The 144,179-nt window shown below is 38.0% G+C and overlaps 2 long non-coding RNA genes across 3 annotated transcripts; one reads left to right on the top strand and one right to left on the bottom strand.

The window, feature by feature from the left end:
• Nucleotides 1-1,057: 1,057 nt before the first annotated feature.
• LOC103562082 (uncharacterized) lies at nucleotides 1,058-19,696 on the bottom strand. The gene is made up of 5 exons (XR_547618.2): nucleotides 19,477-19,696; nucleotides 19,045-19,355; nucleotides 10,309-10,382; nucleotides 8,511-8,597; nucleotides 1,058-1,640 (listed from the first exon to the last, which is right to left on the bottom strand). It is a non-coding gene; the product is annotated as an uncharacterized lncRNA (long non-coding RNA).
• A 22,286-nt stretch (nucleotides 19,697-41,982) lies between these two features.
• Nucleotides 41,983-109,030, top strand: LOC139083514 (uncharacterized). 2 transcript variants are annotated; one of them, XR_011540307.1, is made up of 10 exons: nucleotides 41,983-42,123; nucleotides 58,702-58,878; nucleotides 59,394-59,563; nucleotides 92,505-92,631; nucleotides 93,382-93,575; nucleotides 96,997-97,080; nucleotides 101,333-101,417; nucleotides 102,759-102,794; nucleotides 108,146-108,281; nucleotides 108,737-109,030. It is a non-coding gene; the product is annotated as an uncharacterized lncRNA (long non-coding RNA). The 2 variants fall into 2 exon arrangements; XR_011540306.1 differs by lacking the exons at nucleotides 41,983-42,123; nucleotides 58,702-58,878; nucleotides 59,394-59,563; nucleotides 101,333-101,417 and having other exon boundaries at nucleotides 92,566-92,631.
• The last annotated feature ends 35,149 nt before the right edge of the window (nucleotides 109,031-144,179 follow it).

The raw sequence follows: 144,179 nt of genomic DNA, 5'->3' as shown, positions 1-144,179 counted from the left end.
ATGACAGCAGTATTCCTAAGTGGATACCTCCAAAATCCAAAGGTATCTACCAAGCACTGTACCTCATTTTTAATGATATGGTATGATTACCACTGCACCATTACTGGGTGCAGTAATTTATTCTTTATCTTTCAAGCCTATCCTAGCATACACTAAACTATCAGTTCTCAAGAAGTTGCCTATGGATTCTTGGGGATCCTTGAGATTCTTTTAGAGTGTCCTGAGGTGAAAATAATTACTTAATATTACTATGAAGGTATTTGCCTCTTTAACTGTTTGACAGTTATACTAATGAGGCAGAGTGACAGTGGGTAAAACTGCTGATGCCTTAGCATGAATCAATACTGTGAGATCAAAATTTAGCAGTACAATGTATTTTTCAACACTATGCATTTGTAGGGAAAAAAAATCCAAACTCACTTTAGAATGCTGTTTTTAAAGCAGTAAAGATTATTAATTTTATTAAATTTTAATACTTCCTTGCATATATTTTCAATACTTGGTGTGAAGAAGTTGGAAATATACATGAAGAACTTCTGCTACATTTTGAAGTATGGTTGTCTAGTGGGAAATCACTTGTGTGATTATTTAAATTACAAACTAACTGCTACTCTTTCATAGAACAATATTTTAAACTGAGTTGTAAGTAAACTATAGTTATTTAGACAAGTTTTCATAGTTCTCCAATATTTTTCCGCAAAACGATGAAGGGAGCAAGTACCTTTAAAGAAAACAATATATAGTATTTATTTCTAATCACATACTGTGAGCTTTCAAGCAAAAGTTAGGATACTGGAAAGCTTGTTACTATTTAAAGACTATTCTGATGAATATGAGATTATATTTCTACGAAGAATATCTGAAAAGGCTGGTACAATATTTATCTTTTCCAAAATACCTATCTGGGTGAGCTAGAAGTTATTCATGTACCTCAATCAAAACAACATAATGCATCACATTGAACGTAGAAGCAGATATGAGAACCTATATGTGTACTACAAAGGGAGACATTAAGAGGTTTTAAAAAGTAAAACAAATATCAATCTTCAAACTAAAGTTTTTAAAACATATAGCCACTTTATAAAAAATATTTATTTTAACATATGATGTTTACTATTTTTAAACAAATGAAAACACAGCTTTTTATTTTCTCAATTTTAATTTACCATATGGTAAATATTAATGGATGTAACCCACATGAACAAAGTTCTTTTGGATACTCAACAATTTTAAGAGTGTATAAATGCTTCCTCATATGAAGAAGTTTGAGAACCACTATTCCTGACTATTGGAACCATAGAAATTTCAATAAGGTGGTTTCCTACTTCTCTGTTACATATGCATCTTGCTAGGCATTCTCATAACCTACACGAGGCAAGCATAGAGGGATATTTTCCAGGGAATTGAGCTCCATGATATCAAAGGGGATTATAGAATTCAAGAATAGCAGTGGCAAAAGTTGACCTTGAGAGGGAAATTGAATTTAATTACTGTAAAAAGCACTGCCATTTGCTGTACTTTTTATAATTAATAATTCGTTCTGGAAATCACCTTCTATAAGTAGTTGTAAACATTCCTCTCTTTCTAAGGTTGCAAAATACTCCTTTGTGTGGATGTGCCAAGTCCATTTAACCAGTTCCCTGTAAAGAAAATAAGAAAAGAAAATTCAAGGGCAGCTACACTTATAGTTTTAGCTATGATAGATTAACTCATATTGCACTAATCTAATCTTCTTGACAAAACAACTATAAAAGCTGACTAAGATATATAAAATGATTTAAACATTGAGAAATACACAATAAATGAATAATTGATGGTCTGTGATCTTTGGGAGAAAGCAAGCACACAAGGTTATGTCTGAATTCACCCTGGACTGTTCCTTATGGGAATTTTTCAGAGGGCAAGCGAACAGGAGCCAAGTAGAAATCACAGTCATATTAGAAGATACATAGAAGAAAGTAGTCAGAGTTCTTGACCACCTGAACAGCTTGAAGTTGAGAGAGAACATTCAAGAGGGGAAGAAACTACAGAGAAGTGAGCTGAAAACCACAGAGCAGAATGGAGGAGGAAAGACATTTGAAAATCTGTTCTTCCATCAAACCAATGAAAACACTGGCAAAAAATTATCAAAAACAAAAGTTTCAGGACATTGTAAATAACTGAAAGCTTGCAATATTCCAAAGAGTGTTTATTTAAGAAAAACAACTGAATGCTAAGAAAACAGTAAGTGTTTGGACATTTGCATTTGCCCTTCTTCTATCCCTCACTCATCAGCTTCTCAGTAGCCTTAAAAATAAAGAGCCATGCAATGGATTGTATTTGTAGTAAACAAATCCAGCAGGCAAGCAGTCACTGGAAGGGGCAGAATGTGACTGGAGCAATCCACAAGCCCTGACCCAGAGAGCTGTCACTATTTTGCCTTGTGCGAAAGCTTCCTCAAAAGCTCCATACTCAAATTTGTCTTTATTTGACATGATCTCTCTTCATATAGACAACATTTTCTCTGAATCCAATTGTCAAAAGAAAGACAAAATCAAAGATATCGTTTCATATTGTTGCTGCCTGAGGTAGTGATACAAGTTGGGGCAAACAAGAGGCTGAACAAAAACTTAAAAAGAAAAACTTGGCAATGAGATGTCTCTAGATGCCATTGAAAAGCTGTGACATAATTGTGGGACTTTAGAGGGCCACATTTTGTGAAAGGCAGTGTGCATGGCCAGGGCTATGCACAGTCTCATCTCAAGAAAGACCTGCAAAGACCTTAAGCTCTCACTTCTAGATGACTTTGAGGCTCTGTGCAGGCAAGAATTGAAAACTAAGGCAAGTTTGTGAGCTGGCTGTCTGAGTCTTGACGGTGTACACCAACACACCACAAATCCCCTTAACAAAGACTGGGAGAGTTACTGTCTCAAGGCATCCAAGGAAGTCTCCATCTAATCATTATCTGGTCACTAAGCTAATAATACAGAGAGCTCAGGGTTGCACAAAAGAAAGGACACAGATTTTAAAGCATCTATTGAGGAAAGTCACTTAACAAAAAGCAATAACAGCAAAGTCTGGGGGTGGAATCTGATTTCAACGGTTGCCTGATTATATGATATAAAATATTCAGTTTTTAACAAAAGGTAACAAGACGTGCAAATAAATAGGAAAGTACAGCCCATACATAGGAAAACATGTGGTCAATAGAAACTGTCCCTGAGAAATCCCAGACATTGGACTTAATAGACAAAGATTTTAAACCAGCTATGTTTGGAGAAATTAAAAAAAAAATGTCTAAAAAGCAAAAGGAGACTATGAGGAGGATGTCACATCCAATGGAGAATATCAATAAATAGATAAATATTTTAAAAGAATAGAAGTTCTGGATCTAATAAGTACAAATAGTAAAATAAAAAATTCACTAAAGTACTCAACTGCAGACTTGAGCTGGCAGGAGAAAGAATCAGTCAACTTGAAGATAGGTCAGCTGAGATTATCCAGTCTTAGGAGCAGAAAGATAAAGATGCAATAAGGATAAACAACTAGACATAAGATCAACAAGGAAATAGAAGATGAAAATTTCCATAACCAACCAATCCTAACATGTATCTGTAGAACACTCCACCCAACAACACAAAAATACACATTCTTCTGAAGTGCATAGAGATGTTGATAGCCTATAAGTTAGGTCACAAAACAAATCTCAATAATTGAAAAGGATTGATTTATACAAAATATGTTTTTCTACCACAGTGTAATTAAATTAGAAATCAATAACAGAGGGATATTTGAGGAATTCACAAATATGTAAAAATTAAATAGCATGCTCAAAACCGCCCCCCCAAAATGGGTGAAAGAATAACTCACAGGGAAACTAAGACGTATTTTGAGATCAATAAAAATGAAAATAGAACATGCCAAAATTTCTAGGCTACAGATAAAGCATTGCCTATAGGGAATTTTAGATTTGTAAATGCCTATATTATATCGCAAATCAATAATTTAAAGTTCAACATTATAAAACAAGATAAAAGAAGAGCAAGTTAATTCAAAGTAAACACAAGGAAGAAAATAATAAAGATTGAAGCAGAAAAAAATGAAATAGACAACAGACAAACATTAGAGAAAGTAAAAGTTCATTCTTTGAAAATATCAACCAAATTTATGAACATTTAGCCTGAATGAACAATAAACAGAGAGAGATTTAAATTAATAAAATCAAGAATGGAAGACTGAACAGCATGACTGACCTTACAGAAATACGAGGGATTATAAGGTATGGCACCAGCATATGGACAAATGGAATCAAACTGAGTCCTGAAGTAAACCCATACATATGGTCATTTTACTTCTGACAAGAGTTCAAAGACCATTCAATGGGGAAGGGATAGCCTCTTCAACAAACGGTGCTGGGGCAATTGGATATCCACATGCAAAAGACTGAAATTGGACACATACCTCTTACCATAAACAAAAATTAACTCAAAATTTATCAATGACCTAGATGCAAAAGCTAAAACTATAAAACTCTAAGAAGATAACACAGGTAAATTTTCAAGACCTTAGATTTGGCAATGGATTCTTAGATATAACAACAAACACATGACAACAAAAGCCAGATAATTAAAATTAGACCATGAAAATTAAACTTTTTGTACAACAAAGGACACAATTGAAGAGAGTGAAAAAGACAACCCCTATAACAGAAGAAAATATTTGCAAATTGCATCTCATAAAGGTTTAGTATCCAGGATATGTAAAGAACTTTTATAACTCAACAAGACAAGCAACCCAATTTAAAAATTGGTAAAGAATTTGGGCAGATAATTCCCAAAAATATATCTATAAAAATGGTCAATAAGTACACAGCAAGATGTTCAGCATAATTTCTGATTAGGAAAATTCAATCTAAAACCATAGTGATATCACTTCACACTCACTAAGATGGTGACAATCGAGAAAATGGAAAGTAACAAGTGTTGGTGATGATGTGGAGAAATTTGATACTGCAGGTGCAAGTGCTAAATGGTACAGCCACTGTGGAAAACAGTTTGACATTTTCTCCAGTGTTAAACACAGAATTACCCTATTACCCAGAAATCCCACTCCTAGGTATATTCCCAAAGTAATGACAACAGGTACCTAAATACTTGCATACAAATTTTCATGGCAGCACTATTCACAATAGGCAAAAGGTGGAAGCAATCACAATGGCAATTAACAAGTGAATATTTAAACAAGTTATGGTACATCCATACATAGACTATTATTAAGCCATAAAATGGAATGAAGTACTGTTACATTCTACTGTGTAAATGAACATCAAAAACACAATGCTAAGTCAAAGAAGTGAGACAGGAAAAGTTGCATATTTGATGATCCCATTGATATGAAATATCTGTAATAGGTAAACCAATACAAACAGAAAACAGATAGGTGGTTGCTAGAGAAGGAATGAGGAGTAACTGCTTAATGAGTATGGGGTTTATTTTACGGTAATTAAACATATTGAAACTACACAGAGGTAGTAGTGGCACAACGTTTTGACTGTAGTAAATGCCACTGAACTATCTGCTTTGAAATAGGTAATTTTATATCATATGCATTTTTATATCAATGAATTATTTTTAAAATTTCATACAGCATAGCAGGAAGAAGAAAGAGAATAATACACAGATGAGACAAATAGAAAACAGAGTAAGCTGGCTGATTTAAAGCAAACTCTAATTATATATTATATTATATTAATTATTTATTAATATAATAATTAATTATATTATATATAAATGGTCTAAATGCCCCAAGTAAAAGGAAGAGAATATCAGATTGGATACAAAAGCAAGACTCAACCATGTACTGCCAACAAGACACAAAAAAGTTAAATGTAACACTATTCAAAAGAAAGCTGTAGTGATTATCTTAATATCGAGCAAGGTAGATTTCAGAGCATATATCATGGTCATGAAAAGGTCATTTCATAATGATAAAGGAAGGAGTCAATTCATCAGGAGAACATAACACATCCCAAACACTTAACAGAGTTTCAAAATATATGAAGCAAAAACTAATAAATTTGCACGGAGAAATAGACAAATTCAAAATTATCATCAGATATTTCCATATCCTTCTCTCAAAAATGATAGAACGTGTAAACAGAAAATCAGTAAGCATTCAGAAGACTTGGACAATGCCTTCAGCCAAGTTGACCTAGTTGGCATTTATGAACAAGCCCACCCAAAAACCAGAAAAATACATATTTTTAAGTGAACGGGGAAAATTTACCAAGAAAGCCCATATTTGAAGGCAGAAAACCAACAGCAAATCTAAAAAGATTCAAGTCATAAAAAGTATATTCTCTGACCACAATGAAATTAAATTAGAAATCAATGGCAACGACATGTCTGGACAATCTCCAAATAATTATAAACTAATAAATATATTTCTATAAATCCTATGGGTCATAGAAGTAACCAAAGGAGAATTGGAGTATATTTTAGCTAAATGAAAACAAAAACCTACCCTTAATAATTGTGGCATGCTGCTAAATCAGTACTAAGGGGTTATTATAGCGCTAATGACCTATATTAGCAAAAGGCTCAATTCGAAGATTTCAGGTTCCATCTGAAGAGTCTAGTAAAAGAAAGGCAAATTAAACTCAAGGTAAGCAAAGGAAAGGAAAACAGTAAAGATCAGAGTAGAATTCTATGAAATACAAAATTGAAAAAAAATCAGAAAAACAATGAAATATAAAAGCTCACCTTTAAGAAGTCGAATAAAATTGAAAATACTCTAGGCAGCCTGATCAGGAATAACAAAGAGAAGTTACAGATTGCCAACACCAGGACTGAGAGTGTGACATAACTATGGATTCAAAAGCTGTTCAAAGATAATAAAAACAGGCAAGCCTCAAAGCCCTGAGCAAACGATAACCTGGCACTAGTGAAAAGCCACTTTCACCTCAGTCTATTGATCAATTTTTAGGTCCAAGGAGAAGCAAAGAAACAAGACTTGGGTTCTTCATATCACGGCACAAAATTACTGTTGTGAGATAAAAATAAATCAGTAGCAATTTTCAATGCAAAAACAGAGTGCTCACAAGCATAATTTATAGTCTTTAATGCATATTTGAAGAGAGGTTGAAAGTGAATGATTTAAGTAGCTGCAAAACCAAATCAAGCATAAGGAAAGTAGAATAAAAAGTAATGAGGATAAAAGCAGAAGGCATTGGAACATTTAACAAACATAGGAATTCAACACACTCACACACACTCACGGGTATGTATATTTAAAAAGTTAAGAAAGTCAAAAGGTGGTTCAATGAAAAGATAGAAAAATTGATAAACAAAGACACAAATTATCATTGCCAGGAATAAAACAGAGAAAGTCATTACCCTTGCTCCTAACATGCAAAAATTAAAATAATATATTATAAAATGTTTGTGAAAATAAATATGACCTTTTGAATGAAATAGACAAATTTCTGAAAAATACAACTCACCAAAGCTGACAGAAGAAAGAGAATTTTGAATAAGCCAATATATATTAAAGAAAGTAATACTTAATAAATTACACATTAATAAATTAATATATTAATTTACTATATAACACATAAATACACATGTGCGTATATTTATAATATAGAAAATATAAACAAGAAATATATAACATACACATTAAAATTATAATATGTAATATAATATATTAATTAATATATAATTGTATATTAAGAAGCTAATACCTTAAAAATTGTATAGATAAATTAATAAATAATTTGAATAAATTAACCAATTCATTTCTATAAATTAAATATTAATTAATATATTAAATAAAATAATACTTTATTTAAGACTTTGCCACAAGGAAGCTTTCAGATCCAGGTGGCTTTATTAATGAAATATATCAAATATTTCCAAAAGAGACATCCTCAAGCTTTCATGAAGTTTTTATGGAAAACAGGAAAGCCTTCTCAGGTCTTTTAATGATGTCATATAATATGATACCAAATGAAGACAAAAATCATTACCGAAAAGAAAATTATACACTAATTGCTTTCATGTATACACAATTTAAAAAAGACCTAAATGTCATTAGCAAATAGAATCAGTAATAAAGGTATAATGCACAATGACCAAGTGTTATTAAGTCTGGGAATGAAATATTGTTGTAACATTCAAAAATCAATTGACAAATTCACCACATAAATAGGAAACATGGAGAAAAATCATATGATTAAGTGAAGAAAAATCATTTTCCCAAACTCAACAACCATACAAGATAAAAATACTTAACAAATTACAAATAAAATGGAATATGATTAATTTGGGTTTAAAAATCTACAAAAATCATACAGCAAAGATCACACTTGATGGATTGTTCAAAGCTTTCGTTCCAAACCAATAATGAGACATGGGCGTCTAACACCACTGCTTCTATTGAATATTTTATGGATAGCCTAGAAAATACAATAAGGTATGAAAAAGAAATAAAAGGTCTAATGATGAGAAAAGAAGAAATAAAACTTGCCTTACTTGCAGATGGCATGATGGGTTTGTAACAAAACTGAAAAAAACTTTTTCAAGGCCATTGGAGCCAAAACACAATTGTACTTCAACACACTAGTGACAAACAAATGGAAAACAGATATTTTTAAATGATACTATTAAAAATGGTATTAAAACACATCAAATACTGTACCTAGGAATAAATCTAGTGATTTATATATGAGACCTCTACTTGGAAAACTAGAGAGTGATGCTAAAAGAACTCTCAAATAATTAGAGGGGTTTCCATGTTCATTAATGAAAGTCTCAGTATTGTAAAGATTTCAGTTTCTTCCCAAGTAATCTATAGATTTCACATAATTATAATCAATCCCAGCAAAATTGCATGGGTAGATTTTGACAAACTGTTTCTAGAACTTCATGGGAATGGAAAAGGATTAGAAGAGCCAAAGGAAATCTTGAAAAACACCACATGAGTGGGTTTATAATATCAGCTATCATGATCTGTTATAAAACTATAGTAATTAGGATAGTGTGAGTGTGGCACAAGAATAGACAAACTAACAAAAGAATAGAATAAAGTTCAGAAACAGACCCAAACATAGACAATCACCTGACTTATGACAGAGAAGACACTGTAGTTCACTGGGGAAGAGTATTCTCAGCAATAAATGTTGCTGAGTCATTCTGGATATCCACACAGAAAAAAATGCAGTTTAATCTCTAGCTCACACTATACTCAAAAACCTGTGTAGAGGGATTGTAAACCTCATTGTGAATGTACCCCACAAAGCATCTTAAAGAAAACATCTCTGTGGTCTTATGTTTAGCAAAGACTTGTTTAATAGGACACAAAATGGAATAATTATAATAGGAAAAGGATATGTAGATCTTATTAAGATCAAGAACGTCAGTTTACCAAGAGACTCCGTTAAGCAGTGAAAGTAAGATCTATAGATTGATAGAAATTATTTGCAATACATAATTTCTGACAGATGATTTATATCCAGAATATGTAAATAAATATTATACTACAAATAATAAGAAAAGAGGAAGGCAATCCAGTTAAAAATCATTAATAGAATTAAAGAGTGCTGAAAAACAAAGTTTCAAAATGGTCAATATATGTGTGAAAAATGCTATACTCCATTAGTTATCAAGGAAATTTATATTAAAACCACAAAATACATTTACCAGAATTGCTGTAATGAAAAGCAGGGGGAAAGACCCAAGTGTTGGCAGGGATTTAGAGCAACTGGAATTCTTATATACTGTTTAGAGGAATGTAAATTGACATAGTAATTTTGGAAAAGTATTTAGCAATATTCTCTAAAATTGAACAAGTGCATAATACAGAAATCTTATCCTTATTTGTATAGCCAACACAAATGCATGAATACATTCACAAAAAGACATGCAAAACTGTTCATAGCAGCACTATTTGTAATGGTACAAAACTTGAAACTACACACAGGTCCATTAACAGTTGAATGGATAAATGGGAACTCCAATGTATTGAGATAGTGGAATACTATATAGCTGTGAGAATAAGGGAACAGTAACTGTTCACGCACTATAAGAATGAAATTCATAAAGTTAATATTCATCAAAGGAAGCAAAACAAACAAGATTATATTGTATATGATAAAAATTTATATTAAGGGAAGCTTGCAGGTGCTGTTAACTTTTATGGAACGGCACATTTATGATACATACACTTTTGTATGTCTATTTTACTTGCATAAAAAGTTCAGTAAGCAAATAAAGTGATCCTGAGGAAATCTCAAGGGATATCACCAATTAGAAGATGGTGGCACCACATTACCAACGTCATTCTGTCCCTCTCCTGTTCTCTCCTCTCTTCTCAGCTTGTCTCCTCTTCTCGCCTCTTCTCTTTTCCTGAAATTAGAATGTTCAGAGCAGATGATTTAATTTTGCCTTAAAAGTAACTAAGTGTTATTTTTCCTGAAAGTCGTGCTGTTTAGCATTAAAATAGTACTTAATATGGGGCTGGCCCCGTGGCCGAGTGGTTAAGTTCGCGCGCTCCGCTGCAGGCGGCCCACTGTCTCGTTAGTTCGAATCCTGGGCGCGGACATGGCACTGCTCATCAGACCACGCGGAGGCAGCGTCCCACATGCCACAACTAGAAGAACCCACAACGAAGAATACACAACTGTGTACCGGGGGGCTTTGGGGAGAAAAAGGAAAAAATAAAATCTTTAAAAAAAAAAAAATATTAATATATGGATTTGTCATTGGGATAAGGAGAAGCTTCTGCACAAGAAGCAGACATAAACAAAGTGACTTCAGAAAACAAAGATTGGTTATTAATTTACTCCAGTTAATTACTCCAAGAGAGCTGCTATTAGCTCTCTGTGATAATTGGCCTACGTTCTAGGGAATTATGGGAGCCGTATAGTCCTGCTTTTAGATCTTTTTACAAATTCTAGCTGTGTAAATTGTCATGCAAGATTTCTTCAGTCGAGTAGACAGGAAATAGCCCTGAGTTTCTTCTTGAACTTATCTCCAAAAGTAGTGCAGATGTATTGAAATGTGGGCCCCACCTGGTGGTAACATGGGAAAACCACAAGTGTGGATCTGGGAGCAGGGATTACTTAAGTGTATGGACCTGATGCCACTTCCTTAGAGACTGGGGTAACATTACATCCCTGAGAAAAGTGTGTGTGTCTGTGTATCTTTGTCTACCACCTCAGTCTCAAGATATGCATATCTGTGTCCTTTGTTATTTTTTCCTCCTGACCTTAGCAGTGTCTGTTTTGTGCTTGGGGTGGGTCTTAAGTACTCGTTGTTTTCAGTATGACTTCTTTATAGAAAATTCCCGAATTAACCTTCCTCCTGTGAATCAGGTGTAGGACTGCATGTGTACATGAGAGGCACACATACAGAGCAATACCTTTTTTTCCTTCTTTTTCCTTTCATTAGGCCCCGCCTTAGTCCATAAATTAGTTCCTCATTATCATATAGATGTGTTGATTGATGATCCTTGTCTTTGTAATATGCTACAGCTACAATCCCACTCAGTCAACAGTTAAGTTATTCTTCCTAAGACACCCCTCTTATCCACAAATTCTCCCTAATTTTCAGTGAAAATTTAGCCCATTGTAAATATTTTCTCTTTGTCAGGTACTGGGCTCATTGTTTTAGATTCATTGACTCTAGTCTTAACAATTCATCAAAAACTGTGTGCTCAATTTGCAGAGGGAAAATGAGGTTTAGAATAATTAGCCACTTGTAGAACCACATAGAGGATAAGTGATAGAACTAGGATTCAAAGAACCAAGTCAGGCTTAGTAACAATCTCGGGTTCTATGAACTGCACAAGAGTAACTTCTTCTCTGCAGGGTAAATTCACACTCTGTTAACTTAGCATCCAAGGAGTTCCACGACATAGCTCCCACCTACCTTTCAAGCCTGAACTTGTACTATCTCCAGTGGAAACAATTTGCTCCACTCTCTCTAGTCTCTTACCACTTCTATATATACAATATGCATTCTCATCTGTGTTCCTCCTTACATTTTCTGCTGCACCTGGAATCACACTACCTGTATTTCAATATATTCCCTTAGACTCATGCCAGGACCTCAGGATTATACTGGTAGGGAAAAGAGAGACATTTAAGGGTTGGGAAATAGAGACCAATCTGGGGATTGAATGCATTGGAATCAGGTTCAGATCTGCACGCCAACCTATCCACTTAGTCTTGCACACTGTAAGGCTCTCAGCCTGTTTGGTCTTCTCTAGCTTTTAGGAGGACTATGGGTCAACACTTATACACAAAGAGGAACCTACTACTATCTATGGCATGGGAAAGGAGCAGGTGTCTTCAAATAATAACAAACCCAGAGTCAGACCTGAGGCATGACCATGGTTCCTAATGGTCTGACTGGGTTAGAGTGGGATACAAGCTATTGGAAGGCAAGACCACAATCCCAGGGGGCCAATAATGACTTCACAGATTTAAGGGTCCTTGTGTATTCAAGAAGACTGGGTAAGCTGACTTTCAAATCAGAACCTCAGGTAAGGGTGGTGGGAAGGATAAAAGATGCCGTATATTAATATTTGTGTGCACCCCATCTCCCTTCCTCTCAGGTTCCACTAGAAAGCAGACAAAGGACAACAAGTGTGATTATAGACCACATTGCTGGTTGACTTGAACTCATAGATACATATCAGTCAGTGTTGGTTCACTGAGCCAGCCAGTGTCTGTGAACTAGAAGATCCAGGTAAAGGCAGCATCTAATATCAACCTTCCTGTCAGTCCATATTACTTACCAATCTTTCAAACACAAATGAAGATTAAGCTCATATGTGAAATATCTTCTTACATGACATCTCAGAGACTTCTCTACCAGCTCTACATATCTAAGGCACGGCAAATGATTGGGTTTTGGCACATATAAATGCCTCCCAGTATAGATATTTATTCTCCAACTTAAACTGTTGGTTAATTTTGTGCATTTCTATGGCTTGAGGTTCAAACCTAAATAAGATCCTAGTCATGTGTTAAAGATCTCACAGACTAGTGTGAAGGTCAGACACAGAAACACATGATGAAAAAATAATGTGATGTGGATTTTTGCAGATCAATATCCAGGTTATGGGAAATCAAAGAAGATACCTTTTGCTGTTTGGGGTGTAGGGATGTTTCTGTTACTCAGAAAGAGCTCACCACCTGATGCACACAGAAGCCATCATCATGGGACCAGCTTTTGAGAAAAGAAAAGGATTTTGGTGAGGTGGACCAACAAAGAGACAGGAGGCAAGGCTCTGAAATCTGTCTTCCAAGTCCAGGGCTTGGGGCAAAATTTAAGAGATTATGAGGGACAGACTTGTATGTGGAAGCACTTCCTGGGCAGGTATTGATTGGAGAAATTTAAGCATGGATGGTAAGCTGTGGAAGGGTTTTTAACACTGGATCTTCCTAGAAAATGGGCTCTTTGCTTCTAATAAGAGTCCAGCTTTGAGTTCCAGTTGTGTCCTGGCCCTTTGTTTCCATGGGGAGGAGAATCTTTGCTTCCCGGTGTTAGCTCAGGTCAAGACATTCCCCTTTGTGCACGTTCCTACTACACGAATTGCATTTTTTTCAGTTTGCCCCTGAAAAACAACTTTAACTTTCTGTTGACAAAGTGAGGTCAGTTTGAACTGGTCCTAGAGAGCCTGTGCATACAAATCCCCCATTTTGTTTATTCCTCATTCTTGAGGGAAATGGGGTGATGACCCCACTAACTACTTCCTGCTGCTAAGAGGCATAGGTTGTTCCATCTCAGTGAACCAGTTTCTTGTTCCTGATGATAGGTGGGTCTAGTGAAATTCATTTGAGAAGGTGGTGATGCAGGTGGACTCCCAATGTTAGACTATACAGTGTGAGCAAGTAACTAGGTACTTAATAAGAAATACTTTTACAGAAACAGAAAGAAACACAAAGTTAATGGTTGGATCACATTATAAAACAATTCCTGAGCCCAGGCCACAGCCATCAAGAAAATTTCTAGATTTCAGGATCAAAGAATCTCTAGAAGTTTGAAATGTCTCTTATGATGTCGTCACATGTTCAGGTATCCGTCTAAGTGGCTCACATAGCAATGGGCATGACTATTCTGTAAATATGGGCTATCATGGTAACGACACTTAAGTTTATATCAACTTAGCCATATTTAGTCTGCAGAGCTTCAGGAAAAAGGGTAGTTTCAGTTCTCAATGATCCAAAATGAAAGAGATGGAAAAATTGAAAGTGTTACCTTCGAGATTTGTAGCTGAATATTTCAGGAGACGAGAAGAATTCAGGATCCAGTCCAGTTTACAGGTGGAAAAAAAACCCCTCAAAAACAATTAATAGAACTAGAAACTTATATCCACAAATGTGTATTATAGTTTCTATTGAAACAAACTTTTTCTCTCTAAAATCACCCTCATTTTTACCAAGGATAGTCAAATCAAGACTAATTGATTTGCAAAATAGGTCACTTCAAAAAACGTGGCCCAATTATTTACATAAGTACTGCAAGAATAGTGGTTGGTCGTATAGGCTCTTTTAAATCTGCTTTGCTGGAACTTTTTATAAGGAATCTCAGACTGAACTTTAAAGACCTCTCATGGCCAGGAAAGCCAAGCCAAGGACTTGTCACCAGCCTCTGTCTGCAATACCTATACATTTGAGTGAATTCCTCTCTTCTCGAGGTTCCTCAAATATCCTGAGGTTCTTGTACCTGGCAGGAAGTGACCTTCTTTACTCATCTGGTAAGGTTCCAAGGAATCTTGTAAGCAAGGTACGAGGCCAAATTCCAAGTGGGTTTATTTGTTCCTTAAAGCTGTTTGGTTATACTTGAGTCTATGCAGGTTTCTCTCAAATAAGACATTCCAGTCAAAACCTGGTAATATAACCAATTTTTCCAATTGTGCTCTGTTATAAGGAGAATAGGTTCTTATTGAAACTATGCAATTAACTATATTGCCACAAAAACAAGCATACTCATTCATCAAGAGTTTTCAAATTAGGCAGGGATCATTTAGGGAGAAAAAGATAAAGATTTCAATTCGACTTACAAATGCATAATATACCAAATTGCTGTAAGTCATATTTAGCTTAAAAGAAAAGAGAAGTTTCCTTCAATCTGGAAAAACAAAACAAATTCAACAATATTTTAAACAAAAAATCATATAAATTATAATCATCCTCATCAGTTCATTCAGTCCCATGTAATCAATTCTTGATTTTGATCTTCTGTTAGCAGTTTCATGAAGCCATAATTTTCTCTGTTAGAGTTCTGTAATTTACACATCTCCATATCCAAGAGACTAAAAATAGCAATTGACAAAGAAATTTGGTTATTTCTGTGACACATAACAATTTAAAGTAACTAGAATTATGACTGATAACCAGGGTGGATGATCACAATTTTAGAAATGCTACAAAATTTTTAAAACACTTAGATTAATAACACTGACCAACATAATATAACTCAAGAAGGTTTATCATCATTTATTTGACAATGATTCCCATGTAATTTAGCATAAAAAATAAGCATAATTAGTTTAGTATTTTGCTGTTCATAGAAAGAGAGAACAAATTCTCTGAGATGTCTCAGGGACCCACTGGAAATTTTCAAAGTTACTTTCAGGTCAAAAGAAAGACCTTATTTAGAATGTTAATTTGGGGGAATTTGTCAAAAATATCCAAAGATTTTAAAACACTTGGTCAAACAGGAAACAATGCTTACTTATCTATTTAACCAAAGTGCCAATAGAAGGTGGTAAAGGCAAACATACAGAGATAAACTGTTACAAAAACCTTAGTTCTCTTAAAAGAGAGAATTCATCCTCTCGAATATAGGAAATTATTTTGACAAAACACTGAATTTCTATCTTTTAGAGAGACTTACTGAAAGGGAGAGAGACATTTTATAATCTCTGTATCAAGAGCAGACTGAAAATGTAGGAAAATTATTCTTTCAAGAGAAAGAAATCAAAATTTAATTTTTCTACCAGCTTACTTTTGATATTAAAATTTGGGCATTTAATTGAATTCATTTTAGTCTTAGCTAACTTGCCCATGCACAAAACTCTTTCCTCAGGATTCCTCTTCCACAAATGTTCTATAACTTTTTTTTACATTTAGAATTTGGCCTATGCTTTTGTCTTCCTTCCTAGAACTTTAGGACAAATTTATCTTTCTTAACAAAACAAAGATAGATATCTCTATTCCTTGAATCTTCTTTACTTGAAACATACATCTTACTTTCTTTAATTATTTTATATTGACATCCTGTGGATTGACAGATTCACAAATACCATCTAGAAACATTCTTTGTTGTAGAAAATTTCTGTGTGACAGAAAACATGTTTGTTAATAAAACCCATGTATTTCTCCAGTTTCTCTGTAATGTGAAGCCAAATGTAGATAAATCTATGTTTAGTAATTCATATATAATACTATATTTTATGTGGAAATGACCTATAAATTATCAATAAATCTTATCATTTAACTTAATTTAGCAGAACTCTAAGGTTTCATGTTACAAAAAACATTTTGAAGAAGTTATTTTAAATACATACACCATAACACATAATTATTATTAAAAAGTTTACCCTAAACTTTTTTTTTCACATTTATTTATCTCTCTTGTTCCCGATAATTATGTAGGTTGCCTGGAAGACTTACTGAGACATTAGGTAGAATTAACTGTCATTCTAAGTTATTATTTTTGCTAACAAGTTTTGTAAAAGAGATAGCATGAGCTTATTTTACCAGTAAACTGAGATAGAATACAGACTGCATGTCTTCATCACACCCAATGTTGACAATTCACGTTCGTTTTTCAATCAAACAAACATAAATAAGTTTCCATTTACCAAAGATTATTTTATATCATGTTACCTTGAAAAACATTTGGATTAGCTTCTCTTTCAGTTAAATAAATTCTTACTTTAAGCTAATTGCATAGAGTTCTTTTATAAATTATAACATCCTGACGTAAAAAAAAGTATCACATATGTATCATATATAGACACACATACACAGAGATTCCACAGTTTTTGTTTTAAACTTACTGCCATGAATCGGTACAATAATACAACCTCACTAGTTATGACTTCAAAAAATTTTTAAAGCTTTTTCTACTAAGATTTAAGGAGAAGACATTTAAGGTGATTGATTTTGGGTGAGGGATTTGTATAGGCAGTTTTTCCTTCCTTTTTTCCCTTTTTTTATATCTTTAACTCTTAGGAATTGGTGATGGGATAGATAACAGTTCCCAGAGAAGTTACAGGCTTTTTAAGATAAAGGACATGGACAGAATCTGAACTGCTTCTGAAGTTGCTTTTCCAGTCTTGCAAGGATTTCTAAGATAAAGACAGTTGCTCTTAATTCCTCAGAATTTGAGTTGTAACTTGAATGGCATTATAGGTTGATCTACCTGTCCAACTACATCATCCCTAATTTGCTTCTTTCTCTCTGGCTGTTTGGTTTTATTTTAACTTAGGGAATAAGGCCAAAAATAATCCTATCAGGCTCTGAATATCAGCTTCCAATTTGGCCAAATTTCTGACCATATGTGGCTAAATCCTTTCAAATACCTTTCCAGGTCTTATCAGGGACAAACAGTAACTATACTTGGCAATATTGAACAACTCCATTAATCATTAGCATAGAAGTTTACCAGAAAATCTCTGAGTCTCTTTAACTCTTCTGTTAGCTGTAAGCAGCTCATATTGAACCCTCCTTAGAAGGTAGGTTATGGGGGTGTCTGGAAAGCCATGACCTAATAGCCTTTTTCTTTTAGATACCTTTTATAACATTCTTAAATACCTTTTAGCAACAAAACTTCCAATAAGGCTATTTCAGATTTTGAAGTCTTTGCTTTTAAGTGCACTTTTTAAATGATCTTATCTAATTGGAACATTCCTTCTCATGGCCAATGCAATTCTCTTGGGGCTGACACCAGTGTAATAGGACCCGTAGCCACAAACGGAGTGCAACACATGTTTCTATCTGACCATATCTGACTACAAAATAAAATATTCTTGCATTTTGGCCAATCATATTTTGGTACTCTCAACCTGATGATTATCAAGTTGAGCCCTCCGAACAAGAAATAGGTTAGTATGATTTTACTGCTCTTTGTAATTATTTACAGCTTTATGTTCTGAGCAATTGTTCCAGAAGGTGGTATACCCAACTCTTTAAAGAATAAAGATTTCTTTGTTCCATGGTTTGGAAGCTCAAAAAGATCCCAAAGTGGCCACGTAATTTTAAATTATCCCAGGTTATCTTCCCAGTCATTTATAGTTATCCCCATTTTAGGGTTTTTTTTTCCAAGGTGGCCACAACAAACAACGTCTTCATAGGGGATAGTGTTTAGGATCTGATAGTGTGGGCTTATGGAAACAACTCCCCCAAGACCAACCAAGGTGCCAGCTTTCTCCCTTACATGTTTTTGAACCCACAAAGTTCAGACAAGTAAGCCTCTGATAAGCTGCTCCTGCTGACTTCACTGTGAACAATGAAAACCCAATAAGATATGTTCTTCTAAAGGGGGTCCTTATGAGGCTGTTGCACATCACAGACAGACCACCCAACACCTCCATAAAATCCCCAGTCACCTGGGAACGTCCCAGAAGCCTAGAGGGAACAGTGTCTCTTTTCTTCATAGTCAGAAGAACTTCATAAGGTTAACTTCTAAAGGGAGTTTGCTATGGTCACTGAAAAACTCTGTCCCCAAACAGCTAATTCAATTATACAAACATTAAAACATAATACAATCATTCATAAAAGATAGATCAGAATGCTAGCCAGATTTCCAGGAATAACTCAGAACCAGATCGCCAGGAGTAACTCAGAAGCAAATCACCGGGATTATTCAAAACCTGGAGTAACTTCACAAATGAAGGTTTTATACTGTCTCAAATTAACTTGGGTGGTCAGGCAAAAGTTTCAGGCCTCAGCCTGCCAAGACTCCCCATAATACAAGTCAGACTTGTATTTCCAGGGGTTCAAACCAGAAATATGAAGTAAGGGATAGTTGCTTTCTTAAAGTTACTCACCCCGAACCCAGAGAAGTCTTGGTCCAGAAGCTGTTTCTTCTTTCAAAAGTAGAAAAATAGTACTCATAGGCCTATAGTACCAATGAGGGAAACAGGAATCTGTTCAGCCAAGCCTCTAGGTGGTCACTTACTGTCAGTGAAGAGACTGCACAGTCTGCTGGGGGCTCAAGAGCTTCAGGCTGGTGGTCACGGGACCGAGTCCCTTCCTGGTCACCAGAAATTTTTACTGCGCAAGTGCTCATCACCTGGTATGCACAGAAGCTGACACCATGGCACAAGCTTTCGAGAAAAGACTTTATTGTGAAGTTGACCTGCAAGGAGACAGTAGGCAAGGCACTCACATCTGTCTTCATGATCCAGGGCTTGGAGAAAATCTTAACATGAGAGGGGGAGCAGGCTGGTGTATGGAAGCACTGGCAGGGCAAGTTTTACCTGGAGGGCTTTAAACTTTGATGGTAAGATGTGGAAAGGATTTTAACACAGGATCTTCCTAGGAAAGAGACCTCTTTATTCTGAAGAGAGTCTAGCTTTCAAGTTCTGGTTCTGCCCCAGTCCTTTGATTCCATCAAGGGGAGAATCTGTGGTTCTAGGTGTTATTTCTGGTCAAAATTTTCTCTTCTGTGCATGCTCTGGCTAAATGACTTGCATTTTTTGGCTTGGCCCTGCAAAACAACTTTAACCTTCTGTTGATGAGATCATCAGTTTGATCTGGTCAGTTTGAACCAGTCCTAGAGGACGCATGGTTACATTTACTCAGAATGATTGTCCAAGTCACCAAAAATAGAATTACTGGGTCAAAGAATATCCTTATCACTTTCCGAAAGGATTGCAAAAACCTTGACAACGTTTAAAACCAGAGGAGGCACTTCTAGCGTCTGGCTCTCCTCTCCTCCCTGGGCACATGGAGGATTACAGTCTCCACTTCTTTGCACTTAGATGAGGTCACAGAACTAGTTATTAGTGGACAGTGATCTGAAGGCTTACTTTGGTTTTTAGTCATAAAATAAAAAGAAATAAAGAAATAATTAGATTTGAAAATACAAAACGTAGAAAAAAAGAGCAAATGATATGAAAACATATCTAAATAAATGGTATGAATGTAAACACACATTCAATATATTTAAACAACAAAGAACACCATTTTTCCCTTCAGAAGTAGGCATAGGTTAAAATAAGAGAATTTGAGAGATGAAAGAGGCAGTGCCAGGCCCCAGCTGCAGTGGCAACACTCTGTCCCAACACCAGCCAGAGGCAAGACAGCTGACTGAGCAGAAGGAGGAAGCAGAAGGAACTGCAGGGCATTGTGGGAACCGTAGTCCACAAAGCTGCAATGCAGGGCTTGAGCAGGCCTCTTTTGTAGGAGTTGGTGCTGTTGTGTGCCAGGAGTAGAAGGAAAGGGTTGGCAGGGTGGAGATGAGATTGGGAGAGCTGGGCCCGTGTGTGCGCCTGTGCCAAGAAGAACACACTGTGCATGGTCCACCATCCCTTTGAAATTCCCTATCTGCCTGTTCTCAGCACACTCACCCACTTGAAACCAATCCTGGGTCTTGAAAAAGCAGTGGGTTGCTGATGTTCAGTGGATTCTCAAAGTCTAAGGTGAAGACAAACTAAAAGGCCAAGTTCAAAACAACTTGATAAGAGCTTTACTGTCCGCAGGAGGTGAGATTTTCCCTGACCAGATACATTAGTATTGAGCTCCTAGAGGCCAGGGTGTATCCTACTGATGGGTATCCCAGAAAAGCCTTTTCTAGCAACTTCCACTCCCTGAGCCTCCTTGCACCTCAGGCCATGTCCTCAGGAGTCCCCAGCCCTCTGTAGAGCCTCAGTGGGCATCTGGCAGTGGGCAGAGCCTGCTAGGACCCTCCTGCCAGTGCCATTTGCCCAAACCTCAGCAGACCAGCAGTTAATGTGAAAGACTGAGATCACCAGAGCTGTGACTCTTTATTTCGCAGAGTAAACGCTTATCATTTGCCAGGTGAAGAGAGAGTGATTTTGGTCCTCAGAGTAAATTTCCCCCTAAAGTAGTGTCTCTGCACTCACATTCCCTGGGCTAAGCAAAAATTCAGATTCTAGAGAGTGGGAGAGGAGGAAGCATCCTAATCAGCAAGAATAGATTCTGAAAGAAAACGCCTCTGACCTGAGACATCTTTCAAAAACTTCAAGGGAGAACCTCAAGAGTTTGAAAAGAGAGACGACTTTGAATCTCCTGGGTTTGCATTCTTCCAGGACTTTCTCGCTCAGAAAGAGGGTGGCTTGGGAGGAGTTATCAGAACCACACAGAGGATGACAGAGGGAGACAGTAGAGAGAGCTTAAGCCAAAAGGTTGAGTCCAGAGGCGACAGTAACAGAAAACGCTGGGGTGGGAAAGGATCAACAGATCTTTTCGCGTGGGTAAGTGAGAAAATAATGGCTCAGGTAAGGAGGCTAATGGTCTCATGGAGTAAAATGTTCACTTCCTTACTGAATCATGGAATGCCTGATGTGGGCTAGTCTGCTCACTGTGGCTTCTTTCTTCCCTACTTGCTCTGTCTTCCCTACACTTTCTCAAGAGAAGGAGACCCTGACTCAGTTTCAGGTGAGTTTTTTTTCTCTCCTGAAATGCTATTTAATTAGTCAGAGTTAGAGCTGTGCTTTGCTGTTTTTTAGAAAAGAGAAACTAGGTTACCATTTATTGATCACCTAATGCCTATCAAGTTCTTTTAGACACTCTAGCAATTCCTATATTTATGTCTCTGAGGAACTGCAAAAATAGATCATAATTTATTATTATTTAAAAACAAACAAACAATAGCCATCCACGACTGTTTGAAGGGCCTGGAGAGCAACAAAGGCATCCAGAACTTGAGTACCCAGGATCCTGGGGAGAAAAAAAACAATAGGGCACTAAATTACATATTCCCCACCACGTTTTCCCCTTCGTAAATTTGTCGATTTTCAGCACTTGGCATTGAGGCTGTCTCAAGACCAGCTAGTGTGTCAGAACTTGATGGGCCAAGACCTCAGAGAAAACGTGCCACAGACGAGGGAGCTCTGCATTCTGTGTAAGTTTTGCTGTCATGTCAAATCCTAAGCTATGGAAGGGTGAGAAGCTGAGAAATTCGATGAGCAGATATTAAGAAGATAAGTTTTATCTTATATCTTTTATCACCTAAACAGAAGCTTCATTTGTTGCCTGGTGCTAGGGAGAAGAAATTTGAGTTCCACGTTCAGCAGTGAAGGGGAGGTTTTGGTAAATATACTGCAACTTGGGTTGAAAACAATGAAAGTCTATTTCATAGGAACAAAGACACTCCAAAAATAAGCCAGTCTTTAAACAGCCTGGAACTCAAACTCATAACTACTTATTCTTGATTGAATGAGGTTGTCCTTCTCCTGGTATATATGTCTGAAAGAAAAGCAGAAAATCCTATCTTGAGGAAAATAATATTCCCTAGATCCTCCACAAAGTTGTATAAACAATGACAAACACTTAAGAAATTATAAAGTGCAGGATACAGGGCCAAATGACTAAATCTAATTAAATGGACAATAGGAACAGAGTAAATGATTATCTAGAAATTAGAATTGTCAGACATGGTCTTTAAAGTAATTGTAATTAACATATTCAAAACAGAGGACACAGTGAAGAGCTTTAACAGAGAACTGTGTATCAAGTGGAAATTCTTGCAAAGAAAATATTACTAAAATTAATAATTCAGATGAGTATAACAGTAGGTTGGACAGGGAAGGAAAGTATTAATGAAGTGGTAAACATGTCAGTAAAATACCCAGATGGAAGCTCAAAGAGAAAAAAAGATGACAAATACAGAAAGGAAACCCAGAGGCCCATGGGGCATGGTGGAAAGCCCTAACATATGTATAACTATAATTCTAGAAAGAGAGAAAAGAGATAGCGAAATACACATAACAAAATAATACTGCCGACAAATTTTCTATAATAGAAATATATTGAGTCATGTATTCAAGAAACTCTGAATCCCACGCAGGTTGAAAAACAAAACAAAATAAAGCAAAATCCTAAAAAACACTAAATAGCATTAAAGTAAAACTGCTGAAAATCAACAAAAGAATGAGTGGAATTCAGTGGAAAAATGAGGATGATCATCTCAGTTAATAATGCTGTGTAAATTGGACAACCATATGTTATAACAAAAAATCTTTATGCCCATGTCACACCATATGCAAAAGTTCACTTGCAATGGATATAAGACCTAAAACTGAAAGGTAAAAACAATGAGATTTCTACAAGTAAACACTGAAAAATGACTTTAGAGCAAGAAGATTTCTTAAGTAGGACACAAAACCACCAACATTTGGGGCCAGCCTGGTGGCATAGTGGTTAAGTTCGCATGCTCTGCTTTAGCAGCCAGGGGTTCATGTATTCAGATTGCAGGTGTGGACTTACACACCCTTCATCAAGCCACAGTGTGGCGGCATCCCACTTAGTAATTAGAGGAAGATTGGCACAGATGTTAACCACAGGGACAATCTTATTCACCAAAAAAGCAAACCTAAACAAAGCAAAAAACCACCAACTATGAAAAATAAATATAAATTTGATTTTATCAAAATTAAGAATTTTTATTTAGCAAGGTGCAATATTAAGAGTATGAAAAAGACAAGACACATACAGGGAGAAGATATTTACCATAAAATTGATTCAACAAATTTCTCATATTTAAATCATATCAAGAACTTTTACAACTAATTATGAAAAATATTAATAATCCAATATGACATAAGGTAAAGACAAAATGAGTAAAATAATTGAAGAGATACTACACTATCCATTCACACTAATGGCTAAAATCCATATATTACTGGTGGAAGGGTAAATGAAGACATCACTTTGGTAACAGGTACATAGTACCAACTACATATACCAACTACATGTAAACACTATAGTAGGTAGCACCCAATAGATGATAGATGGCTAGTTAGATATATAGATAAGTATACAGACAGAGAAATAGACAGATAGATGATAGATAACTGCCCAAGAATTTTTGAGTATTTATCTATGAGTAGAAAGTGCTTATGCTTACCAAAAGAAATGTATGATGAGATTTACAGCAGCATTATTAATAATAACTCCAACTGAAAACAACACAAATTTGCACTAATTATGGATAAATAGGATCTATATCTATTAAAAATATAAAATATAACACAATAGGAAGTGTTTTTTTTTTGTTTGTTTTGAGGAAGATTAACCCTGAGCTAACATCTGCTGCCAATTCTCCTCTTTTTGCTGAGGATTGGCCCTGAGCTAACATCCATGTCCATCTTCCTCTATTTTATGTGGGGGACACCTGCCACAGTATGGCTTGACAAGCAGTGCATAGGTCCACACCCAGGATCCGAAGCAGTGAACCCCAGACCACCACAGCAGAATGTGTGAATGTAACCACTGAGCCATAGGGCAAAGTATTAGTCTTTGCAACATAAAACAATGTGAATGAATATCACACATATAAAGTTGATTGAGAAAGCCATACTTAAATGAATATATTCTGTATGCTTCCATTTATATGAAATTCAAAAACAATGTCAACTCTGTTGATAGAGCTCAGAACAGTGGTTATCTTTTGGGGGGTATCAACCAGGAGGTCACACAAAGGTGTCTGCTGGAGTGCTGAAAATATTCTATGGCTTGTCCTAAATGATGATTACACGTATAGAAGTATATCTCAGCAATAATCAGGTTAGTAGAGTTAATATTTGTGAATTCTATGTTAGATATACTTTAATAAAATGACAGAAAAAGAGGAAAGATGGAAGAAAGCTACATGGAGAGCTCAAAAACATTACTGAAAAATATTAAAGAAGACCTAAATTTTTAGAGGAATATACCATGGTCTGGAAGTGGATGACACAATGTTGTAAAGATGTCAGTTGCCTCTAAATTGATCTGTACATTCACTTAAATCATGAAATCCTAGCTGACCTTTTGTGGAATTTTATAAGCTGAATCTTGTAAAGACATGAGAAAAAACCAGAACATCTTCAACAAAATTGGAGAACTTATCCCACTGGATATCAAGTCTTATTTTAAAGCTATTATAATTAACAAAGTATGATATTGGCACAAGGAGGAAGAAAAAGACTGAGATAGTAAAAAAGAATTTTTGAAAAGATGCACAATACTCAGAAAACACAGTTTTCTTCCAAGAAATCTATCACCTATCTATCATCTATCTATCTATCTATCATATATATTATAGATCTTATGTTATCTTTATCACCATGGTATAATAGGGAAAAGATGACTTTTCCAGTACATTGCAGTGGACCCATTGGGTATCCACGTGGGGAAAAGGGAATCTTGAACCTAACCTCATGCTATACACAGAAATCAATTCCAGATAGATTATAAAGTTAAGCATGAAAGATATAAAATAGTTTCTAGAAGGTAACATAGAATAACATCTTCATACACAATCAGCAGTACACAAAAAGCATTAAACCAAAAGGAATAAGCTGATATTTACATTCATGAAAATTAAGAAATTCTGTAGCAAAAGACATGCCAACATGCCTCCATTTCTACCATGAGGGAAATTGAACTGAAAACTCTATTTCTCACCTGACTCTCAAGAGTGCTTACTCTCACCAGTACAGAAAGTATTCAGAGACCCCAGGAAGTGGCATTAACTCAGAGTCACTATCTAATCATAGCAAGAGGATTTGGGTATTCCTGTTCCAGTACATCAACCACAGGATGTGACTTCTTTGGAAATTGACAGAAGGAATATTCACAGGGAGAACTTGTGTTACCAAAGAGTCATTCCTCAAATACACTTGCATTCTCCTTCATTATAATCTCTGCATCTGTAGGACTGAAACTAATCTAAGAAATCGAAGAGAGGCCATTACTGTCAGATATCTATTTGCCAGACCCAGAGATTTTATTCTTATTTTTTAAAACTTCAATAAAGAACCTAATATTTTGGATTGACAAGATGGTACTGACTCATATCTGTCCCTGCTCCCTCCCACTAAGTACAGTCATAAACCCTGGAAAATCTGGAAATAATAAAAGGAACGACTAAAGGAGAACTGAAGTGTGGTAAAAGGAAGGTGAGTTGATCAGAGTCCCCAAGTTTGGAAAAATAAACTACAACCACCATTCAACAGGAGAAGTGATCCAGGCCCAGACTGCCCCCATCTGCAATATGGCAATGGAAGGTAGCCCAGTTAGACTCATTCGTCCTGTGGATTAAATGATATTCATGCCAATAACACTAGGTGAGCCCAAGAAAACCAGAAAGGAGAATCAATTGATTAGAAGCTCTCTTTACAGTAAGCAGCCAAGGTAAGGGGTCTCCTTTTCCCACAAGCCTGTGAGACATCCCCTCCATCTCTCCATACTTCTCTGCCTTACCCCAACACATGGCCCTAGACACTAGCACGGGTAATTGCCATAAGAAGCAACCCATCCTGGAAGGTGCTTTCCTTTCCCTCAAGGTCTGAGACTCCCCTCCCTACTAGAGAAATTTTACATTCAGGGAAACAGGGAAGAGGGTTCAGACAACTCCCAGCACCCATCCAGGGAAGTGCTCTTTATGCCTGCAGCCAGAGACACCCTCCACCCACTTAGAGACACCAGGCAATTCAGCTCAAGGAAGCTCCCTCTTCCCCTTCACGCAGCACCACGAGGGACCAGTGGGAGCTCTAGTGGCATGAGATACACCAAACAAACCAAAACAGAAATGCAAAACTTCAAATTATATTATCATTGGACACAAACACCCCAAATTATATCAGGACTGACTGGCATGCTAAACCTAAAAAGCCTTACTAAATTAAAATTAATTAATTAATTAGTGGAACCAAGGCCTTTTAACATAAATCAAAAAAATGTGGTAAAAACAAGAAAATAGGAACTTAATGTTAAAATATCAATGGGTGCTATCACTGACATGAGTCAGATGTTGGAATTATCTGACAATGATTGCAAAGCAATCAGCATAAATGATTCAACAAGCAATAACAATTCCATTGAAACAAATGAAAAATTAGAAAATCCCAGAAAAAGATAGAACTTATGAAGATAGACTGAAATGTCATTATGCAACACAAAAATATAGCAATAGAAATAAAAAGCTTGCTGGATGGGCTCAGTAGTAGACTGAAGATGACAAAAGATAATCAGTGAATTTGAGAACATACAATATAATTTCCTTAATCTGAAAAGCAGAGAACATAGACTGAAAATAATGAACAGAGCCTCAGGGACCTTCAGGCCAATGACAAAACCTCCAATGTTCATATTATCAAAGTCTCAGAGGAACAAGAGAAAGAGAGTGGGACTGATAAGAATACTTGAAAAAATAATGGGTAAAAACTTCCCAAATTTGGTAAAAGAAATAAACCCACGGTTTCAAGAAGTTTGTTATGTCCCCTAAAGGAAACATTTTTTTAAAAAATCCACACCAGGCACATCATAATTAAAACTTCTGAAAACTGAAAACAGAAAACAAATTACTAAAAGCAGGCAGAGAGAAATGACATTATAAACTAATTGCTTTCATATACAAACATGCAAAAATCCTAAGCAAATATTAGCAAATAGAATTATCAATGAAAGTATAGAGTACTATGATCAAGTGTCATTATGTTTAGGAATGCAATATTGTTGTAACATTGAAAAATCAACTGCAAAATTCGCCAAATAAACAGAAAGAATGGAGAAAAATCACACGATTATCTTAAGTGCAGAAAAAGCATTTCCCAAAATTCAACAACTGTACCAGATAAAAGTGCTTAATAAACTAGAAATAAAAGGGAACAGAATTAATTTGATTTAAAAAATCTATGAAAATGATACAGGAAACATCATACTTAATGATGAATTATTGAATGATTTCTTTCCAGACCAAGAATGAGGCATAGATGCTTAATACTACTACTTCTATTCAATATTGTATGGATAGCCTGGAAGGTGCAATAATATAGGAGAAAGAAATAAAAGGACTAATATTAGAAAAGAAGAAATAAAACTGGCCCTAGTTGGAGAAGACATGATTGGGTTTATAGGAAAACTGAAAAAACTTTTGGCAGGGCCATTGGAGACAAGACAAATATACAAATTAAAATTGGATTTTTATACCCCAGTGACAAACACATGGAAAACATTTTTTTAAATGATACCATTTGAATCCTGTACCTGGGAATAAATCTAGCTATTTATATATGAGACATCTACACTGAAAACTACAAAGTGTTGCTGAAAGGAGTCTCAAATAAATGGAGGGATACACAATGCTCGTAATGAAAATCTCAATATTGTAAAGATGTCAGTTTTCTCCCAAGTAATCTATAGATTCTACATAATTATAATCAATCCTAGAAAAATTTTGTGGGCAGACTTTGACACACTGTTTCCAGAACTACATGGAAATGCACAAGGATAATGAGAGCCAAAAGAAATCTTTTAAAAATCCACACGACTGGGTTTACAATATCAGCTATCATGATTTATTATGAAACTATAGTAATTAAGATAGTGAGGTAGTGGGCACAAGAATAGACAAACTAAAAAATGGAACAGAGTAGGGTCCAGAAACAGAACAAAACATAGACAATCACCCAATTTCTGACAAAGAAGACACTATAGCTCACTGGGAAGGAATAGTCTCATCAATAAATTTTACTGAGACATCTGGACAGGCATACTAAAAAGTGCAGTTGCGTCTCCAGCTCACACTGTACTCAAAAACCTTGTGAAGATGGATTACAGAGTTAAATGTGAATGGTACACAACAAAGCATTTGGAGAAAACATGGGAGAACATCTTTGTGGCTTTGGATTTAACAAAGACTTCTTAAACAGGATACCAAATGGAGTAGTTATAAAGGGAAAATGACATAAAGACTATATTACAATCAAGAAGGTCAGCTTATCAAAAGATCCCACTAACAGAGTGAAAACAAGATCTATAGATTGGGAGAAATTGTTTGTAATACATAATTTCTGACATATGATTTATATCCAGAACATATAAAGAAATACTATATTATAAATCAAAGAAAGGAGGAAGAAAATCCAATTCAGAAAGAGAGTGAAAATAAGATATATATTGAGAGAAACCATTTTTAATAATTTCTGACAGATGATTTATATCCAGAATATATGAAGAAATAGTGTATTATAAATCAGTAACAAAAGAGGAAGGCAATCCAATAAAAAAATTATCAAGAGTCAACCCTGATGGCCTAGTGGTTACAATTCAGCTTGCTCCCCTTCAGGAACCTTACCCAGAGGAAGATTGGCATCAGATGTTAGCTCAGGGCCAATCTTCCTCACACACAAAAAATAAAAATAAAAAAATATTTACAGTTGCTCTAAATCCTTGCCAATACTAGACATTTTTCCTCCTTTTCATTACAGCAATTCTGATGAATATTTGTGTTTTTAATATACATTTCCTTGATAAATAGTGAAGCGTAGCATCTTTTCATATGAATATTGACCATTTTGAAACTTTGTTGTGGAAAGCTATTTAATTCTTTTGATTTTATTTTCTGAGAAAGATTCTCCCTGATCTAACATCTGTTGTTAATCTTCCTCTCCCATTTTCTTTTTCTTCTCAAGCCACAGTACATAGCTGTATATTCTAATTGTAAGTCCTAGTGCTTCCATGTGAGTCACTGCCACAGCATGGCTTGATGAGCAATGTGTAGGTCCATGCCCAGGATTCAAACCAGAGAACCCTGGGCCGCAAAGTAGAGTGTGCAAACTTAACCACCTGGCCATGGGAAAGCCCCATGGAACTCTTATGTAGAGTTGACAGGAATGTACATTAACATAATTATTTTAGAAAATTATTTAGCAGTATTGACTAAAATTGAACAGATGCATAATACAGCACTTCTATCCTTATTTACACACCAAACATAAATACAAGCATGCATTCACAAAAAGAAACACAAGATTGTTCATAGCAGCACTATTTGTAGGGTGCAAGCTTGAAACAACCCAAATATACATTAATAGTTGAATGGATAAGTAGATAAATAAACTGTGATGTAATGACATAATGGAGTACTATATAGCTGTGAGAATAAAAGAACAGTAACCGTTCACCCACAATAAGAATAAACTTAATATTGAACAAAGGAAGGCAAATGCACGACTATATTCTGTATGACACAAATTTATATTAAGGGAAGCTTCTAGGGTGCTGTTAAGTTTTATAGATCTGTACCTTTAAGATACATACATGTTTATATGTTTAATTTGAATTAAAGAAATAAGGTAAGTGATCCTGAGGAAATCCCATGGGGCATCACAGATAAGGAGATGGTGGCACCACATTGTTAATGTCGTTATCTCCCTTTCCTCTTCTCTCCTCTCTTACCTTGTCTGCTCTGCTCTTTTCTTTTCTTCTCTCTGTTCTCTGAAATTAGAATGTTCAGAGCAGATGATTTAGTTTTGCTGTAAAAATAACTAAATGCAAGGGCTGGCCCAGTGATATAGTGGTTAAGTTTCTGTGCTCCACTTTGGAAGCCCAGCGTTCAGTTTCAGATCCTGGGCACGGACCTGGCACAAATCATCAAACCATGCTGTGACAGCATCCCACACAAATTGCAGGAAGATTGGCACAGATGTTAGATCAGGGCTAATCTTCCTCAAAAATAAATAAATAAATAAAATGAAATAACTAGAAGTTATTTTTCCTGAAAGTCATGCTGTTTAGCATTAAAATAGTACTTAATGTATGAATTTGTCATTTGGAAAAGGTGAAGAAGTTTCTGCACAAGAAGCAGATCTAAACAAATGTGACTTCAGAAAACAGAATTAGTTTTGAATTTACTCTGATTAATTATTCCAAGAGAGCTGCTAACAGCTCTCTGTGATAATTGCCCATGTTCTAGGGAAATATGGGACCTATGTAGTCCTGCTTTTAGACCTTTTTACAGATTCTAATTATGTAAATTATCACGCAAAATTTCTTCAATCAAGTAGACAATAAATAGCCCTGAATTTCTTCTTGAACTTAGCTCATCTCCAAAAGCAATAGAGATGTAGTCAAATATGGACTCTCCCTGGTCGTAACAAGGGAAAAGCACAAGAATGAATCCAGGAGCATGGATGTCATAAGTGTATGGATCTTATACCACTTCTTTAGAGACAGGGGAATTGGCCCACCTCCAAGAAATGTGTGTGTGTATCTATGTCTACCACTTCAATCTCAAGATATGCATATCTGTTTGTTCACTGTTATTTTTTTTCCTCCTGACCTTAGGAGTATGTGGTTTGTGTTTAGAACAGATCTTGACTACTCTCATTGTTTTCAGTAAGACTCCAGTGTAGAAAATTCCCAAATGCAAACATTAAACTTCCTTCTATGTATGAGGCATAGGACTGTATGTGTGCATGGGGGACACACATACAGAGCAATGCTCATTTTCTTTCTTTTTCCTTCCAAAAGTCTTTGTCTTAGTCCACAAATTAGTTCCCTATTATCAAATAGATGTATTGATTGATTCTCCTTGTCTTCGTAGTATGCTGCAGCTACAATCCCACTCAGTAAACAGTTAAGTTATTTTTTTTAAATATCACTCTTATCCACAAATTCTCCCCAATTTCAAGGATAATTTAGCCCATTGTAAATACTTGCTTTCTGTCAGGTACTGTGCTTATTCTTTTAGACTTATTGACTCTAATCTTCACAAAAACTCAGCAAAAAAGGTATGCTCATTTTGCAGGGGAAAAAATGATCTTTAGAAACTTAGCCATTTTGGCAAAAAGTGATAGAGCCAATATTAAAAGACCCAAAAGGGGCTTAGTAAGAATCTTGGGTTCTATGAACTGCACAAGAGTAACGTCTTCTCTATAGGGTAAATTCACACACTTTTAAGTCAGCATTCAAGGAGTTCCATAAAAGCTTCCACATTCCTTTCAATCCTGAATTGTACCATATCCAGTGGAAACCATTTGCTCCACTCTCACTAGTCTCTTACCGCTTCTATGCATACTGTATGCATTCTCATCTCTGTTCCTTCCTACATTCTGTGCTGTACCAGGAATCATACTGCCTATATTTCAGGTACATTCCCTTAGACTTGGGCTAGGACTTCAGGGCTAGACTGGTAGGGAAGAAGGGGACATTTATGGCCTGGGGCATAGAGATCAATGTGGGTGTTGAATGGATTGGAATCAGGTTCAGATATGCATGCCAACTTACCCACTTGGTCTTGCAGACTCTAATTCTTTCAGGCTATTTATTCATCTCTGGCCCCCAAGAGGTTTCTGGACAAATACTTATATACAAGGAGGCACTAACTACTGTCTAAGACAAGGGAAGAGACCAAGTTTCTTCAATAATAATAATACCCAGAGTCAGACCAGAGACATCATGATTCCCAATGGTCTGACTGAGTTAGTGTGGAATGCAAGCTATTGGAAGGTAAGACCACAACCCCAGGGAGCCAGAAATGACTACACAGATTGAAGAGTCATTGTGAGTTTCAAGATGAGTGTGTAAGTTGACGTGTAAGTCAGAATCTGAGGTGAGGTTCGTGGGAAGGATAAAGGATGCTATATATTAATATCTATATGCACCCCAAAGCCCCTCCTCCCAAGATCCACTAGAAAACAAAGGACAACAAGAGTAATTCTAAACCTCATTGCTGGTTGACCTGAATCTGCAGATATATATCAGTCAGTGTTGGTTCACTGATCTAGACAGTGCCTGTGAGCTAGAAGATCTAGTTAAAGACAGCATCTTATATCATCCTTCCTTTCAGGCCATATCACTTATTAATCTTTCAAACCCAAGTGAAGACTAAATTCTTATATGAAATGTTTTCTTATGTGACATCTCAGAGACTTTTCTATGAGCTTTACATATCTAAGGCATGACAAGTGAAGACTGTGATTTGGTACTTGTAAATGGCTCCCACTATAGAGATTTATTCTCCAACTTAAATGTTTGGTCAACTATGTATTTCTATAGCTTGAGGTTCAAACCTAAATAAGATCCTAGTCATGCTTTAAAGATCTCACAGACTTGTGTGAGGGTCAGACACAGAAACACATGATGATAAGATAATGTGATATGAACTATGGTAGATCAATGTCTGCAATGTTATGGGGGATCAAAGAAGATACCTTTTGTTGTATGGGATGTGGGACTTTTTCTGTTACTGAGCAAGGGCTTGCCACCTGATGCACACAGAAGCCAACATCATGGCACTGGCTTTTGAGAAAACAATAATCTTTATTGTGAGATTGACCAGAAAAGAGAGAGGAGGAAAGATATCAAATCTGCCTCCCCAATTCAGGACTTGGGGCAAAAGGACATGGGGGAACAGACTGGTATCCAGCTTCACCAGTGGGACAGTGTTGATTGGAGGCTTTAAACATTTATGATTAGATGTAGAAGGGGTTTTAACACTGTATATTCCTAGAAAATGGACCCCTCACTGCTGATAAGACATCATCTTTCAAGTTCTTGCAGTGTCCTGGCCCTTTGTTTCCATGTAGAGAAAAATTTTTAGTTCTAGGTGTTATTTCAGGTCAAGATTTACCCTTTGTGCATCATCTGGCCACATGATTTTCTGGCTTGCTCCTGAAAAACAACTTTAACTTTCTGTTGAGAAAATAAGGTCAGTTTGAATTGGTTCTAGAGGGCCTGTGGTTAAAATTTCCCCCTTTTGTTGTTTATTCTTCAAGCTCGAGGGAAATGGGATGATGAAGACTCTAGCTACTTTCTGCTGGTAAGCAACATAGGTTACTCCATCTTATTGAACCAGTGTCTTAGTCCTGACAATAGGTAAATCTAGTTAAATTCATTTCAGAAGCTGGTGATTCAGGCAGACTATCAATGTTAGGCCTATATTGTGTGAACAAGTAACTAGGTATTTAATAAGAAACATTTCTAGCGAAACAAAAAGAAAATTAACGTTAATGGTTGGAGAAAATTATTAAACAATTCCTGAACCCAGGGGATAAGCAGTCAAGAAAATTTCTAGATGTCAGGGTCAAAGCATCTTTTGTAGTTTGAAGTGTCTCTGAAGACCTCATCAGCTGTTCAGGTACTTGTCTGAGCCGCTTACATAGCAATGGGCATGAATATTGTGTATACATGGGCTATCATGGTGACATCTCTTGAGTTTGTATCAACCCGGTCAGCTGTAGTTTCCAGGGCTTCAGGGAAAAGGCTGATTTCAGTTCTCAATGATTCCAAATGAAAATGATGGAAAAATTGTAAACTTTAGTTTGGAGATTTATAGACAGATATTTGAGGAGACTGGAAAAACTCAGGATCCAGTCTAGTTTACAGATAGATAACAAAAACCTGAAAGAAAATCCACAGAACTAGAATCTTATATCCACAAATGTGTATGATAGTTTCTATTGAAACACAATTTTTTCTCTACAATCACCCTCACTTTTACCAAAGATAGTCAAATTAAGACCAATTTATTTGAAAAATAAGTCTAGTTTCAATAAACTTGGCCAAACTATGTACTGTATAGCAAGAATAGCAGTTAATCATATAGGCTCATTTAAATCTCCCTTACTGGAACATTTTATAAAGAATCTCAGATTGAACTTTAAAGACGTCTCACAGCAAGGAAAGTCAAGCCAAGGACTTGCCATCAGACTCTGTGTGCAATACTTATTGATTTGAATGAATTCCACTCTTGAAGTTCCCAAAATATTCTGAGGTTCTTGCACTTGCCAGTAAGTCACCTTGTTTACTCACCTGGTAAGGTTCCAAGGAACCCTGTAAGCAAGGTACCAAACCAATTTCCAAGTGGCTTTACTTGTTCCATAAACTCAACCTTGTTCCTTAATGCTGTTTGGTTCATACTCGAGTCTCTGCAAGTCTCTCTCAAATATGACATTCCAATCAAAACCTTGGTAATATAACAAATGTTTCCAGTTGTGACCTATTATATGGACAACAGGATATTATTGAACTTATGCAAATAACTATATTGCCATGAAAACAGGAATACTCATCAAGAGTTTCCAAATTCTGGAGGGATAAAGTAGGGAGAAAAAGATGTTTCAGTTCTACTTACAAAGGTAAAATTTCCAAATAGCTGTAAGTCATCGTTAGCTAAAGAGTAATGATTTCCTAAAATCTGGAAAAATAAAACACTAAAATAATCAGGGGGCTGGCCACTTAGCCAAGTGGTTAAGTTCACACACTCTGCTTTTGTGGCCCACAGTTTGCTGGTTCAGATACCAGCTGTGGACCTAGCACTGTTCATCAAGCCATGCTTTTGCAGCATCAAACATAGACGAGCTAGGACAACCTACAACTAAGTCATGCAACTATGTTTTGGGGCTTTGGGAAGTAAAAATAAAGAGGAAGATTGGCAACAGATGTTAGCTCAGGGCCAATCTTCCTCACACAGACACACACACAAATCAGTAATATTTCAAACAAAAAATCATGAAAAATTATAATCCTCCTCATCAGTTCATTCAGCCCTATGCAATCAATTCTTGATCTTGATCTTCTATTAGCTGTTTTATGAAACCATCAATCTCTCCATTTGAGTTTTGTAATTTCTTATCCAGTTTGTTTTTATGACCTGAATGTTTATCAGAAATCTGTATTCCAGAATATGTCTCAGAGTCCTTTCCATGAATCTCTCTGGACGAAACATACTTATAAAAATATCTGAGTGAAACTGCCTTTAGATAACAAATAATATAAAATGGCAATTGGTAAAGAAATTTTGAGGATTTCTGTGATATATAACAATTTAAAGTAAATAAAATTATGACTGATATCCAGGATAGATCAGAATTTTAGGCATGTTATATAATTGTTAATACACTTATATTAATAACATTCACCCACACAATATAATCTAAGAAGGTTTATCATCATTTATTTCACAAAGCTTCCCACGTAATTTAAAAGATCAAATAAGCATAGTTAGTTTAATATTACCCTTTTTATAGAAAAATAACAAATTCTTTGAGAAGTAGCAGGGACCCATGGAAAGTTCCCAAAGTTACTTTCAGATCAAAAGAAAGACTTCATTCAGGATTTGAGTTTGGGGAAATTTGGCAGAAATATCCACATTTTAAAACACTTGGTCAAATAGAAAACAATGCTTAGTTATCTATTTAACCAAAGTAACAATAGAAGATGTTAAAGGCAAACATACAGAGATAAACAGTTAATGAATCCTTAGGTCTCTTAATAGTGACATTTCAGCCTTTTATAACATAAGAAATTATTTTGACAAAACGTTGCATTTCTTTGTTTTATGTAGACTTACTGAAAAGTAAAGAAAAATGTTTTATATTCTCTTTATCAGGAGAAGGCTGAAAGTCTAGGAAAATCATCCTTTTAAGAGAAAGAAAACCAAATTTTAATTTTAGTATCAGCTTAAGTTTTCTATTAAAACTTATTCCCTTAATTGAATATATTTTAATGTTAGACAAATGGACTCTGCACTAAACTCTTTCTCAGGCTTCCTCTTCCACAAACCTTCTATAACTTTCTTTTTACATTTTAATTTGTCCCATGCCTTTTATCTCCCCTCCTAGCACTTTATGGCAAATTTATCTTGCTTAACAAAACAAAGATAAATATCTGTATTCCTTAAATCTTCTTTACTTGAAACACACATCTTATTTTCTTTAATTATTTTATATTTGCATCCTGTGGATTGACAGATCCATAAATACTGTCTAGAAATATCTGGGTTTTCATAGAAAATTTATCAGTGTGGCACAAAACATGTTTATTGATAAAGCCCAAGGATTTTTCCAGTTTCTCTGTAATATGAAGCCAAAGGTAGATAAGTCTATGTTTAGTAATTCATATGTAATATTATATCTTATGTGGAAATTATCTAGATACTCAATAAATCTTATCATTTAACTTAATTTGGGTGAAATCTAAGGTTTCAAGTTATGATAAAGGTTTTGAAGTTATTTTAAATACATACACCATAACACATATTATTAAAAGTTCAATCAAAAGATTTACCATTTTCATGTCTATTTAGTATCCTTGTTCTCATTTATTATTTAGATTGCCTACAAGACATCATGATACATTAGGGAAAATTAGCTATCATTCTAAGTTATCATTTTTCTAACAAGTTTTATAAGTGGTAACATGAGCTTAGTTGACCAATAAAACCAGGTAGAACAAAGATTGTGTGTCTGCATCATACCTAATATTGACAACTCACTTTCTTATTTCACCAAACCAATCAAACCAACAAACTTAAAGAAGCTTCCATTTACCAATGACTATTTTAGATCATGTTAACTTGAAAAACATTTCGGTTAATTTCTATTGCATATAAATGTAACCCATTTAAGCCAATTGAATTGAGCTCTTTTAGAAATTATATCATACAGATGTTAAAAAAAGTCACATGTATAACATTTAAACATACACAGAGAGATTCCACAGCTATTGTTTTAAAATTACTGCCATGATTTAGGTACACTAATACACATCTCAGTCGTTATGAATTCAAATTTTGTTTTAAGCTTTTTCTTCTAATATTTCGGGGAGGACACTTTAGATGCTTGAATTGGGATGAGGGCACTCTTTAGGCCATTTTTGTTTCCCTTTTCGCTTTTTTTCCCTTCAGTTTTAGGATTGGCAATGAGCTATAAAACAGTTCCCAGGGAGGTTACAAACTTTTTGGGATAAGGGAAATAAGTGGAATGTGAACTGCCTCTAGAGCCGAATTTCCAGTCTTGCAAGGATTTGTAAAATAAGGACATTTGCTCTTCATTCCTCAGGAATTGGGTCATAACTTACATGTCATTATAGGTTGATCTACCTGTCCAACTACATCATCCCTAATTTACTTTTTTCCCTCTGGGTGCTTACTCTTATTTTTAACTCAGGGAAGAGAGCCTGAAACAAATTCCTATCAGGCTCCGAATTTCAGCTTCCAATTTGGCCAAATTTATGATCTTATCTTGCTAAATCCTTTCAAATATCTGTTCTGGTTTCAGCCAATACAAACAGTAAATATACCTGGTAGTACTGAACAACTTCATTAATATTTAATGTGATGGTTTCCCAGAAAATCTCTGTGTCTCATTAACTCTGGAAGGTACTCATATTGGGTCCTCTTTTGAAGGTAGATTACGGGAGTGTCTGTGAAGCCATTACCTAATAGGCTTTTCTTTTAGATAATTTTTATTGCTTAATTTTCTATTAGCTTGTTGCTATGAAACTTCTGGTAAGGCTATTTCAGAATTTTGATGTCTTTGCTTTTAACTGCACTTTTTAAATGATCTTATCTAGTCTGAACATTCCTTCTAATGGCCAATGTAATTCCTCTAAGGTTGAGAGCAGTTTAGTAAGACCCTTAGCAACAAATGGTGTTAACCCACTTTTCCGTCTGATCACCTCTGCCTGCAAAATGGGATGCACCCACATTGTTTTTCTGACTGTATTTTGGGACTCCCAACCTGAGGATTATCAAGCCAAGCCCTCAAGATATGAAACAACCTTAGTAAGATTTTGCTGTTCTTTGTAAATATTTACCCCTTCTGGAACATTTAGGATTTGACCAGTTGTGCCAGAAGGTGGTGTACTTGACTCTCTAAAGATTATAGATTTCTTTGTTCCTTGGTTTAGAATGTCCAAAAAAGCCCAGAGTGGCCAAATTTTAAATTATCCTTGGTTATCTTGCCAGCTGTTTAAGTTACCCCCACGTTAGGGGCTTTTTTCCAAGATGGCTGCAACAAAAAAGGTCTTTCTAGGGGATAGTATTTAGGGTCTGATATTGTGTCATTGCAGGAACAGATCTCCCAAGAATAACCAAGGGGTCAGCTTTCTCCCTTATGTGTTTTAGCACCCACAAAGGTCAAATGAGTAAGGCCCAGAGTAGCTGCCACCACTGACTTCTTCACCATTAACAATGAATGTCCAATAAGATAGGTTCTTCAAAGGGGGACCCTATGAGGCCATTTCATGACATGGACAGACCCCCTGACACCACTGTAAAATTCCCAGACATCTGAAAATGCCACAAGGACGAAAGGGAACAGTTCTTCTTTTCTTTGGAATCAGAAGACCAACGTAAAGTTAATTTCTAAAGGGATTCTGTTAGTCACTCATAAAGTCAGTCCTCAAACAGTCAATTCAATTCAGACAAACATTAACACTCAATACAATCATACAAATAAGACAGATCAGAATGCCAGCCAGATTTCCAGAAGTAACCTAGAACCAGATTGACAGGAGTAACTCAGAAGCAGATTGCCAGGTTATTCAAAACGAGGAGTAACTTGATGCGTGAACATTTTATCCTGTCCCTAATTATCTTGGGTGGTTCAGGCCCAAGGTTCTGGGCTCAGTCAGCCAGGAATCCTCAGAACACAAGTCAAACTTATATTTCCAGGGGATATAACCAGAGAAACGAATTAAGGGACAGTCACTTTCTTAAAGTTACCCAGAGCCCAGAAACGTCTTGATCTAGAAGCTATTTATTCTCTAGAAATTAAAAAAGTTAAAAAACGCAAAACTAGTATTCTCTCAGCTATTTATTCTCTGCAGTGTGGCAGAGGAAAACGGGAATCTGACCAGCTGAGCTACCAGATGAAATTGTCTAGGCAGCCACTTAGTTGAACAAAGACACTCTGAATCCCACTGGGGGCTCCAGAGCTTCAGGCAGCTGGTCACAGGACCTAGCCCCTTCACGGCCAACAGAAATTGTTACTGAGCAAGGGCCAGCCATTTGACGTGCACAGAATCCAACAGCATCACGCCAGCTTTTGAGAAAAGAAAATACTAAATTGTGAATTTGACCAGCAAGGAAACATGATGCAAGGCTCTCAAATCTGTTTCCCTGTCCCAGGGCTTGGGGCAAAATTTAAAAGATTAAGAGGGACAGGCTGGTAAGCAGAAGGACTGGTGGGGCAGGTTTTGATTTGAGGGCTGTAAACATTTGTGGTAAAGTCTGGGAGGGGGTTTTACCCAGATATTCCTGGACAATGGATCCCTTGCTTCTGAGGAGAGTCCAGCTTTCAAGTTCCTATTGCGTCCCAGGCCTTTGATTCTATTGGGGTGCAAAACCTTTGGTTCCACGTGTTTTTTTCAGGCCAAGGTTTTCTCCTCTGCACACGCTCTGGCTATGTGACTTGCATGTTTTGGTTTGCCTCTGAAACACAACTTTAACCTTCTTTTGATAAGATGTGGTCAATTTGAACTGGTCCTTGAGGGATGGTGGTTACATTTCTTCAGAATAATTTTGCTAGTCTCCAAAAATAGAATTACTAGGTCAAAGAATATACTCCTTATTTTCCAAAAGGAGGCAAAAACTTTGACAATGTCATGCAGGCACTTCTAGTGTCTGGCTCTCCTGTCCTTCCTGGGCACATGGAAGATTACAGTTCCCAGCTGCTTTGCACTTAGGGTGGGAGACAGAACTAATTCTCATCAGTGGACAGTGATCTGAAGGATCACTTTGGGTTTTAGCCATAAAATAAAAAGAAAAAGAGAAATAACTGGATTTCCAAATACAGTCTGCACTTAAATACAACAACAAAAGCCTTATAGAAAAAACCAAACAAATACTATTAAAATATATTTAAATAAACAATTTGAACTTAAATGCACACTCCATTTGTTTAAACAACAAAAAGCACCATTTTTTCCCTTCAGAAGTTAGCAACCCTTAAAATGAGAGGATTTCAGAGACGAAGGGGCAGTGCCAGGCCCCACCTCATGTGACTGCACTACCACCCCACCCACCCTGAGCCAGAGCCCAGACATCTGGCTGAGCAGTCAGAGGGAGCTGAAGGACGTGCAGGGCATTGCGGTGACTGTAGTCCACAAAGGCATCACGGAGGTTCTGAGCCTGCCTGGGTCAAAGGAGTTGGAGGCACTGTGGGCCAGAAGTGGAAGGAAAAGTTTATCAGGCTGCGGGTGAGATTGGGAAACCTGCGTCACATCTGTGAACAAGCAGAGAAGAATGTACTGTGCGTGTTCTAGGGCACCTTGAAAATCATGTGACTGTCTGTTGTCTGAGCCCTTCCCACTTGAGACACTTCCTGGGTCCTGAGAGTGTGGTGGGTTGTTGTTCAGCAGACTTTCAAAGTCTAACATGAACGTAAAGTAAAAGGGGAAGTTCAAAACAACTTTATAAGAGCTTTACTCTCTGCAGAAGGCTAGTTTCGCTGTGACCTGACACATTAGTCTTGAGCTTATAGAGACCAGGGTGTGTCCAAATGACCTGTGTCCCAGAACAGCCTTTTCCAGCAACTTCCACTCCCTGAGCCTCCTTGTACCTCGGGCCACGTCCTCATGAGTGCCCAGCCCTCTGTAGAGCCTCCATGATGGGGCAGGGTGGGGGATGGGGGGCGGTCTTTCAGTTGGCAGTGCCTGCTAGGACCCTCCTATCAAGACCATTTGCCCAAGCCTCAGTGGACAAGACAAGGCCATTAATTTCTGAGTCTGACATGACCAGAGCTGTGACCCTTTATTTTGTAGAGTACGCACTCATCATTTGGCAGGTGAAGAGAGAGTGAATGTTGGTCCTCAGAGTAAATTTCCCCCAACGTAGTGTTGTCTCTGAATGCACATTCCCTGTGCTAAGGGAAAACGCAGATTCTAGAGAGTGGGGGAGGAGCAAGCACCCTAAGCAGCAAGAACAGGTTCTGAGAGGAAACCCCTCTGACCTGAGACCTCTTTCAACAAATTCAAGTGAGAACCTGGAGAGTTTGGGAAGAGAGAAGACTTTGGAACTCCTGGGTTTGCATTCTCCCAGGACTTTCTGGCCCAGAAAGAGGGTGACTTGGGAGGAGTTACCACAACCACACAGAGAGTGACAGAGGGAGACAGTAGAGGGAGCTTAAGCCAAAAGGTTGAGACAAGAGGTAGCAGTTACAGAAAAGTTGAGGGTGGGAAAGGAGCAACAGACCTTTTTGGGTGGGTAAGAGAGAAAACAATGGCTCAGGTAAGGGGGCTGATGTCTCAGTGGAGTCAAATGTTCACTTCCTTCCTGATGCCTGGACTGCCTGATGTGGGTTAGTCTGCTGACTGTGGCATCTTTCTTCCCCACATGCTCTGTCTTCTCTACACTTTCCCCAGAGAAGGAGATCCTGACCCAGTTCCAGGTGAGTTGATTTTTTTTCTCCTGAAATATTATTTCAGTAGTCAGAGTTGGCTAATCTTTGCTCGTTTTTATTAAAACGATGAACATTTATTGAGCAACTAATATCTGTCAGGTGTTTTTAGACACTGTAGCAATTCTTGTTTTTATGTCTCAGAAGAACTTAAAAAGTAAGTGATTCTTTCCATTTTGAGGGTGAGAAAAATCTCAGAAAAAATAAGAGAAGTGTTCTTGGTCAGAAGGTGTTAAGTTGTAATTAGAAATCATTTTATGGGAAAATATTTTGAGGCTGTGTTTATCAAAATTTCATCCAATACATATAGCATTCATTGGTTACTTCTGCATAAACCACTTATTACTATGATGGCTGAAAAATGGTGACATTATAAATGTATTATTTTTTTCCTTTATCATTCTTTTTTCCATAAGGAACAGTTTTCCCTTCTACTTCATTCAATCATGTATTTATATGAGAATGAACTCATGGGTCTTTATTCTACTCAATGGGTTATAATCTGTTGCTATCATCATTGATTTTGATGCTGAAACTATGCAGATTTGTGCTGTGGGAGTCCATTCAAACCAGCTTCTGTATACTTTTGACATGTATCTATCATTTTTTTTAGTTAATTCCTTATTTTTAGCAAAATAAGATATTTTAGGCTCATCTTATTCTTTCCTTATCCCAGCCCTGGAATCAGCCATTTCTGCAAAAAGCCTTGGTTCCTTTAAGTGGAGAAAGGTATTGTAGAAACCAAATCTGGCTGCTGGGTTTACTCATTGCTAGTAAGGTGTCATTACTTATACACCCTCATAGGCCCACAGATGTAGACAAATCTATACATAAACATGCACACACACATATACCTATATGTACCTCTATACACATGTACACACAGGGATCTATGTCTATGCCTTAAAGCCTGTAAGTTCGTACTGATGCCAGTCCAGCACCGTAGATCTAGTTCATGCGTATCTTCTTCCTTGCTCTATTGCAGCTCCCTTCTCCACAATGAGAAGCCTGGCTCTCATTATCCTAAATGTATTTACCCATTTGCTCAATCCTAGAATAACCAGAAAGTAGTTTTTCTAGCCCATATACCTGGGAAAAACAAACGTACTGACTATGATTTGTTTAAAATTCTTATTACCTTAAGACTGAGGGTATATAGGCAAAATCCTGGTTCAAAAATTACTAAGATAAGTTCTTTTTCTTCCCCTTCAGTGTGGATATGTTATTTATTTGAAATACAGTCACATTCATTTGGTTTTGTTTGTATTGCTGTTATGGGCTGGATTGTGCCTCTTGCAATTCATATGTTGATGCCCTAACCCCCAGGACCTCAGAATGTGACTGTACTTGGAGATAGCTTCTTTAAAGAAGTGATGAAGTTAAAATGATGCTCTTCATGTGGGCTGAATCAAATCTGAGTGGTATCCTTATAAGAAGAGGAAATTAGCGAACAAAAAGAGACACCAGGGGTGAGTGTGCACAGAGGAATGACCATGTGAGGAGACAAGAAAAGGCAGCCATCTGGAAGCCAAGGGGGGAAGCCTCAGAAGAAACACAAACCTTCCCACACCTCGATCTTGGACTTCCAGCCTCCAGAACTTTGAGAAAATAGATTTCTGGTTTTAAAGCTACCGAATATGTGGTATTTTATAATGGTGGCCCTAAAAAACTAATACAGTTTCATTTTCCCCCATCTGTGTTATTTTTCTGTATTAACGTAATTCCACATTTGAAAACTATACAAAAAAATAATTCTCAAAGAATTATCATTCCCCTTTTCTTCTTCTATTTCTCCCTCATCTAACCCACTCTTAGAGGTAATAGCTCTCATTAGATTCGACTTTATCCTTCTTGAATTTGTTTACTTGCAAACATAAGCAAATGCATGTATATTTTGTTATTCCCCTTTGTTTTACATGAAAGGTGGCATACTATATATTCTTTGCATTTTCCTTTATTCACCAACAAATCCTGGAAATCACTGCATATCCCTTCAATGATATCTCCTTTGCTTATTATTATTACTTTTTGTAGCTGCACAGCATGCATCAAGTATTGCGTTAGTTTGCTAGGACTACCATAATTAAGTACCAAGACTGGGAGGCTTAATCAGCACAAATTGATTGACTCTCAATTCTGGAGGCCAGAAGTCCCATATCAAGGTGTTAGCAGGGTTGGTTCCTTCTGAGAGCTGTGAGGGAGAATCTGTTCCAGGCCTCGGTGATTTGCTGGCAGGTTTCGGAGTTCCTTGGTTTGTAGATGCAACACCCTGATCCCTGCCTTTATCTTCACATGGCTTTCTCCCTGTGTGCGTGTCCGTCTTTGTGTCCAATTTTCCCCTCTTTGTAAGGACACTAGTCATACTGGATTAGGGCCCCTCCTAATTACTTCATCTTAATGGATCATCTGAAAAGAGCCTAATTCCAAACAAGGTACTGGGTGTTAGGACTTCAGCATCCTTTTGAGAGTTACAATGAACCCATAACTGTTATTTACCAAACCTTACTCAAGCGTTCTCTTATATAAGAGTGTTTAGGTTGTTTACAATATTTAATTTGTTCAGGTCTTGCAATGAGTAACTTTGTGCATATGTATTTTCATATTATTGCATACGTATCTTTCTACTTCTTTTAAGTGTATTCAAACTGCCAACATACAGTTTTTGTATATTTCTAATTAAGCTAATTCTTAATTTATCATTTCTGCTACTATAATGGTATTTTCTCTACCATCTTTGCTTCTAACTGATTATTAATTATGTGTATGAAGCTTATGAGTTTTGTCACTTAAATTTATATTGTGCCACCTCAATGAATTCTTTTATTATTTGAGCTATTATAAACTTTTTACTTTTAGAGTTTCCAGATATACTATCATATCAGTTGCAAATAGAGCACTGCATCATCTTTTCCAATTTGCATGCCTCTCTTTGATTTATTTTACCTAATTTCTTTGGCCAGTACTTGTAGAAAGTAAAATAGTGGTGGAGGTAGTGGGCATCCTTGCTCCTTGCTTTCTTGGTAGAACCACCTCTCATGTTTCTTTTTTTTTAAAGATTCTGGCTTTAGGACTGAGGCTTTTTCAGCATCTGTGAAGATATACATATGATTTCCTGTTAGAAATACTAGTCTAGTACAGTCAATTCTCATTATTCATGGTGCTTATATTCTGTAAATTCACCAGGAACACTGAATAAATGAACCTGAACCATTGCTCCTCAGGGAAGTATGGGCTTAAGTTCCTGTGAGCCTCTGGTCCTACATAACACATTCATCAACCAGTCAGTGTATAAGCATGCTTTATGCATATTTCTGCTTAAAGACAGCTTATTTAATAGATAATGTTGATTCATTACATTGAACTCATGGCTACAGTACAATAATTCACACCTGAATAAGGCTTTGACACACATATTTTCTTTTTCTTTTTTTAAAAAATTTTATTTTTCTTTTTGCTCCCAAAGCCCCCTGGTACATAGTTGTGTATTTTTAGTTGTGGGTACTTCTAGTTGTGGCATGTGGGATGCTGGCTCAGTATTGCCTGATGAACAGTGCCGTGTCCGTACCCAGGATTCGAACTGGTGAAACCCTGAGCTGCCGAAGTGGAGCGTGGGAACTTAACCACTTGGTTGCGGGGCCGGCCCCGACACACATATTTTCTTGATGAGGCACATCACAACCCCTTGCTTTTAGGATCACTAGACAGCACTTCAGCCCTACACTTGTGGGGCATTTTAACCAGCTAACTCACAAACAAAAAAGCACAAAATGTGAAAAGCATCGTACTATATAGATTGTGAAAAGGTCACTTGTTTACAGTGTTAGAGCTGGAAGGGGACAGCAGAGTTGGGATACTCAAAGTGTGTGCAGCTCTGTGCATGTCTGCAAGTCAATGACCATAAAAGCCTTGTGAGTACTGATTTGGGAGTTGCAGATAAATTTTAGCCAGAGGGAACATTTGCAATATGGCTCCTACAATGATGAGGATTGACTATATATTATACAAATGGACTGTCTAAAACTAACCTTGAATTTTTAGAATAGAACTTGCATTTTTACCACTTTCCCTCTGACTCCCTTTTTAAATATTTTTTACTTTTTTATCTTATTTTTATTTCATTAGTTGTTTTCTTGGCTTTATTATATTTCCTTTTACTCTTTTCTTTCTTGGGCCCCTTATAATTTAGTGTTCATTCCTGATATAAATTTCTCTTTCCATTTCTTACATGCTGACTTAATTCTGCTTTCATAAGTTTACATATTTGTCCATTTGTATTATGAATTGCTGAATTTCTGATTCAAGGTGTTTATATAAATACAAACATACCTTGGAGATACTTGCCGTTTAGTTCCAAACTGCTGCAATAAAGTGAATATCACAAAAAAGTGAGTCATGCAAATTTTTTAGTTTCCTAATGAATATAAAAGTTATATTTACACTCTAATGTAGTCTACTAAGTGTGCAAAGCGTTTTGTCTAAAAAAAAAGTGCGTTCTTTAACTTAAAAATACTTTAATGTTAAAAAATGCTCACCATCACCTGAGCCTTCAAGAAGTCATAATCCTTTTGCTGATGGAGGGTCTTGTAAAAAACACAGGCTCTCTGAAGCACAACAAACGAGCTATGCCTGTATACTGTATTCATTAAACCAGCCACACAGAGCTGTGATGTAGACCAGTTGTTCCCAACGCTTTCCCACTCCACCCGCTGTGCGTCCTGAGAGGCAGCAACCTTGTTTCTATTTTCTATCCTGGAACTTAGTGCCGGACTCAGGTGCACAACTTCAGGTATCCTGAATACAGCACTTGAAAAGAGGCTTATTTTTTCATAGACTGAAACGACAAGACTTCCAGTAGAAGGCACCCCCAAAACATTGAATTTTACAGAATTTCTTTTGCAGTCCTGTGAAGATGTCTACTTGCAGTCCTATGAGGATGTCTAAGTTTGAACGTGGCTTCCTTTGCTGACAGAGCCAGGGAGACCCGCAGCACTCCTGCAGTTTCTCACGTGGCCACCAGAGGACAGTGTGTGACCGCGCATGACAATGACATTGCCCCACTTCAGCAGTTTACAAGTTAGTCGGGACAGAAGACAAAGAAAGACTTCTAATGTGGACACTTAGGGTCCTCACGAGAGGTCCAGGGGTCCAATAATAAATCTTATCCGATCCAAGTCTAACTGTTGAAGAAAGAAAACATTCAATGACACTTCTCAAAGATGGTTAGGCCAACTTCATTCAGAATATTCACAATAAGTATAGGGACCACAGTAGCAAGATTTTACAGCAGGGGAAGGAGATTGGGCTCAGCTCTGAGTACAGCATAGGCAAGAGGGAATTTATGGCTGAGGAGTTGGGTGGGGATCAGTGGATGAAAATGACTAAGAGGAAATATCTGGGGAAAGGGGAATTCTGACTGAACAGAACTCGCAGGATTCTTTGCTTAAGACAGGCCGGGGTGATGAGACATCACTTGGAGGATGGGGGAAGATCCAGAACCCCATCAGATATTTAGGGGTCTGGGTAAAGTGACTTAGCAGAGTTCTAGCTAAAACTTCATTTTACAAGGAAGTGCAGAGATGGGCATAGGAGAGGGTTCAGGAACCTGACTGAAGTTTGAATCTTTATTAGGCAGAGCCTGTGGAAATCTCTTTGGAAATTTAACAGGTTCGTTAAAATTTGACGTGTTGCTGCCCATCAGAAGAACCCTCTTTCAGGATTGGAAGGTTATTAGAACTAGCAAGTAGAGATGCTGGTGTTCCTCCTTGATGTGGTCACCTGAGTCCATGAGATGAGAGGACATGGGGGAGCTACAGCAATGTAGAGACGGGGTGACCATCAACATACTCCTCTTGCACTCTATGAGGCCTCAGATGTCTACAATTACCATTGTATGTGACAGTCAAAAGGACAGAATCTGCAGATGGCTATGTGGAAGCTTCCCCAGGGGAAGGCCCCTTACACAGTTGGCAAGCAGACTGCACTGGACTGCATGTTTCCCCAGGAGATTATAAATGCATCCTCACGGGAATAAATTCTGAGTCTAGACTATTCTCTGCTTACCTGGAAGCAGTTGCAAATACTCAAAATACTATAAAATGACTGGAACAGAGGATAATGTATCAATTTGCACTGCCAAGTTAGATTTTTTTCAAATGAAGGCAAAAACTTTAGAGCCCATAATGTCTAATAATGAACAAAGAGATAGCACATCAAATGGACATATCATGTCACACGTCATCCTCAGAGTAGTGGTTTGATAGAGAATTGGAATGAGCAACTGAAACATCCGTTGTCTCAGATGGGGAAACACAAAGACGAGTAGGGCTGGCTTCTCTGCTTTGATGAACGTGTGCTCACAGTCAACATGAGGAGGGGCGACGGAGGGTCCTCACTAGACGGATTCCTCCACTTTTCTGGGGGATTTAGGGAAAAGGGTAGCAATGCTGGTGAAACTATACAGTTCTTGCACACATCAAATCAACTTTTTTGTTCCCAGCTTGATGCAGTGGTCCTGGGGTCAGGGCTCTAACTGTGTGTGCTGGAAGCAGTGATGATCCATGAGGAAGAATCTGTAACTATACCTTTAAATCTTTATGCTTGAATTTCTAAGGCCCTGGTGGAGTAGACTGTCCCTTTATCTCTTCTGGCAAATTTGGGATTGACAGCGAAAGCAGCTGCATTGCCCAATGGCCAAGGAAGCCCACTTGTTCTGCACCTCTGCCACCCTCCCCTCCGTGAATGGGAATGGACTGAGAGGGCAGCAGTTGCTAAACTGGTATTGTGGCCATCAGGATGCAATACCAATGGAAAATGACTGGACTGAGGAAGAAGGATAATTATCTAACCATTATCTAATCTATGCTAAATAGCTCAGCATAAGTATATCGTAAGATATCAATAGCAGTAGATTGATGAGGGAATGGATAATAAAATAAATGTATGCAATGGCTTTATAGGATGGTTAATGTTAATTTATGTCAACGTGATTGGCCCATGGGCTGCCTAGATGTTTGGTCAAACTTTATTCTAGGCCTCTCTTTGAGGGTAGTTTTGAATGAGATTAACACTTTAATCAGTAGACCAAGTAAAGCAGAGTGCCCTGTGTAATTTGAGCCACCTTCATTCAATCAGTTGAAGGTCTGAGGAGAACAAAAACACTGACTCTTGCCCAAGTAAGAGAGAATTTTGTTGCCAGATGTTCTTTGAACTAGGGCATCAGCTGTTTTCCTGCCTTCAGACTTGAACTGAAATGGTGTCTTCTCCTGGGGTTCAAGCCTGCTGGCCTTCAGACTGCAGCCACACCATTGGCTCTCCTGAGTCTCCACTTGCATCTCACCCTGCAGAACTTGGAACTTGCCAGCCTTCATAATAGTGAGAACTAATTCCTCACAATAAATCTCTTTGTGTGTGTGTGTGTGTGTGTGTGTGTGTATGCGTGTGTGTGTATGTATGTAGGTATAAATTCTATTTGTTGTGTTTCTCTGGAGAACCTTGACAAATACAGATGGGTTAGTGTTTTCTTTAAATCTATCCCTAAACCACTCTGGCTCCTCCAAATGTTAAGTGTATTCATACTGATACTATTGGAGTATATGTTATGTAAATGCTGTCCTATATGTAGATGCTCAGACAAATATGATGATTTTGCTGTAAGAGAGCCAAGAGGCTAGGCCAACTGCAAGGGGATGACCTTCACAACAAAGGTTGCCTTGACGGGCTTGGGGTGTTCATCCCCTGTACTTCCCAAAGACACTGGCCTTTGACCTACTCTATGGAGGTAACCTCTAAGCCCTTGGAGTATCCTGCCTGTCAAGAGTGTCTTTGTTTACCTGGGGACTTGGGTCACACTCCTGCAATTTCTCACATGGCCAGCAGATGGCAGGGTGTGGAAGCTCATGACAAGGACACTGCTCCACTTCAAGAGTTTTACTTTACAAGGTACATCTTCAGAACACGTTTTATAAGTTGAGAAAATTTCTTTAAGAATTATTTATGTGTTTTCATGTTTCAATTTCTTTTGAATCTAAAGAAAATTTCATACAAGTAAGAACTCTTGGTAATGCAATGACTGGAATATGCTCCTCATTACACATGCAGACACACAAAATTATAAATAACTGCATGAAGGTGGACCCTTACCTAAAATAACATAAAAAAATTAACCCAAAATGGATCAAAGACCTAAATTTAAGATAATCAAATATAAAATTCATAGAAGAAAACTAGGGAGCAAATCTTCATGACCTCGTATTTGGCAGCTGTTATTGAAGGAAGACACCAGAAACAAAAGAAAAATCAGATACACTGGATAAATGGCCAGCAACACAACTACCTCTCCATTTGGCTCTTAATGCACTGCAGGCACCAGGCAAGAGTTGCACAAGGCATTTCTCAAGGAATTCTCCCAACAACACATTAAACAGCTCCATTTACTTTCTCCATTATAGAAGTGGGGTCTTTGAGGCTCAGAGTCTTGCCTGGGGTCACCCAGGTAGAAAGAGACAGAGCAGAAACTAGATCTGAAGTCTCTGTCTTTGAACTCTGTGCTCCATCCACGCTGCTCCTCCCTTGAGCTCAGGAGTCCAGAATTCCTAGAGATCCAATCTCCTAGGCCTTGAGACCTCGCTGAACCCAGGGAGCAGTGTCACCATCTATGACTGAGGCTTGCCATCTTGGCTGCAAGGACCTGACACTGAGCACAGTGGGCTCCCCCAGTACCAGGACCAGCGAATCTCTGAGCAGGAGGTGGTTTCTCTCTGGGCACAAGGAACACATGTTCGTGTGAGGTGAGAAGTAAGAGGTCCCTCCTGCAGCAACTGGATGCAGCCTCCTTGTCAGGTGGGCCCCACGGGTGTCTACAAGTACTCGATTAAAAGCCTGCCTCTGCCTCTCTCTAAGGCATAGGAAGGGTGATTTCTTAAGCCTCAGTTTCCTCATCAGTCACACAGGGACATTATTGCTACCCGACTCATGGAATTGTTATGGGAATTCAGTGAGATGATTCATGTCCAGAAAAGAGACCCTGGTAAGGACTCAGTAATCCTTAGCTGTACCTGCTGATGATACCCTCTGTGAGCCCTCTGCTGCCATTGGCTCCTTGGCTCTGCCCACTCTTCTGTCTGCCTGGGAGGCCTGGATCCCTCTGACTCCAGAAGTTGTTCCTCTAGAAGCCTTTTTTTCATGCTCTAGTTTGGGTCAGGTATCCCTCGGTTGGGCTCCTACAGTCAGCGCTGGGGCTCACTCCATCGGACCCAGGCTAGCCCTGGGACTGGACATGATCCACAGCTCATGTCCGATGCCTGACATTGTCGACAGTCCTGAGTGTTGAGACATGCACCCTGGAGCTTTCAGAATTGCATCCTCTCCTCCTTGGGCCAGATATTGAGATGCCCAGTGAAGGGGCTCTCTCCTTCCAAGGCGGCCAAGGTCAGCTGCCCTGAGCTCCATGGAAGCTACCCTCCCCACGTCATCTGTGCAATCATCAGTACAGGGTATCTTACCAGATGTCCTAGTATCTTTTTAGGGGTTGGTATTGACAGCTTTTCCTGGAGGAGGATTTATTTATTTATTTGCTAGCTTATTCATTTATTTTTGGGTAAGGAATTTTGGCCCTGAGCTAACATCTGTTCCAATCTTCCTCTATTTTATGTGGGATGCCATCACAGCATGGCTTGATGACCAGTGTGTAGGTCTGTACCCAAGATCTGAAACTGTGAACCCTTGGAATGCTGAAGCAGAGCATGTGAACTTAACCACTACCCCACCTTGCTGGCCCCCGAGAATTTATCTTTTGATGGAGACATCAGTGGGATGAATCTGGCTACTTGCTACAAACCAACACAAAGCATGTGCCCATTACCAATATGACATTGCCCCACTCCACAGCATTCCCTCCACTTAGTCCTCACTGCCCTCCCCTATCACCTGCTTGCTGTTCAGTGGAGCTTCTCACTCTTCTTCTAGGGTGAGCTCTGAGTTTCCTCTCTCTGAGAACAGTTATCCTTTGATTGGGAGGCTCCACCTTTGGCATAGAAGAAAGAGTGTGCTGACTGTGGTTGTACCCACAGGCTCAGATACAGTAGACACCCCTAATCTTTCTTTGCTGGAGATGGGAGCAACCTCCTTCTCATCTGGGGTCTTCAGTAAGATGCAGAGCCCCTCCTCTGCAAAAACTGAATGTGAGGGATGCCAAAGTAGGGGCTGGCAGGGGTGGGGACTGGAGATCACCACTGGAGGAGGCTGAGGGGTGTTGAGGGGCTTTGCCTAGTGCCAAAACCCCTGCCTAAGGATCTACCAGTTCCACAGCTTCCATGAGCACCAGATGTGTTTTGTAAAGGTCTCTTTTACTCATATAAGCTCAAGTGGTTCTGCTGTTGAACTAAAATCTTCCATCTGGATGAACACATGCAAGGTCATTTCTATAACTAACTGATTTGCCATGAGAGGTAATATGCACATTAGAAAAATTTAAACATTGCCTATCCAAGAAAATGAAAGTTTGAATGGTGTCTCAGTGCCCCAGATCTTTCCTTTATGGTCCCTGCCTTTCATGTCTGACTTATAAAAGGTGCCCCTACACCAAGATAATCAAAATGTTTAATATTGCGCTTCATTTTTTATACGTAGTGTTTGATCTATTGGGGATTTTCCTTCTTAATAAAAGCTGTTATTTGTATTAAAACAAACAAAAACTAATCACTCTCCTCATGCATTACATAGCCACACAGAAAAGGCCACATATTGTAAGATTCCACTTATATGGAATATCCAGAGGAGGTAAATCCATGGAGTCAGAAAGAAGATCAGTGGTTTCCAGGGACTGGGAGTGAGAGGAATAAGGACTGACTGATTCATGGGTACAGCGTTTCTCTGTGATGAAAATGTTCTTGAACTAGATCGTGGAGATGGTTGTGCAACATTTTGAGTGTACTTCATGACGGTTAAGTGTACAATTAAAGTGGATCAAAGAATTAAATTTAATTTAAGTGAATATTATAAATATGGGAAGCCATTAAGTATATGTAAGATAAAAACAAAAAGTTGGAAAAATGCAATTACAAGGGAGGGGAAGGAATTCTCGGGGACAGTAGCGGGCACTCCCTTCAGCTCAGGAGCTGAGGCTAGTTGCAGAGATGATGTAGATGGTTGTTCTAGGTCTTAAAGTGCAATGAGAGCTTTGATTTGAGCCTCCTCTGGCTCTGACTCTGAATCTGAATCTGTGGCTCTGAGCTTTAGCACACACTAGAGTTGGAGCTGGCCCTAGTTCTTGAGGTGGCTCTGGATCTTGCTCTTGAGCTCCTGCTGTAGCTCCAAGAAAAGAAAATATCATCAACATGACTGCCTTTGCATGTCCCTCTCACACAAAGGAAAACCCTCGGACCGATCACTGAAGTCTCAGTCCAAGAACCAAGCCCCAGGAATTCTTGCCAGGTGGTAGTCCCTGGGAATAGTGAGCTGAGCCACCTCACTGCTACTGGCCCAATCCCAGGCTGTGGAGGCTCTGCTCTGTGTAGTAGCTTTGCCCAGTCCCATCCCCTCCACACACACCCACATCACCCACCTCAAGTCTTTCTCACCCTCAGTCTCCGCCTCAGTGGGCTCGAAGTGCTCAGGTTGTGAAAGGAGAAGGAGGGCACAGCATTCCTAGTGCGACTCTGGCATATTGAGCCCTATGTCAGCCAACAGCATCTTCAGGTAGGGAAATTCTAGAGGCTGGAAAAAGTCCTCAGAGTTCTGTGCAGCCAGGTGCCCAGAATGGAGGAGATGGCCCTGAGGATAGACAGGTGGACAGCAGGGTCAGAGCACTGGCTTTTCCTTCTACACTGCCCTCCTAGGGCTCCCTTTTCGTGGCTCGGGCTCTTATGCCTCCTGCTCCTGGCTTCCCAGAGGCTAGTCCTACTCTGCGTCCACCTCCAATCTGGCCATTCTGGCAGAGACAGGCCTCATCGCCAAGGAGGGTCTATCACAAAACCTCTGTAGCAAGAGGCCTTGGTCAATGGTGCAATTATCACTCCTCCTCCTCGGGGAAGACTGACACACTCCACTGTCTGTCTCCCTAGCCCTTGCCCACTGGAATCTCAACTCTATCAGGGCCAGGAGTGCTGGAGTGAGCCCTGTTCATTGCACTCGCTGGCACCCTGTAGGTGCTCCATGAATATCTGACTAATGAGAGAACAAATGGACTTTCTTGCCAGGCATCCCAGGGCCTTCCTAACACCTCAAACTTTAGCTCTTGTGCCTGTGTGCTCCCTGCTTCTCTAGGTGCCCCACATGAGTCTCCCTCTCCCACTGACACTAATCTATAAAAGGCCTGATGTTTCTCATGCCACTGGGCACGTACTGAGTCCCCTGAGAACCCCAGCTAAGTACGCACTGTTGAAGTTCTATCAGATTAGTGAGCAGGATGCTCCCTACATCTCCTGTCCTGGGTCCCAGACTAGTGGATGGACGCAGGGCTGATAAAGGGAGGGGAAAGATATGGATTGCTTTGGGGGCTGACTCTGCCCTCGCCCCCCGCCCCAACTGCTCTCCCATAGCACCCATAGCCTCATCATCCACAGCTCTCTATGACAGCTTTCTTCTTTTCTTCCAGAATCCCTACGGCCTCTGCCCTCCTGCAGGAATCACAGGGTGTGTGAGATGCCAGGTTCTGCCAGCACCTCCGATTCACAGACCCCATACTCGCCTCACAGTTCTGTGCAGAGGGGAGGCCCTACAACTTGATCAAAGCCGACTCACTCTTTCAGCTGGTTCAGGGGTCCATAGACCCTATTGGAATAAGGGAGGATGTACCCATACCTGGAGGAGACCAGGAAGTTGTCACATTGACTGTACTGTGGACCATACCTGCTTGTGAAGTCCAGTGTGACTGTCTAATTCCCAACTAGAATGGAGCCCTGGAGGGCAATGTTGTTGTCTCCTCTGTGGTCAATGTCTAGAAAAGTGCTGGCACCTAGTGGGATTTCCTATGGGTGAATGAATGAGCTCCAACCAGCCCCATCACAGATATTTGAGTGGGACTGTGGTCCCCCAGTTCACCCGATGGATCTCAGCTCTGGCTTCACTCAGGACAGGGACCCCGGTATGGAGCTTCAGATTTAATTTTAACATGGAAAAACAGTTGAGCCCAAGGCCGTAGGGACAGTGAGGGGTAAGACAGAGGCTTCATCACAGGGAAGAGGAAAATGATCACTTAGCACAACCACATCCCCTCCAGTAGACCTATTGCCTGGGCCAAGGGTACTTAAAGCACTTTACTCCCTACAATAACCCTATGTGATTGATCCTCAATTCACTCCACTCTTCAGAGGAGCAAACTGAGCCTCAGAGAGGTGTAGGGATATTCCCAAGACTCACATCTTTGTAAGCAGCTCAATCACCACTGTACTGTAGGGGGACGGGGACTCACCTTTTAAACAGCAGGTCCAGCACCTGTTGGGTGGTGGCAAAAGCTCTGTACATACACAAGAACATGGGGACGTAGGTGGGGTCGCTGCCCAGGAAGGCCGACACCACGTGCTCCACTAGCTTCTCCAGCTTGCCAGCCTGGGCTGTCCACACCATGCGCGTCTCCTTCCTGTTCCCTGTTGATTCATTTTCACCATGGGGTGGGACAGAGGAGGGTCATGCAGTGTGCAGCAGCAGCGTGGACCACCAGGAGGGTGGGGCTGGAGTTCAGATCAAACCCCCAAGCCCTCAGGGACTTGTGGCAAGAGGTGGGACAAGCGTGCCTATGGCCAGAAAAAGGTTCTTGGCATTAAAAGCCAAATTTGGGGTGAGGAATGGTTAAACCCATGAGTATGTTAAGTCAGTTTGTTATCTGAGTGTTGACAGCAGTCTCTGCATTAATAACATCATCCCTGTGATTTCTGATAAAACAGCCCATTGTAGAGATGAGAACACAGAGGCTTTTCCTAGGATGGGAGTGATCAGGGTAGTAGGAGATGTAGGATGTTCAGAGCAGCGCTGTTGAAATGGCAACAAAAGGTCCCACAAAGTGGAGGACTGAATCGCTGTGGTAATCAGTCTCCCTTCCGGAACATTGTGCAGATCAGTGAGACCACAACTGGTGACCTGGAGGGGCCACAGGGATGTGTTCTTCGGGACAGCAAATTGCAGAGCAACAGACATAAGAACTTGAGCTCTATTTCCTTTTGGGTAAAAGCATCCCTACTACTCAAGATGTGTAAGATTGGAGAAGGTGTGGAAGGACTGTCAGCCCAATATGGACACCTGGGGATGGAGTTAATACAGAAAATTCTGTAGAAAATGTAAAACTACTCTTGACTGTATGTGAGGTGAAATGGTATAAAAGTCTCTTTTCTAATATTCCTAAAACATGTGGACAGTGACTTCGCATCTGGCCAAGGCTGGGGCTGGGCAGTGATGGTTGGTTGGAGGAGGAGATGGAGATCTAGATTCCTTTGGGAGCAGGGCTCTAAGAGGGACTCCAGGGTAGTATCAGGGCTTTCTTGGATGTGGGCCCTCTTTGGCTGCACCGGGGCCCTGGGAGTTGGGTCTCACCCTGAGACAGCGCTGGACTCTGTTGGTGGAGTGGGGCATCTTCCTCTCCTGCAGGGAGCTGGCATAGAGGACCCTGTTGATCACCTTCTGTCCCATCGCCTGTGAGGAGCTCTCTAAAGAGAGTGTCTGTTAGCCTGGCGGAAAGCTTCAGAGTCTGGATGTCTTTGCTGGCTGTCACACCCATATGACTCTTTCCGCTCTAGACACACACATACCACAGTCTGAATGGACCTCCAGGAAAAAGAGAAAACAGACGACTTCCTGGATTAGCATTGACACAGATAAGAGGACCTCAGGAATCCCTTTCCACCATGCCTGCCCTGTCGTGTGGTGGGAACATGACAGGACCACCAGGTTATCATATGCCTACCAACTTGTTTCTGCCGAAGGCAGATGCTCCCAACACCTCCCTCTTCCACCCACAGTAATGAGGAGGGGATGATGTCTGCCCAGGGAGGGCCCACGGATGTGGCCTGGCCTAGATTTGTCTGACTAGACCTCTTGAATTACCTTATGGGATCTCCTGGCAAATGTCCAGAGGCATTGGGGATGGGGGTTGAGCCATTGTCTGCAGAATCTGAAAAGGCTCTGACTCTGCTTTCCTAAAGCCAGAGTTCTAGTTAATGGGATAATAGCAGGAGAACATGTTTCACTATTGTGTGTCTCTGGCCAAGTGAGATGGGTATGAGGCTGTCACTAGAATGTGGGTGCCTGGTTATAAGAGTTCCAACTTCCCTTGAGATCTATTGTAAAGGAATTGATTTCACTTCCTGGGGTCCCTTTCTCAGATAACACCTATCCAAATAGTCCTCCGGGATACTGACTACTCACCTCCCTTCTCCATGCAATACCCTATCTTTACCTAGTTACTCCAACACACTCCTGTCCACAGGCCCCTGGGAAAGTCTGGGTGCAACTAGGGTCCTAGATTTGAGACAGACCTCATTCAGACACAACTCTTCATCATTACCTGTTCTTGGTCCTCAATAAGCCATGTGCCTCTCTGTAACCCTTCTGTTTCCTGTCTGCATAATAGGAATTATTCTAGCATGTACTTCCTAGGAGTGTCCTCAGGCATATGTGGGATAACACCTATGAAGCTGGAGGAGTGTCATCACATGTGGGTAATGCCTCCAACCTCTTTTCTTTCTCTTCTCACCTCCCCTATGTCTGCTGCTCTTCATATCCCACCCCACTGTCCTTATATCTAATGTGACAATGACCAGTGTGTGTGTGTGTGTGTGTGTGCGAGCACACGCGCGTGCGCTTGGCAGAGCTCAAGTTCTGGATGCCCAGAATACAACGGCCCCCCACATGGGCAAAAGTTTCCCAATATCTCAGGGTTTCTAATTTCCAAAGCAAACCCTATGTGAGGAGTTCAAGCCATGTCCTAGAAACTCAGAAAATACCCTTACGTCTGGAGTCTGCCTGCAGTGTGCTGTAGGTAATTCCTTGTCTCTCTCTGGGTCTCAGTTTCCCTATTATCCATGGAAGTATTAAATTCAGGACTGCATATGTATGAGCTCAGTAAAAAGGTAACCTCGGGCCCCTTCACCCTGGGTGTGATGTGGACAGGGGTGCACTCAGGGGTTCCCCTGACTGGGCTCCTTCTCAGACAAGAACTTGCCAAATGCCCATCTAAGCTGCTGAATGCTCACCCTCACCCACATGCCACCTCCATATCAGTACTCAGCCCTTTCCAGAGCCCTCTGAGAAAGCCTGGGTGCAGCCAGGGCCCCATTTTTGAAGACACAGAGGTGGGTTGATCCCTGGCTCTACCTTCTTAGCAGTCTGTGATTCTCGGCAAGGCATTGAAGCTCTTGGGGGTCTTCACCTTCTCCCCTCATTGTCTCCCAATGATTACATCTCCTGGTATACACACCACTGTGTTATCTCTTCCCCCTGGGTAGGGAGTAAACTTAGTGATTAACATCTCTACCTAGAAGATGGAAAGTGATCCAATGTCACTTCCAAGATTTGGGTATAAAAGGTCTGTGCCTAAACTCTTGTTCTCTCTGACCTGTGTTCTCTCTCTGTCTCTCTCAGATCGCTCAATCTGGAGAACAAGTCTCTATGTTATAAGATGCCATCTAGAAAGGCCCACCTGTCCTAGCACTGAGGGAGACCAGCAGACAGGGAGGCACAGAAGTCTTCAATCTGGACAGGTGCCTGCCAGTACCCCTGAGTGAGCTCGGATCCTGAGTGAAGCAGGTCCTGCCTCAGGTGAGACTGTAGCCCCGACCTCCTGAGAGATGCTGGCAGAAGCCCCCAGCTGAGCACTGCTGGATTCCTGATCCGCTGACACTGAAAGATTATAAATGTTTGTTGGTTAAGCCACTCAGCTTGGGGAAATGTTGTCACACTGCAATAGCAATAGATCACTCATACTCTCCTCCTGCCCAGGCCCTGGCCCTGCCCCCTCCCTCCCTTACTCTCCTTCCAAGCTCCCTCCAGCCACACTGACCTCCAGTCTAACCTCCTCTCTGTCCAAACTCACTTTTACCTCCAAGAGTCACACTGTGTGCCTTCTGCCAGGCTAACTATACCTGGATTTGGGCAGGGTTGCCTCCTTCCTGTCATGTTGTTGGAAATATAAATGTTACCTCTGCGCAGCATTTTCAGAGCCCACACATAATAGAACCAGGCACTCTAATGCAGCACCTGCTTTTTTTTCTGTATAGCATTTGCTATTTTCATTCACAGGTTTGTTTTGTGGTTTTGTCCATCTTCCCCTCCAGATCATGAGCTTCTAGAGGGCAGGGACTTTGTTGATTTTTTCCAGCACTGGCACTGCTTGAATGCCCAGGGCACAGTTGCTGAATGAATAGATAAGAAGATCCAACCCACTACTGACCCACTTAATTATTAGAGCCAAATTCTCTTCCATCCTTTTAAATGGACTAGGTTGGTAAGTATTTAAGGTAATCCTGTGATTTAAACTTTTGTCGGTATATTAGTTTATGACAATTTACCAAATAACTCCCTAAATTTCAGTAGCACACCACTATATATCTTCCCACCTAACAGTGCTTGGTGAGGGTTCAGATTGGTGAGGCCACACTCTTTCACGTGTTCCTTCAGGAGCCCACAGTTCTTCCATATGTGCCTTCTCCAACCCTAGGACATTATCCACATTTGCATCCATCAGCATCATCGGAAAGAAAATAAAGAAATGCAGCAGGAAGGTTTTATCAGCCAGGTCTTGAATGGCACAACTCAGTTCCTTTACTCTTCCGTTGGCAAAGACATGGTTGTACGGCCACAAGGGAGGCTGGAATATGGAGATTGACATAAGGAATATTCTCAGGGAGAACTTGTGCTACCACATAGTCATTCCTCAAATATACTTGGATTCTCCTTCATTACGTAATCTCTGCGTCTGTTGGACTGAAACTGACCTAGGAAATGGGTGAGAGGCTATCACTGTCAGATATCTATTATGCCAGACCAGAGGTTTTATTCTCATTTTAAATATTAAATGGAGAAATTAAGACTGAAACCTGACAAGATGGCATCAACTCATCTCTGTATCTGCTCCTCCCCACTAAGAACAGTCATAAACACTGGAAATAATAAAAGGAACAAGTAAAGGAGAGCTTTGAAGGGGGTATTAGGAAAGTGAGTTGGTCAGGGGCCCCAAGTTTGGAAGACCAAACTACAAGCACCATCCAAGAGGAGAGGTGATCCAGGCCCAGGCTTTTCCCAACCAATATGGCAACACAAGGTAGCCCAGTCAGGCCCATCCATCCTCTGAGTTAAATTATATTCCTGACAATAACACTAGGTGAGCCTAGGGGAAGCAACAAGGGGACTTGATTGATTAGAAGCTCTGTTAACAGTAAACAGTCAGGGTAAGGGGTGTCCTTTTCCCAAAAGCCTGAGACTCTCCCCACTCCTCACCTCTCCAACCTTCCTTCCTTCCCCCAACACATGGCCCAGGAGCATTACTAGGGGAATAAGCAATAACAAGCAGCTCAGCCTGGAAGGTGCACTCCTTTCCCTCAAGGTCTCACACTTCCCTCCCCACCCAGAGAAACTATACAGTCAGGGAAACAGGGATGAGGTTTCAGACCACCCCCAGCACCCAGCCAAGGAGGTGCTCTCTATCCCTGGAGGACAGAAACTCCCTCCACCCACTTAGAGACAAGGAAACTCAGCTCAGGGAAGCTCATACCTCCCCTTCAGGCAACACCATGAGGGACCAGTGGGAGCTCCAGTGGCATGAGATACACCAAACAAACCAAAACAGCCCTGAAAAACCGAAAATTAGACTGTCATTGGAAACAAACCCCCCAAATTAGTTCAGGACTGGCACACTAAACCTCAGAAGTTGAATGCCTACTAAAATAAACTTAAAAATTAAATAGGACTGATATCTTCTAACATAATGTCAAAAAATGTGTCAGATACAGGGAAATAGTAACTTAAATGACAAAAAATCAACTGATGCCAACACACATCAATCAGATGTTGGAATTATATGACAGTGATTTCAAAGCAACCAACATAAAAAATAACTCAATAAGCAATAAAAAATTATACTGAAAGAAACAAAAAATTAGAGAAGCCCAGAAAAGGAATAGAAGTTATGAAGTAGATGTGAAAGTACACTATGAAAATGCAAAAACAGAAAAGGAAAGTTTGCTGGATGGGCTCAGTAGTAGAGTGAAGGTGACAAAGGGTATAATCAGGGAACTTGAGAACATACAATAGAATTTGTCTCATCTGAGCAACAAAAAAATAATGAAAATAATGAACAGAACTTCAGGGTCCTGTGCAGCAATAAACATAACCTGGAACATTCTTGTCATTAGAGTCTCAGAGGAAAAGGAGAAAGAGAGAGGGGCTGAAAGAGTATTTAAATAAATAATGGCTAAAATTTTCCCAAATTTAATGAAAGAGAGAAACCCACAGTTTCAAGAAGCTTATTATGTACCAAAAATGCAAAATTTTAAAAACTCCACACCAGAACACATCATAATTAAATTTCTGAAAACTAAAGACAAAAAAAATAAATCTCCAAAGCAGGCAGAGAGAAATGATGCATTACGAACAGGGGAACACTAACATGAATGACAGTAGAGTCCTCCTCTGAAACCATGGAAACAGGAAGAAAGTGATACAGCATTTTTCAAGTCATAGACATAAGACTGGTTAACCATGAATGTTATGTCTGGTAAAAATATCCTTCAGAAAATGAATACTACTTTTCAATATAAAGGAACAAACTATTGATCCATGCAACAACTTTGATGGATCTTAGAGAAATCATGCTGATTGAAGAGGTTATATATAAATGTACAGTGATGTAGAACAGATCAGTGGTCATCAGAAGTTGGGAGGATGTGACTATAAAGAGATAACATGAGTTATTCGGGGAGTGATGAAACTGTTTTTTATCCTGATTTTGTGGGGTTACACAAATCTACACAACTGTTAAAATTTGCAGTCTTAATAAAAAGAACATTTAAATTTACTCTGTATAATTTACAAAAGAAATTTTGAAAGGTCACATTTGCACATTTGACAAGTCATGATTGCAAAGTTAAACTGAGATCTTAAAATAAAATCTTGAGATAGCAAACGTAGATTTATATAAAGCCAGTTACATTTTAACATAGATAATTTTACATGAGCTGTCTAGGCATTTGTTTAAACTTTATTTTTTAGAACAATTTAGGTTTACAACAAAACTGAGAAGAAATTACAGAGATTTCCTGTAAACCTCCTGCTCCCACATATGCATATTCTCACCTATTATCAACATCAATCACCAAAGTGGTACTTTTTTTTTAACCAAGTTTGAACTTACAGAATTAACACATCATAATCACCCAAAGTCCATGGTTTTCCTTAGGTTTCATTCTTGGTGTTGTCCATCGTATAGGTTTGGACAATGTATAATGACATTATTCATCAATATAATATCACACAGAGTATTTTGACTGCCCTAAAATTCCTCTGTGCTATATCTATCCATTTCCACCCCCACTACCCATGGAAGCCACTCATCTTTTTATTGTCTCCATCGTTTTGCCTTTTCCAGAATGTCATTTGTTGAAATTGTACAGTATGTAGCCTTTTCAGAATGTGTTTTTATAACTTAGTAATATTTGTTTAAGATTCCTTGATGTTTTTTCAAGATTTGAGAGTTCATTTCTTTTTAGCACCAAATAATGTTTCATTGTCTGGAAGTACCACAGTTTATTTATGCATTCACCTACTGGAGGACATTTTAGTTGCTTCCAAGATTTGGCAATTATAAATAAAGCTGATCTAGACATCCATGTGCAGGTTTTTGTGTGAAAATAAGTTTTCAACTCCCTTGGGGAAATGCCAATGGGCATGGATGCTATGATAAGAGTATGTTTTGTTTTGTAAGAAACCATTAAACTGTTTTCCAAAACGGCTGTATCATTTTATGAAGTTCCTGGTGCTCCACATCCTTGCCAACTTTGGTGTTGTCGGTGTTCTGGATTTTGGTCATCTAACAGGTGTGCAGTGGTATTTCATTGGTGTTTTAATTTGTATTTCTCTGATGACATATGATGTGGAGCATAATTTTTTGTGTTTATTTGCCATCTGAATATCTTTTTTCTGATCTTCTAACAGAGGTATCTCTTTAAGGTCTCTGGACCATTTTTTAATTGTGTGGTTTGTTTTCTTATCATTGAGTTTTAAGAGTCTTTGTATATTTGGATTACCAACCAGAAAAACTCACCTAAGCTTCAGTGTCCTGAGTTTTTATTGGCCTTTGATTGCATGAATTATTGAATCTTTTACCACATTATTGAGCTCAATCTCCAACTCCCTTAGCTGGACCTCTGAGAATGCTGGGCAGATAGCACATGCTTCAAGAACCCCAGCCCTCTAATCTCACTGTTGATCTTTCTGGCATGAGCACTGCCACAGGTGAGCTCATGACATTGTGTGGTGCCTTGCTAGGACCACTGGTCACTTTACAGTCTCATTTTTTTTCTGTCTCAATGTCCATCTGTCTCACAATTTTGTGGCTGTTTCATCTTTGGCCCCCAGATTCCTGACCCAGTAGGCGTTAGCTAAGTAGCTCTTGGAATTAAATTTTATTAAATTCTGGGTTTCTTGTTCAAAACCACCTCCTAGTGCAACTTGTGCTGATCTGGCTCTACTTTTATTGCCTTTAAAAGAACTATGTCCGTGTTGAAGTGAAACTTCTGAGTGGCAAGGTCTTTGTCATACACTGATCTTGTAAAGTATTGCATTTGCTGTTTTGAATCCCAGTTATTGCTGATGGGATTCATGAAGACTCGTAGAATAAATCTCTTCTGGGGTAACGTGTCATTCTTTGAGGAGGGCCTTGTCAGCTGTGGAAGAACCATAAAGGATAATACATTTACTATCTTTCTTGAACCCAAGTGGAAAAGTCATTTCAGCCCTGCGGCCTAGTATTATGGAAATCTTTACAGAAATAGTAAGGGTAATCTGAAATGAGCAACAAGCAAAATAAATATCCCTATTAGTGGTTGTGACATTGAGCAAGAATATGACCTTTCTTGAAATAGAAAATATAAATAAAGCTTTTCTAAATTGCTCAACAATTCTAGATTGGAAATTGCACCAGGAATTCATTAATAAGCATAAATATGTCTTTTGCCTTTTGAGAGGTTTGGTAGCCAGTTTTGTCCATACCGAATTCTGTATATCTTGTCAATTGCTTCATTCCTTTTGGAATTCAATGTTGAGATGCATTACAACTATGATAGAAAAGCATAGCTTAGCATAGCATTGCATAGAATTAATACAATAGAAAGATCCCTTTATATCAGAAAGTCAAAATATGTTTATATATTTGTAAATGTATATATATAAAACAATAGATTAGTTAATATGCCTAAATAATGATAGGGACAAACCAGAAAAAGCTAACTTATTTTTCTCATCTTGGGGAAAAGCAAAATCAACTTTGGCAACACATGACAATTAGTGAGTGAAGTAGGTAAGTTTTATTGGGTGATTATATTAATTTTAATTATTTTAGTAATGTGGAGTTTATATTGACATCTTTTTGTCTGCCATTTACTAGTTGGGTGGCCTTGAACAAGTTATCTCATTTTTATGTGTTCTAGTTTCTTCTCTGTAATCTGGAAATATATCATCTATTCAAAGGGTTACTGCAAGGGTTAAAAATGAAAAGCAGTTAGCATGGTTCCTGGCATGATTATACTAATCGTGTAATGAGCGGTAGTTTTAAAAAGTACTTTTAAAAAGGGTATTTTGTTTCTAGGTGTCAGAACACTCATTTTGCTTTATAAAATTAGAGCTCCTAAAATATAGCTGAACAAGAGTTATAAATTAGATATCAAATTAATTTGGGTTTTTTTTTGTGCAAGATTATCCCCGAGCTAACATCTGCTGCCAATCCTCCTCTTTTTGCTGAGGAAGACTGGCCTTGAGCTAACATCCATGTCCATCTTCCTCTACTTTACATGTGGGACGCCTGGCACAGCCTGGCTTGACAAGCAGTGCTTAGGTCTGCACTCAGGATCCAAACCAGCGAACCCTGGGCTGCCGAAGCAGAATGTTAAAACTTAAACTGCTGCCCCACTGGGATGGCCCCCAAATTAATTTTTGACCTATGAATTTTCCACATTTATCAACTGAATTCTCCTGAAGATCCCATTGTTACTATGGATGATATGTGGCGTGTGGTGTGTCTGCATGCACACCCGTGTTATTGCCAAAGAAAAAAGTCTGATGAGGTATAAAACATCAAGCCCTCTAGATGCTAGATGTATCGAACAGGATTTTTTTCTGCTCAAAGAACCCAAAGGGATGTGCTGGCTCACATCTCACATTCTACCCAGGAAAGTTTAGAATAGACCTGACTCTATGTACAAATGGATCCAGAGACATAAAAATAAAACAATATTGGCTCATTAGTTTTGTCTTTGTCTTCTGTCTTAATTCTGCTTCTCTCTGCACATTAGCTTCATTTGTCTACCTGGATCTTGTGAAGGAATTATACACATCAGAGGGATCAGTCCTTTTATAGGTGAGCAAGTCATAGAATCTGAAATTTATTGTTAAGGATTCTGGGATATACTTTTAATATTACAGCTGATGAACTCATTCAGGGTTGCCATGGATGACAGGATAAGTTGTGTACTACAAAACACCAGGAAAAAAAGGGTCATCACCTAGACCTCCTCTGTGGTTGTGCAGTGCATATCCGGCACAACCACATATACACACACACCCCACATACCTCCTATTTCATTGAGACACAGCAGCACTGAAACTCAACCTTTCTTATCTTCCCTCCAATACCTACCACCCTACCTATACTTGACTTGTATTCTCTCTAAGGTGGAGCAATATTTCAATTGTTTTGAAGGCCTGATCCTCCACATGTGTCCTGGATCTTGTCTGCTGGTGCATCGTCAAGGCCACCCATCGCATTTATCCACTTATCTTCTGCATTTTCCATTAAAAAACAAACAGTAAACCCAAAAACCACAAAAATTTTTACGATCCATCTTTCTCCAGCTATTTTCCCATTTTGTGCTTCCCATTCATTGATTGATTTCCCGTGAAGAATGATTGTCATTTTCTTACCTTCCATTCACTTTTGATCAGTGTAATCTGGCAACCATGCTACCATACCACTGAATCGTCTCTGGTCTAGGTCATCAATGACATCCACACAGCCAGATGTAAAGGACTCTTCTGTCCTTACCTTGATAACACAGTAGTACTTGATACACTCAACCACTCTCTAAGTGTTGAAACACTTTCCTCTCTTGTTTTCTATCACCCACCCCTCTCCTGGTTTCCCCTACCACACAGGCACTTCTTTCTCAGTTTTTCTTGCTGACACTTCCTCGATCTTTACCTGACCTTAGATGTGGGGATACCTCTGGACTTGGTGCTATACCTTCTTATATTTCTTTCTTCCTAGATCAGCATGGAGTTTTAAACATTTTTTTTTAAAGTTGATAATCTTTATTTTATATTTCTGGCCATACTTCTCTTCTAAGCTTCAGTCTAGCATTGCTAATGTCACCTTAATAGTTTTACAGAGTAGTCAAATTTGATACAGATCTTCTCCATCTCAGTAAATGGTATGACCATCTTTCCATTTGTTCAAGCCAGAGATATAGGATCTATTTTTTATATCTACTCAAATTTACCTATCAATAAACACTATCAATTTGATCTCGAAAATTTTCATCAATTCTGTCACCAGCAACATCTCTGTGAAGAGCACTACAATAGTCTCAACTTTCCTCTGTCCACAGATACACTAAAATCCATTCTTTCACATTATAACGATGGCAATTTCCCTAAAATATAAATCTGATGTTACTTATGGTTTGCTTCAAATCCTCCAATAGTTTCTAGTAACATTTTTAAAAAATTCATGGTTTAGGGGCCGGCCCTATGGCCTAGTGGTGAAATTTGCGGGCTCTGCTTCGATGGCCCAGGGTTTCACTGGTTCAGATCCTGGGCGTGGACATGGCACCACTCGTCAGGCCAAGTTGAGGCGGCGTCACACATGCCACAACAAGGAGGACCCACAACTCAAAAAAAACCAAATGCACAACTATGTGCTGGGGGGATTTGGAGAGAAAAAAGCAGAAAAGAAAAAGATTGGCAACAGTTGTTAGCTCAGGTGCCAATCTTTAAAAAAATAATAAAAATAAATAAAAATTAAAAAGTCATGGTTTACTCTCGCTTCTGAGAAGATCTTGAATGATCTGTTCCATACTCACCTTTTACTTCCTTTCCTACATTTTACTCTTTTAATTACTGTAGTATGCTTACCATGATATCTAGTGTTTTTAAAAAACAGGTTCATAAAGAGTTTGAATAATTTAGTGTGTGACAGAGTGAGAGAATGGATTTCCAAATTAATACATTTTATGTGATATGTGATTTTTACACATACTTATCTGTGGAAAATCAGTAAATTCAAATTAGGTTTAGACATTTAATTATTTCATCTAATAGAAAAAAGTAACTTTTCCTTAATTATTTGTTTTCAAAGTGACATTATGCATACTTGTACGTTTTCAACTCCATACGCTTTTTAGAATCACTTATCAATTTGATTGTGCTTGCACTTAAGGTTATAGGTAAACGCCTGGATAGCTGACTTTTGACAATTGAATGTTTCTATCTAGGAGCATGGCTTTTCTCTCAAATGCCAGGCTTTTTATCATTTCTTGCAGACTCATTCCTGTTTCTTCTTTGGAAGATTTTTAGAATTGTCTTTTGTTATGAAATTATGTGTAGATGATCCTCAAAGTGGATCTTTTTCTTTTATCCTTCTAATTTGGTGGGGCCTTTCCTGAAAATTATTGTCTTTCTTTACCATTGAGATAAATGTATCCACTGTTTTAGGCAACTTGTTCCTCTGCATTTTCTTCATTCTCTCTTTTGGAATCTGTTTTTAGTTACGCTGTAGATTTTCTCTGTTGATCTTTAATCCCTGTGCTTGTGTTTTCAGTGTCTGAAGTACAATTTAATGTTATTCATCTAGATTATACTGGGGAGAATGGATTGCTTTCTGACCTGGGTTTATCTTTCACTTTGTCATTATGACAGAATCAGCATTAGTCAAATGGTCAAGATGCATCTTCCATGATGGGGACAACAATTTTTCACCAGGAAAAGGTGTGCACATGAAGGAGCAAGAGGAGTGGTCTGTGCTGGGTCCTTTCTGTTTGCTCCTTCAGATCTGTACTTCACCCTTCTCAATGTGACTCTGTCCTTCAAGAGGCTGAATACATGGGTGGGCTCCCTCGCCTTCTGGCTTCCCATGGAGCCCAGGAAGGAGAGGAGTTGGAGGCTGCAATACTGATTCCTCTGACTCTCTTGCCGCATGGACAGCCCAGGCCAACTGCACCCTGACTGAAGGACCAAACTCTGCTCAAACATCCTTCTCCATAAGATCTCTGAACTTGGCTTCCTGTAGTAGCTCCCTCTCTTGCCAGGTTTGTCCTGGAGGTAGTAACCATAACCTCAACATTATGTCCCATGATATCTCACTATCTATCCTCTGTGGTCTCCCAACCCCAGCTGACACCTGGGTAAAAGTGAGACAGGAACCAGCCTAATGAGATGGGGCCATCTGCAAGGCCCATGGTCTAATAAGATAAGGCCCCTAACCAGTCAGCAAGCTAGGAGAATCAGATAGAGTCCACCAAGATCAACGTTCTGCAGTCTCTGGACTTTCCTGGGCTTACACACGCACCCTAGCACCCAGCAGGCCACTGAAGGTGACCCTAGCCCCATTAGCATAGTAAAAATCATACCCAAGGGTGGAGAGCTAGCATGTTAATAATACATACGTCGCATGTAGCAGCATGCTACCTGACAGTGCAGGCATAAGCACAATCCCACCTACATGCCGTGATGGAAGACACATCCCCTGTCCCATCCTTGATAAAAACCCTTCAGTGTGGTTATTCGGGGAACCACAAGCCTCTCGCTGTCTCTTTTCTTCCCTTTCCATGATTGGTTCCCTTGTGCACAAGCTAATATCATCTCAGTCTTGCTCACTGTCTCTCTTGATTTCCATCCTGGGGGACAATAAGGACCCAATATGCCAGTAACAAGGGCCTCTTTATTAAAGTAATCTCAAATTATTCTAATTTGCATGTTGCATTTACCTCTTGCTGGTAGTCTGAAAGTTACTAGCAAAAATTAATGAAATGAAAAGCCAGCTGTCAATGCAAAATGAGCAATAACCATTCTATAGATAAGAGAAATAAGATGAGATTTATTTGAATCAGAATGAGGATTATAACCTGGGAAGGCCTTAGAAAGCATTTGGGGAAGCGTAGTTTTCAGTACAGTCTTATATTTTTTTAGAACAAAGAATGTACATTAAATACACCCAGGATACATTTTCATCAAAGTTTCAAGGAGGCATTTAGTTGCAAATTAGCAGGTCAACAACCCTGATGTCAGGAGAGAGACTAATCCTGCCATAACCAATAAGCCATAGAAAGGGAACTATGCATTCTTATCTTAAGAGAGTGTATCCTTTACTTTCATGGTTAAGCAGATGTACAATGTATGTTTGATAGGCCATAAGTCAGCCTTTTTAGTTCAAGATGAACCAGTTTTGAACCTCAATGGTTACCCTATACCTCAATAGGTGAAACTCTCTTGTCAAAGCATACAACAGAGAGGTTCAATAAGGCCCAAAGTAGGTTTCTTTCAAAATTTTAATGTAACATAACAGCACTGATGTAAGAAAAAATAAAACATTTAATAATTCAGAGTATTAAGCAAATGCATCATGCAATTAAAAATAATACTTTAGTAAAGTCTCTCACCCCAGATGACTTCACCAGCAAATTCTAACAATATGTAAGAAAGAATAATACCAATATTATTACCAAAAAAATTGATATGTCCTGTGTAAGCATGATTGAGGGAAAAGGGGCAAAGATACAAATAACCAATGCAGAAATTAAAAAATCAGGATTTCAGTAACATTTTTAAAAACATTAAAATTGTAAGATGATATTATATACAACTTTATATCTTACATTTGAAAATTTAGGTGAAAAAGACAAATTCCTAGTAAAATGAAGCTAACTAAACTCACACAATAGAAGATCTATGTAACACAATACATATTAATGATTGTGTATTTTTCAAATTCCAATCAGTATCAAATACTCAGGAATAAATATACCAAAAGATGTGCATGACATCTAAGAGACATCATTGAGATGGATTAGAGAAGATGTAAATAAATGGAGGAACACATTCTATTTACTATTGTAAATATGTCAATTTCCCCTAGATTAACCTACAGATTCAGTGCAATAGCAACGGGGCTTTTGGTAGAACTTGAGAAGCTGAGCCTAAAATTCACTTGGAAATGAAAAGGACTCAGAGTAGACAAGACAGTTTTGAAAAAGGTCAACACACTGGAACAATTTGCTCTATGGGATTTTGACGCTTTTGTAAAGCTATAGCAATTGACACAGTGGGATCCGAGTGATTGACACATAGGTGAGGGGGATGGAATGGAGGGCCCGAACAGACTTGCCCATAGAAGGACAAGGTCTGTGACAGGTGGTGGTGGTAGTGCAGTGGGCAATGCCATTTTTTCAATAGACAGTGCTTTCCAATTAGACATATATATATGGAAAAACAGCACTTCACCTGTGCCTCAGCCCATACACAAAATCTGTGATCGGTGGACTTAGATGTATATGTGAAGAAAACAATAAACTTTCTAAAAGATAATACAGAAGAATATTTTCACGATATCAGGGGTCTTCTCATAGAGGACCCTAAAAACATTAATTAGAGGGAAAAGATGGATTTTTATTTTCACTTTGTCATTATAGAAAGTGCCATACATATCCAAAAGAAGAAAATATAATGAAATTAACTTTGATACACTCTACACCGAGCTTCAGCAATGGTCAATTCATGGATAGTTGTGTTTAATCTGCATCTGCTTTTTCTCCTTCTCAGCCTCCTTGGATTATTTTGAAGCTAATTCTTGATACCATGTCATTTCATTTGTAGATATTTCATTATGAATCTCTAGACGATAGGGGTTCTTCTATAAAAACATAAACACATCAATAAAATAGTTAATAATTCCTGAATGCCATCAGATATCCAGTCTGTGTTTACATCCCTATAACTCTCAAAACATTTTTATTACATAGTTGCCTGAATCCAAATTCAAATACAGTCTATACGTTATGGTTAATTTTAATTTAAAGGCTCCTCCTCTCTCTCTCTTCTTAGTTTTTCTCTTTCTGAGACATCCGGACATGCTCACCCATGATTCAAGTCTGGCCCTTCTGCGTTGTCCTGCTGTTTTAATCCTAGGTGAAGAAATGATACTGTTTCCCCAGTTGTTTCACATACTGTTCTATGGATACCAAACAATGATACCAAATGTCTTGTACAGATTTAGTGAAATAGCTCTTCCCACTCTCAACTCATGCCAAAAATCTCAGGTTTCGTTCAGGAAAACACCATGGGATATGTACCCTTCACATAGATGTGGAGAATTTACTGCTTTTCTTGCAATAAAGCGAAAGATGCACACTCTTCTGACAATTATAAAAGTCCTGGCAAAAAGTTTTACCAGTGTTTGAAGCCTTGACTCCTATTTCCCCTGGGAGTAAAGCCACAGACCCATTGGGTCCTGCAGGATCTGTCCTTCCCTGCACCTCTCTGAATTCATTTCCTGTTAGTGCCTACCCTCCTCAGCAGAGCCATACCTGCTCCTCACAATTCCTGGAACTCTGTACCTCCTCTCCAGCCTCAGGAGCTTTGCACCTGCTGCTCCCTGTTCCTGGACCATCTTTCCACTAGGTAACTTTCATTCACATCCTTGACTTCAAGTCTTGACTTGACATCATCTTTTCAGGTAGGCCCACCTTGACACTGTTTCATATCCATCCCACACACCACTTTATTCCACCTCTTCTTTCCTTCTTTCTTTTTGATAACACTCATTACCTTCTTACATCCTCTCTTTTAGGTGTATTGGTTCTTCTCTGACTGCACAGCACTCCCTTGATCAGCTAGAATGTCAGTTGCAAGAAGCGAGGAGGCTTGGCCTTTTTGGAGAGATGGAGACCAGTTGCTAGAACAGTACCTGGAAAAGGGCAGGCTCTTCACAGCTGTTTATCGAGTGAGTGAGTGGAGGAATGCAGACAATTAGTTTAAGGTAGAACTTCAAATGAATGAGACAACACTTTAAAACTTAGAAATGAACACAGAAAAAGAAAAGGAAGAGGAGGAATTATCATTTACTAATATGCCAACAGTGTAAGTAAGTGATGGCTACACTTTATTCTCATATAATCTATTTAAAAATAAATTCAGAGTAATTTATGATCAATTTATCTTCCAGTGGGCTGTCAGTGGTGAGCGTGTTAGGGCTAATGCCCTTATTTCCACATGCATTTGACCTGCAGCACCAGGAAGCCATTGTCACGGGGAAGAGAAAGTCTGACCATGAATTTTGCTGACATGTTACTTTTCTCAGTGTACAATGATAGTGATTATGAGTGACATGATAGTCTGTTATGCTTGAAATCAAAAGGATCAAGTTGACAAATGAAAGAAATATTTTAATAAATATAAATTAGATCAAGAATTTATTTTCATCTACTGGAAGTCTGAACATTCTTAGGTCTGTGAGACACAGATAGGAGGCTTGGCCAGCCTTGGAGTGGGGTCTGATCTTGCTGTCTCCTGGTAGAACCAGTGCTCAGCATCATGTGTGCACATGGACTGTCATCTCACAAGGTGATTATCACAGGGTATCCACCTGACTATGTGCCTCAAGATAAGTCGCTCTCCCACCAGTAACTGGATGGGGTTGGGAAAGAAAGAGAGAGGAGAAAGAGGCATGTAATGCATCCTGGTACCCTTTGAACCACCAGGTAGCTTCAGTAGTTAGTCTGAAGAGCGGGGAAAATATGCTACCATCAGGGAGGAGCTGAGTAGATAGGCAGAGAGAGAGACAGAGAGAGAGACAGAGACAGAGGGACTATTTCTTGTTTCCCAGTGGCTTTCTCTGCCCTGAGTCTAGTCTCTGCTGTCCTTGGGAAGGAGGATGGAGGGAGGAAGCAAACTCTTGTAGTCAAGATTCTGCAGAGAAACAGAATCAATGGGATATGCGCATACATATAATAGATTTATTTAAGGAATTGGCTCACACGACTGTATAGGACATGACTATATGGGCAAGTCCAAAATCTGCAGGGCTGGCTGGCAGGTGGACATCCAGGGGAGAGTTGCGGCTCAAGTCTAAAACCATTCTGGAGGCAGAATTCCCTCTTTCCCAGGGAATCTCAGAATGTTTCCTCTTAAGGCTTTTGACTGATTGGATGAGGCCAAGCTATGTTATGAAGGGTAATCAACTTTACTCAGAGTCTACTAATTTAAAGATTAGTTTCATCTAAAAAAATACCTTCAAAGCAACATCCACACCAGTGTTTCACCAAATGTCTGGGTAGCATGATGTAGCCAATTTGACACATGAAATTAACCATCACAGAAACAAAAAGACCTATATACACAATAAATGTGCAAGGATGGTGGGATGTTTCAGATGAACTTGTTTACGTGTATGGTTATCATTAAAGCTCACATTCACCTTTTATACGGACAACTAAATCCTGTGAGCATCAATTTCTGATTTAATTCTAGATCCTAACAGATAAGATACATTCCTATTTTATCATCTCATAAAAGTAATAGGGTTAGGGAAACCAGGCTAGAAGCACCTCTCCAGACTTCAGAGCATAATTCACTATTTGTAATAACAAGCATGTGCACAAGAATCATAACCTATGAGATCTTGCACTGTTGTAACATTTTCTGATTATTTTGATATGCATTGTGTCGTTTAATTTTTTAAATAATTGTTGAAATAAATTATTACTCATATTTTCACAGAGTGAAACTGAGACCCTCAGCTTAGACTGTGTCAGCACCAATTCCAGGGGCTGTTGATGTCCAAGCCCCTTGTGTTTTCACTATGTCACATTCTCTCTTTTTACACATTGCTCTTTCTTTGCTTTACTAAATATAAACTGTTTGGGTCTTTTCAAGCCAATTCTATGCATATTTGAAAGAAAATGATCTTGAAATGCCTTTTGCCAAAGATGCCTATGGAGAAATGTCTGAGTCTGGAAGTGGCCTGACCGGAAGGCTAGTGGAGGACTTTGTCCCTCCCTGAACGAGGCAGATGCTTACTCTGGTCTCTGAGATTTGCTTTTCTACTCACACAGGGGTGTTAAAGATAGATGGTTTAATTTCCATACCCTGTGGTCCACAGATACAAAATACTAGTGTGATGAATTTGGCTTTTCTTATTTTGAAAGAGTGGGAATCAGTGTTCTCTGGCTTTACATGACATTTCAAGATCTGGGATCAGACTGCAATTCTATGGTTGTCTTAGCATTCCATATCATTATGGGATTTTGACTGGACAGAACAGGAGAGGGCAGGAGACTGGGTGGGAGAAATGCCAGTTAGCAGACTGCCTTTGAAGGATGCAAATATTTGGGCAACAGACGGTGAGGGGAGGTGCTGGTGCAGAGGAGCTGAAGTGACAAAGGGGTAACAGGGAATTGCCACCGTATGGCTGGAGGTCACAGCACACTTATGAAAGACATACATTTCATGAAAATGTATGCGTATTTCATTACAGGAACACTATGTTTGGAGGACATTTCTCAAAGCCAATGAACAAATGTAGGATATTTAACTTACAAAAGATGATCATATGTGGCAAATGATGTCCTGAATTAGAAAATAAATCCTTAAGTAGAAAAGCCCAGAGTAGGACTCGCATATGCCAATTTAAAGGAAAGAAGATTTTAATTTTCATCAAAATGAAAAAATAACTTAGCTCAACAAAATTGAGAGGCCTTTTTTAATGTAAACATTTTATACCACCAGCTTATTTAAACAAGGATTTGAAATTCAGTAAAAAATTTTCAGAAAAATCATGGGAGATATATATATACATATATAGCATTATACATTTTATATATATCACATCATATATGTATAATATACATTATATATATATTGCATTGAATCTATAGATAGCTTTGGGCACTATGGACCTCTTTAACAATATTAACACTTCTAGTTGATGAATATGGATGTCTTTCCAGTTATCTGTGTCTTTCTTATTTTCTTCATCAGTGTCTTATAGCTTTGTCTTTATAGATCTTTCACTTCCTTGGTTAAATTTATTCCTAAATATTTTACTGTTTTTGTTGTTGTTGTAAACGGGATTGTTCTCACCATAACAAGAACAACCATAACAACAATTTGCAGGAATTTGAAGTGAAGGATCTGGTAACTAATCTTATTGTGGTAATCATTGCACAATATATATGAGCATCAAATCAACACATTGTATACCTCAAACTTACACAAGGTTATATTTCAATTATATCTCATTAAAGATGGAAAAATTTTTGTAAGAAAAATTACAGGAAAGACAATTAGTATAGGAAAAGCAAGCTAAAGCCAGAAAGTGGTAAAATAGTACCAACAAATATCCTACTCAGGTCCTGGACAATTGCTAGAGCTGAGAATATAAATCCCATCCCCAGCTTCCTAGCAGTTAGAGTAAGAGGAAAATATCACGGTCCATAGGATTCAAAGGGTTATTCATGTTACCGAACAATGGGCTCACTCTGCTCACTGCAATCTGAGCCATTAATTAATTATTTTTTTCTAATGTTTGGTTCAATTCCATTCATCTCACAACCCTGTTCCAAAAATTATAATGTCTTATTGCCCTTCAATATATCTTTAAATCCCTATCCTCACTCTAATCCACTCTTTTCCAACATGGCACCATTATTCACACTGCTGCCAAAATCTATCCCATCAGCTATGACTTCCCACGGTTCTTTAGTCCTAAAACTCCATGATAATAGACAGAAGACTAGTCTTAGAAGAACTTATTAACCTCATGATGTCCCAAATTTCTTCTGGGAGTCAAGTATACCCCACACCAAGTTTAACTGAAAGAAACAGCATTCATAATGAATTTAATGATCTCCAAGTCTCATAATTCCACAGCCCTTCCTATTACCATGACAACCCACATTGCAAAGAGAGTTTCCATAGAGGCCAAGAAGGAAAATTCTGGTATTTTTCTCATTTTTTGCTCTCCCATACTCTAAGGGCCATAATAAGACCCTCTTTGCTCCCCAACATACATAAAATTCGTAAGCTATATAGATTTTATATAAAAAGTACTAAAAACATGCATTCTTTAACTACTCCTGACATTTCCCCTAAAGTACAGGGAATAAAACCACCATAGAGACAAATTCCTTTAGACTTTCTCCTAGAGACAAAAACAATTCATTATAAAAATTTTCCAATTGCAAGAACAATTGGAATCAGAACTTCAAAGCCAAAGAATGATTTGGGCCAGATGGGTGAAAAGGAACCCTGAGGCCAACTGACTGTACTGAGTGTCAACAGGAAAGAATACATGGCCTCAGGAGAGCCATCCTCTGAACTACTGGATCCCTTTCACCTGAGGCTGCAGAGTCATTCACTGGTGGGGGAGGAGCTCACAAGGGCTCTGAGCTGTTGTGGGTGATATCTTCTAGATGTCTTCCCTGATCCTCTTGACTAGCTCAGAAGCCTCTCTGGTTTCAAATCTCATGTCACCATACTGGTATCTCTCTGTGGCTTTGACATCATCTGCCTGGTATTAGATGCACTTGTGTAATGTCTTCTCATCCTTAATTTATTACCACTTGCCCAAGCACTGAGACTAGATAACTCCATCCTTTCCCTCTATAAACATCAGGAGTAGTGCCTTGTACTTAACAGGTGCTCATTGATCTCTTTTTTACTTAAGGTCATGTAATGAGAGTCTATTATAGGTATCGCTAATAAGAAAACATTCAAACAACTGTTTAGAAAAATCCCGATGATGATATCCAATTAGATGTTTGAAAGGAATGATGAAGGATTATCCATGCTAAGTCCCAAATTTTAAGTTAGAGACCAAGGAGAATGGTGATGCCTGTCACAATTTTGATATTTTATAACATTTCATTTGCAAGCTCAGCATTCAATACTTCTTCATTTAGAGTCCAGTGGAATCATTAGCTGTGTTACCTGAGTGTTGGCAATGAAGTGTGGACACTATTGTAAACATAATTTGCATCTGCATCCTCAGGGGCCAAGGGGGCCCAAGGTTTGCAGGTTCAGATCCCAGGTGCAGAGCTAGCACCACACTGTGGCAGCATCCCACATAAAATGGAGGAAGATTGGCACCAATGTTAGCTCAGCAACAATTTCCCTTGAGCAAAAAGAGGAAGATTGGCAACAGATGTTAGCTCAAGGCCAATCTTCCTCACACACACACACACACACACACACTAGTTGTTAATTACACAGTTTCTGTGGAATGTGGACAAGGCTTGGAGGCATTTTCCATGTCAATCTCTTATATCCTACCATCAAGATGTCAGGTGGGATTATAGTCTGGTCAAAAGGCTTGACTGAGCAAGGATCCACTTCCAAACTCACTCATATAGCTTCTGCCAGGATCCAGTTCTTCTCAGGTTTTGGGCTGAGGGGCTCAGGTCCTTGATGGCTATTGGCCAAGGCCACTTCTGTGGGCCTCATCATAAGGAAACACAATTCAGCAGATGGCTTCCCTCAGACAGAGTGAGAGAGAAGGAGAAAGAGACAGAAGCCATGGTCTTTTTGTAACTTAACCTCAGAAATGTCTCCTCACTACTGCTCTAGTCTTTATGTTCTAAGTGTGTCACTAGGTCCTGCTAAATATTTGGGGGAGAGGATTACACATGGACATGAACACCAGAAGGTAGGAATCAACAAGGGTCATCTGAGAGATTGCCTACCACAATCTGCTGTTAAGTCCCTGGGATACATGTCCCTCCCGGGAGAAGAACATACTCACTCTTCTCAAAGTTCTCCGAAGTCTCATCCTATTACAGCATCAGCTCAAAGCCCAGGATCTCATTATCTAACTCTGTCCCATGTGGGCATGAGGATCCTTGTGTGTAATTCCTCAAATGTAGCTAGCTTCTGCATACAGTTTTTCTTGATCTGCAGATCTGTGAAAGTAAAGAAACAAGTTATCTCCATACATACACTCAACATACAATTGTGTGACAGGATAGGATAACTACTCTAGACACTTTTGCTCAAAAAGGGGGACACTGGGAGTCACAAAAAAGACACTGGTCCATTGCAATTCTGAATACCTGCTCTATAGATAAGAAATATGAGAGCCAGAGGTCAAGTGCCTTGCCTAAGAGTAAATAGTATATGGTAAAATTTTGATTCTTATCAACAACTGATTGTATCAAAGTAAAAAAAAAAATCCAAAATTTATACCAGAATAACAAAATTTAACTAATAAGTATTCATGTAAGACATTTAAAATTTGTTCTAGGAGAATAATACTAAAATGTATGAAAAGTGTGTTAAGAGGGGAGTATTTTGGAGACAACTTTGTTATGGACATGTAGAATTAGAAGTGAGAGCAGGATGAATTACAAAATGTTAGAAAAAAGATCTCAAACTTGGATGAAACCTTGCAGCTGGAGAACAAGATTGGAAAGTGTCAGCCTGTTGCTCCTGCTGGAAAACAGGAGCAGAGGTGAACCCAGAGGATCCCATGTTGAGGAGAGTGTTTCAAAGACGGCAAGGGTGGAGGGACTTCTTTTATCTGGTGGGAGGGAAAAGGGAAATCTGAAAAGGTAAGAAGACAAACTTTCTTCAGAGGCCAAGAATGTGTCAGGACAGCAGAGCGAGGATCTCCAGGAGGGATTAGGGTAAAGAGGGGTCATTACGTAGCTTCACTTTCATGGAAGAAATAATAGTGACTACTGAGTTAGAGATATCCGTGAAATCCAGGTTCCAGGGACTGAGAGAGCAAATGGAAACAGGTACAAAAATGACGTGTGAAGGGAGCTAGACCAGGTAAAGAGAGCAGGGGCATGTGTCTGATGGCTAAGAGGGAGCTGCCTGTGGGACCAGAGGCAGGAGGGAGCAGAACATAGGAATAGGTTCTTATGTTATTCTATCATCCAGAGAAGACACGGAGGAAGAAAGGAAAGAAGAGGAACAGAGTGTGGATTTGCCAAGGTGACAATGGGCACAGACTCACAAGCTCCTGATGGAGAGTTCGGCCCCTCCAATTTCAGGTTAACTTATGATTTGTGTTTTGTTTTTGCATTTCTGTATTCCCTCTCCTAAAATTTGGTAGAGTCTGCCAGAGAAAAATCCTTGATCCAGCCTGTGTTCTAGAATGCTATGGTGAAAAGCAAGTCAATCTGATAAATTCAAGGCAATTTTATAGTTTATAAACATTGGTCGTTATTCCTAGAATTACCAATGTTACCAAGATCAGATTTTTAAATGCTTACTTAGTCTGTTTGTGTTCAATAGAAATAGACTGTATGCTAATTAGGGATGCTCAATCTCCATCCAAAGATTGAGGGAGATTCAAATTACTGGTGGGTGATATGAAATAAAACCTTTCCACGACATCAGTCATGGGGTAATCCATCTATGGACCACATGGGCACTGACTTCACAGGTAGATTATTGGCTTTCTGGCTTGAGGAGCTTTGGGAAGAAAATCAAACCAAATCATCTGTTTTGACCCTATGCAATAGCTTACACAATGCCCAAGAAATCTCTATTTCAAATTAGTTTATTTTTGATAGCACGTTATATTGCCAAATGTCTCCTGAACATTCAACAGGAAAGTAGTATCAGATCAAGGTATTATCAGCCAGTAATGATTTAGTGTGAAGCACAGGACACGTCAGATATATCATGATGGAAGAAAAAAGAATTATTGATGGCAGAGTTGGGCTAAGAATAGAGAAAAGTGAGGAGGGACCGCCCTGGTTTCAAATTAAGTTTTGTCTTCCCATGCAAAGCACATGCTTTCCAATTTATTACAACGTCAATATTTGTATAAAGTGAGAGTTTCCCTTCAATGACCTCAAAGAATTATTCCACTTTGAGGAATTATACCCACTTCCCTGCTAATCATCTTCATTCAAGGACAGATGGATAGAACTCTGCATCACTCCTTAAAATAAATTGGAAATTTAATTTTTAAAATACGAGCATTTTATCTTAAACGAGCCCAACTGCATCTGGACTGAGCATTTACATTTACTCCAATGTAATTCTTTAGTTCAATATAATCTTTTAGTGCAAAACAAAATTCTTTAGTGCAAAGAAACTCTTCAGCTAGCAGAGAAAGACATTCATTGTGAAGTACAGTAATTGAGGGGAACTTTACTTTCAAGTCTTTGAAAGTTAAAGAAAAATATCCTAGGGTCCACTTGAGAAGTATCACTCATTACGAGCTGGAAGGTCATTACTCATGCAGGATGTCCTGGAGAGTTCTGGGCTAGGTCATGGGCAGCCACTTCTGTGCTGTACCAAGGCTCAGACAGAACCAGGTATAAAGTGTGATGCTCTCCTGTTTTCAAGGATTTAAATTTCCCCACTGGTGACAGTAAAGCCATCAGCTGACAGCGCTGATGGTGACTGCAGTGCTCTTACTCCTCCATATGGTGGAAAAACAATATGTAATATAGTCAGTTTTATTACAACAAACTTACTTGTCTATTTTCTCTTCACTCTTTGGAAGAAAGTGCAGAATGAGGAAAATCACTTTTTAAATTTATTCATCAAAATATATAGGTTGAGCCCCCATGGACTCTAGGCCCTAAGCCAGATTCTAGAGTTAGAGGGGTAAAAAGAAAAAGATGTAAATATACAGTCTAGCGAGACTTCCTTATGAACCCAAAGACCTGATTTCTTTAGTAGATAGCACTTTCAGCCCAACAGACCTCTCTTAGATGGGCATATTAGCTGCTCAGGCACTATCAGTAAGGGTGTCTCTGCACTTGGAAGACTTTCTGTGGCTACAGGGCTTGAGATTCTATGCTTTGAAGATTTGGACCCTCAATGTATCAATGTAGCTTTTCATACAAAGCTAAACCTCTGAAAGGGTGATTCTTGTAAACGAAACTCACTAAAAACAATGTATAAACAAAATCTCATATCATTTATAATGAGAAAATATTCTGCCCCAACAATAGGGTACATCAGATAATTTAATATCTCCCTAGTACAAAACAATTACAAATCCTGGGTACTGTTTTCAAATGGATAGCTGAGCTCCAAGCAAAAGAAATAAATCCCTAGGGCTAAAGTTTAAGATGAAACTGCAAACCAGAACTGTAAGCACATGAGTGGACCCCATGGATGCTTTCACCTTATGGCAGGAGTTGGTGCTTTGGGTTGCATCAGGCAGAAGTTAGACCTAGTAAGTGTGGTCTAATACACTGACCACTCCCGTACACACATACACAAGGAAGCAAGGGGATAGAAAAACTGTCAAACTCCCACAGGTTTCAAGAAACAACAGAAAGACTGTCTGTCTGATCCCAGGTTCTAGGTGATAAAACAAGGTCTCCCCTAAGAATATTTAGGGAACTTCCAGTGTATTTGTGCCTGAATTTATGCTCTCCTTATGGTCTGGAGTACACAAGCTAAGAAATTGCTCCCTTGCTGGCAAACCACTGGGGCACTGTGGGAAACAGACTCTGAGAAAAAAATTAACATGCAGGAGGTTTATTAGAGAGTGCTCTTGGAACCTTCACATGGAAGCGAGGGGAAGAAGGCAGGATGAAGCAAAACAAAAGTTCAAACCTCAGTCAATTCTACAGTGAGTTAAAAAGATTGGATGGCCCTTAGAAATTATTCTGAGTAGGGCAAGTAGTGAGGACTTTAAAATACTAAGATGACCAGTCTCTGGATGCTCTAGGAAAGTGTCATGAGCTGAGAACTGAGGGCTGTCTGCTGGTGGCACTGTCAGCCTCAGGGACAATAAGCCTGAAATTCCTGAAGTTGTGTCAGGATGGACATCACTGTATCCTCAAGACATATCTAGCAGAAGCACACACAAACCAGCTGTGATGGGAAAGCTCCACCATCCAGGACTGCAAAAGATCCATCCTAGCAGAATGAAGGTATACAGTAATGGCAGTTATCATACAAACATCAATAACTGGGGATATATAAACAAAATGGAGTTGAAACACCTTATTTGAACAAAATGGAAGCTGGAGAGGAGTGATCAGAGGTCATGGGTTCTAAGGTCCTTGAATTGCTCTGGTTAACCAATTGACTTAAGACTAAATGGTAAAATATATCTATTAAAATATAAAAGGACATTTTTTAAATAGACAAAATCTATACTTATCTGGCAAAAGACATTAAAAAACAAAAACAGAAAACCTAGGGAAATATGTAGCATACAATAAAATGATTGAGACAAATCTAAATATTTGGTAAATATAATAAATGTAAACAAACAAAAGATGTTTGATGTAAGACCTAAAATTAATAATACGTACCATCTTAACATCGAAAATGTGAAGGATCTCAAATAGCCTAGTTGCAAGTCTGTCTATCCACTCTGCCCCTGTGGAAGATTCTCGAGACAAATAACCCTCCTTATTCTGGTACCAGACACAGGAAGCAGGTGCCATCTCAGCCTCTTGTTACTACATAGTCTGCCTCCCAAAGCCACTGCTTGTTCACTCTGTTAATGAGTATAGGTCTCATGTGTCTGCCCTTTTCCATAATCTAATGCAGGAATCACTCCCTCACTGATGAGGGTAAAGAAAGAGCATAAAACAGATGATAAAAAAAAGACAGACATACTCGGATTGGAATATTAATGGCTGAAAAAATGTTTTCCAGAGTAAACATGCATATAATATAAAGAAACAAAAATATTAAAGGAAAAAGATGGAAAATATATAGCAGATATTTCTAACCAAAGGAAAACCCCTGTGGTAATATTAACATCAAGCAAAATAAAGCATAAGGTAAAAAGCATTGTTAGGAATAAATAAGTTTATTATATGAGAGATAAGTATACAACTCACCAGAAACAGACAACAATATTTTTAGTTTTCAGGATAGGGACAAATTTATTAAAGTAGGAATCATAAAAGAAATCATTTATTAATTTGACACTATTACAAGCAAACACATCTGTACAGCAAAAGGCACAATAAACCTACAGAGATTAGATACGTGTGATATAACTGACAAGGGCTTAGTATATTCAGATTAGTATATCCAGAATATATACCTATCTGCTACAAATAAATTCATTCACCCAACAAATCCTTATTGAATGCCAATTATGTGCCAGGTACTGTACTAGTTACTAGGAAAACTGTAGGAAACAAAACAGATGCTAGCCTTCTTTCATTGGAGAGACAGACAATAATAAATAAATGAGTAAATATATTAATAAACTTCCGAATTTAGTAAGTCCCATAAAGATAAATAAAGCGAGTAAGGAAATATAGAGCTTGGCAAGAGATGGGAGACATTATTTGAAATAGGCTTTTCAGGGAAGGCCAATATAAAAAAAGTATCTAACAGGCTATAAGTCAGCATGGAAAGGAAATAACCAAATAGAAAACAATATTCTCAGTTGAATTAACTGAGTGGCCAAAAGATCTCTGCAATTTATTTAAAAATAATTTTGCATGTGCGTTCATGTTAAAAGGAAATATTGTAAACTAGTAAATGTTATGAAAAATTTGTCAAAATCTTGAAAAATAGATAAATTCTTAGAAAATATGATTTATTAAAACCAATCCAAAAAGAAACATAAAATCTTCACGGTCCTAGAATCACTCATGAAATTGAATCTGTAAATATTTTGTCATAAAGAAACCTGGTCAAAATTATATCCCTGATAAGTTATATCAAATTTAAAAGTTACTCTGAACTCTTGAAAGAAAAAAATCCCTCTCATGAACATGGTTCAAAAATAAATCAAAATGGAGAAACTAGTAAATAGAATCTAGTGACATATACACGAAGTAAAATATATGCCTAGGTTGGGTTTCTTTAAGAATTCAAGGTTGATTTAACAAGTGAAAACTAATTAACGTAATTCTATATGTTAAGAGAAAACTGTTAATATCATTTTTAAAATTTGAACCATCTAGTCATGATTTAAAAAGAAACTATCAACAATTCAGAAATAGAGGAAACTTTCTTAATCAGATGAAAGCTATTTCATATTTAATAAAAAATATTTTAAGAGCCTACTCTGACATTAAGAATAAAAGCTCACTATTACCACTGATATTCAGCATCATGCTGGAGGTGCTAGCCTGTGCACTGAGATGAATGAGAACCATGAAAGACACAAGGGTTGCATGGAGCATCTGGTAGTGCTAGAATGCAAGGAAATGTTCCAAATGTAAAAAGATGGGGGCTTGTCAAAGAGAGATAAATGCCCATCTGAAATAAAAGAAAGAGCACAGTTGAATTACAGCCCAAAGTATACAATAAATATACATGAATCTACATCACTATAAATACATGATAAAATAAATAAGCAAATGAATGAAGGAGAAGGGATAAATCTTTTCAGAACCGTTTCAGATAATGAAAATAGCTACTGTCTCCTCCAGGAAGTAGACCTTAATGCCCATCACCATCCTCTACCTTGAGTGTGGACTGAACTTAGAGATTCGTGTCCAAAGAATTAGTATTCAAGAGGGAGAAAGATAACTTTACAGAGAAGAAACCTAGAAAACACTACCTTAACCAAACACCAAGGTCAACATCACCAGTGGTAGTTCATGTTAATATCATGTACTCTTGACATGATGTGATGTGGGGGGAACTTAACCTCTGTGGAATTCTTTCCAAAAACTCATAACCCCAACTGAAGAAACATTATGATCAAGCGTAATGTGATACCCTAGATTATTTCTAGGAACAGAAAAAGAACTGATGCAAAAACTGGTGGAATCTGAATAAATTCTGCATGTTAGTCAATAGCAGTGAACTATTGGTTTCTTAGTTTTTTGTCTTTTGTTTTTGTTTTTGTTTTTTTTTGGTGAAGAAGATTGATCCTGAGCTAATATCTGTTGCCAATCTTCCTCTTTTTGCTTGAGGAAGATTGTACCTGAGCTAACATATGCACAAACTTTCCACTATTCTATATGTGAGACACTGCCATAGCATGGCTTGGTGAGTGTTGTGTAGGTACAAGCCTGGGTTCCAAACCCATGAATCTCAGGCCACTGAAACAGAGCACACCAACTTTACTACTACGCAACCAGGTGGCCCCAGTTTCTTAGTTTTGACAAATGCACCAGGGTTATGAAAGATGGTAACTTAAGGGAAAACTGGATAGGAAATCTCTGCATTATGCTTGCAGCTTTTCTCTAAATCTAAAATTATTCCAAAATTAAAATGTTTATTATATATAAGGGTTGGAAAGAAGTATTGATGAAGCTCTTATTATTGCCAGAAAATGTGATTGCACATATAAAAAACCCAAAAGACTCTACAGATAACAAATTTAACAAGATTGCCAAAAGCAAAGTCAATATAGAAAATTCAATTATATTTCTTTTCATTAGCAATAATTATAAAATCAATTTTTAAAAAGATTACATTTAAAAAACAATATAGAAAAAATCAGTTATCAAGAAATCAATAAGAACAAATGTGCAAAACCTCCTCACTTAAAATTGTAAAACATAAAGTGTGTGTGTATGTGGAGCAGGAGACAATGACTCAATTTTGTAAAGAAATCAGTTCTTCCCTAATTGATATGTTGATTTAATTCAATCACAATAAACTGCCTGTATGTTTGCTTGCTAATTTTGTAAAAACGTGTAAGCTGATTTTAAAATTTATATGGAAATTCAAAGGGTCGTGACTAAACAAGTCAATACTGAATATGTTAAACAGGATTGTGTGGTATGGACAAAAGTATAGACAAAGAGACCAACTGAACCTAAAAGAAGTATAAAAATAGTCACACACACATTTGATTGGGACAAAGGTGGCACTGCAGAGCAATGAAGAAAGAACTGTCACTTTTTGTTTTTGTTGAGGTATAATTGACATACAACATTGTATTAGTTTCAGGTGTATAATGTAATGATTGATATTTTTTGTATATTGAGAAATCATTACCACAATAAACCTAACATCCATAACCATACATAGCTACAGATTTATTTTTCTTGTGATGAGAACTATGATTTACTCTCTTAGCAACTTTCAAATATGAAATGCAACATTATTAACTATAGTCACCCTGTTGTACATTATATCCCCATAACTTACTTACTTTATAATTGGAAGTTTGTACCTTTTGACTCTCTTAACCCGTTTTGCCCAACCCTGCACCGGCTTCTGGCAACCACCAATCAGTTCTCTATATCTGTGAGGTTGTTATTTTTTTTTTTATATTCCACATTCAAGTGAGATCATACGGTATCTATCTTTCTCTGTCTGACTTATTTCACTCAGCATAATGCCCTCAAGGTCCATCCATGTTGATGCAAATGGCAAGATTCCATTCTTCTTTATGGCTGAATAATATTCCGTTGTATGTATACTGCATTTTCTTTATCCATTTGTCCATCAATGGGCACTTAGGTTGTTTCTGTTTTTGACTGTTGTAAATAATGCTGCAAGGAACATGCAGGTGCATATATCTTTTTGAGTTAATGTTCTCATTTTCTTTGGATAAATATCCATAAGTGGAGTTGCTGGATCATACGGTAGTTGTTTTTAATTTTTTGAGGAACATACATACTGTTTTCCATAGTGGCTGCTCCAATTTACATTTCCCACTAACAGTGCACAGAGGTTCCCTTTTCTCCACATCCTCACCAACACTTGTTATTTCTTGTCCTTTTGATAACAGCCATTCTGTGAGGTGATATCTCATTGTGGTTTTGATTTGCATTTCCCTGATGATTAGTGATGTTGAGCATCTTTGCCTGTGTCTGTTGACCATCTGGATATCTTCTTTAGAACATATCTATTCAGATATGCCCATTTTTTAATCAAATTGTGTTTTTGCTATTGAGTTGCTTGAGTTCTTTATATATTTTGGATATTAACTTCTTATAATATGTGTAATTTGCAAATATTTTCTCCCATTCTGTGGGTTCACATTTTATTTTGTTGATGATTTTCTTTTCTGTGAAGAAGGTTTTTAGTTTGATGTAGTCCCACTTGTTTTGTTTTGTTTTTTCTGCTTTTGTTGCCTTTGCTTTTGGAGTCAGAGCCAAACAGTGAATCACCAAGATGATGTCAAGGAGCTTACTGCCTGTGTTTTCTTACTAGAAGTTTTATCTTTTCAGTTCTTACATTCAAGTCTTTCATCCATTTTGACTTAATTTTTGTATATGGTGTAAGAGGGTTACCCAGTTTCATTCTTTTTCATGTGGTTGTCCAGTTTTCCCAACACTGCTTATTGAAGAGACTGTCTTTTCTCTGTTGTATATTCATGGCTACTTTGTCATAAATTAATCCACCATTTATGCATGGATTTATTTCTGGGCATTCTATTCTGTTCCATTGATTTATGTGTCTATTTTTATGCCAGTACTATACTGTTTTAATTACTATGAACTTTGTAACATAGTTTGAAATCAGAGAGCTTGATGTGTTGAGCTTTGTTCTCCTTTCTCAAAATTGCTTTGGCTATTTGGGGCCTTCTGTCGTTCCATACAAGTTTTAGGATTGTTTGTTCTATTTCTGTGAAAAGTGCTATTGGAATTTTGACAGGGGTTGCATTGAATCTGTAGATTGTTTTGTGTAGCATGGACATTTTAACAATATTAATTCTTCCAACCCATGAGCACTGAATGTCTTTTCATTTATTTGTGTCCTCTGTAATTTCTTTCATCAATGTCTTATAGTTTTCAGTGTACAGATCTTTCACCTCCTTAGTTAAATTTATTCCTAGGTATTTTATTATTTTGAGCCAATTATAAATGGGATTGTTTTCTTAATCGCTCTTTCTGATACTTTGTTATTAGTGTATAGAAATGCAGAAAGAGCAGTTGTTTTAATAATAGTGATAAGTCAATTAAAGTATCATGTGGAAAAAATAAAACTTGACCCTTATTAGACTCCTTATATACACACACACAAAACAATGTGCACATTGATTTTAAATCCAAATGTGAAAGGTAAACAGTAAACATTTTAGAATATATTCTTATTGAGCACATTAACGTTGTTGCATTAGGAAAAGATTTATTAAATACTATACAAAAAGCTTCAAACATTAAAACAGATCGATAAATCAGACTACATTAAATTTGTGAACATATCTGGCTTGATCTATAACATTAAAATAATGAAATTATAAGTCACAGAGTGGGAAAGAATATTTCAATCACACAACAGATAAAGGCTCCCAATCTAGATTATATAATGTGCTCTACACATAAATAAGAAACTCTCAATTGAAAGATTTGGGAAAACATTTGAACCAGCACTTCACAAAAGGGCATTATTCAAATGATCAATGTTTATATAAAAATTGACCAACATCATTAGTCACCAGGGAAATGCAAATTGAAACCAGCAAGAGACAACACTACAGTTTAGCGCACATCCTTAGGAGTACCAAACACAAAATAGTTACCCTAGACATGCATGCATTTTACAAAGATTCCCCAGCAGAGGGCAGTAGAGGGTTTTATTCTGACAAGATCAATGCGTTATGAACATATTTCAAAAGATAGAAGTAACTTGTATTGAGGAAGGAGTGACTATTTCTAATTATCATGGAGGTGTCTTATGGGCTGGTGATTGCCTTGTGTCGAGTCACTTCTTTTTTCTTTTCTTTTTTCGTATTCCTTTAAAATAATTTATTCTTTTTTAAAATGACGTATGCATTGCCAGAAAAATCCACTTTTTAATAATCAAGTTGTTCTAACTAAGTTTCTCAAATTTAATTTTACATTGCTATTTCATTTTTCACAATGCCATGGTCTTATGTCTTAGAGTCTGGAAAAATTGAAGTTGCTATCGGTGGACACACATATGTGGCACATGCACGGAACACGAAAAAAATAATTTTCAAATGTTATTTATATAGTCAACCTTTCTAAATGAATTATTTATGTATACTTAAGATAAAAATGTGCTGTTTATGGCTGTTTTTAGTTTTTCTAGATAATTACTATTGGTTGATATTACTCTACTTTGTTTCTTCAGAATAAGATGAGAATAGTATTTTTAAAATTCCTCTAAAAAGAGAGAAAAAAAAGACGTTTTTCAATAAGAAAAAGCCAGAGAGCCTGCCATGCTTTGAAACTCCATCAAAGTAAAACAAGTTCTCTTTCTTGAAAGAACTTTGACAGTATATATCACAACTTCCAAAAGTTTTCACCCATTTCAGTCTCTCCTTTACTTGTTTTTCCAGAGAGCCTACTGCTTTCAGATGTCACTGCCCAGCCAGGAGCCAACATGAGAGAGATTTGAAGTTCATGTATCTTCTGCAGTGTATGCACTTAATTAATATTTACTAAATTCAGGGCAGCTCTAAGTCTCCCAGGGATAAAGCCAAAGAACATAGGCTTTAGGGTCAGGCAAATTAAGGTTCTAATTTTGACCATGTTTATGAGGGTGGACTAAGTTAACCATCTCCATTGTCCTCATGGTGAGGGTCATGATCCTCATTGATGAAACACAATGAATAAAACCTGCAGGATTGGGAGAATATAATGGATATGATTGGAAATGCATATAAATCATGAAAATGTCGAGTGCAGTGTCTAGTACCTCAGCCATAGCTAGAGAGACTGAAATGTGTGATGGTAAAGAGGGCAGACTGGAGCCAGGGCCAAGCTCTCCCGATGATAGCTGTGTGAGATCTATTAGTCCCTACAGCTCTGGGTGCCTCACTTTCTCTCTGTAGAATAGTTGGTCAGGAGTTAATGGTTACAATGTGTAAAAAGTGGTCATTGATGCTGCCACCTAATATATGCGATCCTGCCTCCAGGCATAGTACACTCCCCTTGAAATTAGGCATGGCCTTTTGATTGTGCTTTGGCCCATGACACCTGGTCTTGTGTCACTTACAAGTGAACGCTTTAAGAAATAGTATGTAGTTTGACAAGTTCTTCTGCTCCCTCTGCCAGGCAGAAAAAATGATGTGGGGCCCAGTCCCTGGCCAACCCAAAATGGACGCACAGTGTGAGTGAAAAATAAGCCTTTGTCATTTTAAGCCACTGAAAATTGTGATGACATCTTCTTATTGCAGCATAGCCTACTCTGTCTTAACTGAAGCAGCATATTCAGTGTCTGCCCCAGTGCCTGGGATATAATCAGTGCTCCGTGTATGTCTATTATTATTATTATTATTACTATTGCTGTCATCATTGATATTGATATTTGTATTTAAAACAGCTCCAGCTCGGCCTAGCTATATCTAGGCTGGTATTGAACTTTACTGTTTTAAGATCTCAAGATTGTGGTGGAAGAAAGGGTTTAATATTTGGCATAAGAAAAACACAAAGACTCTCCTTCAAACACCTATTGACTGACTGTGTAAACATCTAGAAGTGACTCATCTCTGAGCATTTATTTTATAATCTGTAAAATGGGGGAGGATGAAGACTGACAAGGTTGGGTCTAAAGCATTGAGTGCAGTGCCTGGAGGGGGTCAGCACCTAACAACTCCCGCTGCCCTTTCTTTCCTCCAGCCTGTGATTTCTACTTTTGCAGCACCAACCCCAGCTCCTCCTGCCTTCACATCTTATGCCCCTCACCAGTTATGCAGATATCTCTTTCTCCTAGTCATTGGCTGCTGCATGAGGAGACAGAGGAGAGATTACTAAATTGTCAATTTTGCTATTGGCAACTTGAAGAACAATTGTGCCCAGTGGGAAACTGTTGCCAAATTATTCCGTGGATCTAGTTAGCGCCATTGGCCCTAGTCCACAGAGGTAGCTATGAAACAAATGGAAAATTAGAACATTTGTGATTTTAAAATAACCAAATGCATTCAGTGTGTTTGTCTGTATGTAGTGAAACTGCATTTTAGCCTGTATTTTCAGACGTAGCTATGCTAATGGTCATTTTTCCACCGTCTTGGCTTTGTTCTGGGTAGATCTGATCGATGATGCTCTGGTCATAGGAACGTGGACAGGTCATGACTTAGACTTCTCTGCTCATAGCCGAACATTAAGTGTAACTGTGTTCCAACATTCTAGTGAAAGTAGCTTTTGAAATAACTGAAAGAAAAACTACTTAAAAATGTAAAATTTTAATCATTTCTGGAGAATACCAAACCCAAGCAGATATACCAGTTGATCTTGACCATAACTCCTCAATTTAATAGTAATCTTCATAGTGAACTATAATATAATGTGAGGTGGGCCTCACAAGCTTTTTCATCAGGTTCCATATGGGAAACTTAATTGATCTGATCAAATTTGTTCACAAAGCTTTAAGGTGTGGAACAAGACACGGGGCCTTCCTTTCCTCCTGGGCTCTGAGTCCTCACCACCAAAGGGCAACTTGCCCTTTCAGAGGACCAACCTGGAGGAAATAGACCGTAATTCACGTTCAAGGTTTAAAAAAAACCGTTAATGCTTTTCGTTAAAGATTTTAGGAATGTAGAGGATGTGGTGGTAGACATCTTAATGAATATTCTTCTTTTCCTTCTTCCCCTCTCTCCTCCATTTAGTTTCCTCTCTCTAGTTGCCATGGTTCACATAGGTTGGCATATACATGTTACATTGCAAGAAAGGTGTTGAAAACTTGATGTGGTAAAAATGAGAAAAAGACATCACCACCTTTCCATGCTAATTAGTGTGAAAACACGATATACTTTGCAGCTTTTGTTGTGTGATTATATATGTGGGTCAATGTCAGGCATGTTTGTGTGAGCTGGTCATTTGAACTGGGAATGATAACTTGCAGAGCCGATCAGTGACATGGTGTGAAAAAATAAAGTTCAGGAAGCTACACTGGTATTTATAATCAACCAAGTAGATTGCCCAGAAAACTAATCAATTTGGCAATATGTGTAAAATGTGCCTTGATTCAGCAAATCAATTTGTAAGAATCTCTTCTAAATAAATAAGAATGTATACAGATAGTTAGATATAAATATGATTTTTATAGTTTCTTTAGGAAAATCAAATCATGGTGTCCCCAAACTGAATCACTGCATTTATTAAAATGACACTGGAGGGATTTATTCATTCTAATTAATGTGGAAAATCCATTTAAGTCCCAAGCAGGTTGTAGAGTAGCATGGGTGTCAGTATTCCACTTTTGAGACAATGCAGGTGGAGAGAGAGAGCCATATTCCAAAGTACATATTCCTGGATATGCGTAATTTGATGATTTTGTGAGTGTGTGTGTGTGTGTGTGTGAGGAAGATTGGCTCTGAGCTAACATCTGTTGCCAATTTTCCTCTTTTTTGCTTGAGGAAGACTGTTGCTGAGCTAACATCTGTGCCAATCTTCCTCTGCTTTATATGGGATGCCGCTACAGCATGGCTTCACGAGTGGTGCTAAGCCAGCGCCCAGGATCTGAACCTGCAAATTTCAGGATGTCAAAGTGAGTGCGCAAAATCAAACACCTTGCCACTGGGCCAGCCCTATAATTTGATGATTTTTATTTTCTTCTTACTGTTTACCTGTATCTCAAAATTATTCTGCACTTGACATGAGTTGTATAATCAAAATGTCTTTTTTAAGTGTAATGTGCAAAACCAGTATTGATTGCCTTCCTTTCTTGGATTAACTTTGCTTACAACTTTATTGTAAGGATTAAGATAAAACCGTTTAGTCTTATTTTGCACTTGGCTCACTCTGTGGTAGTTTAGGACCAGTGAGTTGCAAGAGGGTGGAGTGCACATCTCACTGTAGCATTAACCCTACAAGTGGACTGTTTACTGGCCTGAAATGGGTACTTTGATTCAGAAGTAAAGAAAAGTCATCCCCTTTTCTAACTTTGCACTCCCTAAGAATGGGGCACATCTTTCTTCATCACTGGGCTCCTATCCTCCTTCCCACCTGCACATAAGCCAGTGGCTCCCTCATAGCATTCACTCAACACAAAACTGTTCAGCTGATCCAAATCCCCTTACAGGTGAGGACACAGGACCATAAAGACTATGTGGCTTGCTCATGATCACATAGCAGCTGCCCCTGCTCCACTCAAACATAGTGGGTGTCCTGGGCTGCCAGAGGAGCCTGCTGGAGAAGAAGGGGACTCTGCACACCTTTCTGAAGAGAATCTTTCCTTTCATCACACACACATATGAACAACAAGAACAAATGATTGTAGTTTTTCTTTGGGACTCAGGAAGATGCAACTCTCCCAGCAGAAAGGACAAAGAAGACTCAACGGAACCAGGAGACTCTAAGATGGCCTTTATTGTTTCACAGAGAGCGAACGCCAGACTGTTCTCCAGTAGCTTGCATAGAGGAACAGCTCTGTGGACTGTCTGTTTAACGTGAGCCAAGAACTTTGTGGTTGATGCCCTGGACGCTGATCAGGTATCTTACTCTAGAGTTGGAGACACACAGATAGTGTGCCACAGGGCTAGGATGTGAGCTTTAATGTCACTTTCATGGGCATTTCTTCCATGGGAGTGTAAGGATTCGAGCCAACCAGAGACTGGCCCTGTCTTGATTCTCATGGGAGATTGTGTCCAAGTTCACATTATCTTCTTCTTTCCAATTACTAGAGAGTTCTTCCATTTTCTCCATGCTTTTTTACATGTTTCTTCCCAAGAATATAACTTGTTCAGGTCTGAAAATCTTTAAAACTTGATCCTTTTCAGCTTTTTCTCCCTGTTGACATAAATGTGGCTTTGTGTTTGTCAGTGGCTGAGACACAAATCTCATTTTGTACTCCTCATCTTTGGAGATGCTCTGCCAGTCAGTCACCTGTCCCTAAGAGAAAGATAAAAATGGATCCTTGTGTTCTCTCCCAGTAGACTGTCTTTGAGACGAAGAAGGTTGAGTCATAGAATATTGGTAAGTAACTACTGTAACAGTAACCTTCAGAGGCCAGAATTCAAGTCCTGTCCTGTGCACTTACACAGGCTCCAGAATTGGGCCATCGATTACAGATAGCAGCGACTAGAGAGGTCAGGATGAGGAGAGCATTCAAGGATCTAGGAATCTGCAAGAGGAGATACATGAAGCTTAGTTCCATGTTGGTGATCAAATCAAAGATTCCATGCAGCTGCATAGCTGATGTGGTCTGTGAGCTGGGCCTCAAAAGATACTGCTTTTTAAACAGAGGAGGAAGACATTTCAGGGAGAAATAACAAGATTTACAAAGGCACAAAAAGCAAGAGAATGTCATTCCAAAGTATGTGGGCACATAGAAACATTTTGAAGGAGATTTGACATTGGTGCATGGCCTACAACACCTTCTTAGGGGGCTCTGGCCTCAGGCCACAGCATCAGCATAGTGCCTTGCACATAACTGCTGCACAATGTTGATAAGGCAGATAAAATGTATATGCTCCCAGACATAAGTCAAGGGTATTTTTTACAAAATTATCCCATCACCTTATATTCAGGTCATTCCAAAGCCTTCTCACTTGGGAAGCACTCTCATATATTTTGAACAACAGAGTGCTGTCTGGGGAAGGTATATTAGTCAAAAATAACTTGAATAGTGATCATTTTGCATGCTTCTAAAAGCCACTTAACAGAACAACAAAAACAACAAAAAATGGTGCAAGAGGTAGGAGACAAGGATACAAAAATATGTAACCCTGATTTAGTCATTATTCCCGGAAATGTGACCTGATAATTACAAGTGCTCAAATTATTGTAAATAAATACTTGAAGACCACTGTGTTCACTGTCATGATCATCCAACATCATGAGCAGCACCTGTGCACGAGGTCAGTGAGATGCCAAAGAGGACTGAGGAGGCCCTGACACCATCTTGGAGGATTCGGTGATTAACACCCAAGGGCTCCAGACAGGATGTGTGTCATGCAGCCCTTCTGAGCCCAAGGACCCCAGCTCTGCTGCTCTCCCTACCAAGGGCCTTCCACTGCGGAGTAGAGGAACAGTAATGCGTGATGGGCACATAGGCCCTGGTCTGACTAGAGCTCCTGCTGCATTTTCTCTTAATTTATGAGGGAGGCTATGATTGAAACTTGGTCTTCCTTAAGACATCAGCCCTTCTGGAGTTTGGCTTACTTCTGTTTCTATAAAACCCCCTTTATCATCAATCAGGGCAGAGCAATAGGCATCCTCTAATTTCCACTGGTAATTTGCGTTTCTGGGGCCCTCTGGACTCATCATACTCATTTATTGAGATACCTGGAAAATGACTCTGCTGAGACCTTTCAGTAGAGACTTTTACAAGGAGGCCTACATTTTCCTCAAAAATCTCCCGGTCTACTTGCTGAAATAAGATGCAAGTATATAAAAAATCATACTACAATAAAGGAGGTAAACAGCAATTCAAGTCAATAATGCAAAAAGTGTCACAGTTCAGAGTACTGCCAATTGTGGTCACATTAATGACTAGTTAACAGAGTTCTGTGGACAATGAGCTGAGCCTGCTCAGCAGAAAGAGCTGTGCTGGGAGAGGAAACTATGTAAGAAAGACACTTCCACCAGGCGAAACTGCAGCCTCGGGGCACCAGGGATATAGGTATGGACATTGCTCTCAGACCGAGTGTGCCCACCTCAGCAACTTCCCAGAGGACAGTCTTCTCATGCTGGTGGCAGAGACAGCCTCTGATGGCCTGCCTGCCCACATTTAAATGAAATTTCTTTGAGTTCTAAGAGTGAATGATTGTTATGTCTTAGATTTGCATTATTATGGCTGATTTGGGGTTCCTTTCAGCTAACCCTCTAAGTGTGAAACTCAGGGTTTCTAACATTATAGACCTACAAACTAACCCTGTGCATGAGCAGAATGAACAGAGAACTCTGTTTCAGGAGTCTGTGCAGCTTTTTGGTTGTCTTGCAATGTTTGGGAACAAGATCTTATACTGTGCATGGTCTGTGCACATGATAACTCCTACAATGAGGGAAAAGGCACTTTGTTCTCGGAAAGTCAAGGCTATCTTGATCTGATCACAGTGTTCACATGCTGTATCTTCTAATGTTAATTTCTGCTATTCTGTTAGCTTAGCATCATTGTCATCAATTTAGTTTGCTGCATGGGGTGTGGTTTTTCATATTGTGAGAAGTGAGCCATTTTTGCATTGATGATGCTTAGAATAACAATTTTCCAGTAAGTAGAATTTTTGGGTATGACAAAACAGTTCAAACAAATCTTATCAAAACTCCTTGACCTAATTTGAGTGCCACTACATGGAACAGTAGGGTGCAAACAGTGCCACATGTACCAGGCCATGGAAGTTGCAACAATGAATAAAATTCAATTTCTATTTCTAAGGACCTCTGAAAAATCAGCATTAAAACCAAATCACTATAATTTAAAAGGCAATCTTTGAGAATATAGGGAGAGAAGAGATTAGGTTATTCTCCAAAGGCTGTATGAAAGGATTAAATTTGTACTAGAGAAAAAAGTCCAAAATGAGAGAAAAGGCAAGTCAAAAAGAAGTGGGTTTAGTACAAAGGAGTCCCAAGAAAAACAGATGGATATTCTGCCAAAATTTATATTGAGGATATTGAGGTCAGGGTACCTCCTCTGGTACAATCTGTCCTGGGAGTTATATGGAGAAAATGGAGAAGCAAGGATCACATATGAGTAGTGTTCATCTTACTTTATAGTAATTAATTTAAGATGTTTTTATGTTAAAACACATATGGCTAATTCTGGAATAGTATGCAAAATATACATACATTTTTTTTTGAAACTGTACTCAGTGTTTCTCCACATTCTAGATGATGAAGTCAGCTAACAGCTTGATGTTTCACTTTCCTGAACAGTAAAATGGGGGTAATAATATCTAATCTGCTTACTCCACAGGGTTGTGGTGAAGACACAATGAATATGCATGGAAGACACATAATATGCATGGAAGTGCTTTATACATTGCCAGATCCTATGCAGGTAATTGATGCTGTGAAGACAGCATAATTATATCCAATTAATTTTGTATTACAAGTCATTCCAAATAGCCAGAAATTTAATTTTTGTATTTCTGTAAATTATATTTTATCAGAACAGCATAGGGACTCCCAGAAACATAGATATGTTATAAATAAAATCTTTATATGTGAAAAAAACAATCTTCCTCCTTCTCCCTGCTCCATGCCTTCCTGTTTACCTCTGACCTTCAATCAAAAACAAGCTGGGTTTCTGGTTGGATCCCACTGGATGGTAATGAACAGGAAATGCACTTCAACTCCTTGCCTGCCCTTTCCATAAGGTTCTTTTGAAGATATGGCCGTTAGAAAAGGTACAGGTTAAATAGTCTGTTAGGGATCATCCTTGCATCCCAGTTATTGTTGTGCTTTTGTCTTAGAGATGATGTCCTTTACACTGGCTAATCCCCACTTTTTCTTCCTGCACAAGGCAGCCAGTACAAGAAACAAAGAGCTCTCAGTCCAGACAGGTAGATTCTCACTACCTTTTAGGGCTTTGCTATAAGACAACTGGTGGAGTATTCTGAGATTCTTCAAAAGCTGATAGCTATCTCATTGTTCCAACCTTTGGTAGTATTGTTTATATGAGAAAAATATGTTTCAAAGTAGAATCTCAGGATGGCTAAGGATCTTAAAATTCTTCCAGAGCTAACACATAGCTGTTCTATGAAGACTTTTAATACTATCCCTCACAAGAGCTTCTTTAGTTTCAGTCAAATCCTTTTGTGACAGGAAGTTTATTATCTCTCATGATATAAGTGTTCAATAAATATTTGATGTATACATCTTTTTTTAAAAAAGTTAAACTTCCGCTGGAACCACATCACACATAAATAGACTAAGACTTGAATTCTGAACCTAAATACGGTGACTGCCCGCTAAAATAAAAAATATAAGTAGGACCTAGAAGCCCCTAATGTAACAGACAAAATGTAAAGAACATGATAAAACATCACTCACCAACCAAAACCAAGAAATACACAAGTTGAATGAGAAAAGAAAATATGCTAACTGACACCAGTAAGGATTTTAAATGCATCTCATAAGTATGCTTTAAAAATAAATTACAGATTCCCTTGTAACAAATTAAAATTACAAAATCTTAGCATAGAAATAGAAGTTAGAAAAAGTGGAAATTATAAAACTGAAAAACAAAAAGAAACAGAAAACTTGCTGGATGGGCTAAATAGTAGAATGGAGATGACAGAGAATAGAATCGGTGATGGAGCAATAAAATTCACTCAATATGAACAACAGAGAGTAAAATTCTCTCTGAAAAGACTGAAAAATGTTTAACAGAGCCTCATGAACTCATGGTAAATACAAAAGATCCAATATCTATGTAATCAGATTCCCAAAGGGAGAGGAGAGAGATAAAGTGGGGCAAAAAAAAAAAAAAAGAGAGAAAATAATGGCTGAAAAATTCCCAAATTTTGCAAAAGGCACAAGCCTATAAATCCAAGAAGCTTAATGAAATCCAAATAAGATAAATTCAAAGAAATCCACATGATGACATATCATAATTAAAATTTTGAAAAATAAGAAAAAATAAAAAATTTTGAAAGCAGTCAGAGAGAAATGATGCATTATCTTTGGTAAAACACAAATTTTATTGATTGATTGATTGATTGATTGATTGAGGAAGATTAGCCCTAAGCTAACATCCACCACAGATCTTCCTGATTTTTGATGAGGAAGACTGGCCCTGAGCTAGCGTCTACATCCATCTTCCTCTACTTTATATGTGGGACACTTGCTACAACATGGCTTGATAAGCAGTGCATGTGTCCACGCCCTGAGATGCCAAAGCTAAGTGTGCAAACTTAACCACTGCACCACTGAGCAAGCCCCAAATTTAAATAGCAGCAGATTTCTTGTATGAAATGAAGGAAGTAGCACAATAGTTTTCAAGCCATGATAAAAAAGTACTATCAACCCTGTTGTCCATATTTGGCAAAACTATTGTTCTGAATTAAAGGAGAAGTAAATGCATCCTCAGTAAAGGAAAAGGAAAGAGTTTGTTACTAACAGAAACCCCCTTAAAGCTTGCCTCAGAATCTTCTTCAAATAGAAAGGAAATGATAAAAGAAGAAATTTTAAGAATATCGCAAAGGGAGAAAAAAACAACAAAAAGGACAGAAATATGGGTATATACAAGCGACTATGCATTTCCTCATGAGTTTTATAAATTGTATTTGATGACTGAAAAATAAACTATAATATCATCTGATACTCAAGAAATGATATTTAAAAGTGGGAATGCAAAAGGACTTAAATGGAAGAGAAGTTTCTAATCTCCCCAGGAAGACTTCCATGGTAAAATGTTGATACCATAGGCTGTAATAAGTCTCATACCCACATCGTAATACTCAGAGTAAACATTAAGGAATTTATCAAGTGTATACAAAGAGATACATTCAAGCACACTATAAATAAATCATGATGAAATACTGACAAGAGCTGAAATAACTCAAGGGAGGCAAGAAGAGAGAAACAGAGGAATAGGAAACAGAGAAAAAAAAAAAGAGAAACAAAGAATAAAATGGAAAACTTAAGAACTAACATATCAATAATTACCTTAAATGTAAATTTTCTAATTAGCCAACCAAATGACAGAAATTGGAGTGACATCAACAAAAATGGTGGAATAAGGACTACTGAAAACTCTCTCCTCCATGAAAACAAAGAGAAAACTGGTGAAACCTGTCAGAGACAACTTTTTCACAACTCTTGAAGTTTACCGAAGGCTGACACCAATCTAAGGAGTGTTTATTCAAGAAAAACATATGAATATCAGTAAGAAGAGTGAGCTCTGCAATGTTTTAACTTATACTATTTCCATTCTGCCCCCATCTAGCTTTGTGATAGCCTTGAAAATGAATCACCCCCAATCACAATGACAAATGACAGCATGGCCGCACCAGAGGGGATCAAAAGTAATTGGAGCTCATTCAAATCCCCATACCCAGAGAATGTGTCATTATGTGACTTGTCTGGTGATTCCCTGCAAGATCACAACCACAAGGAGACTGTTGTGTTTTGGTTTTTTTTTTGACTTGACCTGGAGCTCACCAAGTGTGAAAAGCATTTTCATCAGGGGAGTTTGTCAAAAACAATAGAGGTCATAGTTTAACTTTCTGAAATCTGAGGCAGAGGATAACAGTTGGGGTGAACAATAGGCAAAGCTTCACCCAACCAAGCTCTTTGTTCCTAAAACCTCTGTCTACTCTCTCTAACCTAAGAGGGCAGCTGTCTTCCCTCTAGCTGGAGGAGGTCCTCAGAACTGCTAAAGCGACAAAATGTCAAAAAGGGAACGAATTTCACCATGAGGGTGAGGTTACTGTGGTTTCACCCTGTTGGTTTGTCAGTTTATTTTAACTAAACAATAGCATCTGTTGAAGAAAATAACCTCAAATATTTAATTACATTTACTTCAATTTTTTTAAGAGGATTTTTTTTTTGAGGAAGTTTGGCCATGAGCTAACATTCGCCACCAATCCTCCTATTTTTGCTGAGGAAGATTGGCCCTGAGATAACATCCATGTCCATCTTTCTCTACTTTATCTGTGGGACACCTGCCACAGCATGGCTTAATAAGCGGTGCGTAGGTCCATGCCTGGGATCCCAACTGGTGAACCCAGGCCACAGAAGCAGAGAGCATGAACTTAACTGCTACACCACCAGCTGGCCCCTAAAAGGATTTTTAGCTTAAGGGTTAACTTGGACAGAGGCGCCTCCACCTCCAACCTCTTTCCTTCGGTCAATAAGGAGCTTAACTCTAGTCACCATGGGATCTTGCTTGCTTTTTTTCAGTCAGTACATTCTCCTATTACAGTGTATTTGGTACTTAGAAAATCCTCCAAGTGGCATTCCTTTAAAATCCTATAATAGTCTTAGTTTTCTTGTCTCTATAGTGACAGTCAACAATCCATCAAAGGCACAAGATTTGCCAAAAATGTGAGAACAGAATCATAAAAATCAAGTGGTGTTTGGTTAGTTGGTGTTAAAAGGCCTGTGACTGAGAGAAAAATGAGAAAGAGCTTCTGACATTCTAAACGGATTTTTTTAAGTCAAATTTAAAGTCTGTGTCTATGACTAGTGTGAGAGCTCTTTCTTTTTTTTCCCTTTTGAATTTGGTTAATTTACTAAGAGTTGATTGAGCAGATTTAGAAGCTCACAAAGTCTTGCTCTTCCCTTCCTATCTTTTCTGGATTGAGTGAAAGAGTCCAGAGGTTTGTAAAGGATGAAGAAAATTGCTGCTGACTCTACAACCCATTTCAGCCAAATTGCGAGGCCCGAAGGGTGAGCCAAGTTCCTACCTGGGATCATCAATCATTGCATTTTAGAAAGGGAAGGGTGGAGCACGCTCATCTAAGAAAATGTGGACACTCAGCCTCACATTTACTGCAATTCTTGAAAAATAGTTATTTCCTTGCTCAAGTTCCATCTGGTGTTCAGCAGTCTGGAAAGTGTGCTGCGATGCTATTCTCTAAGGTCACACGTAGAACTTTCAAGGTTTTCTCTCTCCTTTCTCTCTGAGAGCTTTTCCTCTCTCGTGACATAAACCTCACCTCTCTCTGCAGATGACCCTCAAATCAATTTTTATGCTTCATACTGGTATCTCCTAAGCCAATTCAGTGACCTTATTTGAACTTTCTGCTTGCAGAAGGTTCTGCATGAGAACAATATTTAGTTCTGCATACAAATGGGAAGTCTGCTTATATTTCCATAGTGAAAGTCTATGCAGCCTCCCAGGACAACCGCTTCATAATTTTACTCCGGTAGATAACGAAAATGAGGCTATGGTGGTGTTTACTATGACAACCCAGCATCTACCAAGCTCAGCAGAGGGCCAGTGACTCATCCCAGCTGCTTCTTCTGTTTAGGCCCCAGGGATCCACCTGACTTGTCATGGAAGTGCTGGCACATTGGGTCCCTGTTGATAATTTTCAAATTATTTCCCAGCTCAGAGTTGGATCTCAAAGGTAATTTTCACTAAATTATAAAACAGCTTCTCTGACATGTCCCTGTAAACTGCAGTTTCTGCTGCTCATATGAAGGACATTCTGATGACCTGTCTTTCTGCATCTGTGCAGGTGCTGAGCCTGCAGCTGAGGAGAAGAGCAGGCCTTTTGCGAATGCCTGCCATCAAGTTTCATTCCTTCTTGTACCAAGTGTTGATTGAGCACTTACTTGATGGCAGGCATTGGAAGAGGCATTGCAGGTACAGGGGCCTACAGCCAGGCTCATTCTCTCTGTCTTCAGTCTACCTGCATGTACAGAACATTCAACAAAAAATTCCATAAATCGTTAATAATTACACTTGTGATAAGCACCAGAAAAGAGAAGTATGTGTTGTCATAAAATATGCAACCAGGTCCTTTCCTGGACTGAGCTGGAGGAGGATGTCCAGAAAGGCTGTCTCAAGGAAATGACATTTTAGATGACACCGGGAGATAGTAGACCTGAGCCAGCTAGAGATCATAGGCCCTTCCCACTTGGCCCTGGAGTGGGGCAACCTGTAATGTGCTGGGAAATGGAGACTGAATTGGCAGGAACAGAGGCCAGGAGGAGTGGGCGGGTAGCTATGCAGGCCACAGGTGAGGCTTTGGTGTAGGCACTAATGGTTTTGTTTTTTTCCAGTCCTGGTGACGTTGAGAACAGCAGATGATTGGAAAGGTAAGAGGGAAGCTTTGGGGAAAGGGAAGAGGGTGTACATATGGGCTGAGTGAGAAGCACAGCTGCAAAGACCGGGTGCAGATTGCCTGGGCCTGCGGTGGGTGAGAGGAGGGAAGCGTGGTGTAGCTGAGCCCTGGGGTCAGGAGTACACAGCACTGGGCAGATAAGAAGGGGAAAGGTCCACAGGAAAAAGGTTTCCCAAAGAGGCCAGTGAGGTAGGTTGGAAGGTAGGCTGAAGAGTGAGGATTGAGGTTTCCCAAATTCTACAGGCCAGGGTCTCCCCGTGTCTTATCCTCAACTTTTTGAAATATATATATATATATATATATATATATATACACACACACATATATATATATGTATATACATATATATATATATAACTGAAGTAAAATGTACATTTACACACAAAACTCAAATACAACATAAAGGAATGTAGTGAAAACAAAAGTCTGCCCCACTTATACCCAACTTCTGGGACACCTGCTCAGACAGCTACTATTTCCTGCTTCTGATTTAGACACTTTCTATTAGTCCTCACCTATTCTCTCCCTCATTTACTCTCAATTTTTCATAGTTACATTATGGTTTTGTTTCTCCTGTCCATTATCTTTATAAATTTTTATAAGTTATATGAGACTATTTTTCCTGTTGCACCGATCTGATGCTGTCTCTTGCCTCCCTTTTACCCAAGAGGAGGAAATAGTCATCCTTGCACTTCCCTCCCACCTCTAGCTTCTGCTGCTGTATGTGACTTTCACGTTTATGACTCTTTACCACTTACACTCCTGTTCATTAATCCTGAGTCTGTATTTGCTCTAGTGTTGAATGAAAATTAAGTAGCAGTTTTCACAATAATAGGATGATCTTAATGACTGTCATTGCAAACATGAGTAGTGCAGTTGGAGGGAGAGAGAAGGAACTAGGTTCCTGAATTGATAAATCTGGGAAGTATATTCCAAAATTCAGGGTCAAGTGAAGTCAAAAGATTTTGTAACCTATCCACTGCTCTAAATCAGAGATTAGCAAAGATTTTCTGTAAAGGACCAAATAATAAACATTTGGGCTGATGAGCCCATAGGTCTCTGTCAGAGCAACTACCCTCTGCCGTTGCAAAGTGTGGAAGGAACCATAAAAACTACAGAATAAAATGGGCATGGCTGCATCCAACAAAACTGTAAAGAAAAACAGGTCACAGCCTTCCCGTGGTCTAAAGGAGTGGTACTCAAACTTTAATGAGTACCAGAATCTCCTGGAGGGTTTGCTAAAGCCAGACAGCTGAGCATCACCCGCAGATTTTCTGATTCAGCAGGTCTAGGGTATATCTGAGGATATGGATTTCTAACAAGGTCCCAAGCGGTAATGATTGATGACACTGACCGATGCCACATGCTTGTAGCTTTGCATTAGAGAATAACCCTCTTGTACATATTCATGATTTTCCTGGAGTTCCTAATGATCTTTTTTTTTTTTTTTGACATTTGGCAGTTGACTGCAACTTATCCATCCAAAATTTTCCGTTATCATCATGCTTTTTATTTCATGGATCTGCTTTCTTCTTAAAATGTTTCTCCCCAGCACTCCCAACCTTGCACTTGGTAGACTGGTTGCTTTCTAAGCCTGCTGCCCAGCAGTCATCTGAGTCTGTCCTTTATTGCCTCCAGGATAAGGCTACTCTCCCTCAAGTTCTGTGCTTTCTTTTATCCTCAATTTATGTTGGTTTTACTGCAGTATACCATCAAAGATTAATTTTTTCACAGAAGATACATGATAGGTAAACATTCTGAGATCTAGGATGCCTAAAAGTGTGTTTACTTTGGTATCATACTCAATAGGAATTTTTGACCAGTTATACCATTAAAGATGAAAATAATTTTCCCCCTGGATTTTGAAGTTGCTGTTTTATTGTATTCTAGCATCTGATGCTACTAAACCCGATTCCAGTTTGATTATTTATTTACAGAAGCTCTGCTTCCTTTCCTCTCTTTTCTAAAACATCTAGGGATGGATGCTTCTTTATGTCCGCTGTGGAACTGCCCGTGTCTTCTTAAGTCTAGAAGCACTCATCTACCTCACCCACGCTCTGGGAAAGGTTCTCCTAATAAGATATTCTTTGATACCTTCCTTTTCACCTTTTATTTTGTTTTCTCTTTCTGGAAATCCTTGGACTTCCTGGACTCAAATTCTGTTATTAAGCTTTTTTTCTCATATGTCTCTTCACTTTTTCTTTTTGATCTACAATGCTGAGTGTTTTCCTTAATTGTTTTTTGGACATAATAACTTTTTTATTCTAACAATTATATTTCTAATACCTAAGAACACTTTCTTGTCTGATTTCTCCTTTTCATTGCCATACACCTTTATTTTATGGGTGCAATATTGTCCTCATTCTCTCTGAGGACGCAGTTTTGGATTTTTTTAAGTATATTTCATAAATTTTTAACGTCTTCCTCCTGATCAGCTTTTCTATGATTTATTGTGGCCCTTCTCTTATAGGTAGTTAGGTTTATTTAACATAGTGTCTATTCCCTTTACCCATAGGTTTATTCCTCCACACCTGGATGATAGACACAAGTCCACTGCAAACATGAGGTTGGCTTTATTTGTAAGAGTCACAGCCACACATGGAGCCCTAACATTCCCCGCTGCAGTCTACTCAGTGACAATTATACTGACTGCCAGTGTCAGTACGTGCTAAGTACAACAGCCATCTGAGAGTTGCCTGCTGAATGGATATGGCATCAAGGCTGTAGGCTAGGGAACTTAGGATGGAAATGTTCCCTGAAAGGCTTAGTTCTCCCACCATTCGTGTTACCATAACACTCTGATTCATGTGATACACTGTGATGACATGTGGCCCTCACTTTACATATATAGATATAATGTGGCACACAATCCACTGTACTTTTACGATTATGTAAAATTTTCATTTCAATTAAAATGCGAAGTGGAAAGCTTGTGTAGAGTGCACAAGAGTTTTTATTCTGTTCTCCCAGGTGTGAAGGGATCACAGTTTCTGCACAAACTTTTGGATTGGTTCACCTGGAGCATGACTCAAGAGAAGCATTTCCAAACAGATATCTCAAGATGGGCAAGATACTTGCTCCCCCTTGTCAAAGAGAAACAGCATCAGACCCTTGTTAAAGGCAGAAAGACAGGTTTTATTCAGATTACTGCAGTAGGGGCGAGATACTCCAGTATAAACTGAGCTCGATACCAATCAAGACCTAAAGGTGACTGAAGTTTTTAAAGAGAGAACAGAGAGGGATAAAGAAAGAGCTATGAGGAAGCAAAAAGGGGGTACAAAAAAAGGGACTGGGGGGCTCTGGGAAACTGGAAATTACAGAAGAGGATTAAGTAGATAATTACTGAAAATGGTTCAGTAATGTGGATTGGGAAAATATACATGTTGCAGTTAGATAGGATTGCGTTCTCTTGAACAAAAGCTCAGCAAGGAGGCTGTGGTCACCATTAGTGACACGGCCCAGTGTGGATAGAAGCCAGACTAAGGTTTGTTCAAATCTCTTAACACAGTGTTGGAGCAAGTCCTTTGTGCTGTGTGGGAGTTCACATTTCACACCCCCACCAAAGAGTTTTACAAACAAAAACATTTGGAAAAATCTCTAATCTTTCTTCACCTTTAGAGACATAAGGCTATAAGAGGTTCTGCATAAAAGAAATTTTGTTTTGTTTAATTCATCATTTCTCAAATGTTCTTGGTTTCCTACATAAAACCTATTTATATCCAATAAAGCTAATATTCTGTGAATTTTATTGCTATTATTTGTCATAAGTCAGAAAAAGAAGCCTAAGAGACTCAAAGTTCATATTCCGAAAAGTCAAGCATGAAGACAGGTCCAAGCAGAATCAGGTGTTGGCACATAGATTTACCTAGAAACTTGGACAAACTACCAAGTGGGATCTAGATCCAGGAGAAGAGTCCAACATTGGCCTGGAAGCCAAAGTATAGCTATTGGTGCAAATTGGACAGAGTACCCTTGCTGGACAATCAGAAATGTCAGATGTGGAGCACCAGACTGGCAATGAGCACTGCCCCTAGGCCCACTGCATGGACAACACAAGGAACATGGACCTCCAAGGACTGAGGAAGGACATAAGATCCATGCTGGATCTTATGGGATGAATTATGTCCCATCCAAGTTCATGTTGAAGTCCTAACCCCTAGTACCTCAGAATGTCACTGTATTTGGATATAGGGTTTTTAAAGAGGTAATTGAGGCTAAATTAGGTCATTAAGGTGTACCCTACTTCAATATGACTGATGACTATATAAGAAGAAGAGATTAAGTCACATACACACATAGAGAGAAGACGAAGTGAAGATACAGGGAGCAGATGGGTAGCTATAAGCCAAGGAGAGAATTTTCAGAAGAAATCAAACTGCTTACACCTGATCTTGGACTTCTAGCCTCCAGAACTTTGAGAAGATAAATTTCTGCTCTTTAAGCCACACAGTCTATGGTGCTTTGTTTTGATAGCCTAGCAAACTAATATTCTGTGGGAGCAGAACAGGTGAGGAAGCCAGATGGGATTAAAAAGACTATCCAGTAGCCAAAGAAAACAGGCATGGTAGATGAGCTGTGATTATAGCCCATGACAATCAACTTAAATATAACTCTAACCCAACTGGCCAAGGGACTTACCCAGATCACCAAGGCAAAGTTTGGGCAGGTTCTGGACATTCCAGTAGAACTGAAAGACAGGGAAAGACAGTGGACAGGACCAGGTCTCCCAACATACAGGCAAGAATCAGAGGCTTAAAGCCACAGGAAGTTCTTCAAGACTCATGCTGGAGCTGGAGCGAATCTCAAGCTATGAATCTAAGTGAGAAAAGGTGAGAACTTAAGAAACTCATCAGAAAGTTATCCTGACAGGGCCTGGAACATATGATACCCATGACATGAGTAGATCCTGATTATTTTAGGTAATTTAAGTCTATAATCAATAAACTTACCTCCACGTCCCTCAAAGAATTTAGACATTATGACAAATAAATTACTGCCACTGGTCTCAGGGGGCCCAAATTCAAACTCAAGTTTTAAAGCATGAAAAAAAGAAGATTGAATATAAATTTTAGTGTTTTCAACAGAGAGTTAGCATTACAGGCCCATTGCAAAATGTTGTCTATGGAAATCCAATTTAAATATATTTCTCATCATGCCAATAAAGAAGTAACAGAAAACATTGTGAGAATGGATTGGGTTTTTTGAAATTGTGTTATCTCTTGGTGAAGGACTGATTACTCTTGTTGAGCATGGTCAGGTCTTAGTGCTTCTTCAACTCTTCCTGTTGCCTGCTTTTCATTTTCTTGTCATTATTTCTTCTTCCAGAATATAAAGAAGTAAAGAACATAGATGGAAAAAGGTCTGTTTTGTGAACTTTTCATCACACCTGAAGCAAGCATAAGTAGGCATAAAGCAAGACACCCCAGAGTTTTGCAAGTCTAATTAATTTCCTGTTTATAAAGTGAGTATACAAAGTTATGCTAGGGGAAGAGGCTGGCTCCTGGCATGAACAAGACACAATTGCATTCCAATTGATACTATTGATTCAACTGAAGGAATAATGTGTCACTTAGAAGGAAAGAGACCAATGTGCATAATAGGAAAACATAATAATCAGAGGCACAATTTGAAAGTCATTAAAGGAAACGTATTAATGGGATTCCTTCCAGCACTATGCACCAAGGACGTATACAGTGATTTAGTGAACTTATACACCTAAACGTCTAACTAGTTCTCTTTGCTGTGATTTGGTATTTACCATAAAACTTTCAGATTATCATTTGAATTCCCTTAAGTCAATATGAATGTGCAGTTCTGTGATAATTACTGCTTTTTGTATTATAAAATCAATAATTATTTTGCTTTGTGTGTTGGTTTACTGTCTGTTTGTTATTGTGGATTCGCTTTAATGATGAGACTGAGCCTCTGTTAGAGCATGGAGAAAATCAAGCTTTGGTGTGACAAAGGAGGTGGCAGTCCCTGACATGCTGTGGCACAACTCAGAGAATCTGGAAAGAGTACCCATGGGGGGCAGCACTCAGGCTTCCCTCTGGTAGCATCCTTTCACCTGACCTGGACCTGCAATCCACAACAACAAGTTATGGGAGAAAAAAAATGATGTCTTGGCAGGTGACTTGGGGAATTTATGTGGTTTCTAATTCTGTTTATTCCTTGACTCTGTTTAGTAAGTAAAATTGAGTTGACCATAAACTTTGTTGTTGGAAGTTTCCTGGGAAAAGATGATGTTGGCTGTGTTTACGGATGGTATAAAACAATGTAATTATTGCTTGTTTTACAAAATGATTATCTTCTTAGGCAAGTATCTTAGCTGAGTAGTATTGCCAAGTGTACCTTTTATTTCTCATGCCAAAATCTTTCAGGTGGTTTTAATGAAGAACAACTAAAGAAAGTGGAACAACAGATTTGCCATTTCTTGATGAAATAGTATTTTTTTCAAAAAGTACTTCAGAAACACCAATATTCCCTGAAATTATCATGTTGTTCAAACTTTCTATAAATCTATTTGCATTTGAAAATACATATATAATTATTGTTATCATAAAGGATACAACTCAGGAAAAGCCAAATGCAAGAGATGCATAGGGCAAGATATGGGGGCAAATTTGGCCTAGAGCTTCCATGCCCTCTCTGGGTATGTTATCTCCCAGATCATCAATGCGTTCACCAACTCAGAAGCTCCCAAAATCTAATTGATCAAGAATTTTTATTGAAGCTTCATTGTTTTAAGCTTCGCCGAATAAATAATTGCCCATTGGAATTGAACTCAATCTCAGTCCCTCTCTTCTCCCTGTAGGTCAAAGGATGGGGCTTATAATTCTACCCTTCTAATTAAGTTGTTGGTTCCTCTGTCAATCAGTCTCCATCTTGAAGCTACCACTACCTCACACCCCATTCCCACTCCCACCAAGAGTCACTTCATTAGTGTAAACTCAGGTCTCATGGATGGTTGGAAGAGGCTCATCATGAATAGCAAAGTACACTCTTATCATTCAGGAAATTCCAAGAATTTTAGGAGCTCTGTGCCAGGAACTGGGGACAAATATAAACTACATATATTTTTGGTTATACCACATTATACTATATAGAATTTTATAGGTACAGTAATCAAGATAGTATGGTATTGGAAGAGGGCTAGACACATAGATCAATGGAACAGAATAGAGGTCCCCAAATCAACTGAACTAATAAGCCCAACTTGATTTTGACAAAGGTGCTAAAGCAATTCAATGGAGGAGGGATAGTCTTCTTCAACAAACAGTGATAGAGCAATTGGGCACCTATAAGCAAAAAAAAAAAAAAAAAAAAGAACATTGACTTAAATCTCACAGCTTATACAAAAACTACCTCAAAGTGGATCATGGACATAAATGCAAAGTATAAAGTTATAAAACTCTTTTAAAAAAAAGATATAGGAGAATATCAGGATATATAGCTAGGAAAAGTCTTCTTAGATTTGGCACCGAGAGAATGCTACAAAAAGAAAAATTGACTAATTGGAACTCATCAACACTATTGCTCTGTGAAAGCCATATGAAGAGGATGAAAATGTAGGAGAAAATATTTGCAAACCACATGTCCAACAAATGACCTGTATCTAGATGTGTAAAGAACCTTCAAATCTCAACAGCAAAAAAACAATCTAATGAGAAAATGGGTAAAAGACATTTCACTGAAGAAGATATCCACATGACAAATAAGCATCTGAAAAAATGTTAACATTATTAACTATTAGGGAAAAGTAAATGAAAATCACAATGAAATATCACTACACACCTATCATAATAGGTGAAACAAAACCAAAAACTAACAAACAAAAAAACAGCGATGACATCAAATTCTGGCAGGAATGCAGAGTAACTGGATCACTGATACACTGTTGGAAATGTAAAACGGTACAATGGCACAGTCACTCTGGAAAAGAATATGGAAGTTTCTTACAAAATACTTACAATACACTTATTATACAACCCAGCAATTACACTCTTGGGCATTTATCCCAGAAGAGTAAAAACTTATGTTCACAGAAGAACCTGGACATGAATGTTCATAGTAACTTTATTTATTTATTTTCCTGATAAAGATTTGTCCTGAGCTAACATCAATTGCCAATCTTCCTTTTTTTGTATGTGAGCTGCTGCCATAGCATGGCCACTGAGGAGTGGTGGAGGTCCATACCCAGGAACTGAACCCAGGCCACTGAAGCGGAGCATGCCACACTTAATCACTAAGCCACCAGGGCTAGTCACATAGTGCCTTTATTAATAATCATTGGAAACAACTCAAATATCCCTCAGTAGATGAATAGTTAAATTATGGTATATCTATACCAGGGAATACTCTCAGCAACAAAGAGGAACAAACTATTGCTATACTGAAAAACTTGGATGGGTCTCGATGTCAATGTCCTGCTTGTAATATTGTAAATATAGTTAAGTAAGACGGTTACCAGTGGGGGTAATAGGGTGAAGGGTATAACGGATCTCAATTAATTCTTAGACCTGCATGTAAATCTACCATTATATCAAACTAAAAAATTCAGAAAATGTATATATGCATCATATTCTGGCTCCAATTCTACCACAAAAGTTTGGGGAGGACTCAGAAGTTGTCTCTGAAACAAGGACTTAGGAGCATAGCCTCTGTGAACAGAGCCATGCTCATGGGGATAGATTATCTCATAAGCTCATGTTTAGGGTGCAGCAAATCAACCCTAGGGGAAATCGTAGGATTGAAAGATATTTATAGTTAATATTTTAATAGACTCATTTCTGTAGTCATTATGGGCATAAAAAAACAAGAGAAAAAAATCAATGTAGAAAGAATTAACAAATTAGAAAAATCACCATTTTGTAAACTTCAGTAAAATACGTGATTCAAACAACAATCATCAAAGGATGCTGAAAAGCATTAGAGGAAATGTGGTAAGAAACAATATATTCCTACAGTTCCATAATATCACCCTGTAGAGTGCTTGCTGATTGGAAAGGGAAAAGCATACCATTGTGATGGAGCAAGCAGGCTGTTACACTTAACTATGTGATCAAATTAGCACCGCTTAGAGAGACTTCCTAACATTATGTGCCTCCTAATGTGATATGAAATACACAGAAGCCATATTCTTGCCAATAATTGTTAGTCTAAATCTAAAGAAGTTTTTGCATCTAGTTTCCAAGTTATATAAAATATGGAAAATAGAGGATCAGGCACACAAATACAGAATATGGAGGATTCCATAAGCTCAGTTCTTCCAATAAGTCAAAATCACAAAAAAAGAAAAAAAGGAGGAAGAGAGTGACATCAGTAAGACAGCAAAATAGTAGTTCTCTGCCATCATCCCTCCACAGAATGTCAATTTTGATAGTCCCCGTGGAAAAGAATACCTTTTCAGGAGTTTGAGTGACAAGTGGAGAAGTTCCAACACACTGTTGGAGTGAAAAAATCCAAGAATAGATGCATCAAGGAAAATAAGAGGAACAGTTTCACTTTGCCTGCATCACCGCTGCCCCAAGGTGGCACAGACCAGTGCCAAGAAATGCCTCCTCAGCCAGTGATTTTTCCCACAGAGGAAAGTGAGAGCACATTATTGAGTGACCAGCTTCACTAGTCATGCAGGATGCTTCTCAAGAGAACCACTTTTTCTTGACTCACCCAGATTACTGAGGTGACCTACAAGGCAGAAGGGTTGGGAGAGGCTAGGAGCACAACAACCAGGGTTTGGAACTCATTAAAGGGATGCTACTAACTGATTCATAGATCTTACAATTTGTGGACTCCATCAGGAAGCCCATCCATGATGCTGGGGATGCATCACCTACAGACCTGCCCCAACTGGCTCACAGAAACCCCCAACACCCCACACAGCTCACCCACACCTCCTCCCTCCACTTTGCCAGATCCCAGCATATACTCCTATGGATGGCACGTAGAAACCTATTGCAGATGGTTTGCAAGAAAGCATAGAAAGCCAACCTGACTCTGTGGAATTGGGAAAAAACTCACAAATTTGAGTATTTCAAGACACTGTTCTAGGAAAAACAAATGGGATGCCCTCAGTAACTAGCATGGCTTTTGGGGACTGAGAGAAGGCATATAATCTCAAGAATTCCCCCCTCAAGATGGAATAAGAAGTGTGGAGTGAGTATATCTATAGAAAATTTCTGAGAAAACCTCAAAATCCTTAGCTGTACTGACTGGTAAAGATATCTCTCAAAGCTAATCAGTAAAGCCTGGAGGAGGTGATTGCTTCTTTTAGTGCAAACGCATTAATGCAAGACTTCAGAGAAGATGAAAAATCAAGGGAACATGACACATCAAAGGAACACAATAAATTTCCAGCACCCAACCATAAAGAAACAGAGATCTATGAATTTTCAGTCAAATAATTCAAAATAATTGTTTTAAGGAAGCTCAGTGGGCTACCGGGGAATGTAGACAACTCAATGAAATCAGAAAATACATGACTAAAACTAGAGTTCAACAGAGAGAGATAAATTATTTAAAAAGCATAGAAAATTTGGAGCTTAGAAACACAATGAAGGAAATGAAAAAATGCAATAGGAAGCATCAACAACAGACTTGACCAAGCAAAATAAAGAATCTGTGAACTCAAAGACAGGTCATTTGAAATTATCCTGTCACAGAGAAAAAAAATGAAAAAGAGTGAAGAGAGCCTATATAAATCACAGGACACTATCAAAAGAAACAAGATTGTATTTTAGGAGTACCAGGAGAAAAGAAAGAGAAAGGAAAAGAAAGATTATTTAAAGAAATAATGGCTGAAAAATCCTCCAAATCTGGGGAGATATATACATACAGGTCCATGAAGCTTATAGGTATCAATACAGATTCAACCCAAAGAGGACTTCACCAAGACACATTTTAATCAAATTGTCAAAAATCAAAGACAAAGAAGGAATTCTGAAAGCAGCAAGAGAACAGAAACTCGTCTCATACAAGGGAACCTCCCTCTAAGACCAGAAGTGGATTTCATAGCAGAAACCTTGCAGGACAAGAGAAAATGGAATGATATATTCAAAATGCTCAAAGAAAAAAAAAATTACTGTCAACCAAGAATACTGGGAAAAGCTGTCCTTCAGAAATAAAGGAGAGATAAGGAATGCCCCAGACAAACAAAAAGTTGAGGGAGTTCATCACTGCTAGATTTGCAGTACAGGAAATGCTAAAGGACGTTCTTGAAACTGAAATGAAAGGATGACAGTTAGTAACATGAAACATGTGAAATTATAAAACTCACTGGAAAAGACAAGTATATAGTCAAATTTTGAATATACATATACTATCATGGTGGAGTGTAAATAACTATGGCAAAGCAAAAAATCTATAGTAGATACACAAAAGACAAAAGAAGAGATTCAAGCATATCATTACAGGAAATCATCAAATCACAAAGGAGGACAATAAGAGAGGAAGAAAGGAAAAAAATAACTACATGTCAGCTAGAAAACAATTAAAAAGATGATGACAGCAAGTCTTTACCTATCAATAATCACTTTAAATGTAAATGGATCAAATCCCAATCAAAAGACATAGAGTGGCTGATTGCATAAAAAATATAATCCAATTATATGCCTGCCTACAAGAGACCGACTTCAGCTTTATGGACATACATAGACTAAAAGCAAAGTGATGGAAAAAGAGTTTCGATACAAATGAAAACCAAAAGAAAGTACGAGTAGCGATACTTCCATCAGACAAAATTGACTTTAAGTCAAAAACTGTAAAAAGAGACATAAATGGTCATTATATAATGATAAAGGAGCCAATTCACCAAGAGATTATAACAATTAAAAAAATATGCATCCAACATTGGAGCATCTAAATATCTTAATCAAATATTAACAGATCTGAATACTGCAACAGACAACAATGTAACAGTATTAGGGAACTTCAATACCCCACTTTCAACAATGGATAGATCTCCTTGAGAGAAAATCAACAAGGAAATATTGAACTTGAACAACACTTTAGACCAAATGGACTTAACAGATACAGAACATCCCATCCAATAGCAGCAGAATACATATTCTTCTCAAGCTCACTTGGAGCATTGTCCAGAACACATCATACGTTAGGTCACAAAACAAGTTTTAACAAATTTAAGAAGACTGAAATCATATCAAGTATCTTTTCCAACCACAACGGTATAAAATAAGAAATCAATAACAGGAGGAAAGCTGAAAAATCCACAAATATGTGCAAATCAAGCAACACACTCCTGAACAACAAATGTCAGAGAAAAAATCAAAAGGAAAATCAAAAAATATCTTAAGACAAATGAAAATGGGAACACAACATAGCAAAACTTATGGGATGCATCAAAAGTAGTTCTGAGGGAGTGATTTACGGTGATAAATGCCTATATTAAGTAAAAAGAAAGATCTTTAAATAAACAACCTAATTTGACACCTCTAGGAACTAGCAAAAGAAGAATAAACTAAACTCAAAGATAGAAATAACAAAGATCAGCATGGAAATAAATAAAATAGAGACTAACTAGACAGTAGAAAAGATCATTGGAACTAAAAGTTGTTTTTTAAATAGATAAACAAAATTGACAAGTCATTACCTAAACTAAGAATAAAAGAAGACTCAAATAAATAAAATCAGAACTGGAAGATGAGACGTGACAATTGATAGTTCAGGAAAACAATGAGAGGCTACTGTGAACAACTATATGCTAACAAACTAGATAACTTAGAAGAAACGGATAAATTCCTAGAAACATACAATGAACTAAAACCAAATAGTAAAGAAATACAAAATCTAAGTAGATCTATAATTAGAAAGGATATTGAATCAATAATCAGAAATCTCCCAACAAAGGAAAGCCCAGGACGAGGCTTCACTGGTGAATTCTACCATGCTTTTAGCAAATAATTAGTACCAAGCTTTCTCAAACTGTTCCTAAAAATTGAAAAGAGTGCACTCCCAAACTCATTTTCCAAAGCCAGTATTACTCTGATAACAAAGCCAGACAGGGACACTGCAAGAAAAGAAAACTGCAGGCTAATACCCTAGTGAACATACAAATAAAAATTCTTGGAGCCTGACCAGTGGCATAATGGTTAAGTTTGTGTGCTCCGTTTTGGCATCCTGGGGTTCATGGGTTCAGATCCTGGGCACAGACCTACACTCTGCTCATCAAGCCATGCTTTGGTGGCACCCCACATACAAAATAGAAGAAGATTGGCACAGATGTTAGATCAGGGACAATCTTTGGCACAGATGTTAGATCAGGGACAACCTTCCTCACCAAAAAAAGAGAAAAAAATATCTCAAAAACTTTTAGCAAACTGAATTAAACAGCATGTTAAAGGATCATATACCACAATCAAGTGGGTTTTAATCATAGGATGCAAATCAATAACCATGATATACCGCATTAACAGAATGAAGGGTAAAAATCATATTGTCATCTCAACAGAAGCAGAAGCATTTGACAAAATTCAACATTCTTTCATGATAAAAACTGTCATTGAATTAGGTATAGAAGGAATGTTCCCTATTATAGTAAAGGCTGACAGACCCACAGCTAACATCATACTGAATGGTGAGAACCTGAAAACATTTCATCTAAGACTAGGGAAAAGACAAGGGTGCTCACTCTTACCACTTCTGTTCAGTATGGTGCTGAAGCCCTAGCTAGAGCAATTAAGCATGAAAAAAGCACCCAAATTGGAAAGGAAGAAATGAAATAATCTCTGTTTGCTGATGGCATATTATATAAATGAAACCCTAAAGACTCCACCAAAAACCTGTTAGAATTAAAACAAATTCAGTAAAGTTGCAGGATACAAAATCAACATACAAAAATTACTGTGTTACTATACACTAAGAGCAGACTATCTGAAAGCGGAATTAAGGAAGCAATCCCATTTACAATAGCATCAAAAATAATAAAATAATTTGGAATAAATTTAACCAAGGAGATGAAAGATCTGTACACTGAAAACTATAAAATACTGATGAAAGTAATTGAAGAACACAAAGATAAATGAAAGATATCTCATGTTTATGGATTTCAAAAATAAATATTGTTAAAATGTCCATTCTACCCAAAGCAATCTACAATTTCAATGCAAGCAATCCCTATCAAAATGCCAATGGCATTTTTCATGGAAATAGAAAAAATAATATTATTTCAATAAACAATATTATTTCATGGAAATATAAAAAACAATACCATTTCAATAAACAATATTATTTCAGAAAACAATATTATTTCATGCAAATAGAAAAAACACTCCTAAAATTCATATAGAACCACAAAAAGACCTGAATGGCCAAAGCTGTCTTGAGAAAGAAGAATAAAACTGGATGCATCACACTTCCCTTTCCAAACTATATTACAAAGTTATAGTAATCAAAATAATATGACATAAAACAGACACATAGACCTACGGAAAAGCTCAGGAATAACCCCATGCATATACAGTTAACTAGTCTTTGACAAGGGTGCCAAGAACACACAATGGGGAAAAGATAGTCTCTTCAATTAATGGTGTTGGGACAACTAGATATCAACATGCAAACAAATGAAACTGGACCCCTATCTTAGACCTGAAACCATAAAACTCCTGGAAGTTTTAGTGAAAACTTAGTGAAACAGCTCTTTGACACTGGTCTCGGCAATACTTTTTTGGATATGACAGCAAAAGTGCAGGCAAAAAGGCAAAAATCAATGGTGTAGGTATATAAAACTAAAAAGCTTCTGCACAACAAAGGAAACAATCAACAAAGTGAAAAGGCAGCTATGGAACAGGAAAAAATATTTGTAAACTATATATCTGATAAAAGTTAATTTTTCTTTCCATTCTTTCTACACAAAATATAGATTCGAACAATGAAAATTTAGAAAATTCTGCCTCTACACCAAGTTTAAACTCGTTAACTTGACATTCAGTTTTAAATGAGTAACACTAACATGTGTACAGCCTACCTGTAAAGCAGAAAGGGAAAATTCAGAGCAGGCAGAAATAAGAGCGATAACCCCTGAAAAACCTGAGTCAATATAGAGTACATTTCCTCATAATGTTGTAGATGAAGAAATACTCTAGTAGAATACTGTTGTAGATAAAGAAATAATTGCTTCTTAAAAGTTAGGCAGAATTTTCAGGCTTATATAGCATCAAGCAATCTTTCCTAGGCATCTAAAAGCTACAGTCCTTAAAGACATGAATGAAATGGAGAAGAAACTAGTAGCTACAGACATTGGAGAGAATATACCTTTATATTTGAATATCTCTGATATTTTAAACTCTGTATCAAGGACTACAAATCTTGAATTACATGAGGAAATTAATTTTACTAACCATTTTGAAATAAGCAAAACTGAAAGTCTTCCAAAGGTTTATGTGCGATTTCAGAAAACATAGAAGAATTTTTGAATTAAGATGAACAGGAAATGGAGAAAATTCTAATGGCGTGGAGCACTTTGTCAGCTGGAGTCAGTGAAAAATATAAAACCATGATGTTGAATCTCATACCAGGGAAGGCCAAAAATCATACCAGTGATTGTCAGGAAATATCACTACTTGCTGAACTGGCTTTTCAGCTCAATGAATTATTTGGCCCTGTGGATATTGATTCAGGATCTCTAACAGCTGAGGATAATATGGTTCACATAGATGCGAGTCTGGCAAAAGTGATTCATGAAAAATTAAAAGAACTTTTAATGGTTAATGGGCGTATTGTTATAAAGAACTTTTGTATTCATTTTGTCACCTTACTTTTCAGCAAAATCTAACATGTTATAAAAAATAATTCTGTTGAATTTAGATTTTGAGAGAATTAATTTCCACTAGTTTACAGGTTGCTGATTTTATTTCTCCTCTTTCCAGCTTTTTAGGTTATTTCCAGACTTTCCAAATTATATAATTATTGATGAAATTTAATGTGATTGTTAATATTTTTTAAGATATAAACAAAAATGGTGAATTTTCTACTCCCTAAGTTAAAGACTGCAATGCTGATTCATTGAGTTTTAAAAGCAGTTTTTAAAAATTTGCAGCAGAACTTTATAAATGAAGAAATTATATAGATATGACCATACTTCATAATTTTATGTATCTAGCTTTATTTATTTACTTAGACTTACTAAGAATAATTTGCCTATAACTATACAAGGGGAAATAATTTCTAGATAAAAATAATGTTAACGTGTCTACCAATGCACTCATGCCTTGCCAACTCCCTGCTCTGTATTTGTGTTTAGGAACAACAAGGACAAGAAGTGTCGTGTGACAAGCTCATGTGAACCCTCCCCTGCTTGGGCACAGGATCTTGATAATATTGAACAAACATTGTCTCAGAGAACAGAAAATAGAAAATTACTGAAGACTTTAGCAGTCCCTGATACGCTCCTTTTACTGGATTATTGGAATACACAAACTTCAAAAGCATCGCTCAAAGAAATAATGTTAGAGAAATTGCCTTACAGGAAAAACACGATTTGAAAAGAGATCCACTTAATATTTATAAAATGCTATATGAAGAAAAAGCAGCTTTCTTAGATAGTCCTAGGCATCACTCAAAATTTTCTGGGACCACAACCATGTCTTAGGCTACACAATGCAATTTTCAAACCATGTTCTTAAGAGAGACCCTGTAAAACCCTTTGTAGCACAAAAATTTTCCCCAAAATGCAAGCATCACTTCCATTGCATAGAAGTCTAAATAGAAAAAAGGAAAGAAAGAAAGACTGAAGATAAACCAAATGGGCCATTTCCCTGAATAGGATGGCTACAGGGAAGAGGCATTTCTGCACCTGCAGAAGAGAATGGAACACTACAGGAAGACAAAAGAAGCTCATCAAATCTGGGGGTGGGGGAGTGTTACCACGTTTTATGCCCACCAGGGAAGTCTCCATGAGCGGAAGAATGAAGCCAGTTGCTTTGCTGCAGCAGAGGTCCTAGAGCAAATCAGTGCCTTCTTGCTGCCACAGAATGTTTCAGACCTCCATGGGCTGCGTGGGGGTGGTGGGACAAAACTAGAGAAGACTGGATGACAGCGTTACAGCAAAAACTGAAGACTTCGGGCAGAGTGGTAGGATGTCCTACCTCCCTGTAATTAAGGGCCAAATAAAGCATGGCCAGGAAGTATTCGCTGGCATGAAACTCGCCACTGTTAAACACCTCACAACTACCAGCTTCAGGCACTCCAAAATTACACCAGGCTGCTCGAAAGTTGTACTAAAATAGAAGAAATGTCCTAGACTTAGATGGATGAAGAATTTAATAGAGAAACAAAACCAGAATACATCTGCATCCTCAAGAGCGTTTTATGACTTTGTGTTACATGTGGCAAATTTTATCATCATTCTCCTTAAAACTGAGCAATTGATTGTTATGGTTCAAATGGTGAACCTGTTTTTAATAAATGATTGAATTAACTGTGAGACTACTCATTAAAATGAAATGTTGCAGCTATCAGTGGAGAATATATTATAAAACTTTCAGCCAGTATATGAGAAACAAAATGTTTTTATTTGTACTGTAAAGAAAAAGTAATTTTGCTGTCCACTCTGTGCTTTTTTATTGACAAAATTTTATAACTTTGTTTTTAAAATTTCTTATAAAACCAGTTGCAAATTGCATATGTAGTTTATTAAAATACTTTGCCTCCCACCCCGAACATAATGGATTATTTACTTGTATGCTGAACAGGTGTTAAAAATTGTCCTTGAAGACCATAAGTTTGCTTGGCCAGTCAATCTGCTTCCTTAGGTTCTGCCGATTTTGAGGTTTCTTTCAGCAGTTTGCCATAGTTATCTCTGAAAAGGTTTGGGGGTGTGTATTACTTTCCTAGGACTGTTGTCACAAAGTACCACAGAGTGAGTGGCTTGTAACCAACAAAAATGTATTGTCTCGTAGTTCTGGAGACCAGAAGTTCAAAATCAAGGTGTCAGGAGGGTTGGTTCCCTCTGAGGGCTTTGAGAAAAGGATCTGTTCCAGGCTCCTCTCCTTGGCTTGTAGATGGCTGTCATCTCTCAGTGTCTCCTCAGATTATCTTCCCTCTATGCATGTGTATTTCTGAGTCCAAATTTCCCCTTGTTATAAGGACAGCAGTCATATTGGATTAGGGTCCATCCTAATAACCTTATTTTTCACTCCCGTCTCCAAATAACGTCACATTCTAAGCTACTGGAGGTTAGGACTTGAACATGTAAATTTCGGTGGGTGAGGCACAATTCAATCATAACAGGGTGGATTCCCCTTCTGGGGGCTGTGCTTCCATACCATCCCAAGAAGGGTACCAAGATCAGGGGAGTTGAGGAATCATGGCCCTTGTTTGCCAGGCTTGGGGCTTCTCTCTTGCAATACAGTCGCCCTGAAAGCCCTGCTGGCTACTAGTTTAATTCATTGGGGACCTCCAGTACCCAGTGACAAAGGCAATCTCTTTGCATTAAGATCTTTATGTGTGCACCTGTCTTGTGTCTCTGACTGTGGACGTGTCTGTCCATTCTCCACGCCCCAGATGAATGAGTTCTGCATTGCACTCTGCCTCTAACTGCAAGGAAGGGAGTAATAGCCTCTACTTGCTGTGAGAAAAAAAGTATAAACTCTATCACTCATTTTTAGAATGATTCTCAAAATACGAAGAAAAATATCTCAATTTTGGTAGACAGTTATTTTGGCTTTCCTTTCCCCAGAATAACTGAATCTTAAAAATCAAGGTCTGCACGGAGAAATAAAATCATACTCAGGTTCATATCTATGAGACTGATAGCACAACGCAGAGGTTAGTCAGTGACTAATAATTGAGAATCTGTCCTGGAAGTTCTCAGGTCCATCCTTGTTGCAGAAGACCAACAGAGCTCACAGCAAATGGGTGAGAACAAACTGTTAAACTTTTTATTAGGCTGTCAGCCTTGTGCATCTGCTCCAAAAACATGTAGCCCGTAAAAACACATTTCAATTCTCGTCAACTGATTTGATACAATTTCCTTCAAAGGTGCTTAGCTAAATTTAATGCCCATTTTATACTTATGTCCAAAAGATAGGAAAAATAATGCAAAGCAGGCCATATTCTAAAATGGAAAGCAGTAAAGGGTAAAGTAATTGAGGTCCTGGGTCCCCACAATAAGAGCAAAGCAGAGTGGACTGCAGTTATATTGCATCTATATGAAGCATTTTATTTCTAAACTTTTCAAAGCAATAGGAAACTCATTAACTTTTATAGCCAGACAAAAAGATAATAGCATTTGTAGCTATGGAGATGTAATTGGGCTTTTATTTAAATGTGGCAGGGAGTTTGTGCTCAGTATAGGAAACAAATGAATAACAACAAATCATCTGTTGGATTCACCATCCGTGAGGTGTTGGTTCTGGTGGACCAGGGAACTCACCCAATGCCAGCCTTTATGTTGCAGTCAAACTACAGAGTGAGGGCTTGATGGAAACCAGACCTCTACAAACTTGAATAGTAATAGTAATCATGTAAATAACTATCATCATGACAAAATATTCCCTGCCCCCATTGTTATGTTTAAATAGAAAAAGTAAAGGAAGGTTAGAGATCATAAATCCAAGTCTTAAGTTTGTCAGGGGAAACCACTGGATTTGATCATCTCTTGTATCTGCTATATCTAAGCTCCTTTCCTGACATCTAATTCCTGTTTCTTTTCCAATCTTGCAATTTTCTTCTATCCTTATTATCTCACTGCCCAATTAGATAGCCTCAGAGGAACATGAGGTAAAACGTATCTGAAAAGTCGCCCAGAGGGTTCACTCAGATTCATAAGAGTTCTCAACATGCTCCATGTTCTTCCAAAAAAGAGATGATGTTTGTGAACTTTAAGTCCTTTTTTAAAAGTGGGTAAGACATTGACTGTCTCTGATTTCTTCCAATCTTACTCCTTCTCCATTTCATGAAAGGGAAGCTCAAGGATGGGGGTAGGAATATACTCATTAAAAAGCATAAATTGGGGACTGGCCATGTAGTGGTTAAGTTAGCACATTCCACTTCAACGACCAGGGTTCACAGGTTCAGATCCCAGGCATGGACCTACATATCACTCATCAAGCCATGATGTGGTGGCATCCCACACACAAAGTACAGAAAGTTTGGCACAAATGTTAGGTCAGTGACAATCTTCCTCAAGTGAAAAGAAGATTAGAAACAGATGTTAGCTCAGAGCCAATCCTCATCTCACACACACAAAAACCCCCACATAAATTGACTTCTGTTTAAAGGTGACTTTCTTTGCTCTCACTCTCCCTTAAACCCGCAAAAAAAGTAGATAGACAACAGAAAAGAAAGAGAAAAAGATATATCTATCTTAAGTAGGGAAAAAAATGTATTCAGCCTATAAATCAGGAAAATGGCCACAATCTCAAAGGAAAAGCTGTGACATCTTGACTAGCACTAGGGATCACATAAAAAGTTAACCTCTGTCACCTGAGACCTCAGGCCAGCCCAGATGTGCTCCTAAAAGGGAGGGTCCATCATCCATGGTCCACATGTGTGTTCCTGCTGAAGCTGTTTTCACCAATGGAAGAGGGCCAGAGGTGAACAGGGCACAAAGGCTGGGCAACAGCAATTGCCAGTGTCAAGTTGGAGAGCTTGGGAAGGGCTTGAGAAGGTATGCTTGCAGGGAGGAAGATCCTAGGGGCAAAGAAATAGCAGATTTTATTGGAGGATGTTCAAAGACAAATGCAAGTTGAAGCAGTAGACAGGATCCCTAACCCACTTCCTGCCGTATTCCCACTCCCACCCTGCCCTTAGTCCTGGTTGAATGGAGCTACTGTCTGTCCTCTTCAAAGATGAGTCATACCAGGATAAACAGCCTGGGCCTATATGTAAACACTGCCATCAAGCAGTGAATCAGCTGCATCTATTGATGTAGGGAGAAAAGACAAGACAAGGGCATACCGAGAACAAATTCACAAGAAGCGTTATTCAAGGTAACAGAGAGAACGACATATTAAGCCAAAAAGTAAAACTTCAATAAATTCCAAAAAGTAAACGTAAGACAGAGAAATATTTTCTAATCCCATTCGTGTAAAACTAAAGTCTTACAGAAAAAAATACAAAAATCAAAAACTCTTGGGTTAAAAGTAAGTTAAAACCAATATCATGTAACATAAAGAAAATAATGATAATGAAAACATACGCATCAGATCAATGAGATACAGCTAAAGCAATGTTGAGGGTAAAATTCATGAAATTCAACAAAATTAATTGAAGCAGAAAGAAGACAGTAGTAAGGATAAAAGATTAAAAAAATAATGAGCTACAAATAGAAAAATTGTATAAACCAATAATTCTAGAATCTGATTATTAAGAATAAAATTCAAAACCCTTAGCTAATACAGAGGGGGAAAGTTTTTAAATATCAAAAAGAATTAACAAACAAGATTAATTTGCATAATTAGTTTTATGAAAACATGAAGAATCTGAATGAATTCTCTAATTTCCTAGATAATTCTTGGGAAAATATGCCAAAAATGCTCTCAGAGAAAACTGAAAATTCAAACAGAACCATTTTCCTAGAAAATTCAGAAAAATTTGTCACTAAGCAAGTTATTCAAACACCAGACCCACATACTTTCATATATAAAAGTTTGCCAAATCTTTAAAGACTGCACACATGCTATATTTAAGCCATATAGAACATAGTAAATGAAAGGAATTTTCCAAATTCTTTTAATGAAACAAGCAAAATTGATAGTAATCCCAAACAAGATAGCACAAAAAGATACAGATTCATCTTTGTTATGAATATTAATATAAATGTTCTAAATAAAATATTAGAAACAGAAGCCAGTATAGCATTATTCCACTAATACTAGGATGGTTTAATATTGCAAAGCCTACTTATCTAGTTCATTATATATTCATATGATGCGTTTATTAAATAAACAAATTAAAAAAAGTGTCATCTCTATAAATGCCAAAAATATATATTAATATCCTTTAACATCCATTCTTGGTTTTAAAAATGGACTTATTAAAATTGTGACTGATGGTGTATATATATATATATCTCAAGCTCGAATCCATTATTATGCTTGATGGGAGAACACCAGAAGCATTTCCATTAAAGGCAGGAACCAGACTAAGATATCAAGCATCATTACTACTATTGAACACTGCTGTGGTGGTTTGTGGGTTAGGATCCTGGGAGCAGACCTACACACTGCTCATCAAGCTATGCTGTGGAGGCGTCCCACATGCAAAATAGAAGCAGACTGATAGAGTATTAGCTCAGCAACAATCTTCCTCAAGCAAAAAAAAGAGGAAGATTGGCAACAGATGTTAGCTCAGGGCCAATCTTCCTCACCAAAATAAACAATATTTTCTAGAACAGTATTAGATTTACAGAAAAAAACTTGAGAAGATATTACAGAGAGCTCCCACAATACCCATATACCCAGTTTTCCCTATTATTAACATCTTAGGTCTGTTACAATTAATGAAGAAATATTGATATATTATTATCATTAACTAAAATCCATAGTTCACTCAGATTTCCTTAGTTTTTACAGAATGTCGTTTTCTATTCCAGGATCTCATCCAGGGACTTTTCATGTCTCCTTGGACTCCTCTTGGCTGTGACAGATTCTCAGACTTTGTTTTGTTTTGTTTTGCTGAGGAAGATTTGCCCTGAGCTAGTATCTGTGCCAATCTTCCTCTATTTTGTAGGTGGGTTACCACCATGGCATGGTAGCTGACAAGTGGTGTGTGTCTGTGCCTAGGAAAACAAACCTTGGCCACTGAAACCGAGTGCATCGAATTTAACCACTAGGCCATGGGGCCAGCCCAGTCTTTCCCTGTTTTTGATGATCTTGACAGATTTGAGGAGTAGTGGGCAAGTGTTTTGTATGATGCCCCTCAAACGTAATTTGTCTGAAATTTTCTCATGATTTGAGTGAGGTTATGGTCTATGGGTTATGGGTTTTTGGGAGGACAACCAGAGAAGTTGTCACTTTCATCACATCATATCAAGAGTACATTCTTGGGCCGCCCCCGTGGCTGAGTGGTTAAGTTCGCACAGTCGGCTGCAGGCGGCCTGGGGTTTCGTTGGTTTGAGTCCTGGGCACTGACATGACACTGCTCATCAAGCCACGCTGAGGCGGCATCCCACATACCACAACTAGAAGGACCCACAACTAAGAATACACAAATATAAAAAAAAATAGTACATTCTACCACTGTCGATGTTGACCTTGATCACGTGGCTGAGGTCATGTTTGTCAGGTTTCTCCACTGTAAAGTTACTCTTTCCATCCACTTTCCATACTGCACTTTTTGGAATGAGGTCATTATGTCCAGCCCACACTTAAGGAATGGGGATTTTAGCACACCAGAATAGTTTCACCCCTGAACTTTAACTTCCACAATCCTGAGCCCCCAGCAAATACTGATCTTTTTAGTGGCAGTAACTCTATAATTTTAAAAGCATATTTCAGAACGTCATACAATTGAAATCATACAATATTTCACATTTTCAAATTGACTTCTTTTACATAGCCTTATGCATTTAAAATTCTTCCATGTCTTTTCTTGGCTTGATAGCTCCTTTCTTTCTATTGTCAAAATAATGTTCCTTTCTCAGGATGTTCCACTTGTTTGTTTATCCATCACCTATTGAAGAACATCTAGGTTGCTTTGAGTTTTTTGTGTTTATGAATAAAGCTTCTAAAAACACTTGCATGCAAGTTTTTATATGAACGTAAGTTTTCAAATTAGTTATTACCTAGGAATGTTATTGCTGTATCATATAGTAAGACTATGTTTTGCTTTGTAAGAAAATGTTATACTGCCTTCCAAAGTAGCTATACCATTTTTCATTCCCACTAGCAATGAATGAGAGTTACTTTTCCTCTGCATCCTCTCCAGTAATTGGTAGTGTTACTTCCGTGAATTTTAACTATTCTAATATATGTATAGTGGTATCTCCTTATTGCTGTAATTTGTAATTTCTAATTGACAAATGATTTTGGAAATTTCATATTGCCATTGGTGTATTTTCCTTGATGAAATTTCTGTTGATATGTTTTACCCAATTTTTTATTGTGCTGTTCTCTTATTGTTGAGTCTTAAGAGTTTTTATATTTTAGATGTAAGTCCTTTATCAGATATTTGTTTTGCAAATATTTTATTCCAGTCTGTGGCTTGTGTTCTCATTTTCTTAACTATGTCTTTTTCAGAGCAGAGCTTTTAACTTTAATAAAGTCCAAATTATCAATTTTTCTTTCAAGGACCATTCTTTGGATGTTATATCAAAAAACTCATCACCAAACCCAAGGCCCCCTACATTTTCCTCTATAAATTTTTAATAATGTTGTATTCTACATTTTGGTTTATAATTCATTTTGAGTTATTTATTTGTATAAGGTATAATATCTGTTTCTGGATTCACTTTTTTTTTTATTGCATATGAACATCCAATCATTGTTGCACCATTTTTTGAAAATACTATCATTTCTACATTGAATTGCCTTTGCTCCCTTAGTAAAGATCAGTAGATTACATTTCTGTGAGTCTATTCCAGGTTCTCTATTATGTCCCATTCATTTATGTGTCTACTCTTTCACCAGTATCATGCTGTCTTGATTACTATAACTTTATAGTAAGTTTTGAACTCCTGTAGTTTTAGTTTTTCAACTTTGCTCTCCTTCAGTATTGTGTCAACTATTCTGGATCTTAATCCTTTCCTTATAAACTTTAGAATCAGTTTGTTAATATCCACAAAATATTTTTCTGGGATTTTTGTTGGGACTACATTCAATCTACAGATAAATTTTGGGTGAATTGACATGTTAACAATATCGAGTCTTTCAATCCATGAACTTGGAATATATTTCTATTTATTTATTTATTATTTTATTTATTTCATCAGAGACTGGTAGTGTTCTGCATATAGATTTTGTACATATTTTGTTAAGTTTATACTTAAAAATGTTAATTTTGGAATCTAATGTAAAGGTTATTATGTTGTAGTTTTTTTGTTTTTGTTTGTTTGTTTTTTTTAAAGATTGGCACATGTGCTAACATCTGTTGCCAATCTTTTTGTTTCTTCTTCTTCTTCCCCCCAAAGTCCCCCAGTACATACTTGTATATTCTAGTTGTGAGTACCTCTGGTTGTGAGACATGGGATGCTGCCTCAACATGGCCTGGTGAGTGGTGCCATGTCCACACCCAGGATCTGAACCAGTGAAACTCTGGGCAGCTGAAGCAGAGTGCATGAACTCAGCCACTTAGCCACAGGGCCAGCGCCAATGTTATTATGTTTTGAATTTCAAATTCCATAGCTGATATATGGGAATGCAATTCACTTTTGTATATTGACCTTTTATCCTGCAATCATGTTATAATAACTTATTAATTCCAGGAGGTTTTGTTGTTGTTAATTCTTTGGCATTTTCTACATAAACACCCATGTCATCAGTGAATGTGATAGGCTAAGTAATGGCCACCAAAGATAACCAGATCATCTTATCTGGAACCTCTGAATATTAACTTACATGTAAAAAGGGATATTGAAGATGTAGTTCAGTTAAGGATCTTGAGATGAAGAGATTATCTTGGATAATCATAGTGTGGCCTAAATATATCACAAGTGTCCTCACAAAAAGGAGGCAGACGATATTTGACTACATAAGAGGAGAAAGCAAAGTAATGATAAAAGCAGAGACTGGTATGATGTGGCCACAAGCCAGGAAATGCAAGCAGCCACCAGAAAATGGATGGGGAAAGGAACAGATTCTTCTCTGTAGGCTTTGGATGTACCAGTTCTGATGAAACCTTGATTTGATCCATGTAAGCCTTACTATGGACCTCTAGCCTCCAGAACTCTAATGGAATAAGTATATGTTGTTTAAGTCACTGACTTTGTAATAATGTGTTACAAAAGTAATACAAACGAATACAATGAACAAAAATAGTTTAATTTCTTCTTTCTGAATCTATACAACTTCTGCTTCCTTTTCTTGTCTTCTTGCACAAGCTACCACTTCTAGTATGATGTAGAATAGGAGAGGAGAGAGGGGGCCTCTTTGCCTTGTTTGTAAACTTGAGGGGGAAGTTTCTATTTTCTCATCATTAAGTATAATTGTTAGCTGTAGGTTTTTTGTAGACGCTCTTTATCAAGTTTAGGATTGCTGAGAGCTCTATCAGGAATGAGTGTTAGATTTTGTTTAATGCTTTTTCTGCATCAATTGATATGTTAGGAATCTTCTTTTTAAGTATGTTGATGTGGTGAATAACATTAACTGTTTTTCCAATGCTGAACCACTGTTGCGTATCTGACATAAATTTCATTGATCATGGTTTATAATTTTTTACACATAGTTAGATACAAGTTCTTGATTTTTTTGAGGATTTTTGCATTTATGTTCATGAACGATCTATAGTTTTCCTTACCAATAATGTCTTTATCTGCTTTGGTACTAGGATAATGCCAGCCTCATCGAAAGAGTTAAGAAATAGAAAATCTTCCATTTGCTCAAAGAGAATGTAGAGAATCGGTATATTTTTTTCTTAAACATTTGATAGAATTCATCCGTGAAAACTAGGTTCTGGTGCTTTCTTCTTTGGGAACATTATTCATTATTGACTTAATTTTTAAATATATATAGACCTATTATGATTATCTGCTTCTTTTTCTATGAGCTTTGGTGGTCTGTGTCTTTAAAAGAATGGTACATTTCTTCTAAGTTATTAAATTGGTGGGCATAGAGTTGTTCAGTACATTACTCCTTTGCTATCATTTTAATGCTCAAAGGATCAGTACTTATGACTCATCTTTAATTACTGGCATATGTAATATTTGTCTTCTCCCTATTTTTTTCTTGGTTTGCCTGGATGGAGTTTATCACTTATATTGATGTCTTCAAAGAACCAGTTTTTTATTTTGTCGATTTTCTATGTATTTTTTGTTTTCACATTCATTAACTTCTGTCCTAATTTTATTTCTTTTCTTCTGCATGTTTAGGCTTAAATTGTTTTTCTGTCTGTAATTTTATATGGTGGAAGCTTGTGTTATTGATTTTAGATCTTCTTCTTTCCTAATTATGCATTTAATGCTATAAATTTTCCTCTAGCATTGTTTTCACTACATCCCACACATTTTGATAACTTGTATTTTGTTGTTACTTAGGTCAAAATAATTTTTTAAATTTTTTCTTGAGATTCCTTCTTGACCCAAGTGTTATTGAGAAGTTAATAAAAATATTTCAGAATTTTTAAGCTATATTTCTGTTATTGATTTCTAATTCAATTTTATCATTTGACTTCATTCTTTATATAATTTGCATTTGCTGAAACATGGTAAGGTGTATTTTATGGCCCAGAATATGGTCTGTCTTGGTGAATGTTCCATAAGAGCTTGAGAAGAAAGTCTATTTTGCTGTTGTTTAATGAAGTAGTCTGTAATGTTAATTATATTCAGTTGATTGATATTACTGTTCAGTTAAACTGTATTCTTACTGACTTTCTGCCTACTGCATCTGTCAATCACTGACAGATAGGTCTTGAAGTCCCCAACTATAAGTGTTGATTTGTCTATTTCTCCTTGCATTTCTATCAGTTTTTGCCTCATATATCTTGACAGTCTGTTGTAAGCACATACACTTTTAGTATTGTTACAACTTCTTGGAGAAATGGCCTCTTCCATCATTACATAATCCTCCACTTTACCCCTGATAACTTACCTTGTAGTGAAGTCTGCTTTGTCTTAAATTAATATACCCCATTTTTTTTTGATTAGTGTCAGCATGGCATATATTTCTTTATCCATTTAGGAGATTTTCCATTTTTTAAATTTTAGTGAAATATTCATAACATAAAAATTACCATTTTAACCATTTGTAAGTGGACAGGTCAGTGGTATTAAATACATTTATAAATTTGTGAAATCATCACGTCTTCATTATTCTTTTCATCTTGTAAAACTAAAACTCTATACCCACTAAACAATAACTCCCCATTCCTCTCTCCCTGCATCCCCTGGCAGTCACCATTATCCTTTCTGTTTCTATGGTTTTGACTACTCTAAGCACTTCATGTAATTTAAATCATACAGTATTTGTCTTATTGTGACTGGTTTAATTCACTTAATGTAATACCTTCAAATTTCATTCATGTTGTAGCATATGTTAGAATTTCATTCTGTTTTAAGCTCAAATAATATGCCATTGTATGAATATACCACATATTGCACATCCATTCATTCATCAGTGGACACATGGGTTGTTTCTACATTTTGGCTATTTTGAATCATGTTGCTATGAACATAGGTGTACAAATATCTCTTTGAGACCTTGTTTTCTATTCTTTTGGGTATATCCTCAGAAGTGGAACTGCTGGATCATATAGTAATTCCATTTTAATTTTTTGAGAGGCCAGAATACTAGAATATGTTTTCCACAGAAGCTATACCATTTTGTATTTCCAGCCATGGTGCACAAATGTTCCAGTTTTCCACATCCTCACCAACATTTGTTATTTTCTGGGATGTTTTTGATAGTAGCCATACTAATTGCCCATAAATTAAAGTTATCTTTATTGATTATTTTATTCATAGGGCTTCAAGTTATTGTCTAGTATCTTTTGATTCCACCCTGCAGGAATCCATTGAGTATTTCTTGCAGGGAAGGTCTAGTGGTAATGCACCCCCTCAGCTTTATCTGAAAATGTCTTAATTTTTCCCTCACTTTTGAAGGACAGTTTTGCCAGATATAGGATTCTTGGTTGATGTTTTTTTTTTCTTTTATCACTTTGAATATGTAAGCTCACTGCCTTCTAGCCTGTAAAATGTTTGATGAGAGATCTGATAATCTTATTGAGGATCCTGTGTGTGTGATGAGTTACTTCTCTCTTGTTGTTTTCAAAATTCTCTTTGTCTCTGTCTTTTGAAAGTATGATTATAATGTGTCTTAGTCTAGGTCTCTATGAGTTCATCTTACATGGGCATCTTTTAGCTTCTTAGATATTTGTATTCATATCTTTTACCAAATTTGGGAAGTTTTCAGACATTATTTCTTCAGATATCCTTTCAGCCCGTTTTGCCTTCTCTTCTTCTGGGACTCCCTCAATGCATATGCTGAATTGATTGATGGTGTCCCACAGGTCCTTGGGCTCTGTTTACTCCTCTCCATCTGTTCTCTTTCTGTTCCTTAAAGTGGATCATTTCCATTTTCCTGTGGTCAAGGTCACTGATTCCTTTCTTCTGCCTTTGAAATCCTCTGGTGAGTTTTTCATTTTAGTTATCGTATTTTGCAGTGGCAGCATTTATTTTTGGTTTCTTTTTAGGTTTTCTATCTTTTTATTGATATTTCCATTTTGCTCACACAACAATTTCTTCACTCAGTCTGCATCTTCCTTTAGTACTTTCAGCCTTTAAGACAGTTGTTTCAAAAACTCTGTATAGTAGATTTGCTGTCTGGTCTTTTTCAGGGGCAGTTTTTGTTGGTTTATATATTTTTTCCTTTGAATGGATTCTACTTTCCTGTTTCTATGTATGCCTTGTGATTTTTTTTTTTGAGAACTGGACATTTAACTCTAATAATGTGGTAACACTGGAAATCAGATTCTCCTCCTTTGCCAAGTTTTCTGGCTTTTCTTATGGTGGTTGTTTATTACGTTTTATTATATTATTATTATTATTATTATTATTATGTAGGCTGTTTTTGTGTTAAAGATCAGCCTGAAGGGTAAACTTAAGGTCTTCTCAAGTCTTTTCTGAGCCCACACCTTTCCCTGTACATGTGCAGTTACCTTCTAATTTTCCCTGTATATGCAGTTGTTTTTGAATGTCCTAGTCTTTATTTTTTGTCTCCCACAAAGGGAAAAAGAAAAAATCAAGGGGAAGGGGCAGGGGTAGCACCCCTTTAAATATCCTAGAAGTCATTTCAGCCAGATGGGGAGGGGATTGCAACAAAGGTGCAGAGGCAACAACAATGGCCACCTGCTTCTTTGTCTGCACCGTAATCAGAAGCAACATTCAGAGCACAGATTCCTGACACTTGGAAGGCAGAATCTTTTTTGTACCCTCTGGTTGTATGCAGATTGCTCCAGGAACATGTGTACAGCTGTCTGCATGAAACTAAGTGTAAGGAATGGGTAGCTGCTACTGTACTGAGAGCTGAAATTAGCTATAATTTACTGTCCAAGTCTTACCCTGGAAGTCGCAAGCCTGTTCTAGACTCCAGAATTCCAAAATAGTTATGTCAGACAGATTCTACCAGTTCAATTATTGTCTAGGTGGGGAGACAAATTCCTGGTGCTTCCTACTCTCCTGTCTTCTTACATCCATTTACTTTTAAAGTGTCTTTGTCTTCATACTTAAAGCACATATGTCGTAGACAGCATATAGTTGGGTTTTGTTTCCTTTATCCACTCTAGCAATCTATGCCCTTTAATTGGTACATTTAAACCTTTTAAATTTAATGTGATTATTCATATAGTTGGATTAATATCTACCACATTTGTAACTGATTTTTGCTTATTACATTTCTTTCTTTATTTTTGTATCTTCTCTGGTTTTATTGCATATAGTTGTATTTTTCTTCTTTCTTAACAAATCATTTATTTTTTAAAAAAAATTTTAGTGGATGCTCTTGAGTTTGCAATATATATTTACTACTAATCTGAGTTTACTTTCAAATAACATGATACCACTCCCTGGCTAGGTACCTTATAACAGAATATTTCCAATGCCTTCCTGCTTCCCCTTATAAAATTGTTGTTATTTATTTCACTTGTCCATTTTATATATGACACAATGCATTGTTACTATTACGGCTTTGAACAAACATGTATCTATTGGATAAATTAAGAATTAAAAAACCAACGATTTTATTTCACCTTCATTTATTCCTTCTCCAATGCTTTTCTTTTTCTTTTTAAAATGTAGATTCTAGTTTCTGATCTATCATTTTCCTTCTCTGTGAAGAGCTTCTTTTAAGATTTCTTGTTGTGGAGTCTGTCTGTGATGAATTCATTCAATTTTTATTTGCCTGAAAAAGTCTTTATTTCTTCTTTACTTTTGAAAAATAATTTTTCTGGGTATAGAATTCTATATTTGGGGGATATTTTTCTTTCAACAGTTTGAATATGATATGCCTGAGTGTAGATTCTTTGTTATTTATCCTTCTTTGTGTTCTCTGAGCTTCCTGGATCTCTGGCTTGGCGGCTGTCATTAATTCTGGAAAGTTCTGGGCAATTATTACTTCAAATATTTATTCTACTCCATTTGTTCTTTCTTCTGTTTCTATTTCATTATGCATGTGTTACACCTTTTGAAATCGTCCAAAAGTTCTTGGATATTCTGTTCTTTTCTTGATTCTTCTTTTTTCTTTGCATTTCAATTTGGTAAGTTTCTACTGACATATTTTCAAGCTCGCTGATTCCTTCCTTGGCTGTGTCCAGTCTACTCATGAACTCATCAATGGCATTCTTCATTTCTGTTACAGTATGTGTTTTTATTTCTAGCATTTCCTTTTAATTCTTTCTTAAAGTTTTTATCTTTCTTCTTACACTGTCAATCTGTTCTTTCTTGTTCTTTACTTTTTCCATTAAATTCCTTAACAAATTAATCATAACTGTTTCAATTTCTCTCTCTGATCAGTCCCAAATCTGTGTCATATGTGAGTTTTTTTTCTGACTTTTGCTTTACTTCAGTCTCTGTTTTATACTGCTTTATATCATGCCTTATAATTTTTTCTTGAAATCTGGATGTGATAGGTAATAGGAACTGAGATAAATCTGCCTTTAGTATGAGGTTTATGTTAATCTCGCTAGAAGTGTTTAATTCTTGCCGAAAGTATAGGTGCCGGGGGCTTCAAAATCCTCTAGTTTTCTCATTTTTGTCTCCCTTGTTGATTGATTTTCCCTAAGAACATCTTAAATAGAGTCTGATCCTTGAAGCTCTTTAAGCTGTAATCCACTGTTAACATATTGGAGACCTGTTGATGTAGCGGTAAGGAGTTCAAGAGGGGAATTGTTCTATAACCTTATGATTCAATCTCAGTTATTTAGTGGTCTTGAGTCCCTAGTCAGTAACCTTCACTTAATTTATTTTAAGTGAGACAGCAAAGCTAGAGGGGCCTAGAACTGGATAACTGCCCATCCACCTAAGTGAGATAACAGTCTGGTAAAGTCTTTTTCCCTGGCAAGTAGGTCTCTGTTATACAGAATTTTCTGAGTCTGTTTCAAAATGGTTACTTTTCCCCTCTCCTTGTCAAGGTAATGAAGTGATTTTTCTGGGCTCCTTTTGGTAAGAGGCTGATGGGGTGCCTGGAGGTAAAATCCACGAAAGTGTAGAGACCCTCTAAGATTGTGGCCCCCAAGAGTTTCTCACTCTGAAGCTATTACACACCCAGCCTCCAGAAATTCATCAAAATTACTATTTAAGGGTTTCTATCAGTTTATGGCTCTGGAAACTCTTGCTCCTTGCAAATTGATCTGTGCTATTTTTCGCTGTATTTACCTGTATTTTCAGATTTCAGGGACCAATTTCCCCTGTGACCTCAGTTCTCTCATGGGTCCATGAAAAGTCTTCGAATTTCAATTTGTTCAGCTTTTTTATTATTGTAAATTTGGTTGACTTCCAACCTCTTTACATGTTGAAACTAAAACTAGAAGTCTCTGAAGCGTCATTCCTGCATAGTATACTCCTAGAGCCGGCAGTCTCCTGACTTAGCAGGACTGGTGTGATGATTAATTTTGTGTATCGACTTCACTGGGCCACAGAGTGTTCAGATGTTTGGTCAAAAATTATTCTGGGTGTTACTGCAAGGGCAAGTTATATTTGGAGAAGATTAACATATTGATCAGTAAAGTTTAGCAGATTGCCCTCCATAATGTGTGTGGGCCTCATTTAATCAGTTGAAGGCCTAAATAGAAAAGAACGAATGACTCTCCTCTATGTAAGGGAGACTTCTCCAGCAGATTGCCATCAGATTTCAACTGAACCATCAGCATCCCTGGGTCTCCAGCATGCAAGCCTCAAGATTAGAAGTGCAACATCATCTCTGCTGGATCTTGAGGCTGCCAACCTACACTACAGACTTGGATTTGCCAATCACCATAATAGTGACAGGCAATAATTCTTTACAAGAAATCTCTTTAGATAGATAGATAGGCAGACAGGTAGATAGACAGATAGATAGATAGATAGATAGATAGATAGATAGATAGATAGATGTACATACACAGATCCTACTGGTTGTGTTTCTCTGAGAACTCTAATACATGTTGATACCAGTAGTGGTTTCAGAGGAACAGACTTTTAAGTATGAGTTTTCAATTTGTCAAGGAGATATAACAACTATAAACTTATGTATATCAAACAATAGAACCCCAAAGTTCATGAAGCAAACATTGACAAAATTAAAGGAAGAAATAGATGGTTCTAGAATAATAGTTGTCGACTCTCTATTAGTTTTATAGGGCTGATATAGCAAATTACCACAAACTCGGTAGCTTAAACAACACAAATTTAATTTCTCACAGTTTGGGAGGCAAGAAGTCTGGAATCAAGGTGTTAGCAGGACAATGCTTCCGCTAAAGAGCTAAAGAATCTTGAGAAGAATCCTTTCTTGCTTCTTCTAAGCTCTGGTATTTGCCAGCAATACTTGACATTCCTTGGTTTGTGGCACCATAATTCCAATCTTTACCTCTGTCTTCACATAGCCTTCTTTCCTGTTTATGTATGTGTCTTCAACTCTCTCTCTCCTTACAAGGACACTGGCCATTGGAATTAGCATCTACCCTAATCCACTTTGACCTCATTTCAGCCTGATTATATCAGCAAAGGTCCTACTTCTAAATAAGGTCCCATTCACGGTTACTGGAGGTCATGACTTCAACATATTTTAGGGGGGACACAATTCAACCAACAACAATTGTGGTAATAGATACTTAAAATATGTTGGATGCATGCTTCAGATAAGATGTACACGTATCAACAAGGATATCTTAAGAACATATATCTGAGTGAAAATGTGAGAAGCTGAATGGGATATATAGAAAAATTCCATTTATGTAATTTAAAATATATGCACACAAGACAAGGCTACATATTTTACAACAGGGTATACAAGGGGCGAATGCATACCAGCCATTAAAAATGTATCTGCAGTGTGAGATAGGAAGATGGAATGGAGTAGGGGGTGGGGAAAAAGTGTATAAAATAAAAGAGGCTGTGCTCATCTTAGTGAGAGGCCTTGTCCTGAGATGTATGATTAAGATATTTTTGTACCTGAGGTCCAGAAGAGAATTAATAATCAAATAGATGAAAATAATAGTAAATACACATTTAGCATGTACGGTATGTCAGGCACTGTGCTAGCTCTGGCAGCCATATATATGCATATAAATGTTCAACTAATTAAACAGTAAAGCTCTTAACCATTCTTAACATCTTTACTTCTCATTTGCTCCCTTAAACAGTCTTTTAGAATGTTACAATATTAATCAATATAAATTTATATAAACGTTAACAGTTGAGGAGATTAAGTAAAATCTCTGGAAATCTCTTTAAGGAGAATATCTGATAGTAGTTTGTTCTGTATTTATCACTTTCTTAAAGTGTTATGTAACATAATGTAGAAGGGAAAGATTCTGAATATTGAGTTTTCCTTTTGTTTTGAAAAGAGTTAAAATGTACTTCATTTAAATCTCATGCTATAGATCAATTTCCTTTTCAAATCCTCTTGTACATGGCTTATGTTTGTTCTTGATTCCATATTCTCAATACTAAAAGTTTTATTTGACGCCAGACCTCCTGGGGTCACTTAATGAATAACAACAGAAGCGACTCATTTAGATGCCCAAATCTAACTCAAGTCAGAGATTGCAGCTTTCCCAGCCCGGCATGGGTTTGATGGCACAGAATAAGAACCACAAGATCACCAGGAATGAAATAAAGTAGATATGGATTTTCCTCACTCCCATTTGACTTTCTTGGAGAAGAGATGGCTTGTAGAAGACCTGGCATTTTCTATTTGTCTCCAGAGACATACTGAAGATTCTGTCCTTGTCTCAAAGTGCACTGTTTATAATATAAAAATGTGTTTCTGGGGAGCTTTTCCAGTAGCTACAACTTTCTAAGATAACCTGGTGCCATATTAATAAAATGTTAAACCCACAAACTCTCCACTAGTCAATAAATAATACAGGCTGAAATCACTAAATATTATGCCTCTGAGGGCTGTTTCACTGAAATTCACTGATTCAACACTTTTCCAAAGAAGTTCTGCTTCATTTAGCATTTTTACTACGGAGTTTGCCAGCCTAAATATCAAGGTTCTTAAAGGCACTTCCTGCTTCTGTCACCCTTTCTCAGCACACGAATGATGGAGATATAAGGTTTGTTCTCAGAGAATTGTAATTGCATTGTGTCTCCAAAGGCTGCTTCATTTCTACTCAGTTTCCAAGCTTGTGATAGGCAATCATATATACTTTCTCTGCCTGACTAGCAGATTTTGCTCCTCTCCACCCCCACCATAAAGTTCAAAGGCACAACTTGAAAAGCCTTTAAGAATCTGATGCAAAGCCTTTTCCTTCTGTTAACAATCTCTTGGAGTATTATGTTTGGAAGACTCAGTTTTATAATTGCATCAGTGCTCTTCTGGAATTTCTAGAGCCAGTTCTTCAGAAGTGGCTTTGCCAGGAAGCATGTGCTAGTCATGTGATATTAGTATGTCTACTAACAACAAGAATAGAAAGATCGGCAACCTTTCTCATGTTCCCTTCCAGAGGGCAGAAAGAGGGTAGAATATGGAGGGATTGTTGGGAGATGAGGAGAGAACACAAATCCAATTTCACCCTGAGGCACTTGCTGATGGAACACAAGGATGCTTTGGGGAAAGCACTCCGACTTTTCACTTTCAAATTCCTGTAGCATCCATGTTTCTCAGGTGCTGTGTGTCCATAGGCTCAGAGATGCCTGATACTAGAACCTTGGCATCTGTCCTCTTTGTGCTGTCCTTGGCTTTGGAGCAGGGAGAGTTCCAGGGGAACATTGTATACTCCAGACAGTTTTGATTCCTCATAAATCTGTATGTCAGTCTGGGCACTCACTTCTTTCCCCTCCAACAGTCAATGACGATTTATAAGCATCCTTTGGAATGCATTTGTGGTGTGAGAGGAACTGCTGGGAACACGGAATTTCAGAAGTACATGGAGATCTAAGCATGGCCTAAGCCTTTTCTTGTTAGTTGTGAGCTTTGGGGCAGATCACTTCACTTTACCCTTCTTCACCCCCGAAATGGGGCCAGTGATACCTTCCACACATGGATGTTGTCAAAGGAGATAACGGGTATTTTCCAATAATTGTAAACACCAGAGAAAATATAGTCTACATCTACTGTGCCTTGTATTTCCTCTCTGTGATACATTTCTTATAACTCTAGTCATGCATGCTACAAAGGACAAGACTTCCAACAAGCCAATTCAAGGATTGACTTTTCATAGGAAACTTTATAGAAAACAATGGTTAAATGTTTGCAGGCCTGGAAGCAAGGATCAGCATACAACTGCTGCAGGCAGAGTGGAGTCCTTGTCCAGTGCTGGGAACCTGGTCACGATTGTCAGCCCCTCTCAAGGCTGATGGTCAGCAGAGTAGATTTGCAGCTTGTGTCTAGAACAATTCGTAGTTCATTAAAATCCTTTATAAAAATGCCAAAGCATTTATCCAGAATGCTAATTTCTTCCAGGACAAGGTTTATGCATTACATCACAGAAAATGTTCTGTTCCAGATCATGACTGAAACAAGTTGTTTTTTATTTTTTTGCAAACAAATGTTTGCAAAGTATATAAGGCTCTGTTAGTAACCTGCTAAATAAGAAAAAATTCGTGCAAGCCTTTTAATTTCTGTTTGCTTTTTGAGTCTGGAGAAAGACATATTGCCTGAGTGCACATTAAGAAGTGTCACAGCTACTTGAACACCACTGAGCAGGCTGCAATCTAGGAAGAATCAAGTGATCCCAGGGGCTCAGTGAGCTAATCTGTAATACAGGATAGAACCTCCCATTGCCCTAAATGGGATGGCAAACGTTGGTATGGCTCATCTACCTCCCTTCACCACGTGAAGTACCTGTCTTTTGGTTCTCTGGCCATAAGTCCTGATAGGACTTAGTCATTTCTAGCTAAATGTCAAGCTATCCCAGGCATAGTTGAAGTAAGAGAATCATCTTGATCTCTGGTTGCATGTTTCATTTTTATTTTTTTTTTCTTTTCTTTTGGGGGCTATAAGAGGGAAATTTTGATGAGAGGAAAAAAATCTAAACATTTATTAATTTTAAATATTGGCTTCTGTCATCCTTATGCTGGTTCTGCAGGACCTGTTCCTTAATAAGATCATAATTTAAGAGTAAAATTTCAGATCCTGGCTGTTTTCACAGGGCCACTGAACTCAGCCTGAAAGTAATAAGGAAACATAAAAATTATCTGGAAGATAAAAGGTACATCATACAATCAAGACCCAAGACACTAGGATCCCCAGGCTCACTGCAAAACAGCAGTGAAGGCAGCACACCCCACCTGTACCAGTGAGGGGAGGTAGAGAAGTCACTCCATCGACAGCAGTGCTATGGTCTGCTTCATGCCTTGAGGTCACTTGTCACTCACTGAGGAGTTCCATGCCCCAGACCTACTGTCACAGCCCATCCCCAGGTCTGAAAGCTGTCAATTACTCATCCTTATCCTCAACGAGTGCCAGTCCAGTCTTTGAGAGAGAAGACCCCAGGTAGCAATCATCTATCACAGTGGGGAAATGAATTTGAGTAGTTGTCATTAAATATTCATGTTGTCTTTGGCTATAGATTTAATCTCTCTCTGGCCCTCAGTTGTTTGTCTTTTTATTCTTGTCTTTCATTACAATGAGTAAGTGGTCCTAAAGCTGAGTATCTCAAACTGTATTTCTAAAGCATCACAATGCTGTTTCCAAATGAAAATTAATCTAGTGTGTGCATACTCACTTACATATACACATTCATATTCATATAGATTTACATAGATATGTATATGCATATATAGTTCATATGTACATAAATGCACACAGACACATGCATACCATATGTGTATATACATGTGCATATCATATCACATGCACACAGGCATATGTACTGACACATACATACACGTATACAAAGGCACAGCTGTTTGGGTAGAAAGCTCCATCTCTGCCTCCCTGACCTCACAGTGTAGCCTTCATAGTGACACCTGGGCACCGTCACAAAACTCTTGGGTTCCACTCAACTCTGCTTTAAAACCACCAAGCTTTATGATTCAAAGTCAAAGCCCTATCCTCACCAACCAGCTCACAAGCAAATCTGAAAACGTGGAAGTTTGCATGAATCAGTGCTGCCTGAAGCCAAAAATCTCTTGAACGAAAAGGGATAATTCCTCTATTTTGAGGGATTAAATTTGACTAAAAGCAAAGTTTCTTTAAGAACCAGGACAGTTCAGTAAGTCTGGAGCTTGGACACACCAAACCCTTATGACCCTTAGACTCCCCAAAATATTGTCACCATGGATGGTTCCTGTTTAAAGCACTTTATGTCACAAATGAATTCGAGTTTTCTATGCTTTATGACTTTGGGAAAAGTGCCTAACTTCCATAAGCCTCCGTTTCCTTATATGTAAAATGAGAATAACGCTATCACTTATTTCATGAGGTTTTGGTAAGAATTATGTGAAACGATCCATGGAGAGTACTCAGAACAGTGTTTGGAGCATAGTCAACACTTACCATATGTCGTCATCTTTACAATTACTATTCTTGCAGTTGTAGAATAACTGGTGCTAGCAGCACCCATAAAAGCACAGAAGGCAAAAACAGTACAAATTAATTTGGAGAAGAGTAACTATGAGTTAGTGGCCAATAACTTTAGTAGACAAAAGAGAAAGAAGGAAGAATTTCAAGCCATATGGAGGAAATCTTAAGGGATCTGGAAGCATGAGGAGATGCAACAAAAGCTCATAAAACGAATGGAGAGGAATTATACATACACCTTGTGATACTGATGGGTTAGAGCCATGTGAAGACCTCACGGAAAGTGTGGTATGTGAAAAGAGCATTTGAAACTTGGTGGGTTTTTGCATAAGTGGAGAGTAATACTGGGGAAGGGAAAAAAATGACTAAAATCAAAGCCTCTGATGATAACATCATTCATGAGACTGGAGGAGTTTGCCCTGTGAGAGGAAGAGAGCACGCGGTTAGGGTCAGCGAGAAGATGAGAAGACTTATGTGAGCTTCATTATGGAATCCTTGGAGAGCTGGTAAGGCAGCAGGACAGATTCTGTCACTCTGACAGAATGCACGGCCCCATCTCTGAGTGAGGAAAGAACTTTGCCAGGCTGAGTTCACGCCTGAGTGTGTGAGAGCAGTAGTCTCACCCAGCGTTTGCAATGAGTGAGCAAATAAGTAGCTCAAAGGAAATGGTGGAGAGTCCCTCCTAGTTGCCTGTTGGGTGGACACCTTCTGGTAAAATTGATGGTAATTTATGTTACCTTCACATTAAAGTATGCCTGAATTTATACTACATCCTCATGCTAAACATTCATGTACTCGCATCCAAAAAGTTCAGATGGACACACACACACCCACTCACACTCACACACCCACACCTATAAAGAGGAAAATATGCCTAGCTGATACAGTCCTCATTTCTGTAATGGATCACAGGTTCATAGCTGATATTTACCTCAACTAATTAGGATTCTTTTCCTAGTCAAGTGACCCAAGCTTTAATTCCCAAAGGATCTGAGTACTCAGCTATCTGATATTTATGTAATTTCTATTGTTGTTTGTATTAGTTTCCAAGGGATGCTGGAACAAATTACCACAAATTGGGTAGATTAAAGCAAGAGAAACTTATGTCACAGTTCTGGAAGCTTGAAGTCTGAAATCAACGTATCAGCAGGGTTGGTTCCTTCTGGAGCTTGTGAGGGAGAAACCATCTTATGCCTCTCTCCTAGCTTCTGGTGCTGGCTAGAAATCCTTGTTATTCCTTGGCTTCTTCCTACAGAACTCCAATCTCTGCCTCTGTTGTCAGATGGCATTCTCCATCTGTGTGTGTTTTTGTCTCTTCCCCAATTCTTATAAGAACACCAGGCTTATTAGATTAGAGTCTACCCTAATCCAGTATAACCTATTTTTACTTGATTACATCTGTAAAGATTCTATTTCCAAATAAGATCACATTCACAGGTACCAGGGTTTAAGACTTCAACATATCTTTTGGGGGGACACAATTTAACCCACAAAATTGTCCACTAACCTTTGCTATTCGATATGGCAGAGGCACTCCAGAGCATCCTCCAGATATAGTCCTCCCTACCGCCTTTGTGTAGCAGAAACACAGTTTCTCCTCAGTAATCAGAATCAATAGCTCCAGCCAGGACAGAAACTCTATTCTTTAGAGTGGAATAAAGAGTCCCAAATGACAGGATACAGCCTCAACTTCCAGTTCAAAGGATACATGATTGTGTGCTCTAGCGGAAGCATTCCTCTCTTTGGAACTAGGACCTCCAAACCAGCAAGGCACAAATTTCTATGGATTGGAGGCAAAAATTCTACAGAAGCGATATTAGGCATAAGTGAGAAGAACCATTTCCAATTATACTTCTTTGATTTCCAGACTTGCGTATTTTTATTTTTGGTTGCTGATTCAAAGCACATACCACTTCCATGGTGCTGTCTCCCAATTGGTGCTACAATTCAGTCTTCTCAAGCCATTCTACTATTATATCTGACCAACTTCTTCTGAGTGACAGGGGATATAGTAGGATGTGTAAATTTCATGGGCATGAGCCTGTCACCATGCTCCTTTGATTGTGAAGTGAGTTCCTTGATCAAAAGCAGTGTTGTTTGAAATAACATGATGATGCATGTGGCATTCCAGACAAAGTGAAAAACTAAATGTACTTCTAAAAGTCCTATCCCCTTGGAGGGTATCCCTTTCTCCTGTTCTTCTGGGCCACCCTTGAGTGAGGCTGTAGTACTGCAGCAGTCCTCCTATAGTTGGTGCCGGCATATCAGGCAGAACCATCTGTAAATTAGCCAGTCATAAGGAACTCCCTAGGAGGTCATAAATGTAAATTGTCAGGAAAAAAGATGGAGAAGCAGGAGAAGATGCCACAGGAGTCTGAGTGACCTGGTCATGAAACCTACTTGGATCTTGTGGACTTGCTCAAGCCTATTCTCCTATAAACCACTTCTACCTTAAAGCTTGGTGTGTCAGAGCACAGCCAATCCGTGATGAGCAGCTTAGGTCACATGGTCACTGAATTCCCATTCTGTCTCTACAAAGTTCAGTAGCATAGCAAGATAAGAGCTGATTCTTAATAATAATAATATTATTA

Source organism: Equus przewalskii, chromosome 1 (assembly GCF_037783145.1).
Source record: "Equus przewalskii isolate Varuska chromosome 1, EquPr2, whole genome shotgun sequence".
Taxonomy (NCBI): domain Eukaryota; kingdom Metazoa; phylum Chordata; class Mammalia; order Perissodactyla; family Equidae; genus Equus; species Equus przewalskii.
This window is presented reverse-complemented; position numbering and strand designations above follow the sequence as displayed.